The 120,464-nt window shown below is 59.6% G+C and overlaps 7 protein-coding genes across 17 annotated transcripts in view; 5 read left to right on the top strand and 2 right to left on the bottom strand.

Moving 5' to 3' along the window:
• The first annotated feature begins 4,016 nt into the window (after nucleotides 1-4,016).
• LOC146334013 (calcium homeostasis endoplasmic reticulum protein-like) lies at nucleotides 4,017-15,025 on the top strand. 3 transcript variants are annotated; one of them, XM_084825299.1, is made up of 17 exons: nucleotides 4,017-4,369; nucleotides 4,803-5,023; nucleotides 5,462-5,599; nucleotides 6,066-6,217; nucleotides 6,811-6,922; nucleotides 7,043-7,132; nucleotides 8,251-8,461; nucleotides 8,598-8,791; nucleotides 8,879-9,308; nucleotides 9,985-10,223; nucleotides 10,495-10,628; nucleotides 10,805-10,891; nucleotides 11,545-11,688; nucleotides 11,981-12,091; nucleotides 13,011-13,105; nucleotides 13,942-14,127; nucleotides 14,495-15,025. In XM_084825299.1, exons 1-17 carry the CDS (start codon nucleotides 4,267-4,269, stop codon nucleotides 14,497-14,499), a joined length of 2,652 nt encoding a protein of 883 aa, XP_084681425.1. In that variant the 5' UTR covers nucleotides 4,017-4,266; the 3' UTR covers nucleotides 14,500-15,025. The 3 variants fall into 3 exon arrangements, with proteins under 3 accessions (XP_084681425.1, XP_084681424.1, XP_084681422.1); XM_084825298.1 differs by lacking the exon at nucleotides 4,803-5,023 and having other exon boundaries at nucleotides 4,240-4,369; XM_084825296.1 differs by having other exon boundaries at nucleotides 4,282-5,023.
• A 1,159-nt stretch (nucleotides 15,026-16,184) lies between these two features.
• On the bottom strand, nucleotides 16,185-19,902 carry LOC146334012 (uncharacterized). The gene is made up of 7 exons (XM_084824898.1): nucleotides 19,585-19,902; nucleotides 19,275-19,490; nucleotides 18,952-19,209; nucleotides 18,250-18,451; nucleotides 17,581-17,657; nucleotides 16,713-17,342; nucleotides 16,185-16,205 (listed from the first exon to the last, which is right to left on the bottom strand). Exons 1-6 carry the CDS (start codon nucleotides 19,900-19,902, stop codon nucleotides 16,731-16,733), a joined length of 1,683 nt encoding a protein of 560 aa, XP_084681024.1. The 3' UTR covers nucleotides 16,185-16,205; nucleotides 16,713-16,730.
• Nucleotides 19,903-19,924: 22 nt separating this feature from the next.
• On the top strand, nucleotides 19,925-35,330 carry LOC146334011 (calreticulin-like). Its single transcript, XM_084825300.1, has 9 exons — nucleotides 19,925-20,092; nucleotides 25,022-25,123; nucleotides 27,455-27,658; nucleotides 29,293-29,387; nucleotides 30,611-30,820; nucleotides 33,453-33,566; nucleotides 33,660-33,803; nucleotides 34,362-34,454; nucleotides 35,071-35,330. The coding sequence occupies exons 1-9, from the start codon at nucleotides 19,990-19,992 to the stop codon at nucleotides 35,215-35,217; spliced, it is 1,212 nt and encodes a 403-aa protein (XP_084681426.1). The 5' UTR covers nucleotides 19,925-19,989; the 3' UTR covers nucleotides 35,218-35,330.
• A 347-nt stretch (nucleotides 35,331-35,677) lies between these two features.
• Nucleotides 35,678-86,505, top strand: LOC146334010 (epidermal growth factor receptor substrate 15-like 1). Of its 8 annotated transcripts, none has more exons than XM_084825235.1 (25): nucleotides 35,678-35,719; nucleotides 42,125-42,166; nucleotides 42,552-42,641; nucleotides 43,681-43,728; nucleotides 44,622-44,717; nucleotides 44,908-45,060; nucleotides 46,293-46,418; nucleotides 47,014-47,073; nucleotides 47,548-47,784; nucleotides 48,790-48,947; nucleotides 51,292-51,454; nucleotides 52,444-52,509; nucleotides 53,050-53,135; nucleotides 55,696-55,768; nucleotides 64,702-64,863; nucleotides 65,296-65,493; nucleotides 66,072-66,236; nucleotides 67,730-67,841; nucleotides 67,924-67,971; nucleotides 68,450-68,586; nucleotides 69,674-69,737; nucleotides 70,061-70,146; nucleotides 71,558-71,690; nucleotides 76,086-76,291; nucleotides 85,165-86,505. In XM_084825235.1, exons 1-25 carry the CDS (start codon nucleotides 35,684-35,686, stop codon nucleotides 85,309-85,311), a joined length of 2,892 nt encoding a protein of 963 aa, XP_084681361.1. In that variant the 5' UTR covers nucleotides 35,678-35,683; the 3' UTR covers nucleotides 85,312-86,505. The 8 variants fall into 8 exon arrangements, 6 of the variants coding, with proteins under 6 accessions (XP_084681361.1, XP_084681363.1, XP_084681364.1 ...); XM_084825237.1 differs by having other exon boundaries at nucleotides 44,908-44,961; nucleotides 85,165-86,504; XM_084825238.1 differs by lacking the exon at nucleotides 85,165-86,505 and adding an exon at nucleotides 81,883-83,531.
• A 6,808-nt stretch (nucleotides 86,506-93,313) lies between these two features.
• Nucleotides 93,314-95,268, bottom strand: LOC146334009 (Krueppel-like factor 2). Its single transcript, XM_084825267.1, has 3 exons — nucleotides 95,113-95,268; nucleotides 94,309-95,008; nucleotides 93,314-94,016 (listed from the first exon to the last, which is right to left on the bottom strand). The coding sequence occupies exons 1-3, from the start codon at nucleotides 95,188-95,190 to the stop codon at nucleotides 93,841-93,843; spliced, it is 954 nt and encodes a 317-aa protein (XP_084681393.1). The 5' UTR covers nucleotides 95,191-95,268; the 3' UTR covers nucleotides 93,314-93,840.
• LOC146334008 (uncharacterized) lies at nucleotides 95,189-98,620 on the top strand. Its single transcript, XM_084824897.1, has 2 exons — nucleotides 95,189-97,211; nucleotides 97,924-98,620. Exon 1 carries the CDS (start codon nucleotides 95,189-95,191, stop codon nucleotides 96,224-96,226), a length of 1,038 nt encoding a protein of 345 aa, XP_084681023.1. The 3' UTR covers nucleotides 96,227-97,211; nucleotides 97,924-98,620.
• Nucleotides 98,621-115,249: 16,629 nt separating this feature from the next.
• Nucleotides 115,250-120,464, top strand: part of LOC146334007 (tropomyosin alpha-3 chain-like) — a 7,306-nt gene continuing 2,091 nt past the window's right edge. The window contains exons 1-5 of one of the 2 annotated variants that reach the window (XM_084825046.1): nucleotides 115,250-115,363; nucleotides 116,767-116,892; nucleotides 117,403-117,536; nucleotides 117,756-117,873; nucleotides 119,556-119,626. In XM_084825046.1, the coding sequence (XP_084681172.1) occupies nucleotides 115,250-115,363; nucleotides 116,767-116,892; nucleotides 117,403-117,536; nucleotides 117,756-117,873; nucleotides 119,556-119,626 (563 nt within the window). The remainder of the gene's footprint in view (nucleotides 115,364-116,766; nucleotides 116,893-117,402; nucleotides 117,537-117,755; nucleotides 117,874-119,555; nucleotides 119,627-120,464) is intronic. The other variant, XM_084825047.1, reaches the window with a different exon arrangement.

Raw genomic sequence — 120,464 nt, 5'->3', positions numbered from 1 at the left:
CCGCCTGGAAGAGAGGCATCGCAGCTGCTTTTCTGAAGGGCTTCCGAACATCCGAGGAGCCCTGCTGGATCAGGCCCGGGGCCTGTCGTGTCCAGCACTCACAGCCATCCAACCGGGCGGCCGGCACCACGTCTCACGGCAGCGGATTCCAGGGCTTGCCTCCGCGCCGTCCTGTCCGCCCCCGATCTCCCACCCGTCAGCGTCGTGGGAGGGCCCCGCCGGGTTCTGGTCTGACGAGGCGGGGGGAGATGCCCGTTGCGTTCCCGCTGCACGCACCATCCCGCAGACCTCCGTCACGCTTCCCCAGCCCTCCTCTGTCCCAAGCGCGTGGTCTTTTCCTCCCCCCCCAACCCCTTTTCCTTTTCAGATGCTCTGACTTGGATTCCTGCATTGAGCAGGGGGTTGGACTCGATGGCCTTGTGGGCCCCTTCCAACCCTGCTGTTCTATGATTCTAACTCCCTTTGCTCAGTGCAGAGCATTCTAGAACAGCAGGGTGGGAAGGGGCCTGTAAGCCCATCCAGACCAGCCCCCTTTGCTCAGTGCAGGACTTCAAGTCAGAGCATCCCTATAGAATCCTAGAACAGCAGGGTGGGAAGGGGCCTGTAAGCCCATCCACTCTTGGATTCCTGCATGGAGCAGGGGGTTGGACTCGATGGCCTTGTAGGCCCCTTCCAACCCTATGATTCTATGATTCCGTTCTATGATTCCCTCCCAACCCCTTTTCCTTTGCAGCGAAGACGCCAGCCTGTGCATGGTCTTTTCCTCTTCCCTCCCACCCCCCTTTCCTTTTGTGCTGCGTTGTTTAGCCTGCGGGCAGGGGCCGTCTTATCTTTCCAAGCTGCTCTGGGAGCCTCTGGCTGAAGGGCGGTATTCAACAAATTGTATCAATAATCAATATGCCGATCAGGAAGGCCTGGAGCCTCCCCCCCCCACGCTTCTCCGGAGAGCGGTTAGTCATAGTGGCCCCCAGCCACCGACAGTCCTAAAGTCGAGAAGAGCCCGTGTGGTGTAGTGGCAAGTGGGCTGGGAATCAGGAGATCCGGGTTCTGGTCCCCACTCGGCTGCGGAGGCTCGCTGGGCCGGCCACAGGCTCTCGGCCCAACCCACCTCGCAGGGTTGTTGTGAGGATGGAACGGAGGAGGAAGGTCGAGCACGCCGTCGTGGGTTCCTTGAGGGGGAAACAAGGCGGGAGAGGGAGGGAGGGAGGGAGAGTCTGGCCGGGTCAGATCCTGCGGGCCCATGGCTAGCTGGCCCGGAAGCACGGCCGGCAGCTGCTTGTTCCGGCAAAGGGTTGAAACTTGCCCGCGGCGCCCTCGAAGCTTCCTCCCCGGAGCCGCCGCCATGGGATCATCGGATGGGAAGGGGCCTCAAAGGTCATCTAGCCAAGCCCACACTCGAAGGGCTCGCGCCCCTGAGACCGATGGGAATGGACGTCGCCCGGCTCCAGCTCAGACCGGCGCCCTGCTGCACACAGATGCCCCCGCCCTTGTCTCTGGCAGCGGAGGGAAATGGTGGCCTGACCCCTCAAGGCCCCCCTGCTGCTCTCCGCACAGAAGCTCCCCAGCCAAGGGCATGGCAGGGTTGCGAGGGCCCCCCAGAGGCCACGCGGACTCTCCCCAAAGCCACCTGCTGCCTGTGGAAGCTCGCCTGGGAGTCAAGCTGTCGGGAGCCCACAGGAGGCGGGGCCACGGGGAGGCCTACCTTGCGGGGTGGGGGTGAAGATCAGATCAGGGAGGGGAGAGCCCCCTTGGGCGGCTTGGAGGGAAGCCGAGATACTCTTGTTATGAGTTACTAATGTATTAATCATGGTCACTATTATTGCTATATTGGTACAATGGTTGTGATTTTTGATAATTATTAATTTATTACCCGTTGTTATCATGATACTGGTGCAATGGCTGCGATTTTTAATCATGATTAATTTATTAAGTCTTATGATTGCGATATTGGTGCAATGGTTGTGATTTTTAATCATTATTATTCATTTATTGATCGTTGTCATTATTGTGATATTGGTACAATGATTGTAATTTTTAATCATTAATGTATTGATCGTTGTCATTATTGCGATATTGGTACAATGATAGTGATTTTTAATAATTATTTATTGATTGTCATCATGATTATTGCGGTGTTGGTACAATTACTGTCATCTTTAATAATTAGTGTATTGATCGTCATCGTCATTATTACTGCAATATTGGTACAGTCTGAACTTGAGCCACACGGAGAGAGTGGAGGAGGAGAGAGCGGAGGACAGGAAGGCCTGGCATGCCCTGCTCCATGGGGTCACAAAGAGTTGGACACGAGTTAACGACTGAACAATTGGTACAATGGGTGTGATTTTTAATCATCAATTTATTGGTCGTCATCATTATTATTGCGGTATTGGTACAATGATTGTGATTTTTTAATAATTAGTGTATTGATCGTCATCGACATTATTACTGCAATATTGGCGCAATGGGTGTGATTTTTAATAATGATTAACTTATTGATCGTCGTCGTCATTATTGTTGCGATACTGGTACAATGGCTGCGATTTTTAGTAAGCTGGAGCCCCTGCAGGCCTCCCGGCCGGTACGGGGCGCTGGGAGCCGCAGCCCGGCGCCCAGGGGGCCAGGCGGGGGCGGCTCCCGATCCGGACTTCCCGGGCGGGGCTTCCCCGCCCGCCTTCTACGCGGGGCGGGCGGCGCCGCGCATGCGCGCGGGGCTTCAACGGGCGGTGCCAGCGCGGGGCGGGGCTGCCGCAGAGCGCCCCGCCCCGCGGCCGGCGCTCCGCAGCGACGCGGCCGGCGGGCGAGGGGGAGGCGGGGCGTCGCGAACGAGGCGCTCCTTTACGGCAGAAGCGCGCTTGGCGACCGGCGCGGCTCGGAGGCGCTCCGGGCCCGCGGCCTCGCTCCCGCGCCGCCATGGAGATGCCGCCGCCGCCGCCGCCGCCGCCGCCGCCCGAAGGTGACTCGCGCGGCGCCTGGCGGGCTCGGGCTCCTGCCCGGCAGGCGCGGGGCCGGCGGCCGCCCCGCCCCGCCCCGGAGCCCCGCCGCATGAGGGCCCGGGCGGGCGGCGGAGCGGCGCCGCAGGCCGGAGCCGCGCGGCAGCCGCTGGCCCGGGCGCGCCCGCAGGGGCGCCTCGGACGGCCCCGGCCGCGCCTGCCTCGCAGCCCCGGCGGCCGCCGCCCTTGCCGCTCGGCCGCGGCTCCCGCCTGGGCTGCCCGCGCCCGGCCGCCGCGGCGGCTCCCCGGCCAGCCCCTCCGCGCTCTGTTTCGAGCGGCAGCCGGGACTGGCGCAGGCGGCGATAACACGAGCGGGAAAGGCTCCTGGGCTGCCGGCGCCCGCGCTGCCCTTGGCCCAGCAGCCTCCCGCAGCGGCCCCTCCGGAGGGCAGGAGCAAAGCGAACCCTCCAGCCCTGCTGCTCTGGGATGCCGTAGGCATGCCCTGGCTTGGGTTCCTGCACTGAGGAGGGGGCTGGACTAGGTGGTCTTACAGGCCCCTTCCAGCCCTGCTGCTCTGGGATGCCGTAGGCATGCCCTGGCTTGGGTTCCTGCACTGAGGAGGGGGCTGGACTAGGTGGTCTTACAGGCCCCTTCCAGCCCTGCTGCTCTGGGATGCCGTAGGCATGCCCTGGCTTGGGTTCCTGCACTGAGGAGGGGGCTGGACTAGGTGGTCTTACAGGCCCCTTCCAGCCCTGCTGCTCTGGGATGCCGTAGGCATGCCCTGGCTTGGGTTCCTGCACTGAGGAGGGAGCTGGACTAGGTGGTCTTACAGGCCCCTTCCAGCCCTGCTGCTCTGGGATGCCGTAGGCATGCCCTGGCTTGGGTTCCTGCACTGAGGAGGGGGCTGGACTAGGTGGTCTTACAGGCCCCTTCCAGCCCTGCTGCTCTGGGATGCCGTAGGCATGCCCTGGCTTGGGTTCCTGCACTGAGGAGGGGGCTGGACTAGGTGGTCTTACAGGCCCCTTCCAGCCCTGCTGCTCTATGATTCTGTGAAATGGGGCATGTCAGGTGACACCTCGGGGGCAGTACCGATTTCCGCAGCTTCCGGACCAACCAAGGAAGCCCCCCTGCAGCAGGGGATGAACTGCCCAGAGCCGTGGCCACTGGGGGCTCTTCACAGGGGTCAGAGGGGAGGTCTGGCTACCGGAGGCTGGGGCGGCCGTTGGGACTTCCCCCCCCCGCTGTGCCTTTGTTCTCCTCAGATCAGGAGCTGCGCAACGTCATCGACAAGCTGGCCCAGTTCGTGGCGCGGAATGGCCCCGAGTTCGAGAAGATGACCATGGAGAAGCAGAAGGAGAACCCCAAGTTCTCTTTCCTTTTTGGGGGGGACTTCTATGGCTACTACAAGTACAAGCTGGCCCTGGAGCAGCAGCAGTGTGAGTCTGGGGGAGGGGCGGGGTGAGGCAGCATCCGGGGGTGCCCGAGCCGCAGGCGCCCTCGGGGTGGTTCGCAAGAGTCGGAGAGGGCACCGACCACGTGCCCCGCCCCTCAGCACGCCCCACACCCGCGCCGGCGGGCGGACGCTGCAGTTAGGCCCGTTCTTCAGATGATTGGCGAGGGGGGCGGAAGTTGAGTGGGGGAGGCTTGCTTGGCCTGGGGGGGTAGCTGGCCTCCCGTTCGCCTCCCAGTTCATGGTGGCTGGAAGCAGCGGCCTCCCTCCCTCCTGTGGATCCAGAGGGGCTCTGCTGCCCTGGTAGATGTTTCCCTCGCGGGGCTCTCAGCCCCCGGCATGCAGCGTTGGCGCGGCGGGGGGCGGATTCTGGGCGGGACTGGGGCAGCCGCCCCCTGACGTGCTCGCCTCCCTCTCAGTGCTGTGCAAGCAGAGCCAAGACATCGAGGTGCCCCCCCCGATGCAGCCGCTGCCCCCCCCGATGCAGCCGCTGCCCCAGCCCCCCTTGGCCCCCACCCCTGCCACTGCTGCGCAGCTCCCCTCCGCAACGCCTCAGGGCGCCCCCTCCGTGGAGGAGCTGATCCAGCAGAGCCAGTGGAACCTACAGCAGCAGGAACAGCACCTCTTGGCGCTGAGACAGGTGAGGGCTGGTGGCAGGCTGGCCAAGCCAGGGCTGGGGGTGGGCAGTGCAGGCCCGAGGCCCAGGCGCCAGCTGAGTTGGCGTGCCCTCGGGCAGGCGGGCGAAGGGAGCCCCTCTGGCTGCGCTCTGGGCCCGGCGCTTCTCTGGGCCGCCTCAGGGCCCTGAGGAATCATGGCTTTGTTTTCCCCGTGCCCCCGAGGTGGCCAAAGCTCCCCGTGAGTGCAGCCAGAAGAGCTCCTCCGCGCTCGCTCTGCCCTTCCTCCGTGGTGACATGGGCCCGGGCTGGCATGCTGGAGGGAGGCAGGGAGGCCGCCAGGCCATCCGCACCTCTGCGAAGCGTGGCGGCAGACCCGGGAGCCTGCGGGGCGCCCAGGCACGGCCCCCGGGAGGGTGGCGGCTGAGCTGTGCTCAGGCTCGGCTGCGCGGCGCTTTGTCTAGGAGCAAATCACCTCTATGGTTGCTCTGGCGGTCGAGCAGCAAATGCAGAAGGCCTTGGAGGAGACTCAGCTGGACATGAACGAGTTCGACAGCTTGCTGCAGCCGATCATCGACACGTGCACGAAGGACGCCATCTCGGTGAGCGGGGCCAGAGGAGCGGGGGCGGACGGGGCGAGGGGGGAGTGCCCCGGGGGCGTCCCTGAACAGGCCCTGGGCCACTGCACAGGAGGGGCCCGGAACGCTCCTCTCCCGGTTGCCGCTCCCCAGGCACGGATGTGGTGGTGCGGGGGCAGTGGGGTGACTGAGAGAGGCCCCAGCGGGGCTGGGCAGAGCTGTGCGAGGGGGAAGGCGCTGGGGAGTGGCGAGGGAGCAGCGGCAGGGAAGCTGCCCCCGGCCAGGCCAATGGCCAGCTCACCTGCCCCGCCTCTTGCTCCCTCGGGCTGAGGGGGCCATGCACCCGGAGGCCTCTTGGAGCTCCTCTGCGCCACGCATGGGCCTTCCCGGCAAGCCCTCCCTAGGCGGGCCTCCCGGTGGCTGGGTCTTCTGGCCTTTGCCGCCCCCGAGCCGAGGCCCCCTTTCTCCCCTGACGGCGGTGCATTCTCAGGCCGGCAAGAATTGGATGTTCAGCAGCGCCAAGTCCCCCCAGCAGTGCGAGCTGATGGCCGGCCACCTGCGCAGCCGCATCACGGCCGAGGGGGCCCGCTTCGAGCTGCGGCTGCACTTGATCTACCTGATCAACGACGTCCTGCACCACTGGTGAGAGGAGGCCTCCCCCAGGCCCCCCGGGGGGGCGGCGAGGCCCTTGGGGCACACAGCCGTTGGCTGTGTTGGAGCGCCGGTGCTGCTGCCCTGCCGCTCCGCGGGGCCCTCCCGGCGTGTCCCCGGGAGTCGCTGAGAGCAAGCAGGGCGGCGGGCATTGCAAGAGCGCCGTCGGAACCCAGCGGAGCGGCGCTAAAAGCCTGTTGGCTGCAGCGGGGGTGGCTTGAGCGGTGGTTTGAAGATCCTGGTTGGAGAGGCGGCCATGGTCTGGCACCCACGGATGCGCAGCGAGGCATCCCAGGGACTGGGCTTCTCCCCGTCGTGGCGCCTCCCTGGAGAAGAGCCCGCAGCGGCGGCCCTGGCCCATCGGGAGCAGCCCCTCTGGTAGCCAGCTCCCAAGCTGCCGAGGCCACCAGGTGCTGCCGAGGCCCGCTTGTGGAGCAGGCCCGAAAGGCGCTTCCTCCTGCCGTGCCCCCTCCCGAGAATGGCGATCGCCCCCGAAAGAGCAAGACGGCTGTCTCCCTAACAGGGCCTTTTGGGGAGCGTTGCGCTCGCCGCCCTCACTGGCCCATGCCCCCTCTTCCCCGCAGCCAGCGGAAGCAGCAGCGGGACCTCCTGGCCGCCCTTCAGAAGGTGGTGGTGCCTATCTACTGCACCAGCTTCCTGGCTGTGGAGGAAGACAAGCAGCAGAAGATCGCCAGGGTGAGCCTCGGGGGCGCGGCATCGGGGAGTGCCGGGGGCGCGGCATCAGGGAGCACCCAGGCCGGGGTGGAGGCCGGCCCGCTGCCTAACAGCCTCCCTCTCCCTCTCGATTCCCCACAGCTCCTTCAGCTGTGGGAGAAGAATGGCTACTTTGACGAGTCCATCATCCAGCAGTTACAGAGCCCAGCCCTTGGGCTCGGCCAGTACCAGGTAAGCCCCAGCTGGCCACGGCCCGGCCTGCTGCACACTCCTGCTGCTGGGCGGCATTCCTGGATCCTTGGGGCGCTGTGAGAACCCCGCCGCAGACGGGCTGGGGGGCCACTGGGGGGGGCGAGCCGCAGCCTGGAGTTTCGCTGCCGCCGCCCTTCGCCCGGGAGCAGAGCTCTGGCAGCGGAGGCCGCAGAGTTCTGCCGAGCGCTGTCCTGTGGAGCCGGACCCGCGGTCCGTCTCCTGTGGTGGGCGACGGCTCTCCAAGGCCCGGTCCCTCTTCGCTGCAGATGCTGCCGGGGTGGGGCAGGTCTGACCGCTAAATCGACGGGCCGCAAAAAGCCCATCGATTAATTGTGATTAATAGGACAGAAAAAGGCCCAGATAAATAGAAACCTGAATCGGCACGATACAGGTAAAAATAGACATTCTGTAACGTAGAACTGACGCCGTACGAACAGCACCTGTCCGCAGCGCACAGGATCTCCCCCTAGCCTAGGATGGATGCCACGCATGTCTGAACGTCATGGGGAATGGGTCCCTCTTTGCCAGGTGCCAGAGAGATGGCAATGGCTGGTGCCAGGGAGCGTCCTGGGGGAGTGTTCCAGAAATGTGGGCCTGTCTCCGGAAAGGCCCGTTCCTGACCCCCGCCTCAGCTCCTCTCGGGCGGGCCTCCCTGCAGCAATGCCTGCCACCAAGCTCAGGCCCTCCCAGGGACGTTTGCCCTTGCGCTTCCTTGGGGGTGGCCCCGTGGCTCCCAGCAGTCAGGAAGCCTCGAGCGGGCAAGGAGGGTTGCCGAGGCGCCCTCAAGTGAGGGCCGCGCCATGGGCTCGGCTTTCAGCGTCCAGCCTGCCAGCGGGCGGTGGAGGTGGCCCAGGTGGGTCCGCCAGAGCAGGCCTGCAAAGTCCAAGCGGCGCAGAGCTGGGTATTGTCCGATCCCCTCGTTTCCGTGTGCGAACGCGGGTAGAGACAGGCCGGCGAGTCGGCGGCGGGACCTTCTCCGAAGCACCCGCCTTTGAAAGGCTGTTTGCGCCTCATCCACCGTCTCCAAAACGGAGCCTCTCTTTCCGAGGGTCGGGCCGCGCCCTGAGAGCTCTGCTTTGCCGCCCTGGTCCTCGCAGGCCACCCTGATCACGGAGTATGCCAGCGTGGTGCAGCCGGTCCAGGTGGCCTTTCAGCAGCAAATCCAGACCCTGAAAACGCAGCACGAGGACTTCGTCAGCAGCCTCACCCAGCAGCAGCAGCAGCAGCAAATCCAAATCCCCGCTCTGGAGGGCGAGGTGAAAGCTGCCCCCCCACCCCCTCCCTCGGCTGCTCCCATCGCGCCAGCAGGTATAGTGGGCGGCGCTCGGGGACGGGCGAGGGCCAAGAGGAACGGCCCGCACAGGCCAGAGGCTGCCGGGCGGCTCGCGTCCCGGCTGCTGGCTGTGCGTCGAGCTGCCCGCCCTCAATCTGGGGTTTGTTTCAGAGGAGGGCAAGGCCCAGCTGCCCCTGGCAGGCAGCTCCACGGAATACGAAGCCCCGGGGGCCGGGGGCCCTGATGCCGCTGCCGCCGCCGCCACCCCGGGACCTCGCAGGCCGGCCCCGCATGAGCACATCCCTCCCAGCAAGCCGCCCTGGTTTGAGCAGCCTCACCCCGTGGCCCCGTGGGGCCAGCAGCAGGTACTGGTGGGAGGGGAGCGCGGCCCCCTGCGCCCAGCCGGAGCGGGAGCCCTGCGGCTGACGCGCCTCTCTCGCCCTTCCCCGCAGCCCCCGGAGCAGCCTCCGTTCCCGCACCACCAGGGCCCGCCCCACTGCCCCCCCTGGAACAGCAACCACGAAGGGATGTGGAGCGAGCAGCGCGAGCCCGGCTGGAGCAACCAGCGCGAAGCCCCCTGGAGCAGCCAGCCCGACCCTTCCTGGAGCAGCCAGTTCGAGGCCCCCTGGAGCGGCCAGCACGATCAGCCGCCCTGGGGTGGGGGTCAGCGGGAGCCCCCCTTCCGAATGCAGCGGCCCCCGCACTTCCGGGGGCCCTTCCCCCCGCACCAGCAGCACCCCCAGTTCAACCAGCCGTCGCACCCCCACAACTTCAGCCGCTTCCCGCCTCGCTTCATGCAGGACGACTTCCCCCCGCGGCACCCCTTCGAGCGGCCCCCGTACCCGCACCGCTTCGACTACCCCCAGGGGGACTTCCAGCAGGGTGAGCGGGGGCGGGCTGCCTGGGGCAGAGGGCCGTTTCTGGCGGCTTTGGGCCCGGTGTTCAGGAACGCCCCACGGTCGATCGTCAGAATGGGGACGGGCGGGACCTGCTCGGGGAGAGCCGTCGTTCGGGAGTGGAAGGGCCTTGCGTGGACAGCCTCCACGAACGAGCGCCCTACTTCCCGGGGGCGGGGAGGCACCTCTTCCGAGGTGGCACCGCCAGCCAGGCGTTGTCCAGCGGGGCCACCGCATCAGCTCTGCGGGGTGCCCGTCCTCAGCCCTGCAGCGGTGTTGGCGGGAAGGCCTGCGGTGCTGGGGCCTGAGGCAGACCTTCCCCGCTGCCAGGAGCCCGCCCACCTGGGCTGCTTTGCCCCGGCACGGTGCTCTGGCCGCCTGCCTGCCTGCCCACCCCCGTCGGCGGGGCCTGGTCTCTCCTTCCCTTCCTGGGTAAGAAAACGCTTTCCTGTGGGCGCCTGACTGGAGTGTGGGGCTCCCTGTGGGTGCCGGGCGGGGGGTGGGAAGCAGACCGCCCCAGGATGGGGCCGCTGCTTGTCAAGCCCCGCGTGGCCAGGAAGGGCATTTCTGCCCTCAGCCAGGGGGCTTCTCGTGCCCCGGTCCCTCCCCAGGGAGGCCTGCCTCACATGCCGGGCGTCTGACCCGTCCCCGCCTCCCCGCAGAGATTGGGCCTCCCCATCACCACCCCGGGCACCGCATGCCGCACCCCGGGATCAGCGAGCACCCCCCGTGGGGCGGGCCGCAGCACCCCGACTTTGGGCCGCCCCCGCACGGATTTAACGGGCAGCCGCCTCACATGCGCCGGCAGGGCCCCCCTCCCGTCAACCACGACGACCCCAGCTTGGTGCCCAACGTCCCGTACTTCGACCTCCCTGCAGGACTCATGGCTCCCCTGGTCAAGGCAAGTGAGGCCCGGGGGAGGGCAATTCCGGGCTCTCGGAGGAGCGAGTGCGTCCCGTCCGAGCGGCCTGGGGGCTGCAGGGGGGCGGGACGTCCGCGCTGGGAATCGGGCAGGACTCCTCTCTCACTGGGCCGGGCCGGCCTAGGCCCCCCGCCAGCTTCTCCCGGGAAGGGCCGCCCTCTTCATGGGGCAAGGGGAGCCTTTCACGGCTGCCGGCTCTGCGTGGCTCCACTGTGGGCCTGCGACGTGACAGTAGCGTTCCCTTTTCCAGCTGGAAGATCACGAGTACAAGCCTCTGGACCCCAAGGACATCCGCCTGCCCCCCCCGATGCCCCCCAGCGAGCGGCTGCTGGCCGCCGTTGAGGCCTTTTACAGCCCCCCCTCCCACGACCGGCCGAGGAACAGGTCAGCGGCCTGAGCAGCTGGGGCAGGGGGCTCCGCTGCCCTGGGCCCCCCCTTCCCAGGCGTCTGGCTCTGGGTGCTCCACCTCTGGGGCAGGTCCGCGGGCAGGGGAGGGGGTGCTCTGCGCCTCTCTTCGCCAGAGGGTGGAGCGGCTGATGCTCTCTCCCCCCTTCTTCCAGCGAGGGCTGGGAGCAGAATGGGCTGTACGAGTTCTTCCGAGCAAAGATGCGTGCCCGGCGGCGCAAAGGGCAGGAGAAAAGAAACAGGTGGGTGAGCGCAGGCTCCTTGTCAGGCAGGGGCTTCCTGGCCCCGTGACATGCTGGGGGGTTCCCCTGGCGCGTGGCTCTCTCTCTGACTGCAGTCACGCGTGGATGGGCAACCCCCCCCCCCCCCCCGCGAGGATCTCCTGGGAGTGCAGCATGGCCCTGTTCTAGATAAGGGACCCAAGTGGTGACCCAAGTGGTGACCCAAGTGGTGACCCAAGGACATCCGAGGAGCTGTGCTGCACCAGACCCAGAGTCCATCCGGTCCATTCTGCTCGCACAGCGGCCAACCCACAAGCAGGACAGGAGTGCGGCAGCACCCCCCAACCCACGTTCCCCAGCACCTGGCGGACACAGGCTTCTGGCCTCTGAGACTGGAGGAAGCCTAGAGCCATCCGGGCTAGGAGCCGTGGACAGCCTTCTCCCCCCGGACTTTGATGCGCTTTCAGAACCGTCCAGGGTGGTGTGGCTGCTGCCACGTCGCCGAGGGCACGCATCCTGCATCTTCCCGGTGGCCCGCCTTCCTGGGAAAGTTTGCCGGGGCCAGGCCACGTCCCCCCAGCCCCAGCTGCCTTGCGGGGCTTGTGCGGCGGGACAGGCGCCTTCCCACAGGCCGCTCGAGGCCTGATGCACTTGTCTCCTCTCGTCCGGCACAGCGGCCCCTCGCAGTCCCGCAGCAGCTCCAAAAGCCGAGGCCGCTCCTCCTCCCGCTCCAACTCGAGGTCTTCGAAATCCTCTGGCTCGTATTCCCGGTCCCGGTCTTGCTCTCGGTCACGGTCCTACTCCCGGTCGCAGTCCAGGTAAAAGGCGGGGCGGGGTGGGGGTCCTCCTTTCTCCTGGGCAGGCTTGCGTGTGTTGGAAGGGCGCCGAGTGCAGGTCTTGAGGAAGGGATGGAGGAGCGAGGCGTGTCCTTCTCGTCGGGGCAGATGATGTTGGGGACGGTCCGCGCGGTGGCAAGAGGCAGTTCCGAGCTCCAGCGCTTTTGCCAGCCTGGTGCCTCCGCCGGGGGGGGCTGGGGAGGCGGAATGGTCCGTTCAAAGCTCCCCACGTTCTGGAGAAGGACCCACTTTGCTTCACCCACCTGTCTTCCAGGAGCCGGAGCTGCTCCCGCTCTTCCCGCAGCCGCTCTCGCTCCAGGTCCCGGTCAAAGTCCTACTCCCCTGGAAGGCGGCGCCGGTCCCGATCTCGCAGTCAGACGCCTCCGTAAGATTTGACTCTGCAGCGCTCCCCTATTTACCCTGCCAAGATTATGCTTGGATGAGGACAGTCGAGAAAAGTCAGGCATAGAATCATAGGGCGGGAAGGGGCCTCCAAGGCCATCTAGCCCAACCCCTGCTCCGTGCAGGAAGCCCGATTCCCAGGCGCTCGCCCATCCGAGGACTAGCCAGGGCTGATCCTGCTCAGCTTCCGAGATCAGGCACTCTGAGCACCGAATAGCGCAGCCGTGTGCACGGGCTCGGCGCCATCGGCGCACTGCGGGACGGCCCATCCGCCTTCTCAAGCCACTGGGAATGGCCACCTTTCTGCTAGCAAACTCCGCACGCTCGAGAGCGCGCGAAGAAGGATTTTGTCTGCTTTTCCCTGGCTGCCCGCTGGTTTCCTTGCACGGCCCTGCTTGGAATCTAGTCTTGGGAGAAAACGCTCGCCCTGTCCACGCCACCCAGCCCGCGCCTAGTTTTGAAGCATCTCTTATCACGCCCACGCCCTGGGTTATCTTTTTCCCTAGACAGAAAGCCCCGACGAGAGACACCTTTCCTCCCATGTGTCTTCTCCCGTGCTTGTTTATACGTTTATTGTCTCTTGTCAACATTTCTAGACCGCTTTATTCATTGAAAAAGCCACTAAAACCATTTCAGCCCATCAACCCCCCTACACACACACACAAGAAACGTTCTGCCTGGGCACCGTTGTTCCGCTGTGTTTGTTTTTATTTATTTGTTGCGCTTCTATACCACCCGACGGCCGAGCACCCCACTTGTTACGCCGTTGCTGCTCCAGGTTTGAGCCGTTCCGAGCGATGTCTGCGATGTGCAAGCGCTGGCAGCTTTTCCTAGCTGGCCGTTGTTCCTTGGCCAGTCCAGGTGGCCTTCCATGCCGAATCCTCGCCCTCTTTCCCCTGTAGTTCTGCCGCTGGACTGGGCTCCAGCTCAGGGCCTCCAATACCGGATTCCAGACTTGGAGAGGAGAATAAAGGACACCAGATGCTAGTGAAGATGGGTAAGGCAGAGGTTGCCGGGCTGTCTCTCTCTCTCTCTCTGACCTTAAGACAGGGAGAGGGATGGCAGTATCCTTCCCAGGGAGGGCCCGTGCCCTTGGGGGGCGCTCTTCGAGGCCTCTTCCTCGAATGCGGGGGTCAGGCTTTCGCCTCCCTTGAAGCAGGCTTTCCGGGACATGGGCCTCCATTTGTAGTTGCGGGTCTCAGGTCTCCCATGGGCCAGAGGAGGACAAGCCACACGGATTTGTGGGTGGGGGAGATGTCCGAGAAGCCACCGGGGAGATGGCATACTTGGCATGGGGGCGTGTCCGCAACCTGGAGGGTGGAAGTGGCTGGGCGCACCCCACTGCCCTCGACTACGGGCCTGCCTGGAGGAGAGACCCTGTGCCGGTCGGACCAGGGTCCTCCTGCCACACTTCAGGATCTACCTGAAGATGCTGACTTGGATTCCTGCGTTGAGCAGGGGTCGGACTGGATGGTCTTACAGGCCCCTTCCAACCCTACTATTCTGATTCTACCCTTACCTTGCCGAGGCAAACAACAGCCCCAACGGGGGCTTGCGCAGCTCCTCCGGAAAACCTCCCCAGGTCTGCCCCAGCCTCCTCCCTTGGAGGGTCTGCTGCATTCCCTCAGGGACCTGGATACCCCTTTGGATCCTGGCTTTCCCCCTTGCAACGGGTTTCCCCGCTCCTTTCCCCAGGCGGGTCTGCAAATGGAGAACACGGCAGGGTGGCCAGGCTGATGGTTGGGAGATCTCTCGAGATGGGCGCTGCGGCGCACACTGTGCATGAGCGGCAGCCAGGGCTTTGTGTGTTAACTGCCCTTCTGCCTTTTCTAGGGTGGAGTGGATCTGGAGGCTTGGGGGCCAAGGAGCAAGGCATCCAGGACCCCATTAAAGGAGGGGACATCCGAGATAAGTGGGATCAGTACAAGGGCGTGGGAGTTGCCCTGGACGACCCGTATGAGAACTACCGGAGGAACAAAAGCTACTCCTTCATTGCTCGCATGAAGGCCAGAGATGAGAGTAAGGGGCTGGGTGAGGCGGGGGCTCGTACGGTGGCCGTCTCTACGAGGCTAGCCAGAGAAAGGAGTGTGGTGGTGCTGCCCGGAAGGGGTGAGGCGCTGGCTGCCCGTCTACGAGCCTGCGGACCTTCCTGCAAGGCCTTGTTGTCTTTTAACGTTTTGATGTTTTTACCATTTTCATATTGATTTAATATTTAACTTTGGCACGCTTGCATTCCTATGCCTGTGTCGAGGTTTTAATTGCATGCGTTTTCATGTTGTAAGGCCACCTTGAGTCCCAGTACTGGGGAAAGGCGGGATATGATATAAATAATAATCATAGAGACGCCAGAGACCCTTTCTGACGCTCCCGTGTTTTCTTCCTAAAGGTTAATCCCGCTCCGAGCAGAGGGGGCCCCTCAGGTGGCAGCCAAGTCCTGGGCAAGCGAACCGAGACGCTGCCGCGCACCCGGGATTCAGCCCCAGCCATGCCGCTGCCGCCCGCGCTACTCCATCCGGGCGGACCGCTCGTGAATGCCCCGTCTGGGTGGTTGGCGCTTTGTGAGGAGCAACGTCCTTTAGGTGTTAAATATTTTTGTGTATTGCCCCTGGAAAGAGGAGCTGAAGGGAGCGTGCTGTAGACCAACTCTTGTGCAACGCTGCCTCGCTCCCGTGCCCGTTTCTAAATACAAAGCATCCCTAGAACCCCCCTCCCAAAGCAGGTGGGGTGGCCAGAGGCACCGAGGCCTGCCCTGAGCCCCCCTGCGCCCCCCTGCGCCGCACCCGGGTTGACATGGTGAGGTAGCCACTGTCGCTGGGAGTCCGATGCCTGAGCCAGCCACCATCTTGTACTTACTGTTCCAATAAACAGACTTTTTTTTCCTACCCAAGGCTGAGATTTATTGAAGGGGGGGGCAACAGTGGGGCAATTTCCCAGTCTCCATTGGGGCTCCAAATGGGGGGGAGGGCTCAAGATGGGCTTTTTCTCTCCAGCCCCAAACTGTACACCCCACGCCTGCAGGGGGAGGCTGCGAGGGGCAAGAGAGGAGGTGTGGGCGCCCCGGGTTCCCCTCCAAGCGCCTGCTGGGACGCAACTGCCTCCGCTTGCCGTGGGCCAATGCGCCCGGCTCTGGCGCCTGTCGAACAGGCCGCTCTCTCCGAGATCTTCATGGCTGCTTCCCCGTTCCCGCCGCGGGCAGCCCGTCCTGGAAGGGGCGGAGGGGCCTACCGCACCCTTTGTCGCTGCCCCGTTGCTATGAAGCGGGCCCTGCGGGCGGAGGCCAGGTCTTGTGGTGGGCGATGTACTGCAAAGGAACACAGCGGGCTGAGTCGGCCGCAAGGCCGTGCTGCGGCACAAGCACCAAGAGCCCGGGCTCCCAGCCGGAGGCGTGAGTAGCTGCGGACAGGGGCTGCTGGGCCGGGTGGGGAATGACCCCCTCCCGTCGGAGGAGACGCCCTGGCGCTTGGGAGGGCGTACCCATCAGGCCCGGGCTTCCCAGAACAACTCACACAAGGAGCGAGAACTGGGCAGGCCAGAAAGCATGAGGGCAGCACAGGCCACGACAAATGAGCGGGGCAATGAAGGGCAGCGTGGTGGCCCCGGGGGCACTCGTAGGTGACTCCTGGCGCCACCCCCTCACCTGGCTGAGCCCAGCCCAAGCGGCTGCAGGCCCTCCTCATTCCGTCCGACCACACAGGCATCCACCGGGTCAGCCCCGCCCCCGCTCCCCCCCGCCCCCAGATTTTGCCACCTCTCGCCCAGTGAAGAGACCTCAAAGTGCTTTGATAAATTCTGAGCGTGACGCACCGGTGACCCTGGCAGCCAAGGGGAAGCCATGTGCAGACATCAGCCACGGTGTGGAAGGGGGGCGTGAGGAGGTCTGGGGCACTGACCCCACATTCCCCCCACATCCCGAGAGATGGTGGGAGTTACCCTTTGGGCTTCCTCCAGGCTGTGGTAGTGGAAGTCGTCCTCCTCCAGGGAGGCCACCACAGTGGCGTGGAGGCGGCGACTGGCCTCCACAAACTGCTGGATGAGCCGCACAGTTTCCCGCAGCAGGTCATTCAAAGCCAGGGCGGCAGGGCGGCACGTCGCCAGAGCTGCAGGGAGGGGAGACGGGGGGGGGGGGTGACGGGGCGTCTGGGAACACATCCTGGCCCGCTTGGGGCCTGGCTGCACCCCGCAGCCAGATGATGCTGTGGCCTGCCTGGCAGACAGGAGGCTCCCGCTGCCCGGCTGGGCTACGCCGCCGCCTCCCGGGAACGACAGGCCGCTGTAGGGGGAGCGCAGGGAGCTTGGCAAGCAGCGGGCGCTTGGTCTAGTCCCCGCCCCCGCCCCACACCGGGGAGGCCCCGTGGCGCGCGGGGGCTGCCTCGAGAGAACACAGCTCCCTACACCACACGCCTTCCAGGAGCGGCCGGGCCAGGGCCTTGGAGCCAAGGGAGCCCAAGGCTGGGCCAGGCGGCTCACGGGGGGATGTCCAGGCAGGAGGCCCAAGCCGCACCATGTCCTTGTTCACAGGGCCGGGTCTGTCTAGCCCAGCATTCTGTGCACTCCATGGCCAACCAGATGCCCCCCAGGAAGCCCACGAGCCCCGCAACGGGTACCTTCCACAACGTCCAGGCTCAGCGCGTGGCTGGCACTGGGGGGCACTTCGCCTGCCGTCTGGCCGAGGGGAGCTGGCGCGTCAGCTGCGAAGACACCAAAAGCCCTTGTGGCCAGCGGGCAAAACGGGGCTGCTGCGCCAGGTCCCAAAGTAGGAGCCCCCGCGTCCCCCTGCCCTGCCCTGCCCTGCCCTGGACTGGTGTACCGTGTAGCCAGTGGCCAGCGAGCGAGGAGCCGTGCGTCTGCACGGCGGCTTCCCTCACGGCGAGGGGCCTGGTGTTGCTGAGGGAGAAGCCAGAGGGGCTTGAACGCTCGGAGGCGTCCGAACGGCCACAGGGCTCCTCAGGGCAGGGCCGTCCCTGCGCGTCCTCCAAGGCTGCGGACGAGGGCGTCGGCTCAAAGTCCTCCGAATACTCGGCCCTGCTGGGGCTCTCCTCCGCACGAGGGGAAGGCTCGACGGAACTGCTGCTCAGCTGCTCGGAGATCTCGGTCTCTCCCGGATCCTCCTCCTCCTCCTGGGTCACCGTGCTGCCCCTCGAGACACTCGGGGCGGCAAAGGGGCTTTGGGGAACAGGAGCCAGGGCAGCGCCCAGCTTCTTGCGGGACTTTCCAGCCCCCTGCGCCGCTGTTGCCTGCAAAGGACGTCCTTCTGTGAGCCTCGATTGAGCCCCAGCCTTCCGGCGTTCGACGGTGTCCTAGCAGATGCCAGCCTGCAGTGTGGCTGCCCCCCCAACCAGTTGGAAGGAGAGAGGGTCCCTGCTCTTGTGACTAGAAGCTGCCCCAGGGCCGTGGCCTCCTTCGTGGTGGCTCTGCGTGGGCTTCTGCCAACAGGGAAGCGCAGCTCCTCCGCCAGCCCAGCGGCGGCCTTACCTCTGCTCCCAGCTCCTCCGTCTGGCTGGCGGCACTGGGAGCCAAGTCATCCAGGCTGAGAACGTTCACTCTGAAGTCTGCAAGGGCGGGAAATTGCCGCTCAACAGGGCAGCCCAAGGCCTAGATCTCGCCGGGTTTCCCCTTCCCCAAATCGTGCCCCCAGCCCCAAAAGAGGTGTGCTGCTGCCTGGCCAGGGCCCCAATCCCCCAGAAACAATGGAGTGCCGCAGCCCCTGTCTCCAGGCTTGGGGCGGGGCTGCCGCAGTTCTAAGCTATGAGGCTTCGGGGCCACTGAGCCAGGGGCCGGAGCAACTTCCAAGGACACCCGTGCAGACTTGGGCTGCAACGCGGGACGCCAGCCGGAGAGCAGAAGGCTGGTCTGGAGCTGCAGCTTGCCTGGGGGTCCCCCCCGCCCCCCCGGGAATGCAGATTTATGCATGGCTTCCATAACCCTGCAGCCCCCTTGGCCAGGGATGGCAGCAGGAGAACACAGCGGCTGGGCCCAGCCATGGGAAGCCGCCGCTCCCTCACAATGCGGCCGACGGGAAGGAGAGAAGCCCTCCCGCCCGGTTCCTCCCTGACAAGGCGCCGGCCCCAAATTCTCCTTCACGAGTCTGTTTCTGTTGATTTGGAGTTCGCTTCTGTCTTGGAGGTGACCTGAGGAACTCACCGCTGCTGCTGCTGCTGGAGGCATCCCTGGGCGCATCAGCCGCATCGGAGAACAGCTCGTCCAGTGACTGGACGGTGCTGAGGTCAGACAGAGACCGCCCCCTTGGGCAGACGGGGCTCGGGGGGACGGTGCCTTTTCCAGACAGGGGCGAGGAATCTCTTGGCGGGGACGGAGCGTGGGGCGGGGGCTTCTTTAGAGATCTCTGAGCCAGCACAGCAGGTACCGGGGTAGCGGGGAGGAGAAAAGAAAAGGGCTCAGTTGTTCATCTCGCGTTTCAAGATTCTGGAAAGCACCCGAAGCAGAAAGGAACGTTTCCCGCTTGGGCTCGTGTGAGGTAGCACACGGCCTGCGAACGTGGCTGGTTCACACGGAGCGCACGCAAAACGCAACGGGCCCGGTCCAGCTGGCGCTGACGGGCGAGTTGTCGGGACATGCTGCGCTCTCCGGCTGTAAAAATGCCGCATGTGGGCCGGGCCGGGCCTGCGGTGGCCTCGAGCTCGACAGCCCAGAGTGGGCGCATGACCCCAGCCCACGTGACACCCCCCCGTGGGCCGGAGGGTGGTGCGGAGACGCAGGCGCCCGTCCCCGTTCGGGCGGGGAGACACCGCCCGGGGCACGCCAGGGTTACCTCTCCGCTGAGCGGGAGCCCAGAGAGCCCCCCCCCGGGCCACGTGGAAGCCCCGCGGCCATGTGTCCCCTCACCGGCCGGACAAGCACTGCTGGTGGGAGGCCTGCCGTGGGCCTGGCCTGCCTCTGTGGGCCTGGCCTGCCTCTGTGGGCCTGGCCTTCTGCTTCAGGGGCTCGCGCCCTCCGGCCCTTTGCTCTGCGCAGCGGGCAGACGTGCTGGCAGAGCTCTCGCCCCCAAGCACTGGCGCCACCCGGGCGACGTCCTGCCACGGCTTCTGGCTCCGCATCTTGTCCTCGATCCGGCCCAGCTTCCCGAGGGTGGCGCTTGGCCTCCTAGCGGATACGGCCCCGAGGCCCACCCGGGCGGCAGGACCGCGCTCCGCCGGGTCCGCTGCTGCCTTCCGGGGCTTCTGTTTGAGGAAGCGCCCGTGGGGCTGGGCGGGAGGGGTGGTCTCCCCCAGGCTCAGGTGCTCCGCTGGTGCTGTCCTCCCCGGAGGGGTGCCGCCGGCGTCGGGAAGGCTGCTGCCGTCCCGGGGCACGTGGAGGGCGGACGGGCCGCGGCTGCTGCGGGGTCCGGCAGCGGGCAGCTTGCCCCCGGGGGGCCCATCCTGGCCCTGCAGAGAGGAGGCAAAGCTTTAGGCCCGAGGCAGAGAGGCGGCGGAGGAGGCCGCGCGCCCCCGAACAGCTGGGCCTCCACGGGCTCTGCACATGCTCGGGGCGCTCCGGGGTTTGTTTGGCGCCCGGCGGGTCCCCGGCCGCTCGGGCGCTCTGCACGCGCCCCGGGGCTGGGCCGCGAGAAGGAGGCGGCGCCCGCTCCTCAGCGCCGGGAGCGACGTCCCCCCGCGGGGCCGGCGCGCCGCGGCCGCCGTCACCTGCGCCCCCGCCAGGCCGCCGTACCGCCCCGCCAGGCGGGCCGGAGCCCGGGCGAGCGCGGCGCTCCCGCCCCGCCGCATCGCCCAGCAACAGCGCCGCGCCGCGCGCCTCCCCTTCGCGGATTGGCCAGCGCGGGCTGGCGGCGCTCCCCATTGGCCGCGGGCGGCGGGCGGCGGGCGCCAGCCAACGAGCGCCGGCGGCGCGAGGCGGGAGGCGCGCGCCGCCGACGCCCGACGCGCGATGCTCCGGCTCCCGGCCCTGGCGCTGGGCCTGTCCCTGGGCCTGGCGCTGGCCCTGCGCGCCCGCGGCGCCGTCCTCTTCCGGGAGCGCTTCCTGGATGGAGGTGGGCGCGGCGCCCTGAGGCGCGGGGCGGGCCAGGCCAGGCCGCGTCGCGAGCGGCGCTCCAGGCCTGCGGGGCCGCGAGTGGCAGCCGGGCCGGGCAGCGGGCTGCCCGCGGGCCGGCTCGCGGGCCTGGAGCCCCGGCTCCGTGCGGCCGGTGAGGGCGTGGGCGCCAGGCTGAGGGCCTCGGGAAGCTGAGGGCGCCGCAGTCGCAGGCCGCCGAGCGCCGCGCAGCAGCTGCCCAGGAAGGCAGCCCCGCCCGCCAGGGCTACGAGCGCCCGTTGTACTTCCGGAAACATGCACGAATTTGGATCCCCCCCGTACTCATTGTTGTTGTCCAGTCGTGCCCGACTCCTCGTGACCCGTGGACCAGAGCACGCCAGGCCTTCCCGTTCTGCGCTCTCTCCCGGCGCGTGCTCAAGTCCATATCCGTGATGCTATCCAGCCATCTCATCCTCTGCCGCCCCCTTCTCCTTTTGCCTTCAGTCTTTCCCAGCATCAGGGCCCTTTCCAGTGACTTTTCTCTTTGCATCAGGTGGCCAAAATATTTCAGCTTCAGTATCTGTCCTTCCAATGAGCACTCAGGGTTGATTTCCTTCAGGATTGACTGATTTGACCTCCTTGCAGTCCAGGGGACTCGTAAGAGTCTTCTCCAGCACCACAGTTCAAAAGCGTCAATTCTTCGGCGCTCAGCCTTTCTTATAGTCCAGCTCTCACAGCCATACATTCCTACTGGGAAAACCATAGCTTTGATTATACGAACCTTGGTCAGCAAAGTCTCTGCTTCTTACTATGCTGTCTAGGTTTGCCACAGCTTTCCTCCCAAGGAGCAAGCGTCTTTTCATTTCATGGCTGCAGTCACCATCTGCGGTGAGTTTGGAGCCCAAGAAAATAAAATCTGTCACTGCTTCCATTTCTTCCCCTTCTATATGCCAGGAAGTGATGGGGCCAGATGCCATGATCTTAGTTTTGTTAATGTTGAGTTTCAAACCAGCTTTTGCACTCTCCACTTTCACCCTCAGCAAGATGCTCTGTAGATCCTCTTCGCTTTCTGCCATTAGGGTGGTATCATCTGCTGTTCTGAGGTTGTTGATAATTCTCCCAGCAATCTTAATTCCGACCTGTGATTCATCCAACCCGGCGTTTCTCATGATGTACTCTGCATATAAGTTAAATAAGCAGGGTGACAACATGCAGCCTTGTCATACTCCTTTCCCAATTTTGAACCACTCGATTGTTCCATGTCCAGTTCTTATTGTTGCTTCTTGACCCTCCTACAGGTTTCTCAGGAGACAGGTAAGGTGGTCTGGTACTCCCATCTCTTTAAGTATTTGCCACAGTTTGTTGTGATCCACGCAATCAAAGGCTTTAGCGTAGTCAATGAAGCAGAAATAGACGTTTTACTGGAATTCTCTTGCTTTCTCCATGATCCAGCGAATGTTGACAATTTGATCTCTAGTTCCTCTGCCTCTTCGAAACCCAGCTTGTACTTCCGGTAGTTCTCGGTTCACGTACTGCTGAAGCCTAGCTTGAAGGATTTTGAACATAACTTTGCTGGCATGTGAAATGAGCGCAATTGTACGGTAGTTTGAACACTCTTTGTCATTGCCCTTCTTTGGAATTGGAATGTAAACTGACCTTTTCCAGTCTTGTGGCCACTGTTGAGTGTTCCAAATTCGTTGGCATATTGAGTGCAGCACTTAACAGCATCATCTTTTAGGATTTTAAATAGCTCCGCTGGAATACTGTCATCTCCGCTAGCTTTGTTGTTAGTAATGCTTCCTAAGGCCCACTTGACTTCACTCTCGAGGATGTCCAGCTCAAGTTCAGTGACCGCACTATCATGGCTATCAGGGACATTCAGATCGTCCCTGTATAGTTCTTCTGTGTGTTCTTTCCACTTACTTTCATCTGCTTCTGTTAGGTCCCTGCCTTCTTTGTCCTTTATCATGCCCATCTTTGCACAAATTGTTCCCTTATTATCTCCGATTTTCTTGAAGAGATCTCTAGTCTTTCCCATTCCGTTGTTTTCCTCGATTTATTTGCATTGTTCATTTAAGAAGGCCTTCTTGTCTCTCCTTGCTATTCTCTGGAACTCTGCATTCAGTTGGATATATCTTCCCCTTTCTCCCTTGCTTTTCGCTTCCCTTCTTTCCTCAGCTACTTGTAAAGCCTCATCAGACAGCCACTTTGTTTTCTTGCCTTTCTTCTTCTTTGGGATGGATTGAGTTCTTGCCTCCTGAACAATGTTACGGACCTCTGTCCATAGTTCCTCAGGCACTCTGTCTATCAGGTCTAATCCCTGAAATCTATTCCTCACCTCCACTGTATATTCATAAGGGATATGATTTAGGTCAAACCTGAATGGTTTATTGGTTTTCCCTACGTTCTTCAGTTTAAGCCGAAATTTTGCAAGAAGAAGCTCATGATCTGAGCCACAGTCAGCTCCAGGTCTTGTTTTTACTGACTGTATAGAGCTTCTCTATCTTTGGCTGCAAAGTACATAATCAATCTGATTTCGATAGTGACCATCTGGTGATGTCCATGTGTAGAGTCGCCTCTTGTGCTGTTGGAAAACGGTGTTTGCTATGATCAGCGTGCTCGCTTGGCAAAACTCCATTAGCCTTTGTCCTGCTTCATTTTGTACACCAAGGCCATGCCTGCCTGTTATCCCGGTTATTTCTTGATTTCTTTCTTTAGCATTCCAATCCCCTATGATGAAAAGGACATCTTTTTTTGGTGTTAGTTCTAGAAGGTGTTGTAGGTCTTCATAGAACCGATCAGCCTCAGCTTCTTCAGCCTCAGTGGTTGGGGCATAGACTTGAATGACTGTGATGTTGAATGGTTTGCCTTGGATTCGTACTGAGATCATTCTATCGTTTTTGAGATTGTACCCCAGTACTGCTTTTCCCACCCTTTTGTTGACTATGAGTGCTACTCCATTTCTTCCAAGGGATTCTTGCCCACAGTAGTAGATATGATGGTCACCTGAATTAAATTCACCCATGCTTGTCCATTTCAGTTTGCTGATTCCCAAGATGTCGATGTTCAATCTTACCATCTCATGCTTGACCACCTCCAGCTTACCCTGATTCATTGATCTTACATTCCAGGTTCCTAAACAATATTGTTCTTTACAGCATCGGACTTTCTTTTCACCACCAGACACATCCACAGCTAAGTGTCCTTTTGGCTTTGGCCCAGCCACTTCACTCTTTCTGGCGCTACTTGGAAATTCCCTCTGCTCTTCCCCAGTAGTATATTGGACACCTTCCGACCTGAGGGTCTCATCTTCCGGCGTCATCTCTTTTAGCCTTGGGATATGTTCCATGGGGTTTTCTTGGCAGGAATACTGGAGTGGGTTGCCATTTCCTTCTCCAGTGGACCACATTTTGTCAGAACTCTCCGCCATGACCTGTCCGTCTTGGGTGGCCCTGCACAGCATAGCTTATGGCTTCAAGCAAGCCCCTTCGCTGCACCAAGGCAGTGATCCATGGAGGGGCCCCGTATTTATGGCCTCTTGCAATCTGAAGGGGGTGCTGAGGGGCTGCCAGAACTCCGAAAAGAGCCCAATAAGTCGGAGAAATGCAGCAAATCATTCTGAAAGCAGGACAATAAATGCGCGCGGCCCAGCGCAAGCTGAAGCGGAACAACCTAATGTTCAAACATCGCTTGCCATTTCAGCCGCGAAGGTGTCGTGGCCATAACGCTTTTGCCCTTCTTGGTGCAACGACATCTCTGAGTCGTTCACCCTGAAGTGGGCATCTCAGGGGGCCCCAACCTGCTGGGATCCATGGGCACATTGGGGAGTTTGAGGAACTGCTGTGGGCAACACCACAACATGCCTGATAGGTGGATCGCCGCTCTGGCACCTGCCCGTCGTGTCTCTGGATCTCAGGCGGTGTCTTATTCAGCAGACGCTTTTGTTTCGGGTCTTCTGGACACCGTGGCGTCTCTTTAACGAGGGATTGTCTAATTTGGCTAATTGCTGGCAGTGCAATGCAGCTAATGCTTCTTCTAAACATTTGTTTTGTCGACGTCGTGTAGCTGCTTCTTTTCCGGAGGAGGTTATTACACAGAGAGGTTTTGTACTGGAACAGTCTTTAATGTTCACTGATGTACGCACTCTTAAATTATTTACCTGCTTCGTGGAAATGAACAAATGGTCGGCATAAATGGATTCTCTGCGCCCTTTTAACAGCCAGAAGACTAATATTGCAACATGGGAAGGATAGACACCTTACAAAACGTTCAATAGTTGAGCGGGTGGCACATAGGCAGCACCTCCAAGTGGATACTTCCTTGGATATTTGGGCCACTTTTGTCGAAACCCATGTACAATTGCGGGGAGGGACCTGTCCTTTCCCGAAGCTCCCCACTGCCCCTGGAGAAGGGGAAGCTGGTGGCGGACAGCTCCTGACTCAGCCCCAGTGCAGCCTGGAGCCGGCCTTGCTCCTGGCCCATTGCTCCTCCCAGTTGGGAAAGCTGGCCCATGCGTGCAGGCATTTATTTATTTATTTATTGCATTTATACCCCGCCTTTTTTCCTCTTGCAAGGAACCCAAGGCGGCTTACATTATCCTCCCCCTCTCCATTGTATCCTCACAACAACAACCCTGTGAGGTAGGTTGGGCCGAGAGTCTGTGACTGGCCCAAAGTCACCCAGTGAGCTTCCATGGCCGAGTGGGGACTAGAACCCGGATCTCTGGGCTCCCAGTCCAACACTCTAGCCACTACGCCACACTGGCATCAGTGCAGATGGGATTTGGGACAGCACGCTGGGCACGGGACATGCCAGCAGCGGGGGGTGGCCCCGCTCACTGCCTTTTGAGCATAACCCTTCCATGCAAGGAGGGTTTCTTTGACTTGGGTCTGGAGTGTTACTGGCGGGTTTCCCCATCTGGTGACTGCTGTGTCCCTTGTCTTTTTACCAGCAAAATGGCGGCAGAGATGGGTGCTCTCTCAGCACAGATCCAGCTACGGGAAGTTCAGGCTGACCGCCGGGAGTTTCTATGGAGATCGTGAAACAGACAAAGGTTTGGGGATTGTGTCGGAGAGGCAGGATAGACACAGCAGCGCTCTCTGTGCTTTCGGAGAAAGGATGGCTGGGAGGCGGTTCATCAACCATAGTCAGGCCAGCATTGTTAACAGGCGGCCAGGAGAGGACATTTCCCTCTCCTCGCCAGTGGTCACCACCCCCCAGTTCCCAGCTCACGATCTTGGGCAGTGCAAGGTCCAGGTTTCGCAGGGCCCTGGGGCAAGACGCCCTCCCTGCCCCCACCCTCGGTGAGTCTGCCTTCCCGCTGCCACTCACCAGCTGCTCTCCCTCCTCCTTGCTCATCCCTGCTCTGCAGGCAGAGAGCCAGGGAGCAAGGAGGCCATGGCGTCCGCTGCTCTTCCTTCTCTCCACCACCCTTGTCTGGGCCAGAGCGAGAGGCAGGGGAACAAGCAATGGGGAAGAGGGGGAGCCAGTCCAGGGAGCACGTGTCGGTGAGCTGCTGCTGGGCTAGAATCATAGAATAGCAGGGTTGGATGGGCTCTGTGAGACCATCTAGTCCACCCCCCTGCTCAGTGCAAGAATCCAAGTCAGAGCATCCCCGACAGGTGGCTGTCCAGCCTCGTCTTGAAGGACTCCAGTGTGGGAAAGCCCACCACCTCCCCAGGGAATTGGTTCCATTGTCGTATTGCTCTTACAGTCAGGACATTTTTCCTGATGTTCAGGCGGGATCTGGCTTCCTGCAACTTGAGCCCATGATTCCGTGTCCTGCACTCTGGGAGGATCGAGAAGAGATCCTGGCCTTCCTCTCTGGGACAGCCTTTCAGGTCCTTGAAGAGCGCTATCCTATCTCTCCTCAGTCTTCTCAAGGCGAAACATGCCCGGTTCTTTCCGTCTCTCCTCATAGGGCTTTGTTTCCAGTCCCCTGATCATCTTTGTTGCCTTCCTCCAAACCCTCTCCAGCTTGCCTGCATCCTGCTTCAAGTGCGGTGCCCAGAACTGGACACAGTACTCCATATGAAGCCTACCCAGTGCTGAGTAGAGGGGAACTAGGACTTCCCGGGATTCGGAAGCTATGCTTCTATTAATGCAGCCCCAAATAGCATTTGCCTTTTTTGCAGCCACATCACATTGTGGGCTCATCTTTAGCTTGTGATCGACAACAATTCCAAGAACAATTCCAAGGTTGTGAGCTCTCAGCAGGTGCCCAAACATGTTGACCCTTGGCGCCAGCCCTAGGCGTGTGAAGTGTGAACGAATGGCCCTTCTGCCCTTATGGGGCCTCTGGAGAGAGGGAGACAGCCATCAGGTGGAAGCACAAGCCTGAGGAAGACCAGGCTAAAAGTTAGGTTAGAGACAAGCTGCAGATATGGAACACGCCAGAAGTCAAGTTTCACATTTAAAAGGGTTACTCTGTCAGGGATGCTCTGACTTGGATTCCTGCACTGAGCAGGGGGTTGGACTCGATGGTCTTGTAGGCCCCTTCCAACCCGACTATTCTATGATTCTATGACTCTCAATTTAGTAGGTGAGTGACCTTGTCTCTGAATTTGTTTAAAATATGAAGCACGTTTTCATAAAATATGAAAACACATTTTGCACCCATGGATACATCGATCAGAGCCAGTGTGTTGTAGTGGCTAGAGTTGGACTCAATGGCCTTGTAGGCCCCTTCCAACCCTACTATTCTATGATTCTAGAGTGCTGGACTGGGAGATGGGAGATCTGGGTTCTAGTCTCCACTTGCCCATGGAAGCTTCCTGGGTGACTTTAGGCCAGTCACAGACTCTCAGCCCAACCTACCTCACAGGGTTGTTGTGAGGATAAAATGGAGAGGAGGATTATATATGCCGCCTTGGGTTCCTTCAGGAGGAAAAAAGGTGGGATATAAATGTAATAATAATAAAGAATCATAATTACTCATGTCCCCCATTTTCATGACAGTTCCCCCCACAAAACCGTAGCCATGTTCATTCCTAAAATCTGGAAAATTGTACTCTTGGAGAGATGCACCCATCACAGTAGAGGGCTGAGGAGAGGTTCTACAGATGATTGATTGATCATGGAAATTTGGTTTTCATTTATCACTTGCATAAACAAAGGAATAATTGACCACGAATGTCTGACTACAATAGTGGTTTTGGAAAGATCTAATGAAATAATGGCAGATAGAGGCTGGTAACAACTGTTGGACAAGAACACGGCTTTAAAAAGACAGGGAAGATGTGTTTTATTTGTTGTTTATACTGCGTTATACTCAATGACTCAATCAAAGTACATTTAAAAAGAAATACTTGTATTCATTAGCAACTTAATTCACAAGTCTGGTCTGTGTGTCTGAGATGTCATCTCGCTCTGTTATGTGCCCCAGGTCTGCAGACAAGTGAAAATTCAAAGTTTTATGCCATCTCGTCGCGATTTAAGCCATTCAGCAATAAAGGAAGGCCTTTGGTCATTCATTATACAGTCAAGCACGAACAGAAGATTGACTGTGGAGGTGGATATGTGAAAATTTTCCCTTCCGACCTGGACCAGAAGAACATGAGTGGAGAATCCCTCTACTACATCATGTTTGGTGAGCTGATTTGGCTGGCGCTCATCCAACTGGCCCTGTTTATCATTTCAGTGCCTTTCTGAATGAAATAAGCTCAAGATGAGCAAGCAAAAAGCTAGAGAGAGTATTAAACCTAGAAAAACTGGTTAGCGAACTAATGTGCCATTTTCCAAGAATTCATCCAGGGCAAGCCCAACGGGGACCCCCCCAGAGACCCCCTTTGGATTCTGCAATGTCATTGGGAACTTGAGCTCAAGAAGTTGCTGGTGGATGAGCTCCTCTTAGAATCATAGAGTCATAGAACAGTAGGGTTGGAAGGGGCCTACAAGACCATTGAGTCCAACCCCCTGCTCAATGCAGGATCTCAAACTGGGGAGAGGTAACGAGTGGGGTACCGCAGGGCTCAGTCCTGGGCCCAGTGCTCTTCAACATTTTTATTAATGACTTGGAGGAGGAGGTGCAGGGAATGCTGATCAAATTTGCAGATGACACCAAATTGGGAGGGATAGCTAATACTTTGGAAGACAGAAACAAAATTCAAAGTGATCTGGATAGACTGGAGCGCTGGGCAGAAAGCAACAGAATGACATTTAATAGGGACAAATGCCAAGTTCTGCACCTAGGAAAAAGAAACCAAATGCACAGTTACAAGATGGGGGATACGTGGCTCAACCACACTACAAGCGAGAAGGATCTTGGAATTGTTGTCGATCACAAGCTGAATATGAGCCCACAATGGGATGTGGCTGCAAAAAAGGCAAATGCTATTTTGGGCTGCATTAATAGAAGCATCGCTTCCAAATCCCGGGAAGTACTAGTTCCCCTCTACTCAGCACTGGTTAGCCCTCATCTGGAGTACTGTGTCCAGTTCTGGGCACCACACTTGAAGAAGGATGCAGACAAACTGGAGAGGGTTCAGAGGAGGGCAACAAAGATGATCAGGGGACTGGAAACAAAGCCCTATGAAGAGAGACTGAAAGAACTGGGCATGTTTAGCCTTGAGAAGAGAAGACTGAGGGGAGATATGATAGCACTCTTCAAGTACTTGAAAGGTGGTCACAGAGAAGAAGGCCAGGATCTCTTCTTGATCATCCCAGAGTGCAGGACACGGAATAATGGGCTCAAGTTACAGGAAGCCAGATTCCAGCTGAACATCAGGAAAAACTTCCTGACTGTAAGAGCAATACGACAATGGAACCAATTACCTGGGGAGGTGGTGGGCTCTCCCACACTGGAGGCCTTCAAGACGAAGCTGGACAGCCATTTGTCAGGGATGCTCTGACTTGGATTCCTGCATTGAGCAGGGGGTTGGACTCGATGGCCTTGTAGGCCCCTTCCAACCCTACTATTCTATGATTCTATGATCCAAGACAGAGCATCCCTGACAGATGGCTGTCCAGCCTCGTCTTGAATGCCCCCGTTCCCTCACCTCCCTAGGGAACGGGTTCCATTGTCGTACTGCTCTAACAGGAAGTTTTTCCTGATGTTCAGCCGGGATCTGGCTGATTGGCATGTTTGGTTTGTGCTAGAGATGGGTAGGAAGCTGTTTCCTAAAGTACTAAGTATTTTATGAAATGCTACAACTGTATCAGGACAGGGCACTCCTGATAGCTTAACATGGTGGCTGGAGAAACAAGTGGTGATTTCTTTTCCAGGGCCTGACATATGTGGCTCTGATACAAGGAAAGTCCACGTCATCTTGAACTACAAGAACAAACTTTATCCCATCAAGAAACACATTCGCTGCAAAGTAAGTGCCAGAGACGTGGTCACATTTCCTGCCCAACGGCTCGTCAGTTGAAGGCTGCGATCCTCAGCAGTCTCTGTTCAGGGCACCCTTGAGCCCTACGGTGATCACAGTGGGGCTAGAAGCAGCCTGTGCATTGCAGCTGGTCACCTGGCAGTGTATTTGGAGCTTCATGGCCCCGTTTTTGTGCTGGAGAATGGGTTTCGAATTTCGATGCCCCCGGCCCTCCCTGCTTCCTGGCTGCTGCTCAAATAGTTCTGCCTCTGGCGGAGAAAGGGCAGATGCTTGGGGCATGACCTGCGGCACTTCTGATCCGTTTTGCACTTCCAGAATTAGCCAGGAGCCCTTAAAGGCTCCACCCTCCACACCAGCCTACTGTTGGGCTGCTGAGGAGGAGAGAAGAAGAGGCAAGCTCCTGCTTTCCTTGCTTGTCCACATCTTTTCACAGTGGACATGTTGGAAGCAGTGCGTGCGCGTGAACACTGATCCTGCGGGAAGGATGTTCCAGAAGCATGACTGCCTCATTGAACCCGAGTCTTTTGTCAGCTGAAAAACCAGCAGATCTCTTGTTACAGGAACTTGTAAGGACAACAGCCTGCTTCGTGAGTGACCGAACGTGGGCTGTAGTCCACAGAAGCTCCTGCCACAACCCTGGACACATTTCGTGGGGAGGAAGCCCCACGCCTTGAACCGGGCTGCAGATCTGCTCGTCTTTGTGGCAGCGCGAGGCTCAGTGCTGCGTGTGTGGCAACAGACTCACCCGGCTGCCTCTCTGGAATTTGTTTTACGGGAATGAGTAATGTTAAGGAAATAGTCAAGGCAGGTGAGGTTAAACAGTCAAAAATGTATTAAAGCACCACACAGCTGTAGGAGTCAGCGAAGAGCCGAGCCTGCTCAGAAAGAAAAACGGGGGATCTTTATACATACTGAAACTTGGAGAACAAAGAAAATACACTGCGCGTGCTCAGAAACCAATTAATACTCAGTAACAGTCTTATCAGTACAGCTGCATTATTGTCTCTTACTTCTAAGCTACTCCTTAGAGAGAATTTCCTGCCTATAATGAGCAACTTACAATTACCTTCTCGTTGTCAAACACGTATATGGTTTTCCAATCCCATCAGGCACCTGGGTTGGTTGCTTGAACCAAACTACTCAAGAGGCCGAGCCAGGCCTACCTTCGCAGTAACGGTGCGCTGTTGCTCTTTTTCCGTTGCTTGGTTTAGGTGGACGGATTCACGCACTTATATACGCTGGTTTTAAGGCCAGATCACACGTACGAAGTGAAAATCGATAATGAAATGGTTGCCTCGGGCATCTTGGAAGATGACTGGGATTTCTTGCCGCCAAGGAAAATAAATGACCCAGCGGTGAAGAAGCCGGAGGACTGGGACGATGATGCCGAAACTGACGACCCTGAGGACACCAAGCCAGAGGTGAAGGCCTCATTTATTTATTATTGATTGATTGTATTTGTCTCCCGCTCCTCAGCTGAAAAAGGCTCCCGGTGCGGCTTACAATCGATGAACAAAGAAGACGGTCCCTGCCTGCAGGCGTACGATCTTTTGCTTATTAAACCTACTTTCAGTCTTAAGGACTGGCGCAAACCTCCGTCAGAGCATGTAGTCTGTTTCATTCTGGGATCCCACTGCAAGGACCTTAGGAAAGCAGGACACGGTCTCTGAAGGGACATGATGCAGCAACCATGCTCAGGCTAAACAGATCAGGGTCCAGTCAGCACCTGGATCGGAGACAACATAGGAACCTGACATAGGCCAGCTTGAGTTCCACCATGGAAGAAAGGTGGGGAATAACTAAACGGGGATGATTCTGTTCCAACCACCTGAGGTAGATTAGACTGAAATGATATTGGCCCATAGCTGGTCCACCTCTCACACTTTCCATGCTACACCACAGTGTCTCTGAAGCTGTGAATCCTAGAATAGTAGGGTTGGAAGGGGCTTACAAGACCATCGAGTCCAGCCCCCTGCTCAACGCAGGAATCCAAGTCAGAGCATCCCTATAGAATCCTGGAATAGTAGGGTTGGAAGGGGCATACAAGACCATCGAGTCCAGACCCCTGCTCAATGCAGTGTTCTCCATGAGCTCCATGAGCACATGTTTGAATTGTGCACTTGGTCTTCAGTTTCCCAAGCTGGTTTGATCCTGTGTGCTGACTGTAGACTTTCCAGTAACGGTGTGATCCCAAGCATGTTTACTTAGACGCAAACCCCACCGAGCCCAATGGGAGTTACTCTGTAGCAAGTGTGCTTAGCATTCCACGCTGAATTTAAGGGCACAATCCCATGGCTGCTGGTCAGTGGCTAGACGGCCTGGGATAGGACGGTTCCTGAGAAGCAACCTCGGAGCCTGCACATGGGAGGCCAAGGAATCCTGTCGCGGAAGCACAGAGTTCGAGGGTAGGGGGCAGTCAGCCATCCAGTCGCCTGCTTAATGTGGGGACTCTGGAGGTGGAGGATCTCCGCAGATGGCTGTCCAGATGGAGCCGGGTGCTTGAAGACCTCTAGCAAGGGATTGCTCACCACTGAAAAGGTTACCTTAATGTCCAGCCAAAATCTGCCCTCCTGTAACTGAAGGCCATGAGACCTAGACCTGCCCCCTAACCTCTGACCATCTTTGCTGATTCACTTAGTATATTTCTGAATCGGACTCAAAGAGTGCTTATCAATGGGATCTTCTCAAACTGGGGAGAGGTAACAAGCGGGTACCACAGGGCTCAGTCCTGGGCCCAGTGCTCTTCAACATTTTTATGAATGACTTGGAGGTTGAGGTGCAGGGAATGCTGATTCAATCTGCAGATGACACCAAATTGGGTGGGATAGTTAATACTTTGGAAGACAGAAACAGAATTCAAAGTGATCTGGATAGACTGGAGCGCTGGGCAGAAAACCACAGAATGACATTTAAGAGGGATAAATGCCAAGTTCTGCACCTAGGAAAAAGAACCCTAATGCACAGTTACAAGATGGGGGATACGTGGCTCAACACTACAAGCGAGAAGGATTTTGGCATTGTTGTCGATCACAAGCTGAATATGAGCCCACAATGTGATGTGGCTGCAAAAAAGGCAAATGCTCTTTTGGGCTGCATTAATAGAAGCTTAACTTCTAAATCCTGGGAAGTCCTAGTTCCCCTCTACTCAGCACTGGTTGGGCCTCATCTGGAGTACTGTGTCCAGTTCTGTGCACCACATTTTAAGAAGGATGCAGGCAAGCTGGAGAGGGTTCAGAGGAGGGCAATAGGGGACTGGAAACAAAGCCCTCTGAGGAGAGATGGAAAGAACTGGGCATGTTTAGCCTTGAGAAGAGAAAACTGAGGGGAGATAGGATAGCGCTATTCAAGTACTTGAAAGGCTGTCAAAGAGAAGGAAGGCCAGGATCTCTTCTCGACCATCCCAGAGTGCAGGACATGGAATCATGGGCTCAGGTTACAGGAAGCTGGATTCTGGCTGAACATCAGGAAAAATGTCCTGACTGTTAGAGCAATATGAAAACGGAACCCATGACCTAGGGAGGCATTGGGCTCTCCCATGCTGGAGACGTTCAAGACGAGGCTGGACAGCCATTTGTCAGGGATGCTCTGACTTGGATTCCTGCAGTGAGCAGGGGGTTGGACTCGATGGCCTTGTAGGCTCCTTCCAACCCTATGATTCTATGAATCGTCTCTCCACTCAATGACTGCTCAAGGCGATTTGCAAGGAAAGCATCAAATACAACTCCCTCCTTTGAACCCTTTCCAGTTTGTCTACATCCCTCTTAAGTGTGGCACCTCTTCATCTAAGCCCTCAATAAAAAAAATGCTGAAGAGCATCAAGCCCAGGACAGCACTGCACATGAAACGTTCCTTTTGGAAACACTTTGCACAAAATGATTCCTCCTTCCAGATAGCCTTGGATATCTAGAAAGCAGTGTTCAAATCTTCCTTGATCTTTCGGAGAGGTTGACCTCCCCGAGACCAGCCAGCGAGCGTCATGGCTGAGCAGCCCTGGCCAATTTAGCTTCATTTCTCCCCTTCTTCCCCTCTTCCTTCTTTCTCCCCCTGCAACAGGACTGGGATGTTTCGGAATACATTGTGGACAACAGTGCTGAGAAACCAAAAGACTGGGATGCCGTGACCCAGGGCAGCTGGCAGCCCCCTCTGCTCAGGAATCCTCTCTTCAGAGTATGTCCGCACCTTTTCTTTCAGGCCGGGGGACTCTGATGAGCTGGGGGATCCTTTGGCCAGCCTGTCCTGAGCAGATGTGCTTTGTTTCAGGGGGAGTGGCAGCCCAGGAAGATCCCAAATCCCAGATACAACGGCATTTGGCCCCATCCCCAAATTGTGAACCCCGCGTATGTGCCGGACCCAAGCATCTCCCTCTACGAGAACATCAGCGTCCTCGGCCTGGACCTTTGGCAGGTCAGTTGGGTCTCCGTTTTCTGTTTCCTTAAATCATTCCCTTTGCTCCCATTATTCATAACATAGAATCATAGAAAGGTAGGGTTGGAAGGGGCCTGTGAGGCCCTCGAATCCAACCCCCTGCTCAGTGCAGGACTCCAAGTCAGGGCATCCCTATAGAATCAGAGAATAGTAGGGTTGGAAGGGTCCTTTCAGACCATCTAGTCAAACCCCCTGCTCAGTGCAGGAATCCAAGTCAGAGCATCCCTATAGAATCAGAGAATAGTAGGGTGGGAAGGGGCCTGTGAGACCATCCAGTCCAACCCCCTGCTCAGTGCAGGACTCCAAGTCAGGGCATCCCTATAGAATCAGACAATAGTAGGGTGGGAAGGGTCCTGTCAGACCATCCAGGCCAACCCCCTGCTCAGTGCAGGACTCCCAAGTCAGAGCATCCCTGACAGATGTTTGGCCGTAAGCAAGCAGGGATGGAAATGCCCCTCTCCCCATGAAAAAGTCGACAACCCAGAGCTCTTGACGCAAAATGTAAGGAAGATGCTGTTCCGTGTTCCATAACTGCAGGTGAGATCTGGAACCATTTTTGATAACTTCTTGATCACGGACGACGAAGCATACGCAGAAGAATTTGGTGATGAAACCTGGGGAGAAACTAAGGTACCAGAACCCGTATTGGCGCGATACCTTCATGAGGCCAGCTGAAAGGCTGCCAACAATGTGAAAGCTTCCAAGATCTCCAGATCTCTTCATCAGGAAAGAGGTTGCAAAAAGCGGGAGCAGGGGGGATAAGTGGGGGAAAATAATCCCTGCCTTGGTGATGCCACAGCGTCCACATGTTCAGAATCCCCAGACGAGGTCCAGGAGGGGGGCGGGATGACAGAGTTTCTGCTGGCTCCAGGGGGGTACGGCTGTGGACATGAGTTCCTCTCCCAATTGCGCCCTCCTTGCCCCTGTGGTAGGAGCGGAACACGCTCGCATGTTCCTTGTCTACCCGGAAGAGGGTCTCTGGCCCGGAAAGAAGCCGGTTCTTCCCCGCACGCCTGGGTGGGCGCTGCACGAGAGGGAACCTGGACAAGGGGACGTTGCGCTGTCCAATTCCTGAAGGTGCCGCTGCCCGTGAAACGAGCCTTGCAAGGCCCCGGCCGGTTTCCTCCCGGAGGGAGGTGAGGGGGTTGCTGCCCAGGGTGGCCGCCCTCCAGCTGTGGCGGGCTGGTTTGCAGAGGCGGCCAGAGCCAGCTCATGCCCAGCCGTGCTTGTTCCGATCTCCTTCCAGGAGCCCGAGCGGGAGATGAACAAGCGGCAGATAGAGGAGGACAAGCGGAGGCAGCGCCGCGGGGCGGAGAGGAAGACGGGGCCCGCACGGAGGCCGCGCCGCCAGGACAAGCCCAGGCCGCCGGGGGCGCGGAAGGAGGAGCTCTGAGGCCCGTGGGATGCGGGCAAGGCAGGGCGGCGGCCCCAGGACCAGGCCGGGCACGATGCCCGCTCAGAGCAGCCCCTCGGTTCTGGAGAGTTGTTCAATAAAAGCACGTGGTGTTTGCCCCCACTCAGTGTCCATCCCGTCTGGTTTCAGGGGCGGGTGCGCCGCAGGGGGGGAGGGCTTTGCCGGGCTGGGGGATGCTGGGAGCTGTAGTCCTGGATGCGCGGGCTCCTTCCGCCGTTGTCCGTGCACCCAGGCAACCAGAGGAAGGGGAAGCGGCCGCCTGCGGGCGCACGCAGGACTTCGCCCCGCGTGCCCCTGAGCGCGTGCAGAGCGCGCCTGCCCCGCCCCGCCGGTCCAGGGAGGGGCTGCGCTTCGCGGCTCGGCCGGCGGGCGGCGCTGCCGCCGAGCCGGCCCGCCCGGGCCCCGCCCGCCCCGTGGCCACGCCCCCGTGAGGCGGCGGAGCAAGATGGCGGCGCTCGGCTCCCTCGCCAGCGGCGCGCAGGTACGCCGGCCGGGCGGGGGGTGGGCGCGGGCCGGGGCCGCCCCGCCTCCGCGGCCTTGCGGCGCCCGCACGCCGCCCCGCGCGGGGAGCCCGGGAGGCGGATCCGCAGTGGGCGCCTCGCCCTGGTCGGCGGGCGGGGCGCGCCGCGCCCTTCCCGGCGCCCGGCCTCGAGCGGCGTCTCGCTCCGCGGCGGCCAGCCCGAGCGCGGTGGCTCCCTCGCGCCCCGGCAGCGCCAGCCGCGGAGGCCCGGGGGCGGGCGGCGCCCTCGGTCAGGAGGCTGCCGCGGGCCGGGCGGCGTCCTGCCCGAGAGCCCTCGGGAGCGGCCCCGGGCGGCGCGAGGGCCGGGACGCGGGGCAGCCGCTCCGGGCGGGCGGCGGCCCTGCAGGGAGGAGCGGCGGCGCCGGCCGAGCCCCCGGAGAGGCGGCCAGAGGCCTCGGGCGCTCGCCCGGGCCCCTCCGGCCAGCCTGGGCAGGCCCCGCGGAGCGGAGCAGGCCCGCGAGCGGAAGCCCCGGGCCGCCCGGGCCGAGGAGCCGCGGCGCTCCACGCGGAGGAAGCGGCTGGGTGTCGTGCGCGCGGCGCGGCGCGGCGGAAAGCGAGGCGCCGTGTCCCCGCGGAGCCACACGGCGGGGGCTGCGGGCCCGAGCCAGCTGCCTGCTCAGGGCAGGACCCCGAGCCGGGGCAGCCCTGACAGGGGCGGCTGTCCTGCCTCATGGTGGACTTCCGGACTTCAGCCCCCGGCCCCCCTGACCGGCCCGTGCTGGCGAGGCCGTCCGGGAGTCGAGGCCCCCAATCTGTGGAGACCCAGGCGCGGCAGCGGGGCTCGAAACGTTAACGAGCCTCGGAGGACGGGCTGGGCCTGTGCCGTGCCCGAAAGCTGTTCCGAAACCCAGGATTCCCCGTCTTGGCCCCCTCCACCTGGCGAGACTAGCACTCCCATGATCCCCCAGCCAGGTGCCGGGGGATTATGGGCGTGCTTGTCCCACCCATCTGGAGGGGCCAAGATGGGGACGGCCGCTAGTTGGAGGCCCTTTGCGGAGCGTCAGCGTGGATTGCTAAGTTGGAGGAGGCCAGCAGGCGTCCGCAGAGGCCTCAGGGGCTCAGCGGCCAGCCAGATGTGCTGCGTCACAGCCGGGCTGGGGCACTGTGCTGCCTTGGGTGGCGACCTCCCCACAGGCAGGGAGACTCGGCTCGCCAAGGGTGGGCACACTTCCCGCCCTGGGGACTGGGCCCAGAGCCCCCTTTCCTGTCCGCAGCCACCCACCCAGGTCCTACATCTCCGCCGGGGGGGGCTGACTGGGGTTTCGAGCCAGGAAAGGGCTGCCTCTCCCTCTCAGGTGGTGGGGGGTTCCCTGCCAGGCTGTTGTGGCGGCAATGCTCCGTCCCCGGAGACCACTGGAGCAGTGCTGCTCTGCTTCCAGGGCTTTTGCCGTAGTCATGGGGCCAGGCTGCTGTAGGGCTTTTGGGGCCAGAGCAGGCGGGACGGGCTAGGCAAGAGAGCATTTGGCCGCGGAGGAGCAGTGCAGAAGGACACGGGGCCTGTGGAAGGGCGGAAGCATGGCTTAACCACAGGGGAGAAAGCGGCGTTTGGCCCCTTTGTCTGGAAGGGCTCCGTGCGCATCCGCGGAGAGACGATGGGCCACACGTTTTTCAACCGAGCCCGTTGCGGAGAGCATCGCCAGGGGCCAAGGGCTGTTCACCAGGCCCCGTTTTGGACGGGGACCCCAGCCCTGATTGCCTCTTCCTCTGCCCGGGCTGATTGGTATTCCTGCAGAGTGGATGGCTTCTGCCAAGTGGAGAAAGCCACCTCTCCAGGTTGGCTCAGCTCAGGAACGGCCCAAGTCGCTCAGGCACCAGATGACGAGTGCCGCGCCAGTCGCTTACACATCGCTCTTTTCAGAAGGGGAGGCGCTGCCCGGGGCCTGGTGCCCGTCTCGCTCCTGCTTGTGCATCCCGAGCACGGTGCGGAAGAGGGACAGGAAAGATCCGCCCCCCGCCCCGTCTTTTCGCTGGGGCTGGAGGCTCAGATTTGGACTGGCCCCCTCGCTGCCCCGTTTTTCTGATACAATGAGAACGCGTGTGGGAGCGGGGGGATTGCCCCCATGCACGTACGTGTTTATTACTGTTGTTCGCGTATTCGTTTGCAGCATTTTCACCTAGCTGTTCAGCCCCCAAAGGCTTGCAGTCAAAAAGAGACAGCGCAGAAGGACAAGGGGCTGGGCAGGGGGGAGGGAGGGAGGGAGGGAAGCAACCAGGGCTGGGGCCGGGATGGCCTCCCGCTTGCTGCGATGTTCTTCCTGGCAGCTGGGCTCCAGCTGCACCCGTGGAGGAAGCCAGACTGCGCTTCCAGGCCCTGCAGTCCACCGGAGCTGTTGCTGCTTCTGGCCGGAGAGAATGCATGCAACAGCCCCGGCTGTTCTCTGTAGGAACGCCGGGAGCTGCCTGACCCGGAGGCAGAGCCTGGGCCCATCGAGCTCAGGACTGTCGGTGCGGATTGGCAGCGTGGCGCTCTGGGGGCTCCCGCGAGGCTTGTTCCAGCCCTACCGGGAGATGCTGCCTGGGTGAACCGGGAGCCTTCCGTGGACAGAGTAGGGCCCCCCACAGAGCCACGGCCCTCCCCGGGGGAGCGGCGGGGGGGTCTCCAGGTCCGGGGGAGGCCTTCCCTGCAGGGCGCTCTCAGGAGATGGGCGGGTTTTGCACACGCTCAGGGACGGCCGGTTGTGGGGCCATGCAGGGCTTTTATGTCCCGGTTGTATTGGCTGGTGACTCCCCGGAGTTGTACGCGGGCGCTTTTCCCTCGCAGAATGGGCCTTGCGTTGCTTGCCCAAGGGCCAAGGCAGGAGCTGGGCTCAGTGGAAGTGGTGCAGGCAGCTGGCTCGGCCCAGGCCCTGCAGTTTGGACTATGTGGGTTTTAGTCCCCCCACCAGCGCCGGGGTTCTGTTTGCTGAGCGTTGCTGGGATGCCACTGACAGCCCTCCTGGTCACCCTCCCAGGGCCTGGCGCCAACAACATGGCATTGGCATGGAGCGAAGGCTACAGGAGGTTCTAATGGGGTCAAGGTCTGGGGGGCTGTGCAGCGCCAGGCCAGGAAGAGCCCAGAGGCGAGATCACAGGGCGACCCAGGGTCTGCTCGGAGGAGGGAGGTCAGGGGGCGATGAGCCCCAGGCACTTGCTGACACAAAACTGGGCGGGATAGCTGACATTCTGGAAGACAGAAACAAAATTCAAAGTGCTCTTGATAGACTGGGCAGAAAACATCAGAATGAAACATACTAGGGATCAATGCCAAGTTCTGCACCTAGGAAAAAGAAACCAAATGCACAGTTACAAGATGGGGGATACGTGGCTCAACAACACTACAAGCGAGAAGGATCTCGGCATTGTTGTCGATCACAAGCTGAAGATGAGCCCACAATGTGATGTGGCTGCAAAAAAAAGGCAAATGCTCTTTTGGGCTGCATTAATACAAGCATAGCTTCCAAATCCCGGGAAGTACTAATTCCCCTCTACTCAGCACTGGTTAGGCCTCATCTGGAGTGCTGGGTCCAGTTCTGGGCACCATACTTTAAGAAGGATGCAGACAAACTGGAGAGGGTTTAGAGGAGGGCAACAAAGGTGATCAGGGAACTGGAAACAAGGCCCTGTGATGAGAGACTGAAAGAACTGGTCATGTTTAGCCTTGAGAAGGCTGGGGGGAGATAGGGGACCGCTCTTCAAGTCCTCGAAAGGTTGTCCCCGAGAGGAAGGCCAGGATCTCTTCTTGATCCTCCCAGAGTGCAGGACACGGAATCATGGGCTCATGTTACAGGAAGCCAGATTCCGGCTGAACGTCAGGAGAAACGTCCTGACTGCTAGTGCAATACGACAATGGCACCAATTCCCTGGGGAGAGGATGGGCTCTCCCACACTGGGGGCAGCTGGACAGCCCCCTGTCGGGGATGCTCTGACTTGGAGTCCTGCATTGAGCAGGGGGTTGGACTTGATGGTCTTAGAGGCCCCTTCCAGCCCTGCCATTCTACTCTTCTACACGTCTTCTCGCAGAGATGCTTCTGGTGGGTCTCATGAGACGCCACCGCTCTGGGGGGCGAGGGGGTCGCTCAGCCTCCGTCTCGGAGTCAGAACCCCTTCCTCTCGCGGGGATGGGCCAGGGCTGTCTCCCCCGAGGGCCTGGGCTCCCCCTGGCCTGGGCTGCTCCTTGCTGCGGTTGGCCCCCGGGGGCTGGGGCCCTTCCTTCGAAGGGGGTTCCTCCCCAGGAGGCAGGACACCCGGGACCAGGGCACTGTGTCCCTCCCACCCCTGAGGGCAGGTGGTCCGTTGGCTGGGGGATGCTGGGTGTTTCAGTCCCAACACACCTGGAGGGCGCCCGGTTGGGGAAGGCTGTTCTAGATTTCAGTCATCTTAACCGGACCCCGGAGGAAGTGCTGCGGCTCAGCTTTTTAAGGAAGCGAGATCCTCGAGCGGGTGGCCATGCCAGCTTTGCGCAGCGCGCTGGTTCCACGTGGCCGGCCTTCCGTTGGCCCGTTGCACGGGGGGAGAGCCGCCAAGGCAGCTGCGCCAACCTCCAGCGCTCTCTCAGATGCTGGGGGGCCTGCCTCCCTTTGCGACGTTGGATGGGGACGCAAGCGGGCTGGGCGTGAAGAGCCTGCTCTCCTCCAGATGACGTTGGGGCGCAGTTCCTGTCCCTGGCTGAGGCTGGAGGGAGTCGGGAGGCCAACAGCATCCGGTGTGTGTGTCGTCATCCCCGGCCCGGATCTAGGCCGTGAGCAGTTCTCCAGCAGCCGGCCGGGTAGGCAGGTGCCTCGGAGAAGCCCCACGCGGGCCTGGGCGCCCTCCGTGCCCGGAGTTTGGCACTCAGTGGCGTGCTGCGCCTGAACCTGGTGGGTCCATTTGGCCGCCGGGGCCTGGCATCGCTGGGCCCCTCTTCCTCGCCGGACGGGTCTGTTTGAACGCTGTCCAGGCCAGAGGCGGCCATCGCTGCCTGCGTCAAGAAGAGGCATGGTTCCGTTCCGTTTCTTTCTTTCAGTTCTGTACCGCCCGACAGCCAAAGCTCTCTGGGCAGCTCACAAAAATTAAAACCTGTGACCAGGATTAAAACCATGATTTTAATGAGGCGTTAGGTGAACAGTTCCTTCTCTCCGCCCGTGTTCTCCTGCCGGCCAGTTTAATTGGATGTTCCGGTGTTAGGAGAAGGAGAGCTGCTCTCTGTCTACTTCCTCTGCACCCGCTGGCGGCCTTTCCCCTCGAAGCTTTGTGGGTCAGCCTCCCTAAAGCAGGCACCCCCCGGATGTGCGGGGCTCCAACTCCCAGCATTCCCCAGCCAGCTGGGGCTGGCTGGGGGATGCTGGGAGTTTCAGGCCCGCGCATCCGGAGGGCGCCAGCTTGGGGAAGGCTGTCGCCAACGGCTTCTGCAAGGGAGGCATGCGTGCGCATGCTCATGCACAGAAGGCCGCCGTGAAATTCCTCCCTTGCTGTGGGAGGAGGGCAGGGCGGCAGAACCGGTGGACGGGAGGAACCTCCAGGGCGACCTTGAAGGTCCAGAAGCCCGGATGTTTGGGCCTGCAGCTCCCAACGTCCTCGGAGATGGGCCATGTCTCCGTCTCGTCCTCGGAGACGGGTAACACGGCTCCCACCCTGCTTCAGTGGGGCGGGCGGCTGGACCTCGCAGGCTTGGCCCCCTCCTGTTCCCGTCACATCCCCATGCTGAGTTTCCGGGCCGACTTTCTGTCTTCTTGTGGAAGGTGGTTCAGTTTCTAGATGGGGGTGTGGGGGGCTTCTCACTGCACCAGCAGATCACGTCTGCTCTTCCCTGAGCACCGGAGGCTCGAAGCGCGTGGCCTGCATCTGGGACGACGGGCTGAGCACAAAGAGAGGGAAGGGAATCTGTGGGACGGGGGATGTGTGCCAACGCCGGTTGCCCACGTTTGTCGTGGGCTGTCTCTCGGCAGAACCGGGTTTGGGGGTGGCGAGTTGCCTCTGGGGATGGCCACTCTGCACTCCGGCCGGGTGGAGAGTGGCGGACGCTTGGGCTGTCCTGGAGGCTGTTTGAAAAAGCAAATCTGTTGGATCTGTCCTGCCGACAATGGTTTGGAAGGCGGTGAAAGGCGAGGAGGTGCTGCATGAAAGCTGTGGATTGCCAGGGGCGGGCAGGGACGCCCGCCCACCTGCCTGCCACAGGGAGAGCTGCTCCTCGTCCTCTCCGAAAATGGAAGCGAGTGGGTGGGCTCCTTCCAGCTCTCTCTCGGCTCGCCCTGTTTCCGTGCTGTGCCTCGGGGAAAAAGGGCGAGGGTGAGGGTCCTTGGGAGGGGTCCCAGCGGGCACTGCAGCTGGACCCCAGAGGGCTCTGAATGGGCTGGGCAGTGCGCGCGGATGAGTTTCACCTTGGCTTTCTCCCTTTTCTCTCCTGCTTAGCTCTCCGCCGGGAACCCCATGTACGAGGCCTATTACAAGCAGGCAAGTACGAAATGTTTCTCCTCCTCCACCCCCCGCCCCTCCACCCCCCGCCCGGCTTCCTCCTCGCCCGAAAACTGCAGGCAGATGTGCCAGTCCCGTAGGAAGGACGTGCCGATGGGATGGGAGTCCCGGGGCTCTGATTAGGCCCTGCCTGAAGCTTGCAGAGACGAGGCGGAGCTTTTGAGCCCGAGAGGACGCTTCGTCGGGCTGGGTGTTAGGGTGGAGCGAAAGCAAAGGGGAGGACTTAGGACTGACCGTGCCCCGAAGCCTGGGGTTGGGGCAGATGGGAGCTGGAGCAGGCCCCAGGTGTGCGTGGGGGGCGCTGTTCTCCTGGCCTCTCCTCTTCTTTGGTTGCTCAGCTCACGCAGTGCTGCCTTTTTCGCAGGTGGACCCGGCCTGCACCGGGAGAGTTGGTGCCGCCGATGCTGCCCTGTTCCTCAAAAAATCAGGACTCGCGGACGCCACTCTTGGGAAGGTGAGTCGGGCCTCGTCTCCGGAGAGGGCCGGGCATCAGCCCTCCCGCACTTCCTCTGGAGAGGGGATTCTGGGGTTGTGTCTCCCAGAAGCAGGCGGCTGGGGCAGCTGCCAGGCCGGAGGGAGAGGCCCTGGCAGTCCGGGGCTGCTGTGGCGGCATCGTTGGATGGCCCCCGTTGCCCAAACTCAGCCATGGCCCTGAGTGGATGGCATCACTCTGTCGCTGCCCCGAGGACTTCCTCCCATCCTGCAGCCCTCAAAGGGACCCCCGTGCAGCATCGCCCCCTCGATCAGCCTCCCCCTGCTTGGTGCCCTCCAGCTGTGGCCAGTAGCTGGGAATGCTGGGAGTTGCCGTCCTGGAGAGGCCATCGGCTGGGGGTGTTTCTCAGGCTTTGGCTGCTCCTGCCAGGCAGATCCGAATGCAAGGAGGGCAGGTCTGTTGGCGAGCGCCTCCTCTGGCAGGTGCCTCGTGGCCTGGGCTGGGCTGCCGGGATGGGGGCGCGTCAGTTTAGGATCTCGGAAGCTAAGCAGGGTCAGCCCTGGTTAGTACTTGGGTGGGAGACTGCCTGGGAATCAGGCTTCCTGCACGGAGCAGGGGGTTGGATTTGATGGCCTTGCAGGCCCCTTCCCACCCTGTGATTCTATGATTCAAAACAGGCCTGAAGCGGTGAGGAATACACAAGCCACAATAAAGACCCCCCCCCCCCCCATGCCATACCAGCCTTCCCCAACCTGCCCTCCAGATGTTTGGGACAGCAGCTCCCACTGGCCCCGGCCAGCATGGCCCGTCTCCGAGGACGTTGGGAGCTGCAGTCCCAAACATCTGGGCCGCGGCTGGCAGGTGTGGCCTCCCCTCACCCTCTAGGGGTTGCGTTCACCTTCCCAGAAGGAACTCTGGCAACCCTGGCATGGCAGAGGCCCCTCCACGCTTCCCTGGGAGCCCCTGCTGGTTTGAGCAGGCGGAACGCGGTCCGCTTCCGCTCCGAAACAGCTTTCTTCTGGATGGGACCACGTCAGCCTGTTGTTTTGTGTCTTCCTAGATATGGGATTTGGCCGATCCAGAGGGCAAGGGGTTCCTGGACAAGCAGGTACGTGAGCCAGGAGAAGAGGAAGCCTACGCCTAAACTCTTAGAAAGACAGAGTAACACGTAGATGCTTTATATGAGAAATCGTGATAATGAATAGCAAATAAAGAGGGGGAAACTACGAAGGAATGTGCTTTGGCGTAAGTTATTTACCTATACGAGGGGGCTGGAAGGGCTGAGCTGCTGCCGGGGCAAGTGGGATGAGAAACTGAAACTTAACCAAGCTGCAGTCAGTTGCTGAGCGCTGTCAGAGAGCTCCGAAATCGAATACTGAAAAGCAAGGGGCTAGCTTACAGCCCTGCAAACCCAACGTTGTGAAAATGCTCAGCCCCACAGGGGCCGAGGGAGGCGAGAACAAAGGGCCACAGCCTTAGAGCTGGATGCGCCCAATCTCGGCTGATCTCAGAAGCAAAGCAGGGTCAGCCCTGCTGAGTACTTGGACGGGAGACCGCTTGGGAATCGGGCTTCCTGCGTTGAGCGGGGGGTTGGACTCAATGGCCTCGTAGGCCCCTTCCAGCCCTATGATTCTGTAATCTATATAAATCAGCAGCGTGGGCTGGATGCGCCTGATCCCGGAAGCTCAGCAGGGTCAGCCCTGGTTAGTCCTTGGACAGGAGACTGCCTGGGAATCAGGCTTCCTGCAGGGGGTTGGACCTGATGGCCTTGTAGGCCCTTTCCAGCCCTACGATTCTATGAAGCAAGAGGCTTTGCACTCTGACTCTGTGACCCATACTGCCAGCACATAGAGACGGTGGAGGCGGTGAGCGCCCCCCAAGCCGGGCAAGATGTGGAACGCTGCCCCTTCTCTCAAGAACAACAGCCGTTGGTTGGGATGTGGACAGCCAGCCTCTCTGGCTCGGTCTCATGCCCCCTCCCCGCCTTTCTCTCCCGCCCAGGGGTTCTTCGTGGCGCTGCGTCTCATCTCCTGCGCTCAGAGCGGCCACGACGTTGGCCTCGGGAGCCTCAGCCTGACGTTGCCTCCGCCGAAGTTTGTAAGCGCCACCTTCGTTTTTAAATGGGTGCTTGTGCCCGGAAGGGAAGCCGCCTCTCTCTCGTGGCGTGTGGGGTTTCTGGCTCCAGAAGTCCCATCTCGCTCACCTTTGCGGCTGGGCTGGATGTGGTTGCATCTCCGAAAGAGGGGGCTGTGGGCAGGCTCTGAGGTGTCTTTGCCTGTCATTTCAGCATGACAGCACGAGTCCCCTGGTCTCTTCATTGGATGCCCACTGGGCCGTCAGGGTGAGTTCCCCAGAGGGTGACATCACGGCGCATTCCTCCGGCTCACTTGTGCGAGCGGCGCTCAGGGCCGCGGCCAAGGGGCCCCTTCCCCACAACCAGGTGCGTCGTCTCCACGGCCCCGCAGCCTGTCTGTCATTTTGCGCGCTGCTCTGAATCGCCGGGTCTGCATTGGCCGGGCCCATCACAGGGCTTCCTTGTCCCTATAGCGCCATCTTACAGCGGGGCTTCACAAAGAACAGGTACGAGCGCTGCCTCCCTTGGGGGGCTTGCCGTCGTTTAGGGTTGCTACTAATTATACATCCAGCCGTTTTTTAGGACCACACCTGCACGGCACGATGTGCAAGCAGGGGCAAAGGCAAGAAAGGCAGCCCCTGATTCCCACATTAGCAGGTAGACAGACCACGCTGAGAGGCTCCTCTAAAAGGCGGGAGCTCATCCCCATGGCAGTGAAAGGCAGCACCTCAGAGGGAGGTCTTGAAGCCTGGTGTAGACAGAAGGGCCAAGGCACATCCCTAGGAAGGAGTGCCACGGTTTGGGAGCCACCAGCGAGAAAGCCCTGTCTCCTGCTTACACCGGACTAGTCAGTCTTAATGGTGAGCGCTTGGGAAGGACACCCAAGGCAGATCCTTCCATATGGCAGGATGGGCTGGGCGAAGGGGGTGGGCTGGTCCAAAGCTGCTTAGGGCAGACAGTGGTGTGTTGATCTTCGGGCAGGTCAACGGGGAAGGCTGAGGTAGGGTCGGCTTGGGGGTCATCTGTGAGGGGTGCAGATTTAGATGGGAGAAATACAAACGAGTCAGACGCCGTCAGCTGTATGACAATAAATCCCAGGTTCAGGGGGTGTTAGGAACAGAATGGACAAGATGATTCTTCTGAGCATTTTCCAGCTCGCAGCAACAGAGTCCACCCCTGTTTGCCTCTTCTCTGGCCAAGGGTCGTATTTTATTTTCACTTTATTGTGATGTGTGCTTCCAGAAAGCTGTGGGGCCCTGCCCCACAGCTCAGCGAGCTTAGCCCATGGAGTGTTCTGGCACTCCCCGTTCTGAGTGCGTCTTTATGTCATCTGAGTGTAATGTGCGAGGGAGGCGATGGTGCGGTCGAAGAAAGAGATTCGTGTGGCTTCCCGGGACGAGCGTTCACATGTCACTCCGCACTTGTAGGGTTGACTTCGAGGGGAACTCCGTTCTCGTCTCGCTCCCTGCAACGTGGCTGGAAAACAGCATCATGGTGGGACCTGGCCTGGACTCCGAGAAACCGCGGCCTTGGGTAGCGTTTCTGGATGTTTGCTCAGCTCACTGTGTCTGATCTGGGGGCTGTTTCTTGCCAACTAGGTGGAAGAGAGAGCCAAGTTCGATGGCATCTTTGAAAGCCTTTTGCCAGTCAGTGGTTTGCTTTCAGGAGATAAAGTGAAGCCAGTATTGATGAACTCCAAACTGCCTCTGGATCTCCTGGGAAGGGTAAGCTCAGCGCCTGCTCCATCCAGCTCTTGTCCTCTGCAGCGTCAGTGAGTTAGTGGTGCGTCTGGCCAGGTCAGGTTGAGGCAAAGGCTTCTTTAGGGGCAGGCCTCCACGGGCTGAGCTAAAGGGACCGCTGGGCAACCTGGGCTGACAAATCTTGACCTAGGTTTGTCTCTCTTGCTGCCGTCTGAGGAAGGGCTGCACAGAAAAGCAGGTAGCTCTCATTGCATCTTGCAGCCTTTGCTGGGATCTGGCCTAACATCACCAGCTGTTGTCTTGTGTTTGGCCGCTGATGCTCAGTGCGGTGGGGCGGCTTTGTTTCGTTAGCTGCTCGAACAACTAAGCGACTCCGTTCGGCAAGAAGGGGGGATATCTGTGCACGCGTGCGCGAAACACAGGGTTCCGCGGCCTCGCTGGAGTGGAAGGTTAGGGCAGACGGCGGTGTGTTGATCTTGGGGCAGATCAGCGGGGTAGGCTGAGGTAGCCTGAAACTGTCCGCAGTGGAATACGCGAGGGCTTAAAACAAAGGAAAACCTCCTTTGCTGCTCTTCCGATGTTCCCCTTCTGCCTCCGATTTGGGTCTGGATGGTTGCAGGTGTGGGATCTCAGCGATATCGATAAGGACGGACACCTGGACAGAGATGAGTTTGCTGTGGTAGGTACTGAGTCGCTGTGCTCCACACTCAAGTGCGAGGCGCGGGATCTGGTCCTGCTTCCCCTCCCACATGGGGGGAGGGATGGTCAGCCTTCCAGCCTCCCCCCCCCGCCCTTTCCCCCCGCCCTTTCCCCCCGCCCTTTCCCCCCGCCCTTTCCCCCCGCCCTTTCCCCCCGCCCTTTCCCCCCGCCCTTTCCCCCCGCCCTTTCCCCCCGCCCTTTCCCCCCGCCCTTTCCCCCCGCCCTTTCCCCCCGCCCTTTCCCCCCGCCCTTTCCCCCCGCCCTTTCCCCCCGCCCTTTCCCCCCGCCCTTTCCCCCCGCCTTGGCCTGCTCTCTCGTGCTGGGCACTGCCCCTCGGCCCCATCCCCTCGGCCCCATCCCCTCGGCCCCATCCCCTCGGCCCCATCCCCTCGGCCCCATCCCCTCCTCCTCCTTGTTGCCCTCTGCAGACGTCTTTTCCCTCTGGGCCTTACAGGCAATGCATCTGGTCTACCGTGCCCTCGAGAAGGAGCCCGTCCCGTCCGTTTTGCCCCCGTCGCTTGTCCCTCTGTCCAAGCGGAAGAAGGGGCCCATCTTCCCCGGGGCGGTGCCGGTCCTGCCAGCCAGCCCTCCCCCGAAAGACAGCCTGCGCTCCACCCCCTCTCACGGCAGCGTCAGCAGCCTCAACAGCACGGGAAGCCTCTCGCCCAAGCACAGCCTCAAGCAAACCCAGGTAGGCTCGGCTGGGAGGGAGCTTGTGCGCACAGCGACGCTGGATGTTCTCCCCTCCCTGGTGAGCATGCGTGTACAGAGGAGCGTGGCCACGAGATCTCTGCTCGTGACACTCCAGGAGCCCCGGTGGATGTGGCTCTAGAAGCCCAGCTCCTCTTCGCCAGCCAGATACCGCAAACGGGCCACGAAGGGGAAAGCCACTCGTGACGTTTGGCCCGGTCATCGGGCCGTTCCGAGGTGCCTCTGAAGGGGGCGGTTCAGTTTCCTTTCCATACCGCCCAATAACCAAAGCTCCCTGTGCCATCCACAGATGATATCATGGACATATAACACAAAACCGTCAGCAGACAAAAATGTCAAACAAAACAGTTGCAAACAATTAGCGATAAAACTGCCAGGTCCTGATGCAACGTTAAAAAGGCCCATCGTTTGCTGTCAATTGCCTGGGAATAGAGGAAAGTCTTCACCTGGCCCCAAATGATGGCAGCGTTGGCGCGAGGCAGGCCTCGTTGGGGAATTTGTTCCTCAGTTGGGATGGCCACCACCGAGAGGACCCTCTGCATTGTTGCTGTCCCCCAAACCGCTCTCCAAGGAGGCGCCTGGAGGAGGGCCTCAGACGACAATCGTCTGAGTCAATCGCCCAATATGTGTAGGTTCATACCGAGAAAGGGGCTCCGTTCGGTGCTGCAGTCCCAAGCGGGTTTGTAGGTCAAGACCAGCACCTCGAATTGGGCTCAGAAATTGCACAGGGAGCCAGCAGGAGCGGGCCAGAATTGCTGTTGTTAGCTCAGACCCTCTGGCCTCCACTATTGCTCTGGCCGCTGCATTTTGCACGGGCTGCAGCTTCCAAACCGTCCGCCCCACGTAGAGCACGTTGCAGTAATCTTGCTTGGAGGGTACCGTACACAGGCTACTGAAGCCACGTCAGTGGGGTGTGGTTCCTGAGCTGGCCAAGGCAGCCCCTCCACGAGGGCGCTGACGCCGGGGCTCTCCGCTGCCGTTTCAGCCTCCCACGACCTGGGTGGTGCCACCGGCCGACAAGGCCCGCTACGACGAGATCTTCCTGAAGACGGACTTGGACCTGGACGGCTTTGTGAGCGGCCTGGAAGTGAAGGATATCTTCCTGCATTCGGGGCTCCCCCAGAGCCTCCTCGCGCACGTCTGGTACGGGCCCCCCTCGCTTCTCCGTCCCCCTGTGGCGTCAGCACACTGTCCGGGCTGGTGACGTCACGGCTCAGCCTCCCTGGCCTCAGTGCCCTCCAGAGGTGGGGGACGGCAACCCCCAGCCACAGCCAAAGTTCAGGGAAATGGGAACCCCCCCAACGGCCAAAGCCTCGAAAGGAAAAGAGTTTAGAGAGGAGACGGACGCTCACCACGTCGCCCGGACCTTGGTGAATAATTTCTGGTTGGGGGCTTGTATTGCCCCGGCTGTGGGCTTTGAACTCTTAGGTTAGAGATGCCAAGACAGTGATAAATCAGACTCAGGTTTGCTTGCAAGGAGATACTTTATTGCGTACCATCAGCACACAGGCGTACCCAGTGGTTGGATCAGACAGCTTCTCTGAACCCAGAGCCACGGGGCACAATGGGTTTTATAGCATACATATTTGCAGGGAGGCAGCATAACAGCAGCAAGCACCCGCTAGCGTTCGTTCCCAGCGTAGACTAACAGCACTTGCTTCTCAGCACAGCCACCGGCAGCTTTATGGTAACCAAACTTCACTTCCCAGGCACACCTTGATTAGATACTCTCCTCATCAGTATGGAAGGCGCTAGGCCGCGCCATTGGCCCTTTGACTCATCTGCACATGCTCAGAGGCTTACTAGCAAGGGGATTGCGCTAGGAATGAACTCAAACAAGGCATGATGGATCTCTAGGCCCCTCTAACACTACAGGTGGCTTGGTTACGCTCCTGGGGCCAATGCAGGGCTGAATTTATTTATTTATTTATTTATTAAATTTATTAATTGCCCATCTGGCTGGTCACCCGGCCACTCTGGGCGATGTACAGCATACAATAAAACAGTTTACAACAGTAAAATTCTACAATAAAAACATTTTCTAAAATACCCTAACCCACCCCAAATGCCTGCCTGAACAACCACGTTTTTAATGCACGATGGAAGCTCATTAAAGAGGGGGCATGGCGGAGTTCCCTAGGGAGGGAGTTCCACATAAACCCATCCATGTACCTTGGAAGTGCAATCATCCCAAGTCGGCTGCAAACAATAATTGGCAAAGTACGGTTCCCCAGTTGCCCAGCCTCGAAATGCCCCCGGGCTCCCCAGTTGCTTGGGAACATGGTCATCAGAACAGGCAAGCTGCAGCTCACAGTGTAGACGGAAAAGGCATAAAATACCTTTTTCCTCCACTTTCCTAGAGCATTTCATTGATGTTCTTGCATTTCTGCGCTGCCCAATAATCAAAGCTCTCTAGGCGGTTCACAGCGAGGCCACGCGTGAAGGGCCGGTCTGCCTTGTAGAATTGTAGAATAGCAGGGTTGGACGGGGCCGACAAGTCCAGCCCCCTGCTCAATGCAGGACTCTAAGTCAGAGCGTCCCTATAGAATCATAGAATAGCAGGGTTGGGAGGGGCCTGTGAGACCGTCTAGTCCAACCCCCTGCTCAATGCAGGAATCCAAGTCAGAGCGTCCCTATAGAATCATGGAATAGCAGGGTTGGGAGGTCCATGTAAGACCATCTAGTCCACCCCCAGCTCAGTGCAGGACTCCAAGTCAGAGCATCCCCAACCGATGGCTGTCCAGCCTCATCTGAGATGCCTCCAGTGTGGGAGAGCCTGCCACGGCCTAGGATATCGGTCCCATTGTTGCATTGCTCTAACCGTCAGGAAGTTTCTCTTGACGTTCAGCCGGCATCTGGCTTCCTGTCACTGGAGCCCATTCTTCCATGTCCTGGTTCCCTTAACCTTTTATATCCCAAGCTGAATCACAGAGCTGGTGAAATTCCATGCACGAATCCTGACCCATCTGGCCAACCATGCAATGGCATAGAACGACGCCAAAACACATCCCCAAGCAATTCAACCTGCTGTGCAGAAATCTGTCAACAGATGTGATGTTTTGCCAGTTTGATTGGCCATGTTTTGTCCTTCTAGGCCACTGATGAATCCTGGCGCTGAAACGTCTTTGGCCTGTCCCGTCATAGTTTTTAGGCTCTGCGCATTCATTCTGTAGCGATGGGTTTGTCATTGCTGTATTAGGATATTTGTCGAATACAGTGTGGGGGTTCCCGTTTCCCTTAACTTTGACGTTTGTTGCCGGCACCTTTTGCTAAGGGCGTTTTTTGCTCTGTTCGTCGGACTACAGCACTCATCATCCCCCTGTGGGCGCTAGTCCAACACATCTGGAGGGCGTAGTGGGTCTGGGGGGGGAGGCGAAGAAGCCGCTGCTGTTCTCCCAGGGTGCGCCCTTCCGAGCCCTTCAGAGGCGCTCCTTGGCGCACGCCCGGGCCGGATTATCTGGTGAAGCAAAAGCCCTCTTTCTGGCAGGGCGCTGGCTGACACCCGGCAAATGGGGAAGCTCAACAAGGACCAGTTTGCGCTTGCCATGTACCTCATCCAGCAGAAGGTCAGCAAAGGCGTCGACCCCCCACAGGTGCTGCTGCCAGACATGATTCCCCCGGCAGAAAGGACCACTCCCGTCCCTGTCCAGGTGAGCAGACCCTTGCATCTTTGCTGCTGGTAACCGACCACTTGAAAAAGGAACCCCTTAAAATAGCAGGAGTCCCCAACCCCTTTCGGCTTGTGGGCAAATGCGGTGTTTTGAGAGGGTGTTGTAGGTGCTCCCACAAAAGGGCCACTGCGGCGGGCGGGTGGGCCCGTTCACAAAAGGGCTGCCATGGTGAGCGTAGCCTGTCCCGCAGCACTTTCCCAGAAGGCAAGCGGGAGGCTGGCTGTACATTAACTTGCCCGAGAACCGGAGTACGAGGCAGAGGTGGTCTGAGCTGTGCAACGCAAAGCTCCTCTTTGGAACCCGCAATGTCCTGCTCAAGTACCGATTTCGCAGAAGGTGAACTGCTGAAACTCTCCCACACTGGAGGCGTTCAAGACGAGGCTGGACGGCCATCTGTCAGGGATGCTCTGACTTGGATTCCTGCCCTGAGCAGGGGGTTGGACTGGATGGCCTCGTAGGCCCCTTCCAACCCTACTATTCTGTGATTCTATGAGGGGTGACGTGGCCAAGGCACACCAGGCAGGCGGAGTCTGAGCCTTTGCAAAGCACGGCAAAATTGCCGTGTCACAGCAGGCAAAACGGCGATGTGCGCAGAAACACGGCGAAGCTAGGCAGCCCGCTCTTCTCTTTAGAGCCCCCACGAGTAGCCAGGAGGCCAGCGGGCACCGAGGGAGGTGACCATGGGCACAGTGGTGTCTGTGGGCACCCCGCCAGAGTGTCAGATCCCTCGGCACTGAATAGGTTGTCTCCCAAGCAAGGGAAGCTGCTCCGTCTCTGCCTGGGCTTTCCTTGCTCGGCCGGGCCAGGGCCGGCTTCGGGCAGCCGCTGCCTCTGGCCCCCCGTAGGCTGCCTGCCTAAGCGGGGTCCGAGTTCCCCACCTGGCTTGTCCCAGCTCTGGTGCTCCGCTTCCCGCTCCGGGACCCTTCAGAGGGGCCTGAACTCCTGCCCGTCTGTGCTTCCTTCTCTAGACTCTCTCGGGGTACTTGGCCTCTCTAGGAGGAACTGAGATCCCGACACTTGTGGAAGTGCGCCGTGTGAGTAAATGGAGCCCCTCAGGGGATGCAGCCCCCCTCCCCATCTCCCGGCGCCGTTTCTTTTGTCCCTTCGGAAGGGCGTCCCCCATCGGCCCAGCCCTGCGGAGCCTCCTGACATGATGGGCAGGGCGGCAGGGGAGGCGGGGACGGGTTCTGCTGCTCCTGGTCAGTTGGAGAGGAGTCCAGACAAGCGCTCGAAACGGAGACGATGGGATACTGGTTCGGGCAGCGCTGCGCCTTGCCGGCCCCCTCCGGTGCACGGATGCCATGCCTTCTGCCCCGTTTGTCTTGTTCCCCTCCCTCCGCTGCTCCGTCGCTCTGTTTGGCCTGAAGTCCCATGTCTCTGCGCGGGTCACTCGCCTGCTGGGCGTTTGCGCAGCTCGGGAGGCTGGGCTCGTTCAGCCCCTGCGCTGCCGTCGGCGGTGGACAGCTGGATGCTGGCCTCTGCCCTGCTTTGAGATGGAAGGGTCTGCTCCTGGGTGCCCCGAGCCAGCGGGGCTGACCTGGCTGCCTCAACAGGGCGTGTTGCCTTCTTAACAGGACAGCTCGAGTTCTGTTGGATCTGGGGAGTTCACAGGCATGAAAGAGCTGGACGAGATCAGCCAGGAGATTGCTCAGCTGCAGAGGTAAGGGAACGCGGTGCTCTGGGGGCGAGGGGAGAAGAGGTCCTGGCCTTCCTCTCCGTGACAGCCTTTCAGGCCCTTGAAGAGCACTATCCTATCTCCCCGCAGCCTTCTCCAGGCAAAACAGGCCCAGTTCTGTCAGTCTCTGCTCACAGGGCTTGGTGTCCTGTCCCCTGATCATCTCCGTGGCCCTCCTCTGAACCCTCTGCAGCTTTTCTGCATCCTTCTTAAAGTATAGTGCCCAGAACTGGGCCCAGTACTCGAGATAAGGCCTAACCAGTGCCGAGTAGAAGGGAACTGGGACTTCCCGGGATTTGGCAGCTATACTTCTATTAATGCAGCCCCAAATAGCATTTGCCTTTTTTGCAGCCACATCAGATTGTTGGCTCATCTTCAGCTTGTGATTGACAACAACGCCAAGATCCTTCTCGCTTGTAGTGTTGTTGAGCCACATATCCCCCGTCTTGTCACTGTGCATTTGGTTTTTTTTTCCAAATGCCTAGGCATTGATTCCTGTTAAATGTCATTCTGTTGTTTTCTGCCCAGTGCTCCAGCCTATCAAGATCACGTTGCATTCTGTTTCTGTCTTCGAGGGTATTGGCTATCTTGCCCAATTTTGTATCATCTGCAAATTTGATAAGCCTTCCCTACACCTCCTCCTCCAAGTCATTCATAAAAATGTGGAAGAGCACTGGGCCCAGGACTGAGCCCTGCAGTAACCCACATGTTCCCTGTCCCCAGTTTGAGAAGGTCCCATTGATAAGCACTCTTTGAGTCCGATTCTGTAGCCAGCTGTGGATCCAACAGATCGTTGTTTCATCTAGCCCACTTTGAGCTAGTTTGCTCATCAGGATATCAGGGGGCACTTTGTCGAAAGCTTTGCTGAAGTCGAGGTATGTGATGTCCACAGCATTCCCACAGTCCACAAGGGAGGTGACCTGATCCAAAAATGAGATCAGCTTCGTCTGGCAGGATTTGTTCTTGACAAATCCATGTTGGCTTCGAGTAATCACTGCATTGTTGTCAAGGTGCTTACAGACTGATGGCTTTATAATCTGCTCCAGAATTTTCCCAGGGCTTGATGTCAGACTGGCTGGTCTGTAGTTCCCAGGTTCCTCCTTTTTGAAGATAGGGACAACATTAGTCCTCCAGGCATCTGGCACTTCCCCCATCCTCCATGATTTCTCAAAGAGAATAGACAGTGGTTCTGAGAGGTCTTCTGCCAGTTCCTTTATAACTCTAGGGTGCAGTTCATCTGGCCCTGGAGGTTTGAACTCATAGAATCATAGAATAGTAGGGTTGGAAGGGGCCTACAAGGCCATCGAGTCCAACCCCCTGCTCAATGCAGGAATCCAAGTCAGAGCATCCCTGACAAATGGCTGTCCAGCCTCGTCTTGAAGGCCTCCAGTGTGGGAGAGCCCACCACCTCCCTAGGGAATTGGTGCCATTGTCATATTGCTCTGGCAGTCAGGACGTTTCTCCTGATGTTCAGCTGGAATCTGGCTTCCTGTAACATGAGCCCATGATTCCATGTCCTGCACTCTGGGATGATCAAGAAGAGATCCTGGCCTTCCTCTCTGGGACAACCTTGAAAACTTGCATTGTTGTCAAGGTGCTTACAGACTGATGGCTTTATAATCTGCTCCAGAATTTTCCCAGGGCTTGATGTCAGACTGACTGGTCTGTAGTTCCCAGGTTCCTCCTTTTTGAAGATGGGGGCAACATTAGCCCTCCTCCAGTCATCTGGCACTTCCCCTGTCCTCCATGATTTCTCAAAGAGAATACACAGCGGTTCTGAGAGTTCTTCTGCTAGTTCCTTTCTTACTCTAGGATGCAGCTCATCTGGCCCTGGAGATTTGAATTCATTCAAAGTCATTAGGTGTTCCTTGACCATATGCCTATCGATCTCAAGCTGCAATCCTGCCCCTTCAGCCTGTACTCTGCCTTTGCCAGCGGGGTCATAGACCCTCTTTTGGGAAGAGACTGAGCCAAAGTAGAAATTGAGCACCTCTGCCTTTTCTTTGTCATCTGTTATCTTTTTGCCATCCTTATTTAATAGCTGAGCAACCATTTCTTTCCTCTGCCTTTTACTATGCTCGTATCTGAAGAAAGCCTTTTCGTTGCTTTTAGCATCCCTTGCTAACCTCAGCTCATTCTCAGCTATAGCCTTTCTGACGCCATCCCTGCCATTCTGTGCTACCTGCCTGTACTCTTCCTTTGTTGCTTGGCCTTCCTTCCACTTCCTATACGTGTCCTTTTTTTGTTTTCAGCTCATCTCTAAGCTTTCTGTGAAGCCACGTCGGCTTCTTCTGCCGACTTCATGTCTTCTGCCTTTTTTCTTGTTGGAATCAGAAGTAGTTCATCCTGGCTTCCTAAACCAGAATTTGGCTTGGTCTTCCTTGTTCGCAGCACCCCAGGGCCCAGAAAACATGTCCAAAGATGTCCCAGCTACCATGGAGAGCTTGTCACACCACTTTTAATGTTGTTGGCTGTGGCCCGATTGGTTGGATGAAGCATTGTTTCAGATGTATCTGTCCTGAATGAACCTTTTTTTTGCTTGCAGAGAGAAATATTCTCTAGAGCAAGACATCAGAGAGAGGGAAATAGCAATCCGGCAGAAAACCAATGAAGTCCAGGTAATGTGACGGGGTGTTGTCATCCTCTCATTTGTCCTGTAGTGGAGAAGGCAGCCAAGGGCGTAACTCCTCTTCAGGGTCCCAAGGTCCCAGATGCGGCAACCTCTCCAGAGAGGAGAAGCCAGTCAGGTTTAGACTTGGCCTTCTGGCGAAAAGCAGGGCTATGCCGTTGCTTTCAGCTTTCTTGCCTTAAAAAAGGGAGCGAGAGACGTATGAACGTTTCTTTGCTTCCCTTCTTCTCCCCGCCATCGTAGGGACACCGGAAGCTGCCTTATATGGAGTCAGACCCCCACCCCCACCCTGGTCCATCTAGCCTGGCAGCCGCGGCTCTCCAGGATTTCAGGCTGGGTCTTGCCTGACCTGGAGCCACCGGGGATTGAACCCGGAGCCTTCTGTATGCAAAGCCACTGAGACACAGCCCCTGCCCTATCATTCCAGATGGGGAAGGGGAGCCGGTACAATAGATTTTGTGTCGCTGTTCACCTCCGGGCCCGCTGGGGAGGGAGGCCCAGTAACAGTTCTGTCAGCGCCCTTCTTGCCACACGTCCCTCCTCCAGTCCCTGGGAGGAAAGAGGCCACACTTGCTCTCTGGTGCCTGATTTGCACTGAAGCCAGAGTTTATCTCGGGGGGGCCCTGTGCACCCGTCCGACCCCTGCCTGGGAACGAGGCGGCAGAGTGGGATCCCAATATGCTGGATACTGATACCGAGTCAGGCGACGCGCCCTCCAACGTAGGCGCAAGCCGGTAGGGCCCCTACGGTCCGAGCACATGGATGCTGAAAACCTCTGGTGCCCGTCCCCCCCTGCCCCCTCCAGAGGCCGTAGCACTTACTGACTCTGCTCAAGCAACTGGAGGCAGAGGAGGGAGAAACAGCCCAGGCCCAGGTACATGGCAGGAGAGGCCAAGGCAGATGCAAGAGAGGGACTCGCCTGACTCCTGATTCTCCTCGAAGATGACGTGCATCCCAAGGCTCCTCCCCTGGCACGCCTGGGAGCGAGGAGACGACAAGGTGCGTTTGGGTTGGAGTCCTGCACTGAGCAGGGGTTGGACTGGATGGCCTTGTAGGCCCCTCCCAACCCTGCTGTTCTGTGATTCTGTGGGCAGCAAAGCCTGGTCCCAGCAGGGTGGGCCAGCTCGCCAACACCTCAGGAAGGCGCTCAGGCACGTTCTGTCTTTTTTTTTACTGTGCCAAAGAAAAACAGAGGGAGGAGAGCGATCCCAGCGGTCGAGCTTCTCAAGAATTTTCGAAAAACGTGGCGTTTCAGGACGGGGAGGCTCCAGGCGATCGCAAAAGCAACTCTGCCTGGGGGGCTTTGTGTTGTTTCTTGGCCTGGCGGGGGCCTTGCATCCTGCATAGGAGCGATAGACTCATAGGGTCGGAAGGGGCCTACAAGGCCATCCAGTCCAACCCCCTGTTCAGTGCAGGAAGCTTGATACCCAGGCGGTCTCCCATCCAAGCACTAACCAGGGCTGACTCTGCTTAGCTTCCGAGATCAGATGAGATCAGGCACATCCAGCCCATGCTACTGATTTATAGATTATAGAATCATAGGGTTGGAAGGGGCCTACAAGGCCATTGAGTCCAACCCCCTGCTCAAGGCAGGACTCCAAGGCAGAGCATCCCTGGCAGGTGGCTGTCCAGCCTCATCTTGAATGCCTCCAGTGTGGCAGAGCCCACCACCTCCCTAGGTCATCGGTTCCATGGTCATATTGCGCTAACAGTCAGGAAGTTTTTCCTGATGTTCAGCCGGAATCTGGCTTCCTGCAGCTTGAGCCCATGATTCCGTGTCCTGCACTCTGGGATGATCGAGAACAGATCCTGGCCTTCCTCTCTGGGACCACCTTTCAAGGACTTGAATAGCGCTATCCTGTCTCCCCTCAGTCTTCTCTTCTCAAGGCTAAACATGCCCAGTTCTTTTCATCTCTCTTCATAGGGCTTTGTTTCCAGTCCCCTGATCATCTTGGTTGCCCTCCTCTGAACCCTCTCCAGTTTGTCTGCATCCTTCTTCAAGTGTGGTGCCCAGAACCACAGTACTCCAGATGAGGCCTAACCAGTGCTGAGTAAAGGGGAATTAGTACTTCCCGGGATTTGGAAGCTATGCTTCTATTAATGCAGCGCAAAAGAGCATTTGCCTTTTTTTTGCAGCCACATCACATTGTTGGCTCATATTCAGCTTGTGATCGACAACAGTTCCAAGTTCCTTCTCGCTTGTAGTGTTCTTGAGCCACATATCCCCCATCTTGTAACTGTGCATTTGGTTTCTTTTTCCTAGGTGCAGAACTTGGCATTTATCCCTCTTAAATGTCATTCTGTTGTTTTCTGCCCAGCACTCTAGTCTATCTAGATCACTTTGAATTCTGTTTCTGTCTTCCAAAGTATTAGCTCTCCCGCCCAATTTGGTGTCATCTGCAAATTTGATCAGCATTCCCGGCACCTCCTCCTCCAAGTCATTAATAAAAATGTTGAAGAGCACTGGGCCCAGGACTGAGCCCTGCGGTACCCCACTTGTTCCCTCTCCCCAGTTTGAGAAGGTCCCATTGAGAAGCACTCTTTGAGTCCGACTCTGTGGCCAACTGTGGATCCACCGGATCGTTGTTTCATCTCGCCCACTTTGAGCTAGTTGGCTCATCAGGCGATCCGGGGCACTTGGTCGAAAGCTTTGCTGAAGTCAAAGGTCATCGAGTCTAATCCCCTGCTCCTTGCAGGAAGCCTGATTCCCAGACGGTCTCCCATCGAAGGACTAACCAGGGCTTAGCTTCCGAGATCAGACGAGATTGGACATATCCACCACTGCTTTCCCTAGAATCCATGGATTCTTGAGGGAGAAACCACAGAGAGGTAGAGTTTTTGCCATTCTAGCCAGCTGTGTTCCATGGTTTCTCTCTCTTGGATACAAAACCATGGAATACAGCCAGCTAGAGAAGCAGAAGACACTCAGGACAGCCATACTCTGTGGTTTCCCTTCTTCTCCAAGGGAAGAAGGGAAACCACAGAACTGGACCCAGTGAGATGAGACCTAACCAATGCCAAGTAGAGGGGAACTAGTAGTTCATGTGGTTTGGCAGCTATATTTCTATTAATGCAGCCCCAAATAGCATTTGCCTTTTTTGCAGCCACATCACATTGTGGGCTCATCTTTAGCTTGTGATCGACAACAATGCCGACATCCTTCTCACTTGTCGTGTGGTTGAGCCACGTATCCCCCATCTTGTAACTGTGCATTTGGTTTCTTTTTCCTAGGTGCTGAACTTGGCATTGATCCCTATTGAATGTCATTCTGTTGTTTTCTGCCCAGCGCTCCAGCCTATCATAGAATCATAGAATAGTAGGGTTGGAAGGGGCCTACAAGGCCATCGAGTCCAACCCCCTGCTCAATGCAGGAATCCAAGTCAGAGCATCCCTGACAAATGGCTGTCCAGCCTCGTCTTAAAGGCCTCCAGTGTGGGAGAGCCCACCACCTCCCCAGGTAATTGGTTCCATTGCCGTATTGCTCTGACACTCAGGAAGTTTTTCCTGATGTTCAGCCGGAATCTGGCTTCCTGTAACTTGAGCCCATTATTCCGTGTCCTGCACTCTGGGATGATCAAGAAGAGATCCTGGCCTTCTTCTCTGTGACAACCTTTCAAGTACTTGAAGAGTGCTATCATATCTCCCCTCACTCTTCTCTTCTCAAGGCTAAACATGCCCAGTTCTTTCAGTCTCTCTTCATAGGGCTTTGTTTCCAGTCCCCTGATCATCTTTGTTGCCCTCCTTTGAACCCTCTCCAGCTTGTCTGCATCCTTCTTAAAGTGTGGTGCCCAGAACTGGACACAGTACTCCAGATGAGGCCTAACCAGTGCTGAGTAGAGGGGAACTAGTACTTCCCGGGATTTGGAAGCGATGCTTCTATTAATGCAGCCCAAAATAGCATTTGCCTTTTTTGCAGCCACATCACATTGTTGGCTCATATTCAGCTTGTGATCGACGACAATTCCAAGATCCTTCTCGCTCGTAGTGTGGTTGAGCCACGTATCCCCCATCTTGTAACTGTGCATTTGGTTTCTTTTTCCTAGGTGCAGAACTTGGCATTTGTCCCTATTAAATGCCATTCTGTTGTTTTCTGCCCAGCACTCCAGTCTATCCAGATCACTTTGAATTTTGTTTCTGTCTTCCAAAGTATTAGCTATCCCTCCCAATTTTGTGTCATCTGCAAATTTGATCAGCATTCCCTGCACCTCCTCCTCCAAGTCATTAATAAAAATGTTGAAGAGCACTGGGCCCAGGACTGAGCCCTGCGGTACCCCACTCGTTACCTCTCCCCAGCTTGAGAAGGTCCCATTGATAAGCACTCTTTGAGTCCGATTCTGTAGCCAACTGTGGATCCACATGATAGTTGTTTCATCTAGCCCACTTCGAGCAAGTTTGCTCATCAGGATATCATGGGGCACTTTGTCGAAAGCTTTGCTGAAGTCGAGGTATATGATGTCTACAGCATTCCCACGGTCTACAAGGGAGGTGACTTGATCAAAAAATGAGATCAGATTTGTCTGGCAGGACTTGTTTTTGACAAATCCATGTTGGCTTCGAGTAATCACGGCATTGATGTCAAGGTGCTTCCAGATGGATTGCTTTATGATCTGCTCCAGAATTTTCCCAGGGATTGATGTCAGACTGACTGGTCTGTAGTTCCCAGGTTCCTCCTTTTTACCCTTTTTGAAGATAGGGACAACGTTAGCCCTCCTCCAGTCATCTGGCACTTCCCCGGTCCTCCATGATTTCTCAAAGAGAATAGACAGCGGTTCTGAGAGTTCTTCTGCCAGTTCCTTTATTACTCTAGGATGCAGTTCATCTGGCCCTGGAGATTTGAACTCATTCAAAGTAATGAGGTGTTCCTTGACCATATGCCTGTCGATCTCAAGCTGCAATCCTGCCCCTTCAGCCTGTACTTCGCCTTTGCCAGGGGGGTCATAGACCCTCTTTTGGGAGAAGACTGAGCCAAAGTAGGAATTGAGCACCTCTGCCTTTTCTTTGTCATCTGTTATCATTTTGCCATCCTTATTTAATAGCTGAACAACCATTTCTTTCCTCTGCCTTTTACTATGCACGTAGCTGAAGAAAGCCTTTTTGTTGTTTTTAGCATCCCTCGCTAACCTCACCTCGTTCTCCGCTTTAGCCTTCCTGACGCCATCCCTGCAATTCTGTGCTACCTGCCTGTACTCTTCCTTTGTTACTTGGCCTTCTTTCCACTTCCTATATGTGTCCTTTTTTGTTTTCAGGTCATCCCTAAGCTTTTTGTGAAGCCACATTGGCTTCTTCTGTTGTCTTCCACCTTTTCTTCTTGTTGGAATTGTTTGTGATTGTGCCTTGAGAATTTCCTTTTTTAAAAGTTCCCACCCATCTTGGACTCCTTTTCTCGCTAGCATTGTTTGCCATGGGACCTTACTGATCATTGTTCTGAGTTTATTAAAATCAGCTTTCCTAAAATCCAGGGTACGCGTTTGAGTACACTCGGCTTTTGCTTCCCTTAGAACCAAGAACTCAAGTACAACATGGTCGCTTTCCCCCAGAGTTCCTGTAACTGCTACTTTATCCACTAAGTCATCTCTGTTGGTTAGGATCAAGTCAAGGATAGCCGATCCTCTAGTTCCTTCCTCTACTTTCTGTAGGAGGAAGTTATCCGCCACACAAGTCAGGAATTTCCTGGAGGGGCCATGTTTTGCAGAATTTCTCTCCCAACAAATATCGGGGAAATTGAAGTCCCCCATTACTACTACATCATGCTTCCTTAAAACATTGGCTATTTGCTTTTCAAAAGTTTCATCCTTGGCTTCTCCTTGATTGGGTGGCCGGTAGTAGACTCCGACCACCAGGTTCCTTTTATTCTTTGCTCCATTTATTTCAACCCAGATGCTCTCGATGGGGCTACCAAGCTCCTCCTCCTGTATTTCTGTGCAGAGATATGTATTTTTCACATACAGTGCAACCCCGCCTCCCTTTCTGTTCCTCCTGTTCTTTTTGAACAAGTTATATCCTTCAACTGCTGTATTCCAGTCATGAGAGTCATCCCACCAAGTCTCAGTTATACCTATCAAGTCATAATTTCCCTCTTGTATTAAGAGTTCAAGTTCGTTCTGTTTGTTTCCCATACTCTGGGCATTAGTATATAGACATCGAAGACCATGTGCTTCATAGTCTGGCTTTCTTCCTACATGTGTCTGAAGACTATTATTGGGCGCTATCAGTGCTGTTCTCTCCATTGCAGTGCATGCGCCTATGTCCATTGTTACCCCCAACATTACATCTCCCTTCCCCGTAGGATTCAGTTTAAAGCCCTCCTGATGAAGTTCTTCATGCTGTGGCCAAACACATTCTTCCCAGCCTTTGTGAGGTGCAACCCATCCCTAGCCAACAGCCCATCTTCCAGGAAGTATAGCCCGTGGTCCCAGAATCCAAATCTCAAGATCACTTTGAATTCTGTTTCTGTCTTCCAAAGTATTAGCTCCCCTGCCCAATTTGGTGTCATCTGAAAATTGGATCAGCATTCCCCGCCCCTACTCCTCCAAGTCATTAATACAAATGTGGAAGAGCACTGGGCCCAGGACTGAGCCCTGCAGTACCCCGCTCATGACCTCTCCCTAGTTGGAGAAGGTCCCGTCGATAAGCACGTTTTGAGTCCGATTCTGTAGCCAACTGTGGATCCACCAGATCGTTGTTTCCTCTAGCCCACTCTTAGCTAGTTTGCTCATCAGGAGATCCTGGGGCACTTTATCGAGAACTTTGCCGAAATCGAGGGATATGATGTCCCCAGCACTCCCACAGTCCACAAGGGAGGTGACCTGATCCAAAAATGAGATCAGATTGCCACAGCAGGCAAGGGCCGCCCTCATGCAGTCCAGGCTGCTCCTTGCGGGGCGAAGGTCTCGTTGGCCTTTTCAGGCGGCTGAGGCTAGCATGAGGGGGCTTCAGCCAGCAGGGCTCCCTTGGGGGCCGCCACGGTGCTGTCTGCGTCTGCCCTCTGCACAAGGGCATCCGCCCCGGCTCTGCCTGCCGTGCCTCGACTCTGCCTCTTTGACCAGACCTCGCGTGCCTCGATTGGACTCCCGCCAGGCGCTGCAGCCCCCCCGGCAAGTCTCGCAGGCTCACGGCACGAGGCACTCCCATTCCCCGAGCTCTCCCTGCCCCCTGGGGATAGTGGGCTTACCTGGAGAGCAGTGTTCCCACAGCCATCTGCACAGGGGACCTGGGGGGCAGCGTTTGTGTGTGTGACCCCTGGAAGGCCCTCTATGTTTTTTTGTGGGGCCAGGGCAATGTTGCCCACAGACCCGGCTTCCTTGCATGAGGCCGGCCGGGGGGCCGTCCTGTCCAGCACGGGCCTCTTCCCCCCCATCCGTCAGGAAAGCGTCGGCATACGACGGGGTTCTGGAGGGCCCTCGCTGCAGAGCGCAGTGGGAAGCCTCGTGCAAACCAGGGCCTGTGGGAGTCTCCCCAGACCTGCCGTTTGGAGGTAGGACACTGGGCTCATCCACTCCGTTTGTGGCGGTCGAAGGCCCCAGTGGAAGAGGGCAGCCAGGCGGCCCCGTGGGCAGCACCCTCCACCTTCCTGGGGGCGGACCGAATCAATCTGTCGGCATCCTGCGGCGGCCGGTCGTGGGGCTTTTCTCTGCGGTGGATGTTTCCACAGCTTTGGGGTATTCCTCCGCTGCCCGCTCTGCCCAGGATCAACAAGAACGGAAAGCTGGACTTGCCGTCACGTTCCTTGCTGTTCGTCCTTGGAAGGGGCCCATTCCATGGGTAGGGGGTCTTTGCACTTGCCTGGCCCCATAGTCAGTTCAGGGCCTTCCCAGCAGCCTCCCCCATTCTGTCTTGACACCTTCCTTTGTTCCATGCCCAGTTTCTCTCGTCGTCGGTTTGCTGCTGAATTGCTGGGGCGGGGCAGGACCCGGTTTTCCTTTCCGTTTCATTACATGCATACCCCGCCTTTTTTCCTCTTGCAAAGAGCCTGAGGTGGCTTACATGGTGGGGGCCAGGAGAACCCAGCCCTCCCCAGCCCAGCGCTCTTCGCAGTTGCAAGCGTTTTGTCCTTCGGGATGCCGGGGGCCAGAGTCCGTCCCGAAGCGGAGAGGGCTCTCTTCTCCGGCCATAGGCCCTCGAGTCTTTGACCTTCTGGCCGAAGGGGTGTTCACCGCTGCCTGGTCTCCTGCAAGGAGCGGCACAGCAAGGGACCTCGAGGCCAACGCCGGCCGCTCCTTGCGGACGTTGGGGGCTTTGCAGTTGAGTCCTGCTGCGAGGGGTAATTTGGCATGCAATTTCCTTCCAGACTGGAGGGCTACTGGACTGCAGCAGCAAACTGGCCAGTGAACACCCTTTTGAGTTTATTTATTCATTAAATTTCTTAATCACCCGTCTGGCCACTCTGGGCGATGTGCAGCAATACGACCCGTTTTAAAGCAATACGATTCTACATTAAAACAGCATATTGCTAAAAATACCCTAACCCAGCCCAAATGCCTGCCTGAACAACCATGTTTTCAACGCGTGGTGGAAGCTCATCAAAGAGGGGGCATGGCAGCGTTCCCTAGGGAGGGAGTGCCACACAGAGGGGGCCACCACGGAGAAGGCCCCGATTGATTGAACGGGTGCCCCCAGTGGATCAGACACTCGTGGGCGAGTGTCTTCCCTTGTTAACTGTTTTAAATGCAAGCGGCCTTGCAGAAGCTACCACCGGCTGGCACCACCTTCAGCAGAGGCCTCCCCACTCCCCCGCTCTTGACAGTGGGTGCTTGGTGCCGCCCCTGGGGGCATCGTATAAAGCCACGGAAGGATCTGGTGCGTGGTCCGCACCCATCCCTTCTGCAGGCTTTGGAGCCTGGATGAAAAGGGTTTCCAGCCCCTCCCCCCGTGATCCCCTCTCCCGCAGTTCCGCATCTCCTTGTTGCCGTCTTAAACTTCCAGGAGCTTCAGAACGACTTGGACCGGGAAACGAGCAGCTTGCAGGAACTGGAGGCCCAGAAGCAGGATGCCCAGGACCGCCTCAACGAGATGGACCAGCAGAAGGCCAGGTTGAAGGACATGCTGAGCGACGTCAGGCAGAAGTGCCAGGAGGAGACACAGGTGGTGAGTGGGGCAGGGCAGGGCAGGGGGCAACGCATGGCCTCCGCCACGCGTGCCCTGCACCCTCTGGGCCTTTTGGGCAGCGGCATCCCAGGATTCCTGGCTGTCGGCCTTGCTGGCTGGGGCTTATGGCAGTCGAGGTCCCACACACTTGGCTAAGGAATGCGCCTCCTCGAACCAGGCATAGAGAAGACCTGTGGAACTGACTGCCTCAGGACACGCGGGTGCCGGTACAAAGGGCTGGGCGCGTTCCCGGAGGGGAGACCCATCCCCAGCTCTCAGCGGTGATGGCTAGACTGGGCCTCCCGTGTCCCGGAGCGGTCTGCCTCCGGATTCCCGGTGCCGAGGCAAGAACCGGCGGGTGGCTGCAGCCCCATGCCTCGCGTCTGCGGTGCTTCCCATTAAGTCGGAACGCTGTCGGGATGTCTGTTTCAGATCTCGTCGTTAAAAACGCAGATTCAATCCCAGGAATCGGATCTCAAATCCCAGGAAGACGACATCAGCCGAGCCAAAGCCGAGCTGAACCGGCTCCAGCAGGAGGAGACCCAACTGGAGCAGAGCATCCAGGCCGGGAAAGTGCAGCTGGAGACCATCATCAAATCTCTGAAATCCACGCAAGAAGAAATCAACCAGGTAATGTTAGTTCCTCGGGAAGGGCGAAATGCCGGCTCTTGCAGTTGGTGAAGGGTCGTCTGCTCGACATTGGGGAGTTCTTGCGCTCAGTGACTGGCCAGGTGGGCAATTAGGACATTTAATAAAATAAATAATAATAAGTATTTTGGTCATGCTTTGGAAGGAGGGGTTGTGTTTTCCAAGGTGAAGGAGGCCCCCCCCCCAGTTTTGAAGGGCAAAACCCTCGCAAAACAGCACGCAGGGCCTGTTTGCAAGGTTCCCAGATTTCGGCGGACGCTCTTACCAAGCGATTCTGTGATTCTATGAATGGGGTCACTTTCATGCTTTGCTGCTTGCGTTCTTCTCTTAAAAATTGTTCTAAGGCTTCATTGCTTTTCATTGCTGCATGCCCCCTCGACGGCTTTTTTGCAAGGCAGAGGTGCTGTATAAAAGCAGAGAATACGTGAACGCCTGCCAAGGGGCTGCTCTGACGGCAGGGGAGCGTGGCCCAAATTGCATTGGCGGGGGGGGGGGGGTGAGGGCAGGAGTGTGTTCACCAGCTGTGGGGCGGTCGAGCTGTGAGTGTCCTCCTCGCGCAGGCAAGGAGCAAACTCTCCCAGTTGCAGGAGAGCCACCAGGAAGTGAACCGGAGCGTCGGCCAGTACAGCGAGGCCTTAAATGGGGTGCACGGTGGCAGCCTGACGAACCTGGCTGATCTGCTTGAGGGGAACCCCCAGAAGGACCGGGGCGGGTTTGGAACCTTGGTGAGGACCCGGCCCAGGGCTGTGTGGGGAGCATGGGCTGGGTGGGCGTGGCTGGGGGATGAGGGGGGGGCGCGAGTGGGGGAGAGAAGGGGCATGCCCACCCCCCTTTGGCTCTCAGGCGCTGCCAGCCCCAGGTCCAAGTGACGGCCGGGGCACTCTCTTCGGCTTGGGCCAGAGTTGTGCCGCTCCTTCGACGGGCTCCCCTTCCCCGGTTCTTTGATGAAGCCCTCATTATGCACTGAAGAGCCTCGCGCCTGTAAACACCGGTGGGGTGCCAGGGAAATGAGACGACGGGGACAGACAAAAGAGGGATTATTGGACCATGGAAACAAAAAACAGAACTCGGGAGCCAGAGCAGCCCAGCCACACTATGAGATGGCCCAGCCGCATGGCCCAGCCAGCCTCAAAAGCGAAACGACGGTGGTGCGCGGGCCAGGCAGCCAGGTCTAGGGAGGGCATTCCAGGAAGCCTCCCACCACAGAGAAGGACCCCTCCTACCACAGAGAAGGACCCCTCCTACCACAGAGAAGGACCCCTCCTACCACAGAGAAGGACCCCTCCTACCACAGAGAAGGACCCCTCCTACCACAGAGAAGGACCCCTCCTACCACAGAGAAGGACCCCTCCTACCACAGAGAAGGACCCCTCCTACCACAGAGAAGGACCCCTCCTTGCTGGCCTCCAAAGGTGGAGGCTGCTAGGGAAAGGCCTCCGAGGGAGGACGCCGTTGGCAGGACCGGGGGGGGGAGGGGGGCCTTTGGGGCGGTCCCTAGAGCTCCCGGGGCTTCTGAAAGGTAGAACCTTCCATCGCCGGGGCTGGAAGCCCGCTGGGAGTCAGCGAAAATCTCCCAGGGCTGGAGCCAGAGAGTCGGTCCCCTTGGAGCCGCCAGGCGAGGGGTTGGCTGAAGCTGAAGGCGTGGGCGGGGCTGGCGCAAAGCGGCCCGGCTGAGTCAGGGTGGAGGCAGGGCGTGCGGCCTGGTTCGGAGCCCTGTGCTCAGCTGCTCCGTGGCAGCGGCCCCTCTCCGCCCCCGACCGCACGCCTGCCTCAGCCGGCAGCCCCCAGACGCGAGGCTCTGCAGCGCCGGCCCAGGCCGGCGGCCCCCGGGCCCTGCATTGGGCTGTGGCGTGAGCCCACGGCTGGGAGATGCGGCAGGCAGAGGCCAGAGTGGCGGCATTTTGCTCCCGCATGTCTCCCTTTGCCGTTTGGTTCCTTGGACGTGTCATCCCCGTCAAATGTGCCTCTGGAAGCCTGCTCAGGAGGAAATCGTGTCCTGATGTGATCCCACCCTAGCCAGAGGTTCAGAAGCCGCTGAGGAAACAGCCCCAGCTCTGAAGCCCACTAGGCTGTCCGGGTGCCGAATTCAGGCGCACAGATTGCCCTGTGGGCCACCTGGCGTTGGGCTCAGCGGTTCCTCGGGGCTCGCGGATTCCAGCGTCTTGCCTGCCGGGTGTCTCAGTGGCTCTGATCCTGCTGCTTCCGCGTGTGCCACCAGGACGATCCGTTCAGGAGCAAGGCCCTGCTGTTCAGCGCCAACGCCCAAGAGCTGCATCCAGACCCTTTCCAGGCGGAGGACCCTTTCCGAGGGGCAGACCCTTTCAAAGGCAGTAAGTGATCCTGTCCTGGGGTGCAAGCTGGGCAGGACCGATATCCGCTTCCCCCATCCTTCTTCCTTTCTCCTTCACCCAGGTGACCCGTTTTTGAACGACCCCTTTGCTGAGCAGACCCCAGCAGCAGGTGAGACCCCCGGCCCTTTCTTCACAGCAGTGGCCATCTCTGGTTGGTTTGCTTAAAGATCGGCGTGGCTGCCGCTGCGGGCAGGGAGAGGGTCCGGGATTCTTCGAGGGGCATTGCCATGTCCTCTCCAAGGAGATGGGGGAACAACAGGGTCTGATCCGGTCCCTAATCCGTAGCTCTGTGTGTGAGGATTAAAAGAAACCCGAAGGAAAATGAACGTGAAAACAAAGCCCACCACATTCAACAGCATGGCAGTCGAAACACCGTTACGCCGGCAATTGAAACGCCGCTTGAACGTGGTTCTTGCTTCCCCCACGTTAGCGTGCGAACGCTGGGTAGTGCCAGGATCGGGACGGGCCTCCGCGGGTGGCCGTCCTGTCCCTGCCCGCTGGCGGTCGGAAGCCTCCCCCTGCGGTGCCCAGGCGTTTGGCTGCTACGCTTCCCCGTTCATTTCCTGCCTTTAACTCTGTTCGGCCAGATCCGTTTGGAGGAGACCCGTTCAAAGAAAGCGACCCGTTCCGGTCTTCTGCGCCTGAGGATTTCTTTAAGAAGGCTGAGAGAAGTGATCCGTTCACTGCAGACCCCTTCTCCCAGACGCCCCCGCTGCCCTCCAGAGTAAGGACGTTTGGCGTCGCCTGCTTCTCGTTCAGGCTGTGCTCGCGTCCTTCGCTTCCCGCCATGTGTCGCCCCGCCCTGCCAGAGCAACAAAGCAGCATGCAAAGGCACACAGGCCCCAGATCTCGGGCCGGTCGCGTGGTCCTGGCCTGGTGTCAGGCCAAGCCCCCGGGGCGATGTCTTATGCCGTGGCACCCATGAGGGCAGAGGCCCACTCCCTGTGGCCGCCCGCCCTGTTCCTGCAGGCAGCGGAGAGACCCAGGGCCGGGCCTCACTGGTGCAGGGGGAGGAAGGGGCTGCCCGTGGGAAGGCCAAGGCCTGGGCCAGCAGGGGGCCGGAGGCTGGGAGCTGTGCTTGGACCCAGGCCGGGAGCCAGGCAGCCCTTTCAGGGCCCCGCGCGGCTGGCCCCTGGCCTCCTTTTGAGCCTGCGGCAATGGTCATGCAGTCTTCCCGTGTTTTCATGCCACTCCCTGCCCGCAGACGTGCAGTCGAAAAAGGCACGACCCACAGAGGAAAGGGATGGGGAGGGAAGAGGGGGAAGCCATGCCTTTCTCCAGCAGGGCTGGTGCTGTGGCCCCGCGCCCCCTCCCTCCGTGCAGCCTGTCTTCAAAGGCCGGCCGCGTGCTGCAGATTGCTGCTGTCTGCAGGGAGCGTCGGTGGGCCACTATTATTTCTGTATTTTTTTAGCTATTACTTTCCCCCCCGCCTTTCCCCCCCGCCTTTCCCCCCCGCCTTTCCCCCCCCAAGGAACCCAAGGCGGCGTACGTAGTCCTCCTCCTCCTCCTCCTCCATTTTACCCTCACAGCACCAACCCTGCGAGGTGGGCTGGGCTGAGAGTCTGCGACTGGCCCAGAGTCCCCCAGCGAGCCTCCGTGGCCGAGGGGGGACTCGAACCCGGCTCCCCCGGCCCAGCACTCTAGCCACCACACCACGCTGGCTCTCTCAAGGGCGGCTCGTAAAGGAGCCAGAGGGCTCTGGGCGTCTCTGTAGGCCTGGGCAGCGGGGCGGTGTTGTGTGATGGCCGGACCCCCGCCCACTGACTGCTCGAGGGCCCCGGTGACCTCCTCCTTCTCCCCTTCCGCCGTAGCTGGACGCCCTTGAGCACAGTGACCCCTTCCTGTCGTTGAGCGCCCCTGCTTCCAAAAGGCCAGGTGAGAGCAGCCCCGACAGGTGCCTCCGCCAGCGTGGCTTCGTCCCGGAGCCTCTGTCTTTGCGTTTGCCGCGCCGCCGCGCCGCCCCTCGCCTTCCGAAGTGGCTGGGGTGCTTCTGGCCAAATCCTCTGCCCGGCGCAGGGGAGAGCTTGTGGGGGCGGGCTTACAGGTCCCCGGGGGGCGACAGGGCTGGGGGCTGCGGAGGGGCGCTGCACGCAGCATCACGAGGGCTCCCGGTCTGACCAAAGCGTCCTGGGCGAATCAGGCTGGCCATTGCCCAGCGGCAGCCTGGAAGTCACGGGCCTGTCGGTCGTCGCTTTCAGACCCTTTCGGGACCTTCGATGCCTTTGGCAACAGCGCCTTTGGCAGCAGCAGCGAAGGATTTGCGGATTTCAGCCGGATGTCCAAGGTGAGTTCCCCTCCAAGGATGCTCCTTCCTTGCTCGGAGCCAAGTGAGGACGCAGAAGGGGCCTCATGGGAAGGGGCCCTTGAGGCCATCGAGGAATCCCGCTCAGAGCATCCCTGGCGGGGGGTTGGCAGTCTCTGCTGGAAGACCTCCGGGGACGGAGATCCCACCCGCCTCCCTCAGCAGCTGGCTCCAGGGCCCGACTGCTCTGACCGCTAATGTCCCCCCCCAAATCTGCGTCCCTGTAGCTTCGGCCCATTGTTTTGTGTCCTGGAGTCTTGGATGGCAGCGCGCGCCCTGCAGCCCCCTTTTGCGTGGCTGGGGCCCTTGGGGAAGCAGCCCCTGGCAGGGGAATGCACGAGGGGGGAGCAGCCGAGGGGCTTTCCTGCCGCTAGGGGGCAGCGCTGCCCTGGGATGCCTGAAAGGCCTCACGGGCGCCCCCAGCGGCCAGCCCCTTTTCCCAGTCCAGGCCTCGGGCCGTGTGGAAGCCCACAACGGTGGGTAGAATCCAGCGCTGGATGAAGGAGCAGCACCGCAAGGCCAGCAGAAGATGGACGAGCCTTTCCCTCGAAGCCCCCCATAGTCTGGACAGAGGGCCCTGCGGGGGGCTGGGGCGCCCTCTCGCCCCCCCAGGCCTATTGCCTCCCCTGGCCTATTGCCTCCCCTGGCCTATTGCCTCCCCTGGCCCATTGGACGCGATGGACTTGTAGGCCCCATCCAACCCTACTGTGCTGTGGTTCCCCTCCCTCGTGGAGGCTGGGGTGGCTGGGCCGGTGGTCTGGTGGATTCCCGTGCCCCCTGCCTCGTGGACACCCCTTGCATTCCACGGCACGCCTGGTGGCCAGAGGCCGGCCGTCACAAGGGTGGCAGTGGCACGTGGCCTGTGGCGGGGGGCCCTCCCCCCGCGGCCTTCTGCGCATGGAAGAGCCAAGTGCCGGAGGGCAACCTGGGCAAATCGAGCCGTTCCTTGCATCTTCCTCGCCGTCCCCGTCCCATCCCTTGATGGCCGGGGCGGTGCCCGGAGGAGAAGCGCGTCTCCCTCCACGCCGGCCGGCCCCCCGCAGATGGGTGTGTCTTCTTTCGGCTCCCTTCCCTTTCTTGCTGCTGGGAACTGGGGGCGGCCTTGCTGGGACGGAGAAGCAGCGCTGTGCCTTCCTGCCTGCGTCTGTTCATGCAGTAGCTCCACGGACCCAGCAGCCACGAGCTGGGCCTGGGTGTCTCCGACGGCAGTGGCGCCCTGAGGCCCCGCCTGTGCCACGTGGTGTGGCGGGATCTGCCACGTTTGTCTCCTTTAAAAAGTGAAGACCAGCCCCCCGGACATCGCGCTCCAGGCCCGGTTGCCCTCCGGGTCCCTGGCCTCCGGTGCTGAGTCTCTCTCCATCTCTCTCTCTGTGTGTCTGTCTTCCTCACGCAGCCTCCAGTTTCCGACCCGTTCTCCTCCTCCTTTGGAGGGGCTGCTTTCTCAGATGACCCTTTTAAGAGTAAGGCAGACACTCCCGCCCTCCCGCCAAAGAAAAACATGCCTCCCCGGCCCAAGCCTCCCGGTGGTGAGTCCTCTTCTTCTTCTGTCCTTGGGAGCCAGGGGCAAGGAAGGGCGGGCCGCTCCAAGGGTGGCCCCAAACTCCTTGGGTGGGGTTTCCTGGGAACGTTTTATAGGGAGCAGAACACGCGCGCACTCTCCCTTTTCTATTCTGCTTTCGACCGGAATGGTTGCAGTGCTTGGCCAAGCTCTCTCTCCCCCCAGCCCCCCATGTGTGTGTGAGATCTCTGGTCCCTACCCGGGACCCCCCCGCCCCCATGGCTGCAGCTGGCGCCCAGGATTCCCCAAACGTGGTGTTTCCAAGGGTCTCCTCTCGCCCCGTCTGCCATAAACAGACCGGGAAAGTGTGTGGTTGTGTTTGGGTCTGCTGTGACCCTCCCTCAAGCGCAGCTCCAGCAGAGCGGGGGCACGCCAATCACGCCTCCTCGAGAAACGTGGAGGGCGGGCGGTGTTGGTGCGGGTGTGTCTGGGCCGGGTGAGAAACCCCCTCCCCGGTGAGTGGCCCCTCGCCCCGGCCGTGGCTGGCATTGTGGCGCTCTGCCTCGCGGGAGTGTTTTGTGCCAGCACTGGAGGGCTGGGCACTGTGCAGGGGAGATCCGGGTAGCCCCCGCACAGAGGGCAGGGGCTGCTTGGGCCTTGTGGCTTGTGCTGCCCCCACCTGGCGGGGGTCTGCCCCAGCGGGGCTGCTCCTGCGAGCTCCCATGGAAGTTCAAACAGATTCTTGGGGCTCGCCTGTTGCGTGCACAAAGCTGGCGCTCGCCGCCAGCGAGCTTCTAGGCACAAGCTGTTGAGCATCAAAGGAGAGAAACAGATTTTTTTTCGAAGCACAGGAAGCCTCTGTGTGGGTGTCAGTGATTGCGAGTCACTCCAGTGCGCCCGGGCTGCAATCGTGGGACCAGCTGCAGTGCCCCACCCAGAACCACTTCCTCTTCGCAGCGCAGTCGGAGCGGCGCGGCTCGCCGGCAATATCAGGGGGGCAGAGCCTGGGCCGCTCGCCGGGGGTGGCCCCCGGGCGCCGTGGGCCTGCGCCAGGCCTGTGTAGGCCTGGAGCACTCTGTGCTGCCCCAGGCCCAGCGGGGGGCTTGCCAGGCCCCTTTTTCTCGTCACACCAGACCCTTCGCTGGCCGTCTCCCTTGGGCTCGTGGAGTTGGGAAAAGGGCGGCCCCACAGTGAAGGGGCTGGAGCAGCTCCCCTCGCGGAAAGTTTGCGATGCCCAGGACTGTTTTGCTTCGGGAAAAGGCGAGCATGGGGAGGCGTGACAGGGGAGCGGAGCGGGGACGTTGTCCTCTTTCTCCCCTCTGCGAGAACCCAGAGGGGTCGTCCCGTGAAGCTGGTGGGCGAGCGATTCGGGCACTCCTTCACGCAGCGCAGAGTGCAAACTCAAAGTGGCTCCCGCAAGGGGCAGCGATGGCTTTATCGACTGGGCTGGCTGGTTAGACAGATTCCCGGAGGAGGAGGCTACCGGTGGCTACCAGCCCCGATGGCTCTGTGCTCGCCCAGCACCAGCGGCAGGATGCCCATGTGCTCAAGTTGCTGATGTGCTTGTGTCCTGCTTGTGGGCTTCCCGCAGGGGTGTCACGAAGGGGTGTTGAGCCACCAGACGCTGCCCAGAACGTGGTTGCTGCTGCTGGATCAGGCCCCAGGAATTTGGGGCGTGCCGCCAGCCGGCGCTGCTCTGCCTGACACCATCCGGGCTGCATCTGTCTTCCTGTGCCCCATCGTTCGTTTTAGGAAGGACTTCGGCAAAGTGGAACGCATCCAGAGGGTGGCAAGGGTCCCGGGAGGGGCGGCGGAAGAGCTTGGAGACGAGGACGGGGAGACAGCGTTGCGGTCTCCAGGCAGCTGAAGGGGAACCAAGACCCCTTGGTTCGAGTCCAGAGGGTAGGACTCGAACCATGGGGCGGGGATGACGGGGCAGCCGTCCTGGGGAAGAGCTGCTCGACAAAGTCTGCAGTTCAAGCATCGGTGGATGCGTTTATTTATGGGGTGTTTTTACCCCACTCCTCAGCCAAAAAAGGCTCCCTGGGTGGCCTAGAAAGATGACTATTGAGACAGGCCCTGCCCTCGGGCTTGCAATCGGAAAGACACGACACAGAAGGAAAGGGGAGTGGGAGGAAGGAGGGGAAGGGAAGCCAGTGCGCCAGTGGCCGATGTGTGGGGCGAGGCTGGTCTCCCCGCTTCGATGATACTCGTCTCGGCAAGCAGCCGATGGACGAGCGACACCGAGCTGGGTCATGGAATTGTTCCGTGCAGCCTGCGCTTGCAGGCCTTCAAGGTGTCGAGGTTCGATGCAGGATGCTCAGTGCCCACCAAGGTCCAGCACAAGGGCTGGTGCAGGTCTGTGTGCAGGTGCGGGATCGGTTTCTGCCAGCTGTCAGATGCGCGAGATCTGGCCTGTCCTCCCCTGCGTATCTCGGGCCTTGTGCAAAGGCAGGCCCTGCCGGGCTTCCGGCGGGGTTGGATGGCGGGCTTAGAACGCACACATGCACAGAGAACGGTTGCTTCATGGTGTGATCCTGTTCCGGCCTCTCGTGCTCTCGCTTTGCTGAGAAGCTGCCTTTGCAAAGTTGGCATCTCATCTCCGTGGTTAACGCCTCTGCTTCTGATTCGAGGCCTGGTCTCTGTTCCCACACCACGGGAGGCTCTTTCTCAGTGGCTGAACTGTCGAGACATTCCATGACGTGGCAAAAGGCCCACAGTGCGGCAGGGGCGAGCTGCGTTTGGACGGTAAGATGCCCGCCTTTGTATCGGGCCTGCAACATGCAGGCCCTCGGCTTTCACAGCTTCGGTGGCCAAGTGCTGTTGCCTGTTTTTCGCGGGGGCTTCTGGCGGAGGGCCTGGGGTTGGGCCTGCAGTGTGTTTCCATAGAATCATAGAAAAGTAGGGTTGGAAGGGGCCTGTAAGACTGTCGAGTCCAACCCCCTGGTCAGTGCAGGTCTCCAGGTCAGGCCCCCCTGCGGAATCATAGAATGGCAGGCTGCAGAGCTCGCAGGGCGCCCGGGGCGTGCTGCGAGAGAAGAGCCACCTCGCCTCACTCTCAGCACACCAGCCGGGGCTGGCCGAGGCTGTCGAGCCTCAGGGGCTCGTGGGCAAGCCCAGCCTGCTCGGCGCGGTGCAGGAGTCATAATAGTCAGTAGTCAAAGAATCATAGAATAGTAGGGCTGGAAGGGGCCTACAAGGCCATCGAGTCCCGAGAGGGCTTCCTGGGACAGGCGCACGTGCTGCGGCTGCTGTGTTTTTCCCCGTCCTCTTCTCGTCTTTTCTGCCGCCTCTGCCGTTGTGAGCCGGAAACCCCGTCCTCCGAGCGGGGGTGCTGCCCGGAGACCCAGCGGGGTCCTTGCTCCACACAGCATCAGTGCCCGGGGGCAGGGACGGGGTGGCCTAGCCACGAAGCGGCCTTCTGCCCTTCGGACGGGCGCAGGCGTAGGCAGGAGCCTTCATGGCTGGGCTTGCCAAGGGAGCTCTGTGCTGGCTATCCGAGGTGGGCAGCTCTCCCTAGAAAATGCGCGTGGGGCGTGGCCCACCAGGCCAGGCTTCCCTTTGCCGGGAGCTGCTTGGGCATCTCATGGCGCTGAGGAGGCCAATGCGTCCCTGGCCCCCGGCGGGGCGCGCAAGCCAGAGGCCTCCTCGGGAGGGCTCAGGGAAGTGGGCCGGGGGGGCAGCGCAGGGGTCAGGCGTGTCTGGCTCAGAGGAGCTGTGTGCTTGCGGGGGGCAGGGGGAGGCGTCTGGTTCCGGGAGGTCTGGGGGCTGGATTCAGAGCTGCGCGTCCACTGGCCCTCTGGAGCCCCCGGCTTCGGACAGCGGCAGAGAGCCCTCACGAGGTGCCCCCGGGTCAAAAATGGCTTGCCGGGGGGCCGCTGTGGGGGAGAAGCAGACATCCACGCTGTGAGCGACAGCGCTGCTCGCCTTTGCTGTGTTGGGGGAGCGGGCCCTTGGCGTGGTTTGCGTCCGCAGCTGGGCAGCTGCTGACGCTCCGGTGGTTTCTCAGCCGGGGGACCAGTTTCGCTTTGTGTGGGGGGCAGCGGGGAGCAGAGAGAGGAGCCCGTCTCCCCCAAATCTCCTAGCCGGTCCCCAGAGCTCAGAGCACACGGAACGCCGCCCCGGCCCCCGCTGGCGCCCTTGGCCCCCCAGCCATGCAGGAAAGAGTGGCGCCGTCCAGACCGTGTGTTTCCCCTTGTTGCTGCCGTGCGGGAGCACCATGGATAGAACTGTTGGGGGGGGGGTCCTGCGCATCTGGTGGAGCATCTCCCACCCTGGGGCCGTCCCGAGGCAGGGCGGGGTGGGGGGAGCTTGGCTAGTTTTCGCCTCCCGGGGCGGGGGAGAGTTGCGATCCCCCCCCACGGTAAGTAACCTCTCCCTTTTCTTCCTTTTGTTCCTTCTCCCCCCCTTCAACCTTTTCCAGGTAAAAGTCCTCCCGTAAGCTACACGGGGCCTTCTGACTTTGCCAAGCCCCCCGACCCGTTTCAGCCGTTTGGGGCTGACCGCTGTGACCCGTTTCAGAGTAAAAGGGGGTTTGGGGACCTATTTAGTGGAAGAGACGTGTTTGCACTTTCCTCTTCGAGTAAGCCTTCTAAAGACTCTTCCCTGGGCTTGGCTGACTTCAGCTCTGTAAGTTACGTTCCTTCTCTCTGAACACACAGCTGCTTTTTCTACGCTGCCTGCCGCCTCCAGGCCTCTCTGGCATCATTTCTGTTCCCTGTGCTCTCCCCCCCCCCCCCAGCTTCTGTCTCGTCCCTCCCGCTGTCTCCCTCTTCTCCCCCATTGTGGTAGCCCCGTATTAATACTTCTGTATCCTGCAGCCCCTTCTCGATCAATAAAAAGCGCTTTGAGTTCCACGCTGCTCATTAGAGAGGTTCGTTTGCTTGCTTGTATCGTTCTTGTAGCGGAGCTCTGCCTCTCCTCTCCGGACTGACTCCATCTGTGCCATTGGCGGGGGGCAGAGGGGCACAGTCCGAGGCCCCTTGCAGAAACCTCATGGGGTCCAGAAAGTGGTTTTGTGTGTGTTTTTAAACTCTTTGGTCTCTAACCAAAACTTCCTGACTGTTCAGAAAAACTTCCTGACTGTTAGAGCAATACGACAATGGCACCAATTCCCTAGGGAGGTGGGGGGCTCTCCCACACCGAAGGCGTTCAAGACGAGACTAGACAGCCATCTGTCAGGGATGCTCTGGCTTGGATTCCTGCATTGAGCAGGGGGTTGGACCTGATGGCCTTGTAGGCCCCTTCCAACCCTACTCTTCTATGATTCTATCAAAGAACCTGCTTACAAACACTTTCTGGCTTGAATCCCCCAAACACGGTGCAATCCAGGCTCTTTGGGGGTTCTTTTTGTGGGGTTGGTAATTCTGCATGGACACCCCAGATTGATCTTTCTTTCTTTCTTTCTTTCTTTCTTTCTTTCTTTCTTTCTTTCTTTCTTTCTTTCTTTCTTTCTTTCTTTCTTGGAATCATAGAATAGTAGTGCTGGAAGGGGCCTGTAAGACCAACAAGCCCAACCCCCTGCTCCATGCAGGAATCCAAGTCAGAGCATCCCTGACAGATGGCTGTCCAGCCTCGCCTTGAATTTATTTATTAAATTTCTTGATTGCCCATCTGGCTGGTCACCCGGCCGCTCTGGGTGCTATACAACAGTACCATTTTAAACGGTAAAATTATACATGAAAACATTGTTTGAAAATACCCAAACCCACCCCAAATGCCTGCGTGAAGAACCAGGTTTTCAATGCATGGTGGAAGCTCATTAAAGAGGAGGCATGGCGGGGTTCCCTAGGGAGGGAATTCCACAGAGAAGGCCCTCTCCCTTGTCCTCCCCAGCCTAGCTGTCCTGGCTGATGAGACAGACAGAAGGCCGGCCGAGGCTGATCTCGTTGAGGTGTTGCTGGAGGCGCTCCTTGAGATTGGCTGGGCCGGAACCATATAGGGTTTGAAAGGCCAAAACCAAAACCTTGAATTTGGCCCGGAAAGCAACGGGCAAATCCTTCAGCGCCGGAGTGATGTGATCATGCCGGTGGCTGCCTTTTTAAAAGCCCACTGCATAAACGTGGATATTAGGGGACTAGGGGGTCACAACAGACAAAAGGCCATGAGGGACTGGTAAGGCTTCGGAAGGTGCCATTGGGGTGAGGGTTGACCCCAAAGAAGCTAATGGGGCAGAATGTCACGTTTCTGGAAGGAGAACCGAATGCCGTGGGTCTAAGCTGGGGTAGAAGCAGCTAGGTTGCAGCACGAGATATTGGGGGGATGGAGGAAGGGCAGTCGTGTGGTCCACAACTTTGACTCAGCCCCGAGGCCCAGGGCTTGGGGATCCGCCGCGCCTGGGCTGCCGAGGCCCAGTGTGGAGCAGCAGGTCCGTGTGTGGCCATCTCCAGAGCAGAGAGGCGTTGCCTCGGCTTCATTTTGCTTTCTGAAGGCACCGTCGGCCTCTGATCTTCCTGGGCACGGTGCCGGGCTGGGGTCGGCAGCCGGCTGGCTTCGAGCATGGCTTGTTTGGGCAATCCAGGCCTTAACATCTGTGTGGGTTGGGGGGGTTACTTCTCTTTTTACGCCGATTCCAGCTGCGTTGTTTCGGGTGATGTCACCTCTCCAGGAGTGTCGGTGCTGCCATTCGTCGCACGCCTGGCACCAAAGGTGAGGTGCTGGGACAGTGTGCCCTCCCCCCCTGCCCCTTCTCTGCATTGCTTCGGTGGAGGGAGCAAAGCTCCCTGGCCAGGTCCGGCTGTAGGCGTCCCCCGGATCCCTCTTCCGTTGGATGGGATGGGAGAGGCGTTCAAGGGGTACAGATCAGCGTGCTATTGCAAGCCAGCCTCGGGTTTCCCCAGGAGGCCACATCCCCTTCTCCTAATCGACGATAGTTGGGCGCCTTCCCAGCTTTTGTGCGGTCCCCCGCCGGCCTCTCCCGAGGATTCATTGCCAGCAGGGAGAGCGCCAAGCCAAAATAGGCTGGTGCTTGCCTTTTGGCCCCACCCCAGCTGGAATGCGGCCCCTGACTGCCTCTTGGGTTGGGAAAGCTTGCTTGGCTCCACCCAGCTGCTGGTCGGGAAGCACCCCCTGGCCCTGGGTGACCCCGGCTTGCGCCCTCCAATGCACCTCCCGGAGCTGCCTGTTCGCGCCACTGTGTGCCCGGAGCGCGCCCTCTCCGTGCGCCTCCTTGCAGCTTCAAAGGCCCAGGGGCGAGCGCGCCCCCCGCTTGCCCCTGGGTCCATGCGGTCCGCTGCCGTGGCTCATCCAGCAGAGGCCACCCCTTGGCGTGCTCCCGCTCCCCCATTCCGGGCCGTGAGGGATTGTTCGCCCCTTCCGCTCCCGATGCTGCCCGCGGAGGACTGCGTTGACCAGCCGCTCCTCCTGTGGCGCTTCTGCTACACGCACGTGCGATTTTTCTCCCAGCACCTTGGGAAGAAATCGGTGCTGGGGGGCCTCTGTGCTGGTGGGCTCCGAGCTTCTGCTGCTCGGGTGCTGTGTCCGACCCTGCGCTGTGTCCTACAGATCCCTGGGTTCGTTCGCTGGCCCAGACGGCCAGGCAGGGCTTCTCCTGGGAATCCCTTGCACTCCCGGAGGGGGCTGGTGCGAGACCCTCGTGTGCTCTTTGCCCTGCGTGTTCCGCTCTCCAGGCCGGGAAAGCCCTTGGGGGCCTCACTGACCTTTCCACGGCTTGCCGGCTGGGCTGGGCCGGGCCCTGCTGCATCCTTGACCCTCCCACGTTGTCCGGAGCTGTCAGAATGCGTTCCCTCTCAGGTATCCAGTGCAGGACAGCAGAGAGCGAGCGAGAGAATGGGGAGGCTTTTCCCAGCTGCACAGCTGATAGAAAGTGCCTTCTCCTGGTGCAGGGAAGCGGGAGGGTTCCCCTGTGACGCACCTTCCCTTGAAGGACGGGGAGAAAGGGGACATGGGTGGGGGGACGTGTTCCCGCCCCACTCGCACGTTAACAATCAAACAAGCCCTGGTTTGGGTGAGCAGCAAATGCGGGACGCATGGGAGCCCCCCGTCACGCAAAGCAGCGCGGCAGGGGCTTGGTGACTTGTGCCTGTCGCGGGCGGTTAGCGATGGCGGCCACATGGACCGCGAGGGCCTGGGAAGAGCTGTGCAGGGCCAGTCCAACGGCCTAGTCCAGCGTCTTGTTCCCGCAGCAGCCAGCCGGATGCCCCAGTGGGAAGCCCACAAGCAGTGCAGGAGTGTAGCGGCACCCTCCCATCCGTGTTCCCCAGCATACTGTCTGTGGTACTGGAGGCAACATAGAACCGTACTTGACTTTAGGATTTGCCAGCCCCAGCATGCATCGCTTTCCATGTGCTCACAATCGGCCGCTTCTGCCATGTTGATTTCTGTTTGGAGCAGTCCTTCTAGAGCTTTTGCGGTCCCTTCTTGTTTGAGCCCTCCAAATAATTGGGTGCTGTCAGCAAATGTGGCCCCCTCGCTGCTCACCCCCCCAGTTCCAGATCCTTTCTGAACAAGTTTAAAAGCACCTGTCTGAGTACAGAGCCGTGGGGGACGTTGCTGTTCACATCCCTCGGTTGCGAGAAATGACTCATTTATTCCACCTCTGTGCTTTCTGTTCATCAGCAGTTGCAAATCCAGACGAGAGCCTCTCCTCTTTGCTCTTCAGCCTTTGGGAAGGGACTCTCTTGAGAGCTTTTTGGACGTCCACGGAAACTATTTACCAGATCATCCAAAGAACTCTCGAGAGTTTAGTAAGATAGGACGCGGCGTTGCGGAAGCCGTGTCCTAGGCTTGCCCTTCTAGATGCTTGATAGCTTTGTATTTATTTCATTTCTGTACCACCCAATTGCCAAAGCTCCTTGGGCGGTTCACAAAAACTGAAACCACAAAGCATGACATAAAACAGTATTAAATATGAAAGATTAAGGGCACAATCCTGTGGCTGCTAGAACCAAGCTCGGGGCCAGCGCTCCGAGGTCAGGTCCCAGGAATCCGCGCCCCTTCCCTCAGTTCATCCCTAGCTCCGCGCTCGGAAGAGCAGCACGAAGTGGGGAAAAGGGAGTGTTCCTGGGGGCGGGGAGGTGGCGGCGGAAACGCCAGCACAATGCTTCCGATGTGCCGTCTGGCCTCCCCCCGCTCCGAGCCGCCCTGGCTAGACAGCGGACATCTAGCCCTAAGTGCGGGGCGGCCGGAACACAGAGGAGACGATCCCCTCCGTTCTCCGTCCACCCTACATTGGAGAGTCGGTCGCCTCCGAGTTTGGAGGCGGCCAACTATCCCCATAGGATTGTGCCCTAAAGCTTCAATATAAAAGTACAACCAGAGTAAAACCTGGCAGCAGAGCAGAGATTTAAAATACAGATTTAAGACAGCAGAGCTAAAAGCCCAGAGTGTCAAAATGCTGGGAAACGAAAAAGGTCTTCACCTGGCGGGCGCCAAAAGGATTGCAACGCAGGGGCCGGGCAAACCTGTCTAGGGAGCTCTTTCCACAGCGGGGTGCCACCTCAGAAAAGGCCCTCTTCTTGGCAGCCCCCTGCCTCACTTCCTTTGGCAGGAGTTCCCAGAGAAGGACCCCCAAAGATCGCCTTAGGGTCCGGGCAGGGACATAAGGGAGGTGGCGATCCTTCAGAGAACCTGGTCCCAGAGTTTAATAAGGCTTTCTACCAGTTTACCCAGAACAGACGTTACACTAACTAGCCTGTTGTTTCTGGGACCCCCTCCAGACCCTTTTTTAAGCAATGGTGTCGCATTGGTCACTTTACAGTTCCAAACTGGAATTTCCAAATTCCCTAGGGAGGCGGTGGGCTCTCCCACACTGGAGGTGTTCAAGACGAAGCTGGACAGCCACCTGTCAGGGATGCTCTGCCTTGGGTTCCTGCATTGAGCAAGGGGTTGGACTCCATGGCCTTGTAGGCCCCTTCCAACCCTACTATACTATGATTCTATGGTACAGAGGCCGATCTTAGGGACATATTTCATGGTTTTGTCAGAAGGTCAGCAGCTTCACACTGGAGTTCTTTAAGAACTCTCGGGTGGACACCATCGGGCTTCGGCAATTTGTTTTCATTTTGTTTAATAAGGTTTCTTGCATCTGGTGTTCTTAAAGATCTTTTTATTGTTGGTCTTTATCTAACTAGCAATATGCTCCTCTGAACCCGTTTTGGCGCCCCGATTGCCTGCTTGCATTTTCGCAGGGCAAACTCGCCCCCTTTTTTGTTCTCCTCATTTGGGCACGACGTCTGAAGAAGCCTCCTTTCCCCCAACAGCTTCCTTGACCCTGTCTGTGAACCACGCTGGTGACCTCTTGGACTTGGTGGCGCCTTTCCTGACCTGCTGAGGTCTGACTTATATTCTGGCTGAGCTTCTGTTGTGGTGGTTTTAAGTCACCCCTGAGCGTCCCGAGGAGATCCGCCCTTCGTGACTTCCCTTTCAACTTCCCCTTTGACAGTTGCTTTGTTTGAGAGAAGTCTCCTCTTTTGAAGCCAACTGCTGACAGTTGGATTTCCTTTACAGTGTAAAGCGTGATCGCGCTGTGGCAGGAATCTAAGTCAGAGCCACCTGTCGGGGATGCTCTGACTTGGATTCCTGCATTGAGCAGGGGGTTCGACTGGATGGTCTTACAGAGCCCTTCCAAACCTACTTTTTATGCTTCTATAGGGATGCTCTGACTTGGAGTCCTGCCCTGAGCAGGGGGCTGGACTTGATGGCCTTGTAGGCCCCTTCCAACCCTCCTATTTTGTGATTCTGTGATCTTGCCTTAGGCCCGGGCGCCACTTGGGAGTAAGACCAGGGTTCCCTCCACGTGGGTGGGTTCCATGGCCAGCTCCCTTTAGGGGACTTGGGAGTTTTGCCTCTTCGTCCTGACTGCGGCATGCACTTAACCTTGACGTCACCCGTTCTCCCGGCCCGGCCTTCCTGATCTCGTTCTCCCATCCCGACAGCACTGAGCATTTGGGCCGGGGGGGGGGGGTGGCATGTCCCGCTGTGGAATGCCCGTTGGGCCCTGGTCTTGTCACCCACAGAGCTTCTTTGAGTTTGCCCCTTTCGAGGTTTCTGGCCTGCTTGACAGGATGCTCCCTCTGATGTACAGGGCGACGCTGCCCCCTGCCCGCCTTTCCTCTAGAGTTTACATCCAAAGATGACCGTCTCTCGCGGGCTGTCTCTGCGCCACCAGGGTCCCGCCACCTATGTTCTCCTCCAAAACCAGGCAGCCCAACGCCCTCACCTGGGTTCGGAGGCTTCTGGCATGAGCGCAGCAGCCCCTGTCCAGGGCGTCCCTCTCCAGCAGTCTCTGGCCTGTGCAGTCTCCTCTTCACCTTCGTACCACATCCTACGCTTTGCTCACAGCCTCTTTGCTCCCCCCTGCCCCATTTGCCCAACCAGACAGGATGTTGTCCTCCTCGCCTGGGGCGATTTATCCTGAGCTGGACACTGCCCAGCTCCTGCCAGCTCTCCCCACACAGGGCTGAGTTCAAAAGCTGCTCTGCCACCGCCGTGTTCAGCAGCAGTCGGCCCGAGTGCAGGGCTGGGCAGAAGGCAGGTCTCCAGGTGTTTGGGACTTGGGCAACCCGAATCCCCTGCCGGCAGGGCCAAGCACGCCGGGAGCTGACGCCCCAAACATCCGGAGTCCTACTTCCGGCTTCAGAGCGTCCGGCTCTGGGGACAAGCTGCCGGGAAAGGCCTGTCGTCTGCTGGGGATCTCCCCAGACACATCGGGTTGGCTCCTACTGGGCAAAGGATCCGCTGGGCTTGGTGCTCTTGGGAGGGTTTTGGAGTCTGGGCTTGCATGTGGCCTTTCTGTAGCGCCCAGACTTGCAGGATGGGTTGCAAGTTGCCCACGTTCACCCTGGACGCTTGTGCTCAGGGGTGGCTTCAGCCTTGAATGTTCCCGCAGCCGAGGGTTGGCGGCCAGATGCGGCTGTGATGGTGCAGGGAGTCGCCTTCCAGCAGGCCAGACAACTCTGGCCTGTCTCTCCAGGGTGGAGAAGGCGATTCCCCATCGCCTGGTCCCCTGATTTATTTCATTTCTGTCCCGCCATTTTTCCTCTTTAAGAAACCCAAGGCGGCGTACATAATCCTCCTCCTCTCCATTTTCGCCTCACAACAACAACCCTGCGAGGTGGGCTGGGCTGAGAGTCTGTGACCGGCCCAGAGTCACCCCGTGAGCTTCCACGGCCACGTGGGGACTCGAACCCGGATCTCCCGGCTCCCAGTCCAGCACTCTCGCCGCTACACCACGCTGGATCTCCACAGGAGGTTTCAGGGATGGTGCTTTGCCCCAGGCTCTGGCCCCTCGTGCCCCCTGAGCACTTCCGTGGTGGCCTGGCCTGGCTCGGGGCCAGCCCCTCAAGGCCCTGCTCCTTCGCTGGTTCATTTCAGAATCCCAGCACACAGTTTCTCCTCTCTGCCTCCTGCAAAAAAAAGAAGGGGGTGTCTTAGGTCAAGGGCCATGTGGGGAGGCGGGAATGGTCATGCTTTGGGTTTATAGAGCCTGAGGAGCCAAGAGGGAGGGAGAGGGAATCAGGACTGACGGACAGGGACGCTGGAGTAAAAGGAGGAGGCTGTTCTTAAAGTATGCACGTGTTTGCTGAAACCGTTCTTCCCCCGCCTTCCAGTCCGGAGCCCCCCCAGATTAGCAGAAGACGCGTACGTAAAAGTTAAAGAGGAGAAAGGGAACCGTCGGGGGGAGCAGAATAGTGGGAGAATTCGAGACCCCAAAGGAAAAGGGCGTGGGAAGAGGCAGGCAGGCGGTGCGAGCCAAGGAGCACCACCGTGGTCCAGGCAGGAGGGAATGGGTGTGCGTTGGTTGCACAGCGTGAGAAATGGGCACATGCGGCAGGGCGGGGACACCTCGCCATCGGGGCGGTGGAGCAAAGGCCGACGCTGAATTGATGAGCGCGAGGGGCAGTAGGAAATAACTCTGGCGGAAGGGCGGGGGGTAGAGCAGAGGGAGCAGAAGCCCAGTTCTCAGCAGGATTCAGTTCTGCGAAGTGCGAAGAACCGCCAAGGTATCGTTGGCTAAGGAAGGAGCTTGGGCAGAGGGCACCGGGCCTCTGGAGCGTTGGCGCAGGAACATCCCAAGCTGCCCCGTCCTGAGCCAGACCCCCCGGGCCCGCCTCGCCCCACGCTTCCCACGCTGACTGGCCGCAGCGGCTCTCCGTGGTTTCCGGCAGGGCTTTTTCCCTGGAGACGCTGCAGGGGGTCGAACTGGGGGCCTTCCACAGGCAAAGCCGGGGCTCCCCCCGAGAGTCACCAGCGCAGACGTGAGGTCTGCGACCAGAAGCCCGAACCACAGAGCCAGGAGATGTGGGAAGGGGGAGGACTGAAGGGGGGGCGAGCAAAGCCAGGGGAGCGGCCTCCAGGCACCTCCGGCCTTGCCCCCTTCCCCTGTTGGAGGGCTGCTGGTGCGGCGGCCATCTCTCCGCTTCCAGGCCTCCTGGGGTTGGTGGGGGGGCAGTGCCTGCCCATGCCTGGCGTGGCCGGGTGCCCTGCACGCGGCGCCTCCCGCCGGCCCCCCGTAACCGCCTCTCCGTGTTGTTGCTTTCTAGCTTGGCAATGAGGAGCAGCAGCTCGCCTGGGCCACGCGGGAGAGCGCCAAGGCCGAGCAGGAGAGGCTGGCCCGACTGCGGAGACAGGAGCAGGAGGACCTGGAGCTGGCCATCGCACTCAGCAAGGCCGACATGCCGGCGCCCTGACGGCACGGGCGGCCCGCCACGACTCGGGGCCGCTTCTCGACGTCTGGGGCTGGCTCCCGTCCGTCCGTCCGTCCGTCGTTTCTGTGGCCTCAAGTAAGTCGACCTGCCGCAAAAGACTGGCTGGGGAGGAGCCAGCCCGCCGCAGGGCCCTCCCCGCACGCAGCGCTCCTCGTCAGGCTGGCGCTCTGGACTGAAGGAAGACGCCGCCTGGCCTCCCGTTGCCCAAAGGGAGCGGCCGCCGGGTCCCTCCCGGGCTTGAGCAAGACGTGTGATGTTCATAAAGCAACCCCTTTGCTTCCAGCCTGGCGTGACGCCTCTCTTTAATGTTCCGCCCCGGCCAGCGGGCCTGAGACCCCGCCCAGCAGCATCTCTTCCCGAAACATCTCTCGCTTAGCTTAAGAGAGGAGCCCCAGCCGCCCTGGGCTCTCGAGGCCGGGGTCTCGCGCCAGGCTGTAGGTTGGGGACGCGCCTGATGGAGTGCTCCCCCGTTCAGAGACGTGCCCCGCGCCTAGAAGGCTCGCCTCTCAGGGAGGAAGGGGTCGACCCACGCTTTCCTCCAGCGTGCCAGCGGGAGCCTGGGGCAGCTGGCCAGTCCTGCCTCGTTCAGCACAGCCCCGTGTGGAAGCCTCTGCCCCGCAGCCCGGATCCCCGTCCCTCCTCTCCCCTCCTTTCTAAAGCATTCTCTGATCACCCAGGAAATCTAACCGCTAACTGTATGCTTTGTGTCCTCAAAAGGGAGCGATCTCTTAACCAACGCCGATTCATATCGAAACCAGTTGAAACGGCGAACGTTGAAGTGCAGGGCAGGGCAGAGCAGGGCAGGGTGGCCGCGTGTGCACCTTGCTTGAAAAAGAAACCCCCAATAATCATGCTGCCTTTAGAAAAATGTGGCGGCATGAGCAGACATTTGCACCCCTGGCTTTGTCAGCGAGTCTGGAAGGCCACGGGCCGGGGTCAGTTCCTTTGGGAAATGAATTTGCCTGCCCTCCGTTCCCCTCCCCTTTGCCTTTCTTGGACTCTGTTCTCCGCCATTTTTAGCCTGGCCAGGTGGGGGGCTCCTGCTTGCCCGCAGTATGTGTGTCCAGCCATGCTCTAGCTGTGCGCTGCATCTGCACTCCCTCCCTGCTGGCACTGTGGGAGTGGGTGAGGCAGTTGGGGGATGAACTCATTTTGGGGGCTGTGGGTTTGCATTGCTGCTTGCTCCCCCCCCCCCCGTGCGCGCACACACACACTCTCTTTCAGCACAACAAGTTCCCATTCGCTCACTTGCGGCTTTATTGGGAAAGTGCCCCTGAAGCGGACGCCTCCGTCGGGCTGCGAGGATGTGCTTTGGGATCTGGCGTGGCCGCGATCTTCCCCTGCCAGGCGTGCGCAGCCCCCCGCCTCCCCGCTCCTCCAGCCCCGCTCCTCCAGCCCCGCCAGGGGGCTCTTGGCAGAGGGGGTGGGCGGTCCTCCCCAGAGCCGCTCCTCTTGACCCCGGGGCTGGCCTGGCTGGTGGGGGCGGTGGGCGAGCCGGGAGGTGCGCTGGCCATGCTGGCTCCCTCCCACAGGGCCTCCGGATGAGGCTCTGTGGCGCTCCCCGCCTGCGGCCGGCCAGCCACAGCCACCGTAGCCTGGGGGCCTCCACGCTCCCTGGCAAGCTGTCTCCCTCCCATGTGGGAGACGGGCCCCCTGCTCCTGCCTGGCTTCCTTCGGGGGTGGGGGGTGCCAGGGCCTCTCCGCTGCGGAGCCCCACATGTGCCCCAGAGGCCACCTCTCCCTGTCTCTTTCACCTCCTGGACGCCCCCCCCGAGAGCAGATGGAAATGCCCCCTCCTCTTCCTCCTCCAAGCGGGCTGGTCCGTTCTGCAGCCCGCCTGAATTGTGTCGGGATCGAGGAGGGGGGTCACAAAAAGATTGACAGCCGCCTTTCACAAGCACCTTTTAAAGGAAGGCCTGCATTTGGGGCACAAAAGAGCCGTATCGCAGCTTCCTGGTCCCAGATTTGGACCAGATTTCCTGGCACGGGGAAATTCTCCAGTTCAGAATGTGCCAGAACAGCCGGGGCGGGGGCTGTTCCGGCACATTCTGAACTGGAGAATTTCCCCGTGCCAGCGAGGCGAATTTGCATAGGGTTGTCTGCACAGGAAAAGTTTCGGGTTGTGTCGGGACATGTCCTGATGCCCTAGAGCAGGCCATGTTTGGGCCTGTAACTCCCATCATCCTCACCATTGCCTGGGCTGGCCAGACCTGAGCGCAAGGCTGAGACCTCGGGTGGGGCGCCAGTCGCCCACCTCTGTCCTGGGGAGACCTGCTGTGCTCGAGGGGGAAATCGGGGCCCTTCTCATGACTCGCCTGTGATCTTGCGTCTTCCTGGGATCCCCGGGAAGCGTCGAAGGTAAGAGCACGGGCTTCCCCTTGCCTCGCTTAAATTTGAGAAAAAGCAAAGGTGCTGAGAACGGCCGGCATCCTAATTCCAATCACGCGAAGAATTGTGCAGGCCGTTGGGGCAGCTTCAGTCTCGCCGCCACTGTGCATCCCACGCCACACGGAGGCACGTGTGTCTTCCAGGGACGTTGCGGCGCCGAAAGTGCCGCGCTTGCCAAGTGGCATGTCTGCGTTGTTTTTGCTGACGAACGCATGGAACGACGCATTTCCCACTGAGAAGTAGAGTCCTGGGAATGTGCCCCCCCCCCCCATTGTGCTTTGGACCATGCTGCCAGAAACCTTTGAGGGGCAGGCCTTCCCTTCGGGGCTGCTCTCCCCCGCATCGAGGATTGTCCCCGGAGCTCCTCGCCGGAAGCGTCTCAGCACAAAGGCCCCGCTGCCCCCCAGATGCCCTTCCGCCCACCTTGGTTTGCTTGGGTGTCGGTTTGCTGGCTTTGGGGGAGCCGGAGAGGAGCGTTCTGCCTTCTGCAGGGAAGTCGACGATCCAACACCCCGCTGGGGTCTGACACAGCCCCTCTTCTAGGAGCCGGGCTGGCTGCCGCTGGCTGGTCCCTGAGCCCTTCCTACATCTGGAGGGACACCGGGCAGCACCTTGGAAAAGCCCCGCCCCGGGGGGGGGCTTGGAGCAGCCTCTCGGCGCCCTTGCTGCCCCCACCTCGCGGCACGTCTGCACACGCCCTGTTCTGGCTCCCGGCACAGGACCCTTCATGGCAGCTTGGGCAGTGGATGTCGCTGCTTTGGAGCGGCTGCAAGATGCCACGGACATCCTTCCTGGCGTGGTGCTTCGCCATTCCGTTGTGGATGCGGCAGGGCTGCTTGCCGCTGTCCAGGCCAGAGCCCCCACCCCGCAACACGCTTCTGCCTTGTGGGCCGAGCGGGCTCTCCCCTTGTGCCTCGACTTCTTGGTGCCCCGCCAGACGCCCCCCGCCCTGGCTGCCGCCACCGGCTTTGCTGACAGCCGCGGCGCAGTCCTCTGTGACACTTGTGCGCGTGCCCATGTGGCTTTTGGTTGGGGACGCGCGCAGACCCCCCTCCCCCCGGCGCTGGAGGCTCCCTCAGAACGGCCCCCCGCAGCCTTTGCTCCCTCGGAATGGCCCCCGCCCCTGCCCGCCTCCCGTCCCGAGGACCTCTTTCCTCCCCCCCGACTGTGGAGGCACAGCTCTCCTTTGGGCCGGAAGGGGGTGGGGGGGGCGGCATCTTTTATTCGCTCTGAATGAGCCCCGAGCCAGCAGCGGGGTTGCCTTGGAACATCTTCGGCGTCCCCTCGGTTCGGGGACTGCCCCGGGCAGGTTGCCGGCGGTGGGGGCCGTGTTCTCTTCCCTCGCTTCAGTTTCTGCCCTCCTTCTGCGTCAAAGGGGACATGCGGACAGAGGACAACCGCTCTGGCCCGGTCTCCGGCCAGGTGCCACGGTGTCCCGGGGATCAGCTCTGCACACCCAAGGTTTTTGCGTTTCCCCAAAGCAGCTCTTTGCGTTTGAAATCAGGGAATCCGACGGTTGGAAGGGATCCCTGGAGAGAATCTAGCCCAGCCCCCTGCTCAGCGCAGGCTGGAAGGGGTTTGCACCAGCGGAGGCTGGTGACCCCCAATGTGCGTCTGGTGGGAAAGGGGGGCGGGGGGGAGTCACAGAGGCCGACTGATGTATAGCCAAATATGTACAGTACTCTATCCATATCCATATATATATATATATATATATATCCTTGAAAGAATCACATAACAAAATTGTGGGATGGGGAGAAGGTGGGGCTGTTGAATTGTCACCCATGCTCTGTGTTTATTGTTCACCATGAGAGAAATGTGATCGTTTAATATAATAAATGGGGGGGGGGGGAAAGTTTCTTATTCTGGAGCGCTCGAGACTCTGGGACAGCTGCCTTTCTGTAGTCGGACCAGTGTGCATTTCTGTCTGCGCCTGTTTGTTTCCCCTGCTGCTTGGCCACAGAGAGGTGCACGCGCTCCCCCCGCCCCTTCCCATGCGCAGTCGTCTCTTGCTGGGCATCCCCTTCCAGGCCACTGGTCCAGGAGGCCTTTCCAACTGGGGCCCGCCTTTGGACCGCGACAGAGGTGTTCTCGCCGTCCCGTTGCTCGACTCGCACAACGGGCTGAAAGTCTTGGGAGTGTCGTTCAGCGGTTAGAGCCCCTGGCAGCTTCTCCAGCTACAAAAGCTGGCCGGGACGAGGGACACCCTTCTTTGCCATGGACCCCAGAGAGCCAACGGACGAGCACATGGCCTCGCGGCAAACTCCTTCGGGCCCGTTGGGGCTGCGGGGGCTGATCCCTCTGGGCAGGAGGGGCAGAGTCGGGGGGTCCCTGCGGGGGGGGGAGGTTTGGCGCTTTTCAGCTCGAGGGAGGGACTCCTCCCCATCAAGCGGGCATCCTGAAAGGAGGGATGTTCTGCAGGGAGAAAACCACCCCGGGTTGCCCTTGGGTCATTACACCACCACGTTTGCCCCCATCCTGCTTCTGATGAACGTGGGCCGTGTGGCTGGGGAAAAAAGAGGAAATAGCTGAAACAAGTGCTGCAATCGGAGCGATCGCCTTGGCGTATTCCGCGCTCTCTTTCTGGGACAAGGTTGTGCAATGGTTTCTGCTGAATGTGGCCTCCCTGCAGCGCGGGCGCCTGACCCCGACCCAGGCAAACTCTTCTGCCGACAGCCGGATCGTCTGCGTGGCCGCAGGAGGGACCACGTGCTGTTCCGCCACCTTCAAGAAATGGCGCCGTTTCGCTCTCCACGGCTGAGTAGTTATTTCTGCAACGGCTTTAAATAGCGTCCCGGCGTTTTCTGCCAGTGTGCAATTGCGACGCTAATTTTGGTGGTGCTGCGTACAATAGCCGGCCCCTCTATGCAAATGTTCAACCTGTTTTCCTTTTCTGTGCCTGTCAGTTAACCATGGCAGGGCTGGGGGAGTTACTTGATGAGATCATGGTAGCTGAGAGATGTTGTGGTTGTGGCGGAGAGCCGAACGGCCATGTCAAGTCGGCTGTGAAGAAGGCAGATCTCGTGCCCGGGTGAGAGAAGGGGCTGGAAATTGAGCTGCCGGGAGCACGCACAGCCATGGTGCAACCCCTTGCAAGGCTGTATACAGTTGCGGTCACTGCACGGCCACAGGGATATTGTAGAGATGGGGAAGGGGCGGAAGACGACGGGGCTGGAGCATCTCCCGGGGGGGCAAAGCGTTGTAGCACGTGGGGCTTTTTTGTTTACAGGAAAGGGGGGTGCTTTAAATGGGGGCAGAGACATTCCTGGACGGCAAGGCAACTCTCGGGGGACGAGCCGTGATGCCTGCTAGTGCCCTTGAACGTGCAGCTGAGAGACGACGGCAGGGAAGGGCCCCGGCTGCCCTGATGTGCCCTGCCTGAGCATGGTGAGCAACCGGAGTCATAGAATAGTAAGGTTGGAAGGGGCCAAAAGGCCATCCAGTCCAACCCCCTGCTCAGTGCAGGAATCCAGATCAGAGCATCCCTGACAGGTGGCTGGCCAGCCTCACCTCGCATGCCTCCAGTGTGGGAGAGCCCCCCACCTCCCCCGGTCATGGGTCCCATTGTCCTATTGCTCTAACGATCAGGACATTTTTCCTGATGTTCAGCTGGAATCTGGCTTCCTGGAACTTGAGCCCATTATTCCGTGTCCTGTGCTCTGGGAGGATCCAGAAGAGATCCTGGCCTTCCTCTCTGTGACAACCCTTCAAGTACCCAGAGCGCTATCCTATCTCCCCTCAGCCTTCTCTTCTCAAGCCTAAACATGCCCAGTTCCTTCAGTCTCTCCTCACAGGGCTTTGTTTCCAGTCCCCTGATCACCTTCATTGCCCTCCTCTGAACCCTCTCCAGCTTGCCTGCATCATCCTTAAAATGTGGTGCCCAGAACTGGACCCAGTACTCCAGATGAGGCCCAACCAGTGCTGTGTAGAAGGGAACTAGGACTTCCCGGGATTCGGAAGCTGTGCTTCTATTAATGCAGCCCCAAATAGCATTTGCCTTTTTTGCAGCCACATCACATTGCGGGCTCATCTTCAGCTTGCGATCAACAACCATGCCAAGATCCTTCTCGCCTGTAGTGTTGTTGAGCCACAGATCCCCCATCTTGTAACTGTGCATTTGGGTTCTTTTTCCTAGGCGCAGAACTTGGCATTGATCCTTATTCAATGCCATTCTGTTGTTTTCTGCCCAGTGCTCCAGTATATCGAGATCACTTTGAATTCTGTTTCTGTCTTCCAAAGCATTAGCTCTCCCGCCCAATTCTGTGTCATCTGCAAATCGGATCAGCATTCCCTGCCCCCTCCCCTCAACCTAGCCCAGAAGCTGGGCTCAGTCGAGCGGCTTCTGTGCTCTGGCTCTGCAAAGTATAACCACATGTCCTACCTCGAGCTCAAGTAAGAAATGCACCTTGCGCACCTGCTGGGGGTCCTTCGCACACAGTAGCCCCTTGCCCCAGGCAACAAACAACACCAGCGAGAAGCACCCTCCCCCACCCCATTAGTTTGGGTCGTGGGTTATTCTGTTTTTGCCACCACACTCTCCCCATTTGTTTTTGCAAATGGTGCATAGAATAGTAGGGTTGGAAGGGGCCATCAAGTCCAAGCCCCTGCTCAGTGCAGGAAAATTTTCAGGAAAAGATGACGGGGATGGAACAGAGGCTTAGAAAATTCTGTATAATGTGGAGCACATCCCAAAAAGGACACACCGGTGCTGGAAAAGCTGCAGAAAGTTACTGGCTGGGAGCGCCTGCCCTTCTTGGGCTTTTCAGTTTAGAAAATCATAGAACAGTAGGGTTGGAAAGGGCGATCAAGTCCAAGCCCCTGCTCAGTGCAGGAAAATCTTCAGAAAAAGATGACGGACGGAACAGAGGCTTAGAAAATTCTGTATAATGTGGAGAGAGCAGGTAAAAAGAGATTTCTTCCCCCCGCAATATTGAAACTGGCGCGGCGGCGTTCCTGCTCTTGAAATGATTGGTCTAATCAAAAGGCAGCCCTGGAAGCCTTGGAGGTAAGCGGCTAAAATGCTGTTTTAATGTTTCAATACGATGTTGTTTAATTTATATTTTCACTTTCGTATATTTTCGTCTGTTTTAATTTGGTAAGCCACCTTGTGTTTCACCAAAGGCGGAGAATAAATACAATGATGATGATGATGGAATTAAACTGGGCAAGTATAGATATGAAGATGATGATGATGAAATTAAACTGGGCGACTTACTCTGCTTCGAAGCCTCCCCCCCCCCCCGCAAAGCTTATCCAGCCACTAAACTAAGAACAACTACAATGAAAGACTGTGATCCTGCCTTAAAACCCGACTCCATAATTACTGAAATGCAGTGTTTGCATTGCATAGTAAAAAGAAAAAACACCCCACCAAAACAGGCTGGCCGCCGGCACAGCTCTCCCCACATCTGGAAGAGATTTCAGGCCGCTACCAAAATAGCCATCCGCTAAACTAAAGATGAGACTCAAATTATAGTCTTGGAGGCTTTGGAACGAAAGTGCCGCTTTTGCCTGCGGAACTCGCCGCTCACGGGCTGTGCCGTTCGAGGCGCGTTGAGACCTCGAGCGAGCCCCTGGGGGAAACGCAAAGGGTTCCTCGAGGAAAGGAGACGTGGCTCAGCTCAAAACTGCTTTATTTTGGAAAAGCCTGGAATATTTCTAGAAACGTTTTATTTTTTTTAAAAAGAGGAACGGGCACGAAAACGCCCGTTCCGTCTACAGAGTCTGATGCTGCGGTGTAAAAACTATTCACAATATATACAGGTTTAGAAAAGTGAAGTTTCTTTACAAGACCTTGAGCCCCGTAGTAGTTCTAGTGTAGGTCAAGGCAGCGGCGAGACCCTGGCACCCGCTCTGGCCTCTGTCAGAAACTCAGGGGGCTGTGGGGCCCCTCACCGGACCCTCCAAGGAAAACCCCCGGCGCTCCTGTGCTGGGCCGCCGCAGTCAGCTCCGCTCCGCGCCCTCGCTCGGCTCGGCATCCCGGAGAGGAGCCCCGTCCTCTGGGGCAGAGGGGGTGGCCCCTGCTAGCCTGTGCGGGCAGCGCTCATCCTCCACCGCTCCCCTGCGCGGACAGAGTCATTCGTCGTAGCACCAGCTACAAGATCCCCAAAGCGTGCGGCCGGCTACAGGTGCCTCTTCATGTGCAGGGCCAGGTGGTCGGAGCGGGAGAAGGCCCGGTCGCACAGGTGGCACTGGAACGGCCGGTGCCCCGTGTGCTTGCGGTAGTGGCGTGTCAGTTCGTCGGAGCGGGCGAACTTCCAGCCGCAGCCGTCCCAGTTGCAGTGGTAGGGCTTCTCGCCTAGCAGAGAAAACGGTGTGGGCCTGGGTTGGGCGGGGAGCCGCTGCTAGCGCCCCGGGCCCCCGCCCCCCCGCGGGGATGCCCTGAGCAGCGCCACTGCGTGGCCTGCTGCCCTCCCGCAGAGGGGGCTCCGGGGAACAGCCCCACGCCGCCGGTGCAGGCTAGACAACCTCTTGGCTTGCGCCCAGCTTTGGAGCTGCCGGCCCGGCTGCACAAGACGGTGCACAGCTGGACAGCTGCGCGCTGAGCGGCGGAGGAGCCCCTGGCAGCGCACCTGCCCCACAGCCCTTACCGGTGTGGGTCCGCAGGTGCGCCTTGAGGTGGGAGCTCTTGGTGTAGGTCTTGCCGCAGCCAGCGTGGGTGCAGGCATGGGAGGCGGTGCGCTTGCGGGGCCAGGAGCGGCGGCCTCGCTTGGGCTTGGCCTCCAGCAGCTCCCGGGGCGAGGCGGGCGGCGTGAGCAGGCCGGCCGGGCCGGGGCCGGGGAGGCCCTCCTCGAAGAGGCCGAAGCTGGGGCCCGGCAGGCAGTGCAGCGGGCCGGTGTAGGCCGGGCAGTAGCCGTGCCGCAGTGGCGCCAGCAGCTCGTCGGGGCTCAGCGGCGGGGACTCCGGGCCGGGCGGCCCGCCCAGCATGCAGGGCGCGGGGCGGCCCTCCCGCTTGACCCGGGCGCAGGGTGGGGGGCCGTAGCAGCCGGGCTCCGGCTTGCCGCTCCCCGCCAGAGGCGGCCCGCCGAAACCGCCGGGGGCCACGAGGAAGCGGCCCTGCACGCCCGGCAGCAGCCTGCCCTCGCCACCGCCCTCGCCCAGCGCGGGCGGGCCGTAGGGCAGGGGGCCGTAGCCGGCGGGGCCCGGCGCGTAGCAGCCGCCGGGGGGCTCCGCGCAGTCGCCGCCGCCCATGGCCAGGATGAGCTCCAGCACGCTGTTGAGGTCGTCGTCCTCGGCGGCGGGCTCCGGGGGCCCGGCGGGCAGGCCGGCCTGGAGGCCGCAGGGCCAGCGCTGCGGGGAGAGGGCCGTCAGTTGCGCCGGCCGCGGGCCCGCGGCGCGGCGCCCCGCCGCCCTCTGAGCGCGTGCAGAGGGCGCCCCCCCCGCGGCGCACTCACGTGGGGCGCGGCGTCCCGGCAGAAGGCGGCGAACGACGGCAGGCTGGGCGGCGGCGGCGGCGCGGCAAGCAGCTCCATGCGGGCGGTGCGCGGCCGGGCCGCGGGGCCGCCTTTTAAGCGCGCCGGGCCGCGCGCCGGCCAATGGCGGCGGCGCAGGAAGCGCGTCCCGCGGGCGGGAGGGGCGGCGGGGCGCGCGCGCCGGGGAGGGGCGGCCGGCCGGGGCTGCGCCGCCGGCCGGCCTAAATTTAGCCCCGCTATAAAAGCGCGGCGGCGGTCAGAGGCGCGGGGAAGGGCCGCCGCGCGGCTGCTTGCGCCGCCGGCGGCCCCGGCCCTCTGCACATGCTCGGCGGCGCCCTCGCCGCGGCCGTCCCGCGCGCAGGGTGGCGTCCCCCCCGGGCCCGTAGGTGGAGCCGCCCTGAAGACCCCTCGCGCAACGGCTGCGGGGCGGGCCCTTGCGGCCCCGCGGGCGCCGCCTCTGAGCGTGTGCAGAGCGCCCTTCCCGGCGGTTGTTTCCCGGCACACAGAGAGACGGGACAGAGCGGGGCCGCCCACCCGGCCGGCGGCGGGGTCCAGGAGCGCTGCCTCTCTCGCCGAGGGCCGCGCCGGGCTGGCCGGGGAGCCCCGGGCGCCGGCGGGCCGATCCGCGGCTCGGCCCGGTCTATCTCGCAGGGGCGCTGTGCGGCTGGCGCAGCGGGGCGGCGGCTCCCGCGCCGCGCTCGGCCCCTCGGGGGACAAGGCGGGGCAGAAGCGCAGCGGCGGGGTCCCCGAGCGCGTCCCCGGCGCACGCCTGGCAACGGGACTCCGGGTCACGAAAGCCCCGCCGCCGCAACGAAGATGCGGGTCTTTGAGGGCGCCCGCGCAGCCCCCGGCCTCGGCCCGAGGCGGCGCCCCCTCGACGCTGGCGGCCCCGGGGCGACGCGCGGAGGATGCTCGGGGCTGCCCGCCGGCTACCTTCGGTCGGGGCCGCCTGGCGACCCCCGCGCGCGGAGCCTTCGGGACCCGCGCCAACCAAGCCGGGGCCGAGGGCCGAATGGGCCGGCCGAGCACGTCGGCTCTCCTGGCCGGGTCATCAGGGACGAAGCGAGGAGTCACCCAAGGCGGGAGGCTGCTTTGACTGGGAGGCCAGCATTGAGCACGGGGTTGAACTAGATGGTCTTATGGGGCCCTTCCGACTCTGCCATTCTGGGATTCTACAGGCATGCTCTGACTGGGAGCCCTGAATTGCGCGTGGGGTTGGACTAGATGGTCTTACGGGTCCCTCCCAACGATTCTACAGGGACGCTCTGACTTGGACTCCTGCATTGAGCAGGGGGTTGGACTAGATGGTCTTATAGGCCCTTTCCAACCCTGCCATTCTGGGATTCTACAGGGATGCTCTGACTTGGAGCCCTGAATTGTGCATGAGGTTGGACTAGATGGTCTTACGGGCCCCTTCCCACAATTCTATAGGGACGCTCTGACTTGGAGTCCTGCATTGAGCAGGTGGTTGGACTAGATGGTCTTGCTGGCCCCTTCCAACCCTGCCATTCTGTGATTCTACAGGGATGCTCTGACTGGGAGCCCTGAATTGCGCATGGGGTTGGACTAGATGGTCTTAGGGGTCCCTTCCAATGAAGGAGAACAGACAGGCCTTGCCCTTGCCCGACCGCCTGAGTAGGTCCTCTCCATTCCACCTTCAGAACAGCCCTGAGAAGTAGGTCGGGTGGAGAGTCAGGGATTGGCCCGAAGTCACCCAGTGAGCCACCCGGCCGAGCGGGGACCAGAACCTGGATCTCCCGCACCCCAGCCCAACACTCCAAGCACTGCGCTGTGCTGCCCCTCTCATCTCCTGGCAACGGTGGTGTGTCGGGCTGCGGGGGCCCTCGCCTCCTTGAATCGGGGCGGGGGGCCACAGTCTGGATGGCGGGTGCTCTCACAAAATGGCTGCCATGGCGGGTGTGGACACTCGTTTCTCGGAAGGCCAACGAGCGAAACGCCGCTTGCCCAAGAACCAGCGCCCACGGCAGAGGGTTTGAGCGCCAAAGCAGACAACTCCTTGGAGCCCAAATAAGATGGCGCTGGAGGGCAGCCCTTCGCTTCGCGGCATGCCGGCCTCGCAGGTAAACGTGGTGTTCCCGTGCTGAAAATCTTGCGGCCTAAGAACAGCAAAGCTGGGGGGCTGGCGAGGTGTCCTCCTGGTAGCCGCGGGCCACAGTCCTCTGCCAGCACACCCGAGGCATTCCGCCGGTGGCCCGCCTCGCCTTCTGCTCCCCGGGGGGGCTTCCACCCGTGGCCCCAGGAGGCTGATCCTGCTGCAGTTGAAGCCAGGATCAGCCTCCTGGAACGGCCTCCCCAGAAACAATATTCTGTCGTTTCTCAGTTCTGAGAGCGCTCTGCACATGCACAGAGCCACCCACTTTCATATGGTTTTGTTTGGGCCCCGGAATCCACTCTGTGAAGCCATACGAAAGTGGGTGGCTCTGTGCACGTGCAGAGCGCTCTCAGAACTGAGAAACGACAGAATATCGTTTCTGGGGAGGCCGTTCCAGGCCATTCTCCCAACATCTGGGGAGACGGAGAATGGCCTGGAGCCCCGAGCGCCCTCCTTGCTGGAAGGCGGGTGTTGCCCAGCTAGGAGGAGCCAGCTGGGGGCCGCAGAGCGCTGCCCGCCCGGGCTCGTGCCAGGGGGAAGCGGGCCAGGGGCGGAGGCAGCCGCCACATTCCCCGGCGGGGTTTGTGGGGTGTGAATCAGAAGCTGGCTTGGCCGTGGGGCTGCAGCCCCACAAGGCCGTGGCATCACGCGCACACACACTTCTCTTTCCCCTCCTTCAGAACCACGTCTCGGGGTCTCTCATTCCTTTGTGGACCGGCTCACCCGTCTGTCAGCCTGCAATAGTCTCGGAGCAGCTGACAACTAAGAAGGCCCAGCCAGACCATTCGACGCCAACCCAACGGGGCGTTCTGCAACGGGTCAGACTAACTATCCTCTAGCTGCCCTCCCTCCCGCAGGAGCCCACAACCCTCCAGATGGGCGGCTGTGCATCGTCCCTTTGTGCCGTCGGCCATGTCTCGGGCTGCTGCAGATCGCAGCCCGGGCCAACGCAGCGCCATCAGGTGGGCCTCTTGGAGGGGGGGATGTTGCACTCTGTAAATGCTCAGAGGCCCCCTGCAGCAGTGACCGCCAGCCCGGTTTTAACCATACCCTGGGCTGGAAGCGATCCCCAGGCCGAATGCCTTTGGGCCTGAGGGGGCCAGGCTCGGCCCGGAGGCAGCCCCCATCTCTTTGGGCCGGGTGCTGCGGAGATGGGGAAAAGCCCCCCCTGGGGGGGGCAAGTCCAGTTCTGTGGGGTCCCTCCCACAGCCCCGGCACCCCCCAGCCTGGCAGATGAACAGAGGGCTGCGCCCCCTCACTGCCTGGCCCGCTGGCATGGCCCCCCCCCCCGCCGCCAACCCCCCCATCCGCTGCTCTTAGCGGGAGGACACCTGAGACCATCCGAACAGTCCTCCGAGGTGTGACCTGGGCCCCCTGCGCCTGTGTTTCTCTCCAGGGGGACAAGACCCACCAGAGAGGCTGGGGGGGGGGCGTGAGTTCTCTGCTGGGGAGGGGGCCGAGCGGTGTGGGAAATGGCAGCTTGGGGAACGACGGCCGGTCCGAGGGGGCCTTGGGCCGCTGAGCAGAACCGGCGGAGTGGGTGGGCCGGGTGTCTGCAGGGGGACGGAGGCCTGGCCTTCCCGGCCAGCACCCGCATGGTGGCGGCCAGGCCTGGAGCGAGTGCGGCGCAGCCAGCCCAGAGGCAGCCGTGCCGCGAGTGCGAGAGAGCGGGGGGATCCTCTGCGGCCTTTATATACCCGAGTTATTTTTAACCGCGGCCACTCCTGCTGATGGCAGCGTTTCCTCTCCCAGGCGTGCAGGAAGCCCCGCTTGGCGCCGCTTCCTGCTCGCACGCGGGCCTGGCGCACAGGAGCTGGAGCACAACAACACGGGGAGAATCTGGCGCCTTCTCCAGCCCTGACAGAAAGCCTTTGAACGCCTCCCAGGCTTCTTGAGGGGGCCGCCGGGCCAACAGGCGCTTCTTTGCTGCAGCACAGGCAGCTTTGGGCCACTGTGGCAGAAGGCCGCGGTCACGTGCAAGGGGAGGCGAGGGCCTGGGGGCCTCGCCGACGGGCCCTTTGGAAATGGCCGCCTTTCTCGCCCCTTCGGCTGCGCTTCTCCTCTCGTCGCCAGAATGTGCCGTGTTCGGAGTGCCTTGAGCACAGTGGGGTCCATGTACCCACCCTGCAAAGGAGGCCAGTGGCATCAGCCCCCATCCCTCTTCAACCGGGGACAGCCCCTGTTTTGAGGTCCGACATCAATCGCTGCCCGGGGTCTTCCCTGGTGGGGGGGGGGGACTGCCTTGCTCACATTTTCTGCGTGCACGTGGCTCGTAGAATCATAGAACCGTGGAACTGTGGGGTTGGAAGGGGCCTGCAAGGCCATCCGGCAGCTGCCAGCCCCCTGCTCCATGCAGGCATCCGAGTCACGCTGTCATCCTTCAGGCTTCCACTCCCCCCTCCTGGTCTCTAGTGTCGCAGGTCTGTGAGGGGAGAGCAGCTGTGTTTGGCCTGCCCCGTCCGGCACGGGGGCAGCGTGCTGGGCCGGGTGCTGTTGCTGCCAAGGGGTATTTGGAACGGGTGGTGAGAACAACCGGGGGACAGTTTAGGTTTCCCCGTACATCCTCACCTTTCAGTGGGAGAACCACGCCAAGTGACAGATGGGGTTTGAGCCCTTCCGCAACGTTCAGAAGGGGGTTGGAGGGGCGTCGCAAGCGTGGCCCTGTTCCCGTCCATGCCGCGGGGGGGCCTGTGTTGCAGCCGGAGGACTGGGCAGAAGAGCGCCTCTCCACTTGCCAGCTGTGGCGCGCTACAGGGGTGACCTGCGGAGGCACCCAGCTCTTTCCCCAGGATCTTCACCACTTGGCCACTCTGTGCCCCTCTCTCTCATTCTCTCTCTCATGCCATCGTTTCCATAGCCAGGACCGCGCACTTGCGAGCCCCCCCAGCCCCGGCCCCCCTGGCATCCTCAGGGAGGTTGCAAGAGGCGCCCAGCTGGCCCAGTGCCACAATCTAGGCCTCTGGACTGAGCAGACAGACGCTGGGGAGTCTGAGAGAGCCTCTCACCCCAGGAACCACCCTCCCCAGTCCAGGCAGGCACAGCCAAGCCCCAGGTGAAGCTCCTGCAAGGGGGGGGGGGTGTGCAGGGGAGGGGAGGGGGGGGCTGCTTGCAGAATGAAAAGCCCTTTGCAGATTTGGTCATTTCCCAAAGAGCCGGTTTGGAAAGGGTGCCCGACCTGCGTTGGCGGGCGAACCCCGGCCGTGTTTCGATGGCCAAGGAGGCATTCGTGCGCTTTCCATCTGCAGGGTCCGGGAGACATCGAAAAATGGGGGATTGCAGGTGCCGCCTTGGGTTCCTTCAAGAGGCAAAAAGGCGAGCTCCAAATGCAAGCAACAAGACAAATCGAAGCCCCACATGCCCGCCCAGGAGGAAATGTGTTACCAGTTGTTTTCCGGGCCAAATTCAAGGTGTTGGTTTTGACCTTTAAAACCCTATATGGTTCTGGCCCAGCCTATCTTAAGGAGCGCCTCCAGCAGCACCAGACAGGCCGCTTAACAAGATCAGCCTCGGATGGCCTCCTCTCTGTCCCATCAGCCAGGACAGCTAGACTGGTGGGGACGAGGGAGAGGGCCTTTTCTGTGGTGGCCCCCACTCTGTGGAACTCCCTCCCTAGGGAACTCCGCCATGCCCCCTCTTTAATGAGCTTCCGCCGTGCATTAAAAACGTGGTTGTTCAGGCAGGCATTTGGGGTGGGTTAGGGTATTGTAGAAAATGTTTTTATTGTAGAATTTTACTGTTTTAAACTGTTTTATTATATATTCTGTACATCGCCCAGAGTGGCTGGGTGACCAGCCAGATGGGCGATTAATAAATTTAATAAATAAATAAAATGTGCCCATCCACTCCAGCCACGGACTACCCGAGCCTAGGAAAGAGAGGCCTGGCTGCCTCCCCCCCCCCCACACACACACGCTTGTTTCTGTGAACAAGCCTCCTGCGCTCCCCACACTGGGATCTCAAGCGTGAACTGCCAGCCGCCCAGCGAGAGGCACGCCGCTTTGCGCACGGGGGTAGAAGAGGCCATGTTTCGCATTCCAGAAACTCTCCTCCAGAAGCCGCAGCAATCCACGGAAATAGTTGGCCCTTCTGTTCAGAGAGAGGATTCCAGAGGCCGCTCCTGGGAGGGGGAGGGGTGTGCACGGCGGCGGCGGCCACAAGCGCAGCCCTGGCCTGTGTGCGCAGGGGGCTGTGGGCTTCCGGCTGGGTCAACGCTTGGCGGGAGCTTGAAAGTCGGGGCAGGGGGGCTGCTTGGAGGGGTCTTTCTGCTGCTGGCCTGCAGGACCCCTGGAAGCCCCCGTGCCAGGACTGGCGCGATGAACCTCCTCAAGATGCAAGGCATTCTTTTGCTGTGCGGGGCGTGTGTGTGCATGTGAGACAGTGTGTTTTCTCCAGGGTTAACGGACACAATATTTGCATTGCTGCCCAGTGATTATTTTAACACTGCAGAGCCCTGGTTTGTGCGAGCGGAGCGATCCGCAGTGTGTTGTGCGAGGGGTGCTGGCACGCAAGAAAAGCCCTTCGAAGAAGCGGCCGGGAAGGAACACCTCTCTGGTCAGCCACGCTGTGCCTCGGCCAGGAAGCCTCTTCTTGCGCCTCAAGTTCACAAACGCTTTGACTGTAAGGCCACAGAGCTGGGCGAGCTTTCCCAGTGCCGCTTTTAGACGAGCAGGGCTTTGGCCTGGAAAGAAGCGCGGGTGCTCACACGACTTGGGTCTGCATCAGTGCGAGGTGTGCTTATTCCTGCGTCTGCTTGCTGGCTTTCGACCACTTTGGGGGACAACCCCCTCCAGGTGGCCAGGCAGGCCAATACAAACCATAGGCACACGTGGGGAGTGGGCCCACACGGGGCACCCACCCCCGAATCACAGCTCAGAAAGCAGCACTCGGTCCTTCTGGCCCCATCTTGCCTCAGCTCCTGTTGCGGCTGAGGGCAGCTGTCTGGCATCTCCAATGGAGGCAGTGTTTTCCCAGGCCTGCTCCCTGGTGAGGAAGAATTCAGGTCAGGTCCCCAAAATGTCTGCTTGTTCAAATGGGCTTCTTCACAAATCATGGAAAAGTAGGGTTGGAAGGGGTCTGCAAGACCATCCAGTCCCACCCCCTGCTCGATGCAGGAGTCCAAGTCAGAGCAGCCCTGATAGATGGCTGTCCAGCCTCATCTTGAAGGCCTCCAGTGTGGGGGAGCCCGCCCACCTCCCTGGGTCATGGGTTCCACGGTTGTATTGCTCTAACAGTTTTTCCTGATGTTCAGACGGGATCTGGCTTCCTGCAGCTTGAGCCCATGATTCCGTGTCCTGCACTCTGGGATGATCAAGAAGAGATCCTGGCCGACCTCTCTGGGACAGCCTTTCAGGCCCTTGAAGAGCACTATCCAATCTCCCCTCAGTCTTCTCAAGGCTAAACATGCCCAGTTCTTTCCGTCTCTCCTCATAGGGCTTTGTTTCCAGTCCCCTGATCATCTTCATTGCCCTCCTCTGAACCCTCTCCAGCTTGTCTGCATCCTTCTTCAAGTGTGGTGCCCAGGACTGGACCCAGCACTCCAGATGAGGCCCAACCAGTGCTGAGTAGAGGGGAACTGGGACTTCCCGGGATTTGGAAGCTATGCTTCTATGAATGCAGCCCCATATAGCATTGTGTATCTCCCAAGGTCCTGTGGCTGTTGATTTGGGGGCCACGTCCCATTTAATGTGGCTTGGGAGCTGTGAAAACTAATCACCTAGTTGGTCTTCCCCCTCTCTGGCCATCAGATTCCTCAAGAGGTGTTGAAAATGTTCGGACAGATAGGAGAAGAGAAGGTGGCCATACACCCGGTGCAAGTTGGGAAGGAAGAGGCACCCGCCTGCAGAGTGACAGGTCGTTATTTGTGGGGAAAGTGTGTATTCTGCCTTTTTGGCGTAAAGCTCAAGGTGGCTTTATGGTGCAGAAATTAAAGAGACAGAAGAAATAAAGGCTATACACTTTTCCCTGGGATTCCTGCACTGAGCCGGGGGTTGGACTCGGTGGTCTTGTGGGCCCCTTCCAACCCTGCTGTTCTTTGGTTCTATGATTCTCTGATTTGATTCTCAGGCCCACCGACTCAGAGGGTCTGGCCTCTGAGCAGGATAGGCTTGTGCTGTAAATAACAGCCAGATAAACGCTGTCAAGAAGCAGCAGCAAAAGGGGCCCTCCTCTCTTCCAGACAAAGGGTGCAGAGGAAGTCTCTGCTGGGTGCTGAGTGGATGCAAGTGTTGAAAAGCCCCTGCACCCCCTTCACCACCGGCCTCGCTACCAAAGGCAGAGGGAACCGGCCCAGAAATGAATGGGCAGCACCGCAGATGCGCCACAAACTGAGAGGAAGAGCTCTAGAGAGGTGCCCAAGCTAGGGCGTGGTGAATGGAGCAGGGGGCTGGACTTGATGGTTTTGCGGGCCCCTTCCAAGCCTACTATTCCATGATTCGATAGGGATGCTCTGACTTGGAGTCCTGCATGGAGCTGGGAGTTGGGCTAGATGCTCTTGCCGGCCCCTTCCAACCCTACTATTCCATGATTCCACAGGGATGCTCTGACCCGGATTCCTGCATGGAGCAGGGTTGGACTCGGTGGTCTTGTGGGCCCCTTCCAAGCCTACTGTTCTGTGACTGTATGACTCTGTCCTATGGCCCTGGCTTTCAGGGCAGTATGAGATGCTGCTGGCCCTTCCTGGCGCTGGCCCATGGCAGATGCCCTGGAGGAAATGCCCATGCCATCAGGTCTCTGGCGGCTCGGCCTGCGTGGTTCCCCACCGTGCTGCAGAAAGAGCCCCTCGAAGGAGCCGCATGATCCATGCGCGGCCCCGCAGGGACTCTGCCCTGCCTGGGCTGCCGCGGCGCATCGAGAAACGGCGAGGTGCAGGGCGAGTGCAGTGCCCTCCCCGTGCTCCCAGGCCGGGCTCGCTTCTCGAGGTCCGGAAGCCTGGCGCTGCCTGCTTTTGGCAGTTGGCTGCTGCCAGGCACTGCTCTGACACGGCAACCATTGGCCAAATGCCGGCGCTGTCCCAGCAGCGATGCAAGCTGAGCATCCCTCTCGGTGGTTTAGTTTTCTAAAGACTTGTTATGAGCATCATAACAGTCGCCTAGTAAACCTCAGAGGGCTGTGGAGAGCCACAGGTTTCATCTTAAGTGGTTGTGAAACTGAAGCCACGTGCCCCAAACGGAGTTATTTGGCTCTTTGCAACTTGTTTTCCTCCAGCTCTGTGGTGGGCTCACAGGGCAGAGGGGTGGGCGAAGGAGGAAGCCCTTGATTCCGGGGGGCTGGCCTCCGCAATCCCCTGGGGGCTCAGCAGCGTGTTTGGGGGTCTCTTTAGAAGACCTTTCTGGCATGCTGCAGCACAACTCCTACCGACTTGTCAACAAGGTTGTGGTTTCAACCACTTTGGCATAAGCTAGTTCAGTGTGTGTGTGTGAGAGAGAGAGAGAGAGAATGAGATCTGACACAATCGCTCCTTGGTGGGTTTGGTGCATGCCCAAGGGCTCAATAAAAATGCCACTGGGGGAAGCAGACTTGGTGAGGCCACTGTGCACAGGATTTCTGCAACGCCTAGAAGCTACAGGAGCGCTTTCCCAGAATCGCACGCATAATCCTAGGCCTGTTAGAGAGGATCAAGAGAAGAGCCACATTTTCCATCGACCGCCGATTCACAGAACTGTCTGCTTTGCCAGCAAACAGGACTGTTGCTCTCCCCCAGCGGATCTGATGCGCCAAGCCAGGCGCGCCTTCAGGCTAGAATGGCCAGGGAGGCCCTCTCCCTGCTGGGCACGGAGATGGACGCGGGGCAATCTGGACATCCCAGAGGCTTTCTCTTTTCCGAGGTGAGGCCGGAGGACCACTTTCCGCCCAACGGCTGCTGAGCCCTGCGGAGAGTTTGGGCGCCTTTCATTTTCCTAAATGAGAAATATGCCTTGGGGGGGGGGACTTCTGAACTACCTCAAGACATGGACGCCCCACTTTCTGTGGCTGCAGCCCTTGCCAGATCACAATCACAGGGTTCATCTTTTTAAGTCGCTTAGATCCTGCGGCAAGGAGTTCCACAAATGGATCTTGCATCGCGTTGCAGAGATGCTTCTTTTTTTCTTTGGCAGCATATGGAAGACAGAGAATCATAGAACAGCGGGGCTGGAGGGGGCCTGCAAGACCAACCCCCTGCTCCATGCAGGAATCCGGTTCCCCTGGGTTCATTCTTGACCTTAAAAACACTAGACCCTGGAGGTCCCTCACTTCCTGAGGGAGGGAAGAGTGAGGGGTGAGGGGGGGAGGGAAGAGCCACCCTCCCAAACCTGGGAGAATATTGAGAAAAGTCACCAGGGCCTTCAGATTTTCTGCATGGCTGGGTCAAACAAAATCGATGCGGAATTTTATTTACCACCACCAGGCACCTCCCCAGTAATTCTTTTGGGGGTGGTTTCTTTTAAAAAAAACATGGCTCTTTCCCTCATGCTTGCCCATCTTAAAAGATGCCAATTTAACCCAACTGTTCAGTCGATGAGGCTGTGCTTCGAGCGCAACACCCTGCAGTGAGGGCCGCATCTGTGGTGGGGGGATGCCTGGCTGTGTCCAAAAAGAGAAAACTGTGTGTGGGGGGCGGGGGAGGAGGTCCTGGGGCGGCAGCACCATTTACTGTAAATCACAAGTCGCAGGACTCTTAATGCAAAGGGCCTCTATCGCTCCCATCTTGATTGCTGGGGAAGATAAGCGGCCTGCCAAAAAAATAAAATTAGCAAAACACGCGCACACAAGGTGTTTTCACCAACTGGCACATCAGTGTGCCTCCTCTTCTGAGAACCGGGGAGATGCTGCACACTGTAAACCACATGAGAGTTCCCACCGCCGATGCAAGATAGCAACGCAAACGGGCGCGGCCCCTTCAGACCAGCACTGTGGCGCAACTTGGCTCCAGCGATGTGTGCTGCGATCGCAGCAGGCCCACCATCCTCGGCAGCCTGGGCAGGGTGGGGGCACTGCTCGGGTCCCTCGCCCCCCGCCCCGCACGCCAGGAGCCTGTGAACTTTGCAAGTGAGCCTCCAAAAACCCAGACTTTTGTGACAGGACACCTTTCGCGCATCGAACACTTTGAAAACCATCCACGCCTCGATCTGGGAAGTTTTGCACTGTATAAAAAGTTGCGCCAAGATAGGAAGAAGGTCAAACTGTCGTATCACCAGTCACATCTTTCTTCTCTTTAGCGCACAGAAACGTGTTTCCTATATGCACAACTTAACCCACAAAATTCTGACCTTGGGCTGTGCCCTTCGGCACCGCCCACTGCTCAAGCAACTGGGTTGTGGTTTCGTGTTGCCTTAAATTCTGCAGACAGCCTGCGCCCTGAATGGAAAGGCACGAAAGTGGCTTCTTTCAGCAAAGCCCTTCTCCACGTTACAAAAACAGATTGTGCCTCCATTGGAAGCATACAGCACGAAAGTGACCTATTTGGGAGGCGGTGGGCTCTCCCACCCTGGAGGCGTTCAAGACGAGGCTGGACGGCCATCTGTCAGGGATACTCTGACTTGGATTCCTGCATCCAGCAGGGGGTTGGACTCGATGGTCTTGTAGGCCCCTTCCAGCCCTACTATTCTATGATTCTATGATTTCAGCAAAGAGCTGTTTCTGGAGAGGAGAGCGGAGCACTCTTCCCCGTGGAGTATCCTGATCTAACTGGCCCAAACTTGCGCGCACTCCCAAAATGCCTTGTAGCGCAGCAGCCTGCTGAGACTTAAACCTGGAGGGGTAACCACGTTTAGCAGAGAGAGCCAGCCTCCACTTTCCTCTGCAGTGGCACAGAGGCAACGTTTGCAGGCTGTGGGCTGTGCCTCGGGGGGGGGGGGAATACGGGCCACAATTTTGAGGCAGCTGATTCTGGAGCAATTTTGCGCGCAAGCCCCATTGAACTCGATGGGCCTGTTTCTGAGTGCACCGTTTTGTGGTTTACTTTTACGTTTCAGCAAAGGCACTTCTGCCCACAGGAAGTGTTTTTTACGCCCAGAAAATCCATTCAAATGGGTGAGAAAAAAACATTTGAGATGGCCTGTTTGCCAGATCTGCTTTCATAGAATCATTGAATAGGAGGGTTGGAAGGAGCCCACAAGGCCATCGAGTCCAACCCCCTGCTCCATGCAGGAATCCAAGTCAGAGCAGCCCTGACAGGTGGCTGTCCAGCCTCGTCTTGAATGCCCACAGTGTGGCAGAGCCCACCGCCTCCCTAGGTCATGGATTCCGTTGTCGTATTGCTCTAACAGTCAGGAAGTTTTTCCTGAAGTTCAGCCGGAATCTGGCTTCCTGTCACTTGAGCCCATTATTCCGTGTCCTGCACTCTGGGATGATTGAGAAGAGATCCTGGCCTTCCTCTCTGGGACCACCTTTCAAGGACTTGAAGAGTGCTATCCTGTCTCCCCTCAGTCTTCTCAAGGCTAAACGTGCCCAGTTCTTTCAGTCTCTCTTCCTCGGGGCTTGTTTCCAGTCCTCTGATCATCTTTGTTGCCCTCCTCTGAACCCTCTCCAGTTTGTCTGCATCCTTAAAGTGTGGTGCCCAGAACTGGACACAGTACTCCAGTTGAGGCCTAACCAGTGCTGAGTAGAGGGGAACTAGTACTTCCCGGGATTTGGAAGCTATGCTTCTATTCATGCAGCCCAAAATCGCACTTGCCTTTTTTGCAGCCATATCACATTGTTGGCTCATCTTCAGCTTGTGATCGACAACAATGCCAAGATCCTTCTCGCTTGTCGTGTTGTTGAGCCACGTACCCCCATCTTGTAAGCGTGCATTTGGTTTCTTTTTCCTAGGTGCAGAACTTGGCATTTCTCCCTATTCAATGTTTTCGTCCTGCATGCTGGATCCCAAACGCTTGCTTTGCATTTGGGGCAGCATCTGTATTTTAAATGGCTGTTTTGCTTCCAAAGAGAAAGAAATTATTCACAGATAGGGAAGCGGGTGAGGGGAGAGGGAGGCGGGCAAGGAGGCACCCCAGCTCCTGCTCTCCTTGCGCTGGAGCAAACTGGTCTCTGCCACAGGATGGGCTAGAAAAAGGCACACAAGTTTCCCTGGCCTTGGGGCTACCGGACACATTCTGCCTCTCTGAAGGCCGCAGTTGTCACTGGCCAACAGCTTTTGCTCCCGCAAGGCAAGCCTCGTGTCACCTGAGCCGGGGGCTCAGTGCCAGATTGCCATGGCATTCTTTTCTGGTGCCACAGGATGAAATGAATTGATGCTGAGCATGGGTGCCTCTGAGCATGTGGAGAAGGCGACGTGCTCGCCCCACCATTGCTGAATTGGCCAAGGGAAGGAGGGGCTTTTTGAACCAGCTTTCTCAAGCTCGCAGCCCAGAGCAAGGAGGCTCCCTGCCTTTCTGGGTGCCCCTGGCTGCTTTATATAAGGCTCCTAAAATATCTCTGCCCCGATAGGGTGAGCGAATGCTGTCACATTCTTGCCCGCCAATGAGAAAGGGCCACTTCCTGCCCCGCGAAAGATGTTTCCTGTTGATAGTGTGAAGGGCAGCGGCAAGCCATGGTTGGGCAATCTGCCCGCCCCACCGCTCGGACAGTGACGCAGCCTGCAGCCCTCCTGGCCGCTCTGGCTTGGGCAGGGGGCAGAGACAGGGCGACCGTTGTTCCCCACAGCAGAATGGCTCCCCAGCTCGTGGCTGGAGAGCTCTGGCCCAGCCCGTCTGGCTGCCCGAGGTAGAGTGACAAACCCTGTGATCCCGGAACATGCGGATCTATAAGAAAGCATCGTTTCCTCAGTCGTGACACAGTTACTGAACAGTTTTAAAGCCAATGATTTCATTTCAGCGGCGGTCTCACTGCATGACACTTGCTCCGCAGGAAAATTCACAAAAGGGGGAGGAGACATCTTCCATTCTTAGCCTCCTCTGCGCCTCTGTGCATCCCTCCACCGTGGCCAGATATCAAACATGCGCACACCTGAGTTCCTGCCCTAGGGAAGTAAGAGCAACACAGGGCTCCAGTTGTGGGAATTTACGAAAACATCTCATTGAATCGTAGGGTGGGAAGGGGCCTACGGGGCCATCCAGTCCAGCCCCCTGCTCCGTGCAGGAAGCCTGCTTCCCAGGCTGCCTCCTATCCAAGGACTAACCAGGGCTGACCCTGCTCAGCTTCCGAGATGAGGCACATCCAGCCCTTTGCGGGCCTGATGCCTGCTCTCTTCCCCACTGCTCTGCAAACGCTGCTCTCCTCATCTGAGGCTGTGCTTAGCTTCCCCCTCCAAGCCAAGTGCCTCTATGGAGCGGGGCCTTGCTGGCGGTGGCCCCAACCTTGGGAAAAGCTGCCGAGCTCCAGCACCCTACATGCTCGGGCCCCAAGTTCAGGCCCTGCTTTTCAGCGAGACCTTGCGCCGCTGGTTCTGCCGGCCCATGTTTTGCTGCCTGGCTGTTTATTTCTGTGCTTCTTTTGTTTTATCGCATGTAGTCTGATGCTGCGGTTGTCGCTGGCTTTTAATTTGCGTGGTCAGCTGCACGGATTTCTGCTTGCCGGAGAGCAGGGGGTGAGAAACAAGGGCCAGGCTGCAGCGAGGCAAGGCGCAACCAGCCGATCAAGAAGGGAAACGACCCAGCAGCGCCCCAACCGCCGAGCGAGGCCGGGTCTGCGCCGGGGGAGGCGGGAGGCGGCGCCCCTCCACGCCGGGCTAGGCGCTGCGTCTGCTGCCCCCCGGCGGCCTTCTCGAGGCGACACGTGCCCAGCTCTCCGCTTGAGCGGAGCTGGGGGCGTCCCTCGGGGGTGCCCGGGGCGGGCGGCTGTCGCCCCTCGGTCAGACTCCGGGAGCCTTGCGCAAGGCGGGCGCGATCAACCGCAGAAGCCGGGCGCACTCGCGACGCGTGGGACTGAGCCGCCCGGGGGGTGTAGCCCAACCCCTCTGGGGGCACCGCGGCTGTCAGGAAAGGGCTCCACGCTTCCGGGGAGGGGCCGTCCCCCCCGCGCAACTCCCCGTCACTGCTCCCGCCGGGGTGCCTCCTTGGAGCCCCGCCGCTGCCCCTCGTGCCCCGCTGGAGTTCGCGCGTCGCCGCCGGGCGTCTGTCGGGGATGCTCTGGCTTGGATTCCTGCGCCGAGCGGGGGGGTGGGCTCGAGGGTCTTGCGGGCCCCTTCCAGCCCCCCGGTTCGACGCTTCGATGCGAACCCCCAACCTCGGGCAGGGGCGAGGGACGGCCTCGCGCCCTGGCCGGGAGGGCGGCGATCGGCTGGACGCGTTTCGACGGGGCGCGTGGGGGAGGCAGGGGCGGCCAGGAGTCCGGGGCCGGAGCGCGGGGCCAGTCGCGCATCCGGGGCTCCCCCACACCGAGAGCCGAGGGGGGGAGATGGGGAGGCTCGCTCGCCCGCAGATGGAGAGGGGCGTTTTGCGCACGTGCCCCGAGAAGGCAGGAGCTCGGGGTGGGGGGTCCTTGGGACACCAGGGCGAACGCTTCCCTGCCTGGAACCCCAGCAGGGAGCTTGCCTCGGGCCTCCGGGGACAAGCCCCCAACTGCAGCAAGCCCCCCCTCCACTCCCAGGGCTGGGAGTCCCGGGCACAGGGGGCAGCCGGGCAAAACAGCCCCATTCCAGCTGCTGCCCCATCCCCAGTCTCCTGGCCTCACCTTCATGGCTACCTGTGGCCACCAAGGCTCACCTGATGGGGAACGCTCTTGCCCCATTCAGGCATGTGGCGGGCACTCCACAACGTGGCAGTGCTCTCTGTGGGCAACGGCCAGGCGACCCGCTCCGACCACTGGCGCTGCTGGCCAAACACAGAGCAGCCTTTGTTTGCCTTGCAGGATTGCAGTACAGACCGGGGTGGGGGGGCGAATGCCTGGAGCCAGAGGATGGGGGGAGACGGTCCCCTGCTTTCCCTCCCAAACACCTGAGCTTCCACGCCTGGCTGTTGCTAGTCCCCTGTGGCGCTCTCCCCCATCTTCCTTGGCCGTCCACAGGCCATGCTGCCTCAGGTGCTGGTCCTGCCTACCCCACACCCAGTGCCATGCAGCCCCAGGGAGGCCCACCCCATGGCCAGGATGCTCCCTGCTGTGGGGTGGCCAGCCCAGATTTCCCAGGCAGGCTCCTGCATCCTTGCAAGCCCCAGTTCAGCTAACGGTGTCAAAGCCCCTAGAACAGGGTGGGGCAAGGGGGGGTTGCTTTTGGCTGTGCCATTGGGGGGGCATTTTATTCCCTTCTGACCTAGAATCATAGAATCATAGAATAGTAGGGTTGGAAAGGGCCTATGAGACCATCAAGTCCAACCCCCTGCTCAATGCAAGAATCCAAGTCAGAGCATCCCTGACAGGTGGCTGTTCAGCCTCGTCTTGAACGCCTCCAGTGTGGGAGAGCCCACCGCCTCCCTACGTCATTGGTTCCATTGTCGTATTGCTCTAACAGTCAGGAAGTTCCTCCTGATGTTCAGCCGGAATCTGGCTTCCTGGAACTTGAGCCCATTATTCCGTGTCCTGCACTCTGGGATGATCGAGAAGAGATCCTGGCCTTCCTCTCTGTGACAACTACTTGAAGAGCACTCTCCTATCTCCCCTCAGTCTTCTCTTCTCAAGGCTCAACATGCCCAGTTCTTTCCATCTCTCCTCATAGGGCTTTGTTTCCAGGCCCCTGATCATCTTTGTTGCCCTCCTCTGAACCCTCTCCAGCTTGCCTGCATCCTTCAAGTGAGGTGCCCAGAACTTGACACAGATGAGGCCTAACCAGTGCTGAGCAGAGGGGAACTAGGACTTCCCGGGACTTGGAAGCTATGCTTCTATTAATGCAGCCCAAAATAGCATTTGCCTTTTTTGCAGCCACATCACATGGTTGGCTCATATTCAGCTTGTGATCGACAACAATTTCAAGATCCTTCTCGCTTGTAGTGTGGTTGAGCCACGTATCCCCCATCTTGTAACTGTGCATTTGGTTTCTTTTTCCTAGGTGCAGAACTTGGCATTTATCCCTATTCAATGTTGTTCTGTGGTTTTCTGCCCAGCGCTCCAGTCTATCCAGATCACTTTGAATTTTGTTTCTGTCTTCCAGAGTATTAACTATCCCACCCAATTTGGTGTCATCTGCAAATTGAATCAGCATTCCTTGCACCTCCTCCTCCTCCAAGTCATTCATAACAATGTTGAAGAGCACTGGGCCCAGGACTGAGCCCTGCGGTACCCCACTCATTCCCTCTCCCCAGTTTGAGAAGGTCCCACTGATAAGCACTCTTTGAGTCCGATTCTGCAGCCAACTGTGGCTCCACCGGATCGTTGTTTCATCTCGCCCACTTTGAGCTAGTTTGCTCCTCAGGAGATCATGGGGCACTTTGTCGAAAGCTTTGCTGAAGTCGAGGTATATGATGTCTACACGGGAGGTGACTTGATCAAAAAATGAGATCGGATTCATCTGGCAGGACTTGTTTTTGACAAATCCCTGTTGGCTTCGAGTCATCACTGCCTTGTTTTCAAGGTGCTTACAGATGGATTGCTTTAGAATCTGCTCCACAATTTTCCCAGGGATGGATGTCAGACTGGCTTGTCTGTAGTTCCCAGGCTCCTCCTTTTTGCCCTTTTTGAAGATGGGGCAACATAAGCCCTCCACCAGGCATCTGGCACGTCACCCGCCCTCCACTGTAGCCCAGTGCCTCCAATACCCATCCTACGGAGTTGATCCAAGAGGACACCATGGTCAATGGGATCAAAAGCCAACGAGAGATCGAGCAGAATTAACAGGGTTACAAGCGGGCTGCTGCTTTTCCCTGATGGAAGCTGCATGGCCACAAAGTGACAAGGTAAACTACCCCACCACATTCCACGCAAGGAGGCAGCAAAGAGCCATTTCCCCGCCAAACCCTTCCAACCATCTGCTGTGCCCAGATGAAAAGACTTGTCCGCCCCTTTTCTTGCCCCTAGCGTCTAGTTCTGCTTCAGAGTTTAGCTACTCAGAGCTCATCCTTGAAATAGGGGACTTCATAAGAGAGTGTGTCTCTGGCCACATGCAGAGTGGAATTGAAACAAAGCCCGACAAGCCGGAAACGTTCCCGTGGGTATTCCCAGCTCATCCAAACTGCCACTTTAAAAAGGCTGTGGCAGGCGTCGGATGGGCTTGCTTCTCCAGTATTCCTCGTCCATCGTGTCCCAGGCGCCTTACAGGGCAACGTGATCAGACGTCAGGTCTCTGCCCCGCAGCGCCTCCAGTCTCTGCTGACTTCCCTTTTACAGGGCTCTTTATGGGTTCATAAGCATTTTGAGAAGGGGGGCTTTCCCGGCGGGGTGGAGCCCCAGCCCGCGGGGCTGCATCAGCAGCTGACATTGTCCTGATGCTCCTGGGCGCCATACATTTCTCTCCCAGAAGCCCTTAGCTGTGGTGGCTGAGCAGAACCTGCCCGGCTGGAGGCCGGGGACAAGCCAGAGGCAAAGGCCACCGTCTTCCTCCCCAGCGTGGGGCTTCCCGGAAGGTGGGTCCAGCAAACGATCCTCATCCCGCTCTTCCGGAGGCCCCTCCAACTCACCTCTGCCTTCCACGCCGGGCCTCGCGCGCTTCCCTCCATGTCCCTTCAAATGTTGCCATACAAGGCAAGGGCCACCGTCTCACCGCTTCCTGGGGGATGGATCCAATTTCCACAGGGCTTCCAACCAGAAGTTCCACTTCTGTTGTTTGGCCTGGCCGCATCTGTCGAGCAGCACAGAAGATCTCCCCCAAAGTGGAGATCGGAGGAGCGCCGCCCGGGCTCAACCGGTTCAGGGACAGCCGCTGGCGACGGGAAGGTGCCCAAGAACGCCTGGACCCCAGCCCGCACCGTGCAAGGGGCTGAGTCCCTCGGAGGGGAGGGGCTGGAGCTCGCCCTTCCTCGGAACCCGAGATCGGGTTGGGCTGCTTGTTCCCTGGTACAAGGGCACTTCGCACATGCTCACGGGCACACTTCAGTTTCTAACTACTTTCTGTGCAGAGGCGGCCAAAAACAAACCCAGTTTTGCGTTGCTGTGCCAGTACTGTGGAGACACCCTGTGGGATGGGGAGGTCAACCCTAGGACGTCTCTCTCTCAAGGGAGAGGAATGCTTCCGTGGGACTAGGCCCAGCCAGCTTGGACAGGCATTGTTGACAGGCCTCCCTGTCGCACAGGCTGGTCCCTAAAGGGAAAGATCCGCAAGAGAATCCAAGCTCAGCTGTGCTGCAGGCTCCAAAGGCCTCCCCGAGGAACACAGAAAGGGCCACCCTGCAGGACAGGACCAAAGATCCAGGGTCCCCAAGGGTCCATTGGGCCCAGCCAGAGGTTTGCCACACACCATGTGTGGTGTTGGGCCATTGGAACAGTCCTGGGGCAAGAAGGGGACCCTTTGGTCTCGGGACATGCATGGCCCAGGACACCCCGCAGCTCGGAGGATCTGGGGGCCGCCCAAGAGCCACCCCCCAGTTGGGCCTCGGCTGCAGCAAAATGCTTCAGGAGCTCCCTCTCGGCATCGGGTGGCACCGGTGACCTTTCGAAGCGGGGAAGCCGCCCTGCCACGGCCTCGTTGTTGGGACCCTCTGGTGGCTGCTCAAACACAGGCCACGCCACGGAGGAGCCTGGGTCAGGGAGGCTCCTCGTCTCCCGATCTGCAGCCGTTCCCCTGCTTTTGGCTCAGGATCACGCCCTGGCCGCGAAATCCCCATCCCAGGAGGATCCCTTTGCTTCCCTCTGGCCTGGGGGCGCCCACCACAGCTTGGCTGCACGGCTGGGTGATGGCCAGCAGGCCACTGCTGTCTCCAGCCCAGGCCCTTGCTTTTGCCCCTGCTGGAAGGTTAAAAATGGAAACGGCGCTTTTCTTTCTTTAAAGAAGCCCAGCCCCAAATAAGGGGATGACCGAGCGCTGAAGATCCCTCCACTGAGCGCGTTCCAGCTTATCTCTTGGAAAGGTTGCCTGCGCACGGCCAGGAGGCCACCAGGGACGTGAGCAGTGCCCAGCCCAGCCAGACGGTTCCAGGAGGGCTTAAAACGGTCTCCGTTGGCCAGCCTTTGCTCCTCTCCCCTCCGCAGAAGCGCCTCCAGGGAGGGCAGACCCCCAGCGCCGCGATGGAGGCCATCAAGAAGAAGATGCAGATGCTCAAGCTGGACAAGGAGAATGCCATCGACCGCGCCGAGCAGGCCGAGGCCGACAAGAAGGCCGCCGAGGACAAGTGCAAGCAGGTGACGGGTGGCGGCGGCACTGGGGAGCGGGGAGCGGGCCAGTGCCGCCACTGCTGTGCTGGGATGCTTGCCTGGCCCGCTGCTCCCGCCCCGGGAAGGAGTCGCGGGGCTGTCTGCCCACCGTGCTTCTCCCCTGGCCTTCACGCAGCCCAGTCCCTGAGTCCCCTCATCTTGCCCATGGCGCAGAGCACAGAGGCCGAGGGCTTGCTGCCGAAAGACGCCCCCGGCGCACCCCGGGCATGCTCACTCGGAAGCGGCCAGCATGAGGCCGCCGCGCACCTTCTCTGGCACTCCGGCCCCCGAGAAGCACCGCCTCATCATTTTGGGGGGCCACATGCTTCCGACAGAAGAGGAAACGGGGAGTCCCTCTGAGCGCCCTCATCCCACCGAGCCGCGTTCCCTGGAAAGAAGAACCGAGGGGAGAGGCGGCGGTGGCCGCCTGTTTCCCGCGGAGGCAGCCGAGGTCATGGCTGGACACGGGGGATTAGGGGGGCTTCTTCGCAGCCCTCCATGCCAGAGGCAGAGCACGGACCGGACCGCTCGCTACTGGGCCCAGCGCTGGCCTCTGGGCCGAGCCACTGGCTCCGCCTGGGCGTGGGCCAGATCGCTTCCCCTCTGCAGTGCAGCGGGCCCAAGCAGGCTGCCCTTTCTGTGGCCACAACTGTGCCACAAGCGGGGGGCTCCTCAGACCACTGGTGGAGCACAGACTCTCGCCCGCACAGAGGACAAGCAGGGATTCACGGGCGGGGGCATGGCTGCATGCACAAGCACGGGCTGTGAGCGGGCACACTGGTTCCTTGCAGGACGCACCCCCAGGCTGCGGTTGCCCCTTCCCCTCCCCAGTGGTGTGGCTGCGGACCCTCCTGGCAGACCCCCACCCTCCTGGAGTGTGTGTGGGGGGGATGGGGCAGCTGGGCTCCAGGACCGGAGGGAGGGAGAGAGAGAGAAGGAAAGGAAGACCCTGGTGGGCACGTGAAGGGGAAGGCATGAACATGCCCCCCCCCCCCCCGGTGCATGTGGCCTCAGAACCAGGCCCCACTACTGCATAAGCGCGCATGGCATCAGGCGCAGGGAGGCATCACTCGCCAACTCCCCCAAGAAGCAGCCCCCCCCCAGTGGGAGTCTGGTGTGGCTCAAGGCTGATGAACTGAGCTGGCTCTTCTTGAAGAATGCCACGGATCCTGCCCTGCCGTCCCCAGCGCCACAGAGAAGGGAAGCCTTGGCGGAGCTCCCGAGAAGGGGGGCTCAGGTGGACGGCGCGGCGGCACTGGGCTGGCGGGAGGGCAGGCGAGCCGGGAGGCCCCCGCTGCCCCGCCCAGGCAGGCTGCCGGGCTGCCATGGCCCCCGCGGCGGCGGCCGGGGCCCGGCCTACTCAGGCCTGCGCTGCTCTCTTCCCCACGCAGCTGGAGGACGAGCTGGTGGCGCTGCAGAAGAAGCTGAAGGGGACGGAGGACGAGCTGGACAAGTACTCCGAAGCGCTGAAGGACGCCCAGGAGAAGCTGGAGCAGGCCGAGAAGAAAGCGACGGACGTACGGACGGAGCCCGGGGGGGCGGGGGCTGCCCGCACGGGGGGGGGGCCTGGCCACAGGCCGCTGTTCCTGGGGGTGGCAGCTGCGCAGAGGCGGAGGGCCCAGGAAGCACACGGGCTCCCACAGGGCAGAAGCAGGGGCGAGGAAGAGGCCCCAGAAGGTGCCAGCCACGGAATGTGCGGCCCGCGTGATGTCTTGAGCAGGCCCCCCGTGGGCCACTGAGGCTGGGAGGCCCGTCCCCACAGGGTCGCGGCTCCTCTGGCGGGCTCTTTCTGGGGCTGCCAGGCCGGACCGCCGCCCCCCCGAAGGGCTGGGCCGCCCTTAGGCAGAGGGGGCGGCCTCTGCCTCAGGGCCCTCCCTGTGGGCCGGAGAGCGCCTTTCCCACATGGCTGTGTGGACGGAAACGGAGAGCTTCACCCGGGCCGGGGAGGGGCCGGGCCTGTGCAGAGGTGCCGGCCTGCTTTCCAGCCGGCCTGCCATCTCCTCCTTTCCTCCCTCCCTGTGGTGCAGGCCGAAGCAGAGGTGGCCGCGCTGAATCGCCGCATCCAGCTGGTGGAAGAGGAGCTGGACCGAGCCCAGGAGCGCCTGGCCACAGCCCTGCAGAAGCTGGAGGAGGCCGAGAAGGCCGCCGACGAGAGCGAGAGGCAGGCTGCAGGACACACAGCTGGACGGACAACATCCGGGGGGGGTGTGGCTGGGCTGGGCTGGGCCTTCCACCCCTCACATCTCCCTGATGTGGAGCTGGTTCTGGCCCGGGGCGATCCATTCAGAGCCTCAGCCAAGGCCCCCAAGGCTGAATGGCAGGTGGCCCAGGAGGGCTTCCACCGGGGCTTTGACCGGGCCTCTTCCGTGTCCTCTTGCAGGGGCATGAAAGTCATCGAGAACCGGGCCATGAAGGACGAGGAGAAGATGGAGATCCAGGAGATGCAGCTGAAGGAAGCCAAGCACATTGCCGAGGAGGCAGACCGCAAATACGAGGAGGCGAGGCAGCTGTGGGGTGCGGGAACAGGGGCCTGGGCAGGATCAGGCATCCAAGCAAAAGGCCCCGGTGTCCTTTCGGGAGGGACGGGTGGACGATACCTGCTTTGCAGGTAGACAGTCTCAGGTTCGATTGCCCTCTTCTCCAGCTTGAAAGGGCCTCAGTTAAGAAGGCGGGAAAAGGTATTACTCGACCAGGGGCCCTGGAGGAACGGGCCGTCCTGTGCTGCCTGCCCCAGCCTCGGATAGGCGCCCTCTTAGGGTCATAGAATCCTAGAAGAGTAGGGTTGGAGGGGGCCCACAAGGCCATCGAGTCCAACCCCCTGCTCAATGCAGGAATCCAAGTCAGGGCATCCCTATAGAATCATAGAAAAGTAGGGTGGGAAGAGGCCTGCAAGGCCATCGAGTCCAACCCCCTTTGCTCAGTGCAGGAATCCAAGGCAGAGCATCCCTATAGAATCCCAGAATAGCAGGGTTGGAAGGGGCCCGTAAGCCCATCCAGTCCAACCCCCTTTGCTCAGTGCAGGAATCCAAGGCAGAGCATCCCTATAGAATCACAGAATAACAGGGTTGGAAGGGGCCTACAAGGCCTCCAGTCCAACCCCCTGCTCAGTGCAGGAGTCCAAGTCAGAGCATCCCTATAGAATCCTAGAATAGCAGGGTTGGAAGGGGCCTACAAGGCCATCCAGTCCAACCTCCTTTACTCAGTGCAGGAGTCCAAGTCAGAGCATCCCCGACAGATGTCTGTCCAGCCTCATCTTGAATGCCCCCAGTGTGGGAGAGCCCCCCGCCTCCCTAGGTCATGGGTTCCGTTGTATTGCTCCAGCAGTCAGGATGTTTTTCCTGACGTTCAGCCACAATCCGGCTTCCTGTCACTGGAGCCCATGATTCCGTGTCCGGCGTTCTGGGATGATGGAGAAGAGGTCCTGGCCTTCCTCTCTGTGTTGCTGCCTTAAGCGATCTCTTGCTTGCTGTCGGAGCTTCTCTTGATGGCTCCCCTCTGAGCACGACCCTGTCCTCATCCTCCACACCACTCATGCTTTTACAAATGCAGCTCCTCTTCTGGGTTTTCCTTCCTGGCAAAAGGAAAAGGAAAAGCTCCTCCTGTGCAAGCACCGAGTCATTGCCGACTCCTAGAAGGACGCCACTTTCGCTGGCGTTTTCCTGGCAGACTGTAGCGGGGTGGTTTGCCATTGCCTTCCCCAGTCATGACTACCTTTCCCCCAGCAAGCTGGGTACTCGTTTTACCAACCTCGGAAGGATGGAAGGCTGAGCTGACCTGAGCCGGCTACCTGAGACCCAGCTTCCGCTGGGATTGAACTCAGGTCGTGGTGGTGAATCCCCGGCCTGTGTGGCAAACGGGCCACCTTTGAACCGGGCTTCCGCTCAAACGCCCCAACCCTCTGATGGCATTTTGGGGTGCTTTGTGCTTCCTCCGACCGTTTCCCCTTCTCTGTTTTTGAAATGCTGCATGTTGGGAAAGGGCCCAGACCTCCACGTAAGCAAGGGTTCAAATCCCAGCAGCATCTCCAGGCAGGGCCGGTTGTCCGAAGCCCCGGAGAGCCCTGGCCACCAGCCAGTGTCGGCAGTACTGAGCCGGAGGGACCCCAGGCCTGATTCGGGACGAGGCAGGCAGGGCCTCCCTTGTATCTGGGCTACACTCTAAGTCTTTGTTCTGGTTGCAGGTCGCCCGCAAACTGGTTATCCTGGAGGGAGAGCTGGAAAGAGCTGAAGAACGCGCTGAAGTGTCTGAGCTGTGAGCGCTCACCGTGCGCCGATGTGCACTGCAGTGCCTGCCTGAGACAGAGAAGCCAGCCAGGCTCCCCGCAGAGCCGCTTCTGCGAGCTGCAGAGAGAGAGAGAGAGTTGGGCACGATCTCCGGGGTGGCTGGGATCTCACGGCCCTAGACCTGGGTGGTTGGGTCTAGGCGGGATCTCACTGACGCTCGAGTCTCGTACCTTTCAGTGGGACTGGAAGGTGTCTGGTGTTTCTAGATCATAGAATAGTCACAGAATAGTAGGGTTGGAAGGGGCCTAGAAGACTTTAGTCCAACTAGGCATTCAAGACGAGGCTGGACAGCCACCTGTCAGGGATGCTCTGACCTGGATTCCTGCACTGAGCAGGGGGTTGGACTTGATGGCCTTGTGGGCCCCTTCCACCCCTACTTCTATCCTGTCCTGTCCTGTCCTGTCCTGTCCTGTCCTATCCTATCCTATCCTATCCTATCCTATCCTATCCTATCCTATCAACTCCCCTCCAAACCCAAGATCGTGGGTCCTTGTTTGGGTAAGCGAGATCCGGGCACTGTTGTGGAGGTCTCCCTGGGCAATTTGCATGCCTCGCCCGGCCTCGGGGCCTGCTTGAACGGGTGGCTCCACCAGCCGTCTGGCTTGAGCATCCCTCGCTGCAGGTGGGATCGAAAGCCTCTTCGGCGAGGGAGACCAGCTCCTGCGCTGGATCAGCCTGGGGAGTCCTCCATAAGAGGGGGCTCCGCGTCTGCGAAGGCAGGAGCTGGCGCTCTGGGCGCTGGGGTGACAGGTCTGTGCAGAGCCCACTAGGCTGCGGGGAGCCAAAGCCTCTGCCAGCCCATCCCC

The sequence above is a fragment of the Heloderma suspectum genome, chromosome W (assembly GCF_057233095.1).
Source record: "Heloderma suspectum isolate Gila_16-S chromosome W, 16-S_ref, whole genome shotgun sequence".
Lineage (NCBI taxonomy): Eukaryota > Metazoa > Chordata > Lepidosauria > Squamata > Helodermatidae > Heloderma > Heloderma suspectum.
This window is presented reverse-complemented; position numbering and strand designations above follow the sequence as displayed.

Coding starts and splice junctions, on each gene's coding strand:
- LOC146334008 (XM_084824897.1), top strand. CDS start 95,189: ATGCGGGCGGTGCGCGGCCGGGCCGCGGGGCCGCCTTTTAAGCGCGCC.
- LOC146334013 (XM_084825296.1), top strand. CDS start 4,691: ATGTTTCCCTCGCGGGGCTCTCAGCCCCCGGCATGCAGCGTTGGCGCG. Junction 5,024..5,461: donor ACCTCTTGGCGCTGAGACAG/GTGAGGGCTGGT, acceptor CGCTTTGTCTAG/GAGCAAATCACCTCTATGGT. Junction 10,892..11,544: donor GGGCAGGAGAAAAGAAACAG/GTGGGTGAGCGC, acceptor CGTCCGGCACAG/CGGCCCCTCGCAGTCCCGCA.
- LOC146334011 (XM_084825300.1), top strand. CDS start 19,990: ATGCTCCGGCTCCCGGCCCTGGCGCTGGGCCTGTCCCTGGGCCTGGCG. Junction 25,124..27,454: donor AGATCGTGAAACAGACAAAG/GTTTGGGGATTG, acceptor TATGTGCCCCAG/GTCTGCAGACAAGTGAAAAT. Junction 33,804..34,361: donor TCGGCCTGGACCTTTGGCAG/GTCAGTTGGGTC, acceptor CCATAACTGCAG/GTGAGATCTGGAACCATTTT.
- LOC146334012 (XM_084824898.1), bottom strand. CDS start 19,902: ATGGGGAGCGCCGCCAGCCCGCGCTGGCCAATCCGCGAAGGGGAGGCG. Junction 19,210..19,274: donor TCAAACAGAAGCCCCGGAAG/GCAGCAGCGGAC, acceptor CGTATCCGCTAG/GAGGCCAAGCGCCACCCTCG. Junction 18,452..18,951: donor CAGCAGTGCTTGTCCGGCCG/GTGAGGGGACAC, acceptor GTGCTGGCTCAG/AGATCTCTAAAGAAGCCCCC.
- LOC146334009 (XM_084825267.1), bottom strand. CDS start 95,190: ATGGAGCTGCTTGCCGCGCCGCCGCCGCCGCCCAGCCTGCCGTCGTTC. Junction 95,009..95,112: donor GCCGGGACGCCGCGCCCCAC/GTGAGTGCGCCG, acceptor CTCTCCCCGCAG/CGCTGGCCCTGCGGCCTCCA. Junction 94,017..94,308: donor GCACCTGCGGACCCACACCG/GTAAGGGCTGTG, acceptor TTTCTCTGCTAG/GCGAGAAGCCCTACCACTGC.
- LOC146334010 (XM_084825235.1), top strand. CDS start 35,684: ATGGCGGCGCTCGGCTCCCTCGCCAGCGGCGCGCAG. Junction 67,972..68,449: donor TGAGCAGACCCCAGCAGCAG/GTGAGACCCCCG, acceptor CTGTTCGGCCAG/ATCCGTTTGGAGGAGACCCG. Junction 68,587..69,673: donor CGCCCCCGCTGCCCTCCAGA/GTAAGGACGTTT, acceptor CTTCCGCCGTAG/CTGGACGCCCTTGAGCACAG.